Genomic DNA, 144,179 nt, shown 5'->3' on the forward strand with positions numbered 1-144,179 from the left:
TTATAATTTTGGCCTATTTTAAGTTATTTGAAAAGTGTCATCAGCGCTAGAAATTATATTATATGCTATCAACTATTTATCTTCAGACAAGACAAGTGGCGTTCCATGTCCTCTTTTTGTACTAGCGCTTTTCAATGAATTCACTTCTCCATGCGATGTGAGATCACTTGAGTCAGTGAATTGACTTACAAAACATGAAAAGTATCAATCAAAAGATCTTAGAAACGGACAACTACCGATAGATATCACAGTGCGCAACATACAAAATTCGGGTTTCGCAAGGCAAAAAGTTTAAACGTAACCATAGTGGTCACATGACTTTCTAAAGATGGCCGCGCCCTGTAACCGAGGGGTGTGACATAATTTTAGTTGTACAACATTCTGGATGATAGTTAAGAAGCAGGCAGCATTGTGCCACTGACATTTAGGACACGTAAACATAATTTCTACACTTTCTCAACCATTGTATCATCTGTCCCATCATGGAAAATGACGATCTAATACTGTACGTATATTCTGTATACCTAGCTACTCTAAAGCAAGCAATCGTTAGCCGACTAGCTTACCATTTAGCTTGTATAGAATAATATACATTTTATTGGAAGCGTTACAAAACACAGAACCATTAGCTATCTATCTATTACGTCGACATTCAAGTGCATGCAGTGTTGTTTGTGTTCTTCTCATGCTTGATTGTAGCTAGATAGTTCTTTTTTTAATTGTGTGCTAAGAAGCTAGCTAGTTAGCTACCCACCATTAACAGCTAACTGATCCAGGCAACTTTGCCTCAGTCACTAAAGGAACACGATGAAGACTTGCAGCATGTCACATTGAAGTATTGTTAGGCTTGGTACGTAAAGCATTTGTGACAGTGTCACTATGAAGTTGCATGAGAAAGAGAGAACCTGCATAATTTCATTCAACCGTTTCACAATGTGCAGCTGATAACAGAGAGGGGGGACTTATCTTTTTAGATCACATGCTCCTACAGCACTCTATAGTGGGTGGCCAACACGATAGCTAGGATAAGGGGAGGAGTAGGCCTTGCCTCTGATAAGAATATGACCTCATTGTTAAAGTGGTGAAGAATATTACTAACTAAATGTGTCTGTACCTACCTATCTACCTGTTTGAGTGAATGGGTGGGTTGGGAGGGGAAAAACGTCATGTTCTGCTTACATTGCTTTGACAATGTCTCATTCCATCTTTGACATTATATTTTGTTTTTTAGCCCCAAAGACTTCCCTAAGTTGAAGAATGATACATTCCTCCGTGCATGCCATGGCCAGGAGACCAATCATGTGCCTGTGTGGTGTATGAGACAGGCTGGACGCTACCTGCCAGGTGGGCCTCACGACACCCTCATATTCACTTCACTGACATAAGAGACTAACATTAACAAGCACTAGGCTAAATCAAATATGAGTAGGTTGTTATTGTTTGAGTGGACCCATCCATCCTTTAATGGGTTGCTGGTATTGACATGTCTGTTTGTAGAGTTCCGTGAGTTCAGAGCTGGGAAGGACTTCTTTGAAACTTGTCGGTCACCTGCAGCCTGCTGCGAACTCACTCTCCAGGTAGCTATGCAGTACAGGTATATAACGATCTACAAAACATCTTAGCCTTGATTGATAACGTTCACCTATTATTTTTGGGGGTCTTCTCACAGCCATTGAGACGTTTCCCATTTGATGCTGCCATCATCTTCTCAGATATCCTGGTTATCCCACAGGTAAGAGTAGTCCTTGTCTGACAAAGATTTTTATTTGCCATTACTTTACTCACTTCAATTACAAGTGTTCTTCCTCCTTTTCCTCCTCAGTAAGAAGGTCATCTCTTTGTGTAGTATGTGGAGAGGAGGAAACACATAACTCAGATACAGTATGATGAATGGGAACTGCCCAATGAATGTCTGGGTGTATGTGTGTTCCTGCTACCAGGCCATGGGTATGGATGTCCAGATGGTGGCAGGAAAGGGCCCTACGTTCCCAGAGCCCCTAAATGAGCCAGAGGACCTGCTGCTCCTGCAGCCCAAGGTGGACGTCAACAAGGAGCTGGGCTATGTCTTCAAGGCCATCACATTGACACGCCACAAACTGGATGGCAAGGTCCCTCTGATTGGCTTCACTGGTGCCCCGGTGAGATCGCACACACACACAGACAGAGAGAACACTTTTGAATAAATAATCTATTGGTTGATTCAATTGTCAGAAGAAAAAAATGTGTTGTATTTTGGTGTTCTTAGACTAGTGGCTTCGGTAAAGTGGCCCATATCATCATCTGTTTTCCCTTATAGTGGACCCTAATGGCCTATATGATTGAGGGGGGAGGTTCAACAACCCACTCCAAGGCTAAGCGCTGGCTGTACCGCCACCCTGAGGCCAGCCACAAGCTGCTAAAGATGCTGACAGATGTCATCGTAGAGTACCTGCTGGGACAAGTGGCTGCTGGGGCACAGGTAAGCTAGGCATCATGGGAGATTGAGTTCCAGCTGTATCTTACTACAGTTTATCCTCGGGTGCACTGCTAGCTCAGAGTTCTTGCAGATGGGAAAATTATGAGGTGAATAGAGGGTAGATCATTTTATTTACAGCACTTAATTGGACAAGGAGAAGATGTTACACTTGCCAGATGACCATTAATTATTTGATAGCTCAATATCTAGGAACTGATAGAATGTTGATTTTATTCATGCCTTATAGGGCCCCTGGCATAGGCACATTATACAAAAGACATACACTGAGTGTACCAAACATTATGAACACCTTCCTATTGCGTTGAGCCCCCCAGCCTCAGTTCGTTAGGGCATAGACTGTACAAGGTGTTGAAAGCGTTCCACAGGGATGCTGGCCCATGTTGACTCCAATGCTTCCAACAGTTGTGTCAAGTTGGCTGGATGTCCTTTGGGTGGTGGACCAGGAAGCTGTTGATTGTGAAAAACCCAGCAGCGTGGCACTTTTTAACACACTCAAACCGGTGCGCCTGGCACCTACTACCATACCCCGTTCAAAGGCCCCGACTACCATACCCCGTTCAAAGGCCCCTACTACCATACCCCGTTCAAAGGCCCCTACTACCATACCCCGTTCAAAGGCCCCTACTACCATACCCCGTTCAAAGGCCCCTACTACCATACCCCTACCATACCCTTCAAAGGCCCCTACTACCATACCCCGTTCAAAGGCCCCTACTACCATACCCCGTTCAAAGGCCCCTACTACCATACCCCGTTCAAAGGCCCCTACTACCATACCCCGTTCAAAGGCCCCTACTACCATACCCCGTTCAAAGGCCCCTACTACCATACCCCGTTCAAAGGCCCCTACTACCATACCCCGTTCAAAGGCCCCTACTACCATACCCCGTTCAAAGGCCCCTACTACCATACCCCGTTCAAAGGCCCCTACTACCATACCCCGTTCAAAGGCCCCTACTACCATACCCCGTTCAAAGGCCCCTACTACCATACCCCCGTTCAAAGGCCCCTACTACCATACCCCGTTCAAAGGCCCCTACTACCATACCCCGTTCAAAGGCCCCTACTACCATACCCCGTTCAAAGGCCCCTACTACCATACCCCGTTCAAAGGCCCCTACTACCATACCCCGTTCAAAGGCCCCTACTACCATACCCCGTTCAAAGGCCCCTACTACCATACCCCGTTCAAAGGCCCCTACTACCATACCCATACCCCGTTCAAAGGCCCCTACTACCATACCCCGTTCAAAGGCCCCTACTACCATACCCCGTTCAAAGGCCCCTACTACCATACCCCGTTCAAAGGCCCCTACTACCATACCCCGTTCAAAGGCCCCTACTACCATACCCCGTTCAAAGGCCCCTACTACCATACCCCGTTCAAAGGCCCCTACTACCATACCCCGTTCAAAGGCCCCTACTACCATACCCCGTTCAAAGGCCCCTACTACCATACCCCGTTCAAAGGCCCCTACTACCATACCCCGTTCAAAGGCCCCTACTACCATACCCCGTTCAAAGGCCCCTACTACCATACCCCGTTCAAAGGCAGTCACATATTTTGTCTTGGCCTTTCACCTTCGGAATGGCACACAATCCATGTCTGTCGTCTCAAGGCTTAAAAATCCTTCTTCTTCTTTTCTCCTCCTCTTCATCTACACTGATTGATGTGGATATAACAAGTGACATCAAAAAGAGATCATAGCTTTCACCTGGATTCACCTGGTCAGTCTGTCATGGAAAGAGCAGATGTTCCTAATGTTTTGTACACTCAGTGTAGATACATCCCCCCCCCATCCCTGTGTTTCCCCAGGCCTTGCAGGTGTTTGAGTCCCATGCTGGTTGTCTGGGCCCAGTGGAGTTCCAGGAGTTCTCCCAGCCCTACCTCCGAGACATCGCCCGTAAGGTCAAGGACCAGCTGAAGGAGTCAGGCCAGGATGTCCCCATGGTGAGCCCACAAAGACTGTCATTCACACATCAACACAGACCTCCATTTTGTGGATTTTATGTCACTAGATTTTCAAGACAATCTTTTGTTTATCATCTCCTACGTTATAAAAGGCTTGCCGTTATTGCAGTGAGATATGTTGGCCAGTGTGATGTGATATTTCACCAGTAGATGGCACTATATGGTCAGATTTGTCTCTACAGGCGGCATCTTAAATAGTCAGAAATACATTAGAGTTTTTTTTTTATGCCTTGAATCATTATATAGCATGTTGTAGGTCTCAGAATCAGCAGTGTAGTGGCGGGTAAATGCAAGTTAACACAGTTAACCCACTTTTTTGCCGAAAAACGCAATGAAACAGTTACTTTTCTTTTCACGCCGACCTGAAGTCTTTTTTTTTAACCTGTACAACACTGCTCATAATTAAATATTTCACAATTGTTTTGTAATTTTAGTTTTTCACGGGTGTGTCTTTAAAGTTCCCTGGACCATTCTGTAACCCCCCCCCACCGTGTCCTGTATGTTCTATTCCAGATTGTGTTTGCCAAGGACGGCCACTATGGTCTGGAGGACCTCTCTCAGTCCCACTATGAGGTTGTTGGTTTGGATTGGACCATTGATCCACGCTCAGCACGGTAATGGACATGAACCCTTTTCACAGAAAGCAATTGATGATTATGAATCATTCCCAGAGAGTTAGCTTCCTAGACAGTCAATGGCCGAGCCAACGTTTGCAAAATACATTTTGTGTCATATGTTTAAATTGTATTGGATTCACAAGTTTATCCTGTCAACGGGGATGCCTGGCTTTGTCCACTGAACAGCTTGTAAACGAACTCTTCCTAACGAGCCTATTCTATTGTCTCTGTGATTTCAGAGAGAGGACGGGAGGAAAGGTTAGTCTCCAGGGAAACATGGACCCCTGTGCACTCTATGCCCCCAAGGTAAGCACTGGGTTTTTTCTGGATCAAAATGGGGCTTAGGTGGTGGGCGTGGCCAATGGTGCAGTCTCCAACTGAACATTTAAGGGCCCTCCTCTTTGCCGCAGACAAACTTTTTGCTTTTTTAAAGCTAATTTCCTGCAATTTGACACTTTTTGCCATGGGGCGAAGAGAACATTTGACAGTTTTAAAGCAATATGAGTGACTCAAAATCAATGGGGGCCCCATGACAAAAAATACTCCTGAATGCATCATTTATTTGAATGCTTGATTCTCCCTGACTGTCTAGTTTTTTGTTTTGGAGATGGTTAGTTCTCAAAGATTATCTTATTTAAAAATATACAAGTCCATTATCCTTTCTACATACTTCATATCTGGTTTTAGTCGTTTTAAGTTTACACTGAAAACGTTTGACCATTCCGAAAATGATTTTATTATATTATTTAAAAAATACATCTTGAATATTGACAATAGAAAACACATGATACAGAGAGATGTTTGAGTACAAAGGTACTGTACAGTACAAGCACATGACCCAGCAACCATTGTGTTCTTGAGCCAGGCACTTGCTAACCCCGCTGCTCTTACTTATACGGCACACTTTCAAAAGCGATGCTCATTTGTCTATGTTTCTACAGGAGCGTATATCAGAGATAGTGAAGAAGATGCTGGAAGGCTTTGGGACCAGAGGGTACATAGCCAACCTGGGCCACGGGCTGTACCCTGACATGGACCCAGAGAATGTGGGTGCCTTTGTAGAAGCTGTCCACACTCACTCTCGTCACCTCAATCTCAAGTAACACCCCCGTCACCAGGCAACATTGACCACAGTCATCATACTAGCAGAGAACAGCGCCCAAAGAACTAAGCAACATTGCATTGGTTTATAGAGACAATGTATCATGTATTCACAGAAATCCAATCTACCAACAGGTCTTATCAAGTATGTTATCCCAGGACAAATCCAGACTTACGCTATTCCACAAACAATCGGCCGTTTCCAGCTACAATAGTCATTTACAACATTAACAATGTCTACACTGTATTTCTGATCAATTTGCTGTTATTTTAATGGACAAAAAATGTGCTTTTCTTTCAAAAACGAGGACATTTAAGTGACCCCAAACTTCTAGAACGGTAGTGTGTGATTTTTCTTTTATAAATAATATTTTGGTTATATTCTATAGATAATCCTTGGACAAAAGAAAAACATTAAAGTAGTGCACGACCTTGTAATATTTCCTATGTGTACCTCTGCTCCGTTTTTTTCATCAGGTAGTTCATCGTACAACAACATGAAGGGTTTAATGTGATTATCTTGAAAGGTTGTGTGTTGGTCTCATGGCCAACACTGTTGTTTGACTGTGACAAATGTACTAAAGCATAAGCACTAGTGTTTATTTCGCTCTTTGTTTTTATTCAGTCAAAAGCCTTCATCCAGGACTGTTGGTTCAGCTTGTTGTGCTCCATAGATTTGGACCACTGCAGTTCACCAAAGCTCTCAAGGGAAGCTCCCAATTTGAGATGAATTTCCAATCCTATGTCCACACATCTACCACTATACCACTGGTGCTTGAGATTATCAGGGGAAACTCTTAAATGACGAATGAGATGTACAGTCGTGGCCAAAAGTTTTGAGAATGACACAAATATACATTTTCAGTCTGCTGCCTCAGTTTGTATGATGGCAATTTGCATATACTCCTGAATGTTATGAAGAATGATCAGATGAATTGCAAGTCCCTCTTTGCCATGCAAATGAACTGAATCCTCAAAAAAACATTTCCACTGCATTTCAGCCCTGCCACAAAAATACCAGCTGACATCATGTCAGTGATTTTCTTGTTAACACAGGTGTGAGTGTTGATGAGGACAAGGCTGGAGATCACTCTGTCATGCTGATTGAGTTCGAATAACAGACTGGAAGCTTCAAAAGGAGGGTGGTGCTTGGAATCATTGTTCTTCCTCTGTCAACCATGGTTACCTGCAAGGAAACATGTGCCGTCATCATTGCTTTGCACAAAAAGGGCTTCACAGGCAAGGATATTGCTGACAGTAAGTTTACACCTAAATCAACCATTTATCGGATCATCAAGAACCTCAAGGAGAGCGGTTCAATTGTTGTGAAGAAGGCTTCAGGGCACCCAAGAAAGTCCCGCAAGCGCCAGGACCGCCTCCTAAAATTGATTCAGCTGCGGGATCGGAGCACCACCAGTACAGAACTTGCTCAGGAATGGCAGCAGGCAGGTGTGAGGGCATCTGCATGCACAGTGAGGCGAAGACTTTTGGAGGATGGCGGGTGGACAAACAAAAACCCACAAATCCTGACAAACTCCAAGCATTGATTATGCAAGAATGGACTGCCATTAGTCAGGATGTGGCCCAGAAGTTAATTGACAGCATGCCAGGGCAGATTGCAGAGGTCTTGAAAAAGTAGGGTCAACACTGCAAATATTGACTCTTTGCATTAACTTCATGTAATTGTCCAAATCTTTTGACACTTGTGAAATGCTTGTAATTATACTTAGTAGTGTAGTGAGGGGCTGGGAGTCGGGGATGTAGTGAGGGGCTGGGAGTCGGGGCTGTAGTGAGGGAGTCGGGGATGTAGTGAGGGACTGGGAGTCGGGGATGGGTATGGTTGGCACACTGTACATGATTTTGTTTCACCATTTCCCGAACAAATCTATCCAGACTTAATTTGTTTCCATTTTGAACAGGCATATAAAAAATGGCTTAATTGTATTACTTATTTTGGTTTAAAAGGAAATGATTATCATTACAGACTGATATTTACACGAGGAATAAAGACAGTTAATCCCAATGGGTGTTTTTCTCTGAAAGGAAGCTAAAGCACTAGAGATAAGTAGAGTGGTACAAATCCAGTTGTTTTTGTTGTTGGAATTGTGGGCATAGGATTCCACAAAACTGCATCACGTTTTGGTTAGTTGTCCTTCACGGATGCTCCTTGATTTACTGTGTGAAACATTGATAGAGGAAGTAGCTCTGCCTAGGAGTCTCCTGATTGGCTTGATGTCTGACCCTCAAGCCGCGGCGGTGGCACACTCCTTTTCAGCTGGACCCAAACAGCAAAATAAAAAAACAATTCATTTGCTGATCAGTGCTATCATTTTACACTTCGCTGTTTAAGGACCAAGTAGAGCAAGGCTATGTTTTCTTGTTTCTCCCCATGTGCATGCTTTACGTCATGGGCTTTTCAGGCATTTTTTAAATGAAACAATGAATCTGGTGCTTAAAAAAAAAACCTCAAGGCCTCCTTACAAAGAGGACCAAGGGGATGGATTGTGGGGGTCTCAGGCACAATCTCTCAGCAAATCAGCAGGCCTGAAAATCCAATCTGCTCCTGGAGACAGCAGGCTGTACATCATTTGTCAGGGACTGGCACCATCAGTGCTTTATCGTATGTGCTGCCGTAGACTGTGATTGATTTGAAATATTAACATAGGCCAATGGAGAAGCCCACATCAGACTTCTCAGTGAGGAGTCGCTGGCTGGCTCCAATGTTTCATACTGTAGCCGCTATGGAAAAAGTGAAGACAATATTTTGTGGGAATGTGATATTGGCACTGTCAGTACGCAGCCTTCGTGTGGATTCCATCTTGTGACCTGCGCTTTAGAAAGCCACTGACATGTCATTGTGTTAAGGTCACTGTCCCTTGTAAACCTTAATCTTTGTAATATATTCACACTGTATGAGTTGTGCCATTACACAAAGTGGGCGTTGAAAGAAATATGCTTGTCAGTCCAACTTGGTCAGAGAGTAATGTGCTGTTTGTTCCTGTCACCTTATCACTAGTTAACATGGAGCCAAATGATGGTGGAGCTGGATGACACAGATACTATCAGAGGGAGCCTAACTCCCTGTGGTCCAGCCTTGACTCATCCATCACCATCATCTCTATTGTTCCACAGCTAAGACCAGTCATTCATCTCCCCAGTCCCCACACCCAAGCATTTCTCAATAAAGGATTTAATCCAATCCAAAATGATCCAAAGAAAGAATCATTTGGAATGGATAGAATCATAAGGCCACTGCAGTTACTCCTTTTCATTAGCTCTCCCCCAAGCGCCTTCCTCCCTGATCCCTCCTTCACCCCACCCAGCCTCTCACACACCCCAATTACTGAGGGATGTTAGAAAGCCAGAGCGGCAGGACAAAGCTCTCCAAATCAGCTCCCTGAAGAACAAGATGTTTGTTAATGCTGACAGCACAACCTACCATCCAAGAGAGAGAGAGAGAACTTAAGACTCACCTGCCAAACAGTTCATAGACAGACACAGTCAGAGTGCTCTCGAGCATGAGTTTGTGCCAATTTGGAGGTGGACTTGGCCACCGGAGGAATTTCCTCCACCTGTTGGTCCTTGCTGGGGTTCGACTGACCAATTGTTTACTAATAAACATACAGCGCAACCCTAGTGTTCGAACGAAGCACCTGCCTTCAGGACCACAAGCAATCTGGTGCATCCCAGCATTCGTCTCACATCGATGCCTGTTCTCTCCACTCTTTCCCCCAGCTGACAGCCTCAGCAGCCGACACAGGAACCACACAGCAAGGTGGGGGAGCCAATTACTCGTCTGTCTCTTCCCTACATGTCACTTCAGCTAAATCACCCCCCTCTACAGGAGCACAAACACTCCCCAGTGGAGCAGGGGGGCCCAGCCGCCATCCATATTTCAGCAGGCAAACTCTGTGCTCCCTGTCCAAAACACAATGACAGAGCCCATCTGTGAAGCACTCCCCCATGGATAGGCCAGGGGAGAAGCCGTGTAGTTTGTACAAGCAGGTCCGAAGAGTATTGGGCTTGTTGACAGCATCACCACCCAGCGTACCAATCACTCTGACATTTGGTTTTCATGGTGTTTACAGTTGTAACAGATTGGCTCGTACAGCAGCAGCAAAAAAAACCCACCCCTACCTTTAACCCAGGATAAAATTAGAGCTAAACCAACCTGTCAGTCAACAAGCACATGCAGCACATTCAATATCAGCCAACATATATTCCGGTTTTTGGTCACCACTGAATCCCAAAACCGATTCATAGAATTCACTGTCAGTCCAATCCCATGTGTAGGAGGTAACAGAACAAATTGAGGTGGTGTTATATTAAGAACAGAATGGGAATCGGACAGTTGTGAGCTGTCTGCTGCGATAATTAATAAGCTCATTTAGAGAGGCAATCAATCTGGGCTGGAGACGTGCTGCCTGCCTCTCACACACACTTAGGATTCTTTATGACCTGATTCACAGGTTTGGCTCCCTGAATGCCCTAATGAATGAGAATTGCAATGAGATAGATGGGATAGAGAGTCTTATTAGAGGAGAAATCACAACTACACCGACAGGAATAGAGTGGCACCTAAAGTGAGAGAAGACCGTTTTTAGAAAGTAGCAGGAGTCAATATACGTGTTTCACACTTTATTCATAGAAAAGCACTGAGATTCCAACACAAATGATATAAAATGGTAGTAGCGTTACATAAATAGTAATAAATTGTTTTATAGACATTAGCTCAAGAGGTTGCACAAACAAACTGTTGATAAACTATACTTCTGTGGCAACAAATACTGGATACCTTTTTTTATAATTTTTTTATAAATCAGTAGCACAAAGAGGCAACAAACACTTTCCCTTAAATAAAAATAAAAGAATCAAACCGTAGATTAACTAGTGAACAATCTACCAGTGATGATTACTTCCTTGTAAATTCTAGTGCCAGGTCAAAACACTGGTACAGTTAACACAGAGTATGGGAGAGAGAAATTAAAAGCCAGAGGATGTCCCCCATTTTTTTTGCAATGCCGTAGAACCAACTACTTCAGCGACAGAAAATGCTTGTTGTTTGACGTGTGTGTATATATATAACAGGCAGGTTTACATTAAACTGCAATCTTGTTTTGTCCACTCGTTGTAACTCACAAATCTCAGATTCAAGTAGTGGTTCATATTTGTGGCAGCTAAGTGAATGACAAAAACAGAGGAGGCTGGTTTGGAAAGCAGGTGTTATGTCGTGGTGCATATGGCACTGGTACAGGCAGCGCTGCAGTCTTACTGTATCCTGTGACTAACGTTTGGGAGGAAGTTAACATCTTTTTAAAAGAGAAGGAATAAAGACCAGCGATGGAAGGAAGGAAGGAGCAGAATAACTCAACAGCTCTGTAGGGGTTGTAGGTTAAGAGCCATGGTCGTTCAGGTGAAGTGAACAGAATAGGCTTAAAAGCATGACGAAATACACGGGAGGACGATAGAGGTTGTTAAAACAGACTCCCCCCACTCATATTCTCTGCTAGTTCCTTATTTTGCGTGGGGCATGCAGGGTTTTTATTTTCATTTGTTTTGGACCATTGTTTTCCTTAAACTCTCGTTACCATGTCAGGCGCTGACACGGGTTCTTTGAGAAGACACTAAAGGCGTAAGTCCAAAGAGAGAAATTGTACATTAAATTGGTCAAAGGCAACGTCCGTCCCAATTTGCAGCATGTGCAGGCTACTTACGAATACAAACATGCCGTGTCTTGCCTCGTCTGTTCTCTTTAGGATAGTGGCGAGCCCCCTCTCAGACATTCGTCTGGGTGACTCCAGAGAAGGGGACCAAACCACCAAGTGTTTTCTGCATAGTCGGGTTGCTTTCTGTTCATAATGGTATGCCTGCTTTTCTAATTTCGAAAATAACATGCTTCCTCTTAGAAAACACTGCAAAAACTAAACAAAACATACAAATAAAATAAAAAAAACGACTCAAAATTCAGAGAAATGTACACAGGAGCACCTGAGAAATGCATTTTCATCTAACTGCCCTCACATTCCCAGCCCACAACACATTCAAGTATCCCACAAAAACAAAAAACACACAGTTATCATAAATAATTATAACTTTACAATTTTCTTAATGGACACTTTCATATTTACAATATCTTAAATGCTTTATGCTACTACTTTTTGTGGTTGTTTTTGTTTCTTTAAGTGATTCCCTGAGAACTGAGTTGAGCATCTCTTTTCTCTTTTCTGTCGTCGTTTCTTTACTGCACTACTACGCCAGACAGACGGTGGACTTCTGTGGCCCTAGGTCACCTGGAATGTGGAAGCTGACACAGAACGCTTTTCATAGCCTCAACATTTATCCTCAAATGTCTGTGTCTAATATTCCTATTTTTGCATGTTAAATATAGTTATGCTGTTTGTATTCCTAGTATTCATTCACACACAGATGGTTCTAATGATTGATAAATAATTGCTCAAGCAGACAGAATGGTGTCGAGAGTACATGACATTTATGAAGTGCTTGTATAACAATAATACTATGGCTAATATAAAACTTTCCCCACAGGGTCTGAGAGGTTGATAGTTAGTTATATTTAGGCTTGTATGTGGAATACTAACCCCAAACGGCTACACCAAGGCATGTTGTCAAAAAGTACACGTTCATACACGTTTTGCTTTAAAAGATACAAGATGTTTTTCAGCAATGGTATTTCCACATGTTATAAACCCAAACTCTAACACAAGCCACTCCTCACAGACCCAAACCCACAGTGGCAGTATCACTCTCAGGCTAGTCAATCCATCTTTCCGTGACCGAATCCAAATACCAATCTGCCGCAACCTCTCTCTCTCTCTCTGTACATCGGTCTCTTTTTGAAAGGTACCTTTTCACTAGAAATAGGAGATACCAGACAAATGGATCAGGCTACACTCAGGAAAGGCGGTAGAGAATATGTGAGAGATATGTGAGGAGGACTCTGTATGTACCTGATGAGTCTGGCATATTTAGGCTTGGCTCCTGGACCTGACAGATCCAAGTTCAGCATTCCACCTCCTCCACACATAATGCCTTGAAACGAGGCCTTTTAACAGGGAAAGTTTCAAGCTGACCCTTGGAATACGATCGAGGTATAACAGTAAGTCAACACTATGTGAGTCAGTGTTTTTGGAATGACAGGTTTTCTTTCCTTCAAAAACCACTCGTATCTCACCACAGCAGACATCATTCCCTGGCTCAAAATACCCTATACATCATTTGGTTTTTCATCATTTGCCACCTCAATGTTTTTTCATCATTATCATAATCTTTTTCAAACGTTTTTGTATTCAGACCCCCCTCTGCAGTCTTTACCTAGCAGAGTAACATTGCGAACAAACATTGGTTGTCGCTCACAAGAAGAAGACAGAACTGACAACCCCCCAGACAAATATAGTATTTGACACGGAAATGACAAAAGAAATGGAAATGAAAACTTAAATAAATGATTAAATGGAAATAAAAGGAGCTCCCCATATTGCCTGTCCTGTTGGGGGAACCCCAGGGGTCAGCCGAAGCGTTCCCGTACCAACATCATGAGTTTCTTCTTGCCCTTGTAGATCTGTTTGAGGTTGTCTATAAACTGGGCAAACTGGATGTGTCCGTCCTGGGCCAGTAGGAAGGTCTCTCTGGCCTTACTGAGGAACTCTATGAACTCTCCGTAGTGTCTGGGGCTGATGTGAGTGAGCCGGGAGTGGGTTGTGTTGATGTAGGCGCTGATAGTGGCGTCCAGCAGCTGCCGGAGCGGAGCCTTGTCCGTGGACATGAGCTTCCCAGAGTTCCGTCGCCCGGGGATACCGGCCAGGCCCGGGGCCGTCATGGTGCAGCGACGCAGGATGTCCGAGAGCACGGTGGCGCAGTGCACGCTCTTCACCACCAGGGGGATGATGGCGGCCAGCTCGTTCTTGCCCAGCGAGTGGGACAGGGCGCAGGCCCAGAGCACGTCGTTGATGGCTGGGTGGGTGTCCTGGTTGTAGGCCAGGTTGAGGTGGGTCATGGCCAGCGAGGCCAGCTTGAAGGCTCGAAGCGGGTAGCCGCGGTGCTCCATGTAGCGGGCGATGGTGAACAGCTGAGAGTACGTCATGCCTGTTGATGCTGCGTCGATGACGATCTGGTAGGCCGTCTCGAAGGCGATGTGGTCCTTCTCGCAGAGCGTGAGGGCCGAGAGGGCGCAGTTCTGGGGGTCCTTCATGGCACACTGCAGGGCCAGCGTCCGGGCGCAGCTAGCCAACTCCTCTCTCTGGGGGTAGTCCAGGCTGAGGCGCAGGATGGTGTTGTGGGACATGACGGTGGCTGCGACGATGCTGGTGGCCTCAGTGGGGGTGAACAGGGTGTACCAGCTCTGGAGGATGCTCACCAGCGCACGCAGACCCACCTCTGTGGCACAGGTGACCAGCCAGCGCACCATCTCCCTGCGTCTCCAGTTCAGAGTAGACAGAGTCATCCTCATTACCTGCAGAGAGAGAGACATGTTGAAACCCGTCAGACAAGGCAGGATGCACAGTATTTCAACACCCACCAGCACATTTTTTCAATGTCACACACTGCTTACTATCCATCTAGCCATCAGTACCTGCAGGCCCAGCTCCAGAGCTACATTGAGCAGGGTGATGTCTGGGGGGTTGTCAGCCGGAGTGGCGATCTTGAAAGCATCCTGGGCCAGTTTGAAGATGAGGGAGGAGGAGTGGATGTTCTTCTGGATGGCCTCCAGCACCGTCCGCAATCTCAACATATCTCCTGGAGGTACAAACAACAGAGTATTAGATTGAAAAACAACATTTGTCATCCAACAGTTTGTATGTGTACTGTGGTGTTCTGTAGTGGTGGACAAGTCCTTGGGAGTGTTTATCTGGTAGTGGCGTGGTTAAATGTTTTGGGTGTGTGTGCGCATTGTTGTAACTAGAGCTGAGCTGACCTTTGGCTGCGGTGAGCATGGTGGAGGCCAGCTCACACTGCTGAGACTCCAGGTGTCCCAGGGTGAACCAGCGCGGGTAGCGGCTGGGCACCATGCTGATGCCATGGTGGGGGTGACCCAAGTCTCCCGAGGGACCAGTCGACTCTAACACAGGGAGCCTAGAGGACACACACAGAGAGACAGAGAGTGATGAGATGAGTTATTATGATAAAGAAAAAGTTTCCTATTCAATATTGAACTGTAAAAAAGGTTTCCAAGCCTACAGCATTATTACACTGCCTCGTCCCATCTCAAGTCTGTATAGCTGCATTAGAGGTCTCTGAAACACACACCAGTCTGTATAGCTGCATTAGAGGTCTCTGAAACACACACCAGTCTGTATAGCTGCATTAGAGGTCTCTGAAACACACACCAGTCTGTATAGCTGCATTAGAGGTCTCTGAAACACACACCAGTCTGTATAGCTGCATTAGAGGTCCCCCCGTCTACATATGCACGAATGTGTGTACATCCGAGCTTGCACGTGTGTGCTTGTGTGCAGCCCTAAGCCCCGTTATGGATTGTGTATTAGCCAGGACCCTGAGGAATCTCAGCAGGATAATCATACCGCAGTACAGATGGGGATTATTCAGTCATAGGGATTCATCATCCAGCCTCTCAATATATAGATACAAGTAGAGGGAGGGAGCCCCCAGTGTCCGGTCTGGTGTGTGAAGTCATGAGCTCGGCTGGTCGGCTAATGCATAGCAACCTAGCAGTGCCAAAAGCCCTGGACTGCCATAAAAAGCCTATATAAATGATGATCGCCAGAACGGCCCAAATAAAATCATTTTGACAGCAGTTTTGGGCTCTAAAATATATTATTAAGTTTGATGCCCACGGTGAAGTTGCTTCAAATGGAGATATTTCATTAAATAGTCATCCTCTCTGACTACTCAATTTTCATCACACAGGACCGCGTGCTGTGACACAGACCAATCACGGGCCAGGCAGGCTACGAAGAGGCTCCCGGTCGACTCCGGCAGGATTCAAACGACCACGTCGACAATGACTCTTTGCTAGTTACGGTCAAATTAAAATCCTTCCGACTTCAGGCGCCCTCGGGAGTTTTCCTCAGGAGTTCATGTGGATGACGTCAGCGCTATCATTTATCTACTGGTTTGAATGTCTAGGACTCTGACACTGTGACGCAGCCAGATAGACGCATCACATGATGTTGACAATAAAACATGATACGTTTCTAAGTGTTAATAGTCAAATGGTGTGTTCTTTTTGTAATAGCTAAATGGTTTTGAATGCCAGAGACACATACAGGTGTTTGAAACAGAGCAATGAGCCTGAATAGGGTTGGATATGAATGTAGGTTGGGGGATCTTACCTCATGGCCCGCAGTGCTAGTTTGTAGGCCAGGTCTGTGTCGTGGGGAAGCAGGGCTGAGAACAGGTACTTGGCAAAGGTGTGCATGGGAACGCTTTCCCTGTGGATGACTTCACCCAGGCCACTGAACGGACCCCCTGAACACACAGACGGAGAGTTGTCACAAAGTACATGTCACCGTCATTCATATCTTGGAGTCCAGCCACACACACTTATGATTTGGCTCAGTTTTTTTATTAATATTCAAAGTATACCAGTATAAACAGCTAATGGCTCAAAGTAGAGCAGTGAATAAAAGCAATATTAGGTTATACCTCTCCCAACCTGATGGGGGCGACAGAGCAGACAGCAAACCATACACTCACTGCCTATTGGGTATTAACCAAATCTCTCCTCCCTAGCAGCGACAGATGTCTGCTCTAGGATTACACCGCAAACATTTCCCTAAAGCCCCAGATGGGGGAGGGCTATAGCATAGCTAGCATGGGGAAGCAGGAGAAAGGGGGTTAGACCGTGTTAAAAGGCCAGGGTTGAGATCCATTTTCAGCTGGGTGTTGCGAGGCAGGACCAGTGGAGGGGAGCCAGGTGGGAGAGAGGGATGGGACAGCTAAAGAGAAAGGGTGACATGAGATAGAGGCAGGGAGGGAGGGGAGGCGCTAAAGAGGGTGAGGAGATAGAGGCAGGGAGGGAGAGAGGGATGGGAGAAAGAGAAAGGGTGACATGAATAGAATGGGACAGAGGGATGCTAGGATGACAGTGAGACCAGGGGAGAGGACAAGAGAAAGGGTGAGAGATAGAGCCAGGTGGGAGGAGGGATGGGACAGCTAAAGAGAAAGGGTGAGAGATAGAGGCAGGGAGGGAGAGAGGGATGGGACAGCTAAAGTGAGAGATAGAGCCAGGTGGGAGAGAGGGATGGGACAGCTAGTGAGACCATGAGATAGAGCCAGGGGGAGAGAGGGATGGACAGCTAAAGTGAGACCGAGGCAGGGAGGGAGGAGGGATGGGACAGCTGAGACATGAGATAGAGGCAGGGAGGGAGAGAGAGGACAAAAGAGAAAGGGTGAGACCGGTGGGAGAGGGGATGGGACAAGTGAGAGATAGAGCCAGGTGGGAGAGGGGATGGGACAGTGAGACCATGAGATAGAGGCAGGGAGAGGACAAAAGTGAGACCGCGGGAGAGGACAAGTGAGACCAGGGGGAGGGATGGGACAAAAGAGAAAGGGTGACATGAGACCAGGTGGGAGAGAGGGATGACAGCTAAAGAGAAAGGGTGAGATAGAGGCAGGGGGTGAGGACAAGTGAGACCGCGAGGAGAGAGGACAAGTGAGACCGCGGGAGAGGACAAGTGAGACCGCGGGAGAGGACAAGTGAGACCGCGGGAGAGGACAAGTGAGACCGCGGGAGAGGACAAGTGAGACCGCGGGAGAGGACAAGTGAGACCGCGGGAGAGGACAAGTGAGACCGCGGGAGAGGACAAGTGAGACCGCGGGAGAGGACAAGTGAGACCGCGGGAGAGGACAAGTGAGACCGCGGGAGAGGACAAGTGAGTGAGGGAGATTGAAGGCAACAGAGAAGATAGACAATGAAATGAGACAAGTGGAGGACAATAATATAATACAAATAGCCTTCATACCTTCCAGTAGGAGGATAGCCTGTTTCCTCAGCGTCTGGACCAGCAGATCATCCAACTCCATCTCCTGCAGCTTGGCCACGATCTGCTCCTCGTTCCGACACACCTTGTCCTGGGCATAGAGACCTTCAGGCATCACACGCTGCTGCCCCATGCCCATCAGCGCCACCTCCAGGGCCAGTGCCAGGTAGGACTCCCCGCCATCCGGGCAACCCCACACGGGCACATGATGGTACACAGGCGGCTTGGGCTCTCCAGAGTCTGAAGAGACAAAAGAGAGGTTTTTAGTTTACACGGATGGTCATGGAAGTGAGACTTCACTCTACTAAACCTTTGTTCAAAAGTTTCGGTCAATTAGAACCAATTGTCAATTGCAACAATGATCTAGCAGGGTTATGAGACATTGCTAGAAGCTAACACTAATCCAAAACGGCTGTCTGTTTTTTTTTTTGCCTGTAAGGTGCTGGGTGTGGAAAGCAGCTGCCACAGACAGGAACCTCTCTCTAGCTCCACATCTACAGGAACCTCTCTCTAGCTCCACATCTACAGGAACCTCTCTCTAGCTCCACATCTACAGGAACCTCTCTCTAGCTCCACATCTACAGGAACCTCTCTCTAGCTCCACATCTACAGGAACCTCTCTCTAGCTCCACATCTACAGGAACCTCTATGCCCAGGACAAGGTGAGTCGCAACGAGGAGCAGTTCGTGGCCACATCTACAGGAACCTCTCCCTAGCTCCACTTCTCCTCCCCAGGCAGCTGTGGATGCCAGGCAGCACCAGAGGTGTCCCTGAGGTCCCAGAAAAACACTAACATCTGCTGACAGGAACTAAGATCCAACCCACGGCCGGCTTACGCTTAAATCCCCCTGGCAAATTATCCCTCCCCCCTATGACAATCCTGTTTATTACAGGGGGAGGGGAGAGGATATCAGTGTTTTTCCCTTCATGCCTCTGGATCAAAACAACCTCTAGTCACCAATGGAGCGTCCAGGAGCTTTTCAATAACACGCCGCTTTGTTGTCATGCCTCTGGAAATATTTGATCTCTCATATTACATGTAGGTCTGACCCATTTACGCTGTATATGTACTGTACCCCTCTATGTACTGTACCCCTCTATGTACTGTACCCCTCTATGTACTGTACCCCTCTATGTACTGTACCCCTCTACGTACTGTACCCATCTACGTACTGTACCCATCTACGTACTGTACCCATCTACTTCAAAAAATATACAAACACGTTTTAGGCAACACTGGATAGATGCTATAGAACTTCTTTGTCCATAGGAGTTGCTAACTCGATGCGAAGGAGGTTTGATATGAGTGGACGTAAGCCTTGGGCTTCTAGGTTTTTTGGCATGTGTTGTGTGAGGTCAGTGCCAAGGTGGATTTAACCATGTGGAATCCCGGGCGACCTGAGTTTGTTCTCATACGGCAACCACAGTAGTTTCCCTCCATGTTTCTCTCCCTCCAATGTTATGGCTCAGGCTCTGCTGATGTGTAAAGACTGTGGACAGCTGCTCCCTGATTGGTCAGAATTCAAGTTAAGTCCGGCCTCCATACCAGATGTTTCCAGCTACTCACCAGAACCAAACAAAGGACTGTGATGATGACGGCCCTATAAGCCATAAGCCACACACTTCCTCGCTCCCTCTCTTGGTCTCTCTAACACACACACTCTCTCTCTCTCTCTCTCTCTCACACACACACACTCTCTCTCTCTCTCTCTCTCTCTAACACACACACACTCACACTCTCTCTCTCTCTCTCTCTCTCTCTCTCTCTCTAACACACACACACACTCTCTCACTCTCTCTCTCTCTCTAACACTCTCACTCTCTCTCTCTAACACTCTCACTCTCTCTCTCTAACACTCTCACTCTCTCTCTCTAACACTCTCCTCCGACACACACACTCTCTCTCCGACACACACACTCTCTCTCCGACACACACACTCTCTCTCCGACACACACACTCTCCCGACACACACACTCTCCCGACACACACACACTCTCTCCGACACACACACACTCTCTCCGACACACACACACACTCTCCCGACACACACACACTCTCTCCGACACACACACACTCTCCGACACACACACTCTCTCCCGACACACACACTCTCTCCGACACACACACTCACACACTCTCTCCGACACACACACACACACTCTCTCCGACACACACACTCCCCCACACACACACACTCTCCGACACACACACACACACTCTCCGACACACACACACTCTCTCCGACACACACACACTCTCTCCGACACACACACACTCTCTCCCGACACACACACACTCTCTCCCACACACACACTCTCTCCGACACACACACACTCTCTCCGACACACACACACTCTCTCCGACACACACACACTCTCTCCGACACACACACACTCTCTCCGACACACACACACTCTCTCCGACACACACACACTCTCTCCGACACACACACTCTCTCTAACACACTCTCTCTAACACACTCTCTCTAACACACTCTCTCTAACACACTCTCTCTAACACACTCTCTCTCTAACACACTCTCTCTAACACACTCTCTCTAACACACTCTCTCTAACACACTCTCTCTAACACACTCTCTCTAACACACTCTCTCTCTAACACACTCTCTCTCTAACACACTCTCTCTCTAACACACTCTCTCTCTAACACACTCTCTCTCTAACACACTCTCTCTCTAACACACTCTCTCTCTAACACACTCTCTCTCTAACACACTCTCTCTCTAACACACTCTCTCTCTAACACACTCTCTCTCTAACACACTCTGCCCACCCAAAACACCATACCACTCGCCAGGATTGTTCCGGCACACAATGCCTCCCTGTAGGTTTGTCACAATAGGCCGTATCAAATCCCTGCTCTCTGTTTGGCTGGGCTAAAGAATGTATGGAATGCACATGTTGTTGGACTTGATCCATTTTCCAGCACTGTGTAGGCTGGATGACCTTTCTGCAGCACAGCCATTCATCTCAGGGCTGCTTACAAGAGGACCATGAGGAGGGTGACAGACCAGGACTGGACTGAATGGGTGACTTTGCAATCGATTCGTTTTGGGACAAAATAAAACATTTTGACCAGTTTGGTTTAAGTTGAGTGAAATGGTTGCTGGTTGCCTTGGCCAAATTGTATGGGACTGTACTGTATGGGTGATCAGTTGTGGTTGCTGGACTGACACCATGTTAACCAGTTCGATTGAAGTGAAATGTAAACGTTGCCTGGGTAGGCCCGGGCCTGGCCAGATGCGTACCTCCAGTGTCCATTGCGTTGTCGTCCTCTACCCGGCAGGTCTCAGTGAGGGTGGTGAACAGACAGCCGATGGGATCCAGGGGGTGTCCCACCCAGCCCTCCAGGTTAGTAGTGCTGGTCATCCCCTTCTGGAGCAGCTCTGACACACACAGGCACAAGATCAGACCGCATCATACTATACATCTTATCACGTGGACAAAAGTAGAACAGTATTCAGATTATGTAGGGCTAGGATATTTTCCTAACCATATAAAAATGCAGGGCCCCAATAGGCTACACAACAAGATGACACCAACATACTGCACATTGTATTCTAAAATGCCATGATTCTGTTACGTATGGCCCAGAGGCTCACCTAATGAGAACAGTGAACTGTCTCCAGGCAGACAGGGGGCGCTACCTTTCTTTTGGTGCTTGTAGATGTCCAGCTGGCGGTGCTGCTGCAGCCGGAGGGTGTTGATGATGGCCACGCCCAACCGCAGTGCCTCGCGGGGGTAACCATGGGAACGCAGGGCATCGACCCGCGCGCATGCCGTGGGGACGTGATCTAGGGCACAAATCACATGACACGGGCTGAGCACAACACAATGTCCCGGCAGGCTGACAGGCAGGATGCAGCCTCAGCAGAAAGAAACCCACGACTCTGATACCCAGGCTTACGTTGCATAATGAGGACAAATCTTCCCCCAGAACATGCTTACTCCAGCTACAGGATTCAGTGGAAGTGGATTTACAGGAGGCTTAGACCACTAAACAGTGGTGGTGTTCAGAGACTAACATTTGAGCCCCAAACCCAAGATCTGGCACTGAACAAACGGATCCCTATCATGGCACAGAGCTTAAACTGCCAGGAGCTGGGCCAGTTTGTGTGCGAGATTGTATGTGCGTGTGTCTGTGTATATGGTTTAAAAACATATACTGAGAGGGCCTTCCAATAGCATCTGGGATTGATATAACATCTAGTTGCTAAGACTTTGTACTGTGCAGACCAGATTGAATCTGGTTGTGTAGTTCTCACCTAGCCATAGAGGCAGGCCCTGGGGGTTGAAGAGCAGACTCTCTCCCTCTCTCTGGTAGGCTGGGGACATGTAGTAGTCACAGCTGATGATCCTCTGCAGGTGGCTGTCCTGCCAGTGGAGATCACAGGCCTCCATGGCCCGCGTGAACACGGTCCGTCTGGGCCGGGCCAGGGAGTCTGGAGGGGGACACACAGGGAGGGGGACAGAGCACAGTGCAAAAAAAAATACCTTCTATTAGTGATATTTTGAGTTGAACTACTTTTACTAGAGACAACCAAATCTGAAGACAACAAAAACAGTGCATCAGAACCATGGTTTGGGACAGCGAAGGGGTGTAGCTGTAACTCAAGTGGAAGTGTACAGGCCCAGTGTGAGTACTCTATGTGTAGGTATACCCGTGTGTGTCACTGCTCCAGACTGCGACTGACCCTGGGCGAGGTTGCTCTGTGGCAGAGCGTTGGTAATGTTGGGCAACTCACTGCCGTAGTTGCCGTCCTCCAGGGGACAGATGTCCATGTCGCCCCACTTCTTCAGCTGCTTCAGCCAGCCGCTCTTCTCCTCGCTCTTACAGTGCGGGTTCAGCACGATGCACACCCACAGGGCACCTGGGAAAGGACACAAGTTGGGGGGCAAAGGTCACCGGGCGGAATAACCATTGTTTGACCACTTGGGTCTGGAGAAGGAGCCATAACAGCAGTTAATTATCCTATGTTAATGTATATTTGGGTATGGAGGAGGGAGGAGTCGAGGAACTATACAATACAGAAAGCATGTTTAATCCAGCACAGTCCTCCTGGGTTACAAAAGGCCCAGGGTATATTTGGACATGTGACAGGTATTTAGTATAGCCTCAGGAAGGTGAGGGGTAAACTAGTTCAGTTCCTTTCACTACCCCCATCACCGGGTAATACATGACCAGAACTTACCCCCTTCTGTTTGCTTCCTTTTAAACCCTGGTTTCAGAGCACTTTGTAAGGGTTCTCAGTCCTGATCACACTGACAGCCATTAGTGCAGCACGGTCGCTTTAAACCCTCCAACACCACCACCTTTGATTGGGCACTTTGGTGATCATGCTGACAGCCTGTGGCAGCCCTAGCCAATCAGAGAGCCCTGTCCTGCCGCTCCCCGGTAACTAAACATAACCCCTGAGCCGGGGCTTATCATGCGGAGGGGCACAGCAAACCTCTCTCTGCTCTACTGTTGCTCTCCAATGAACTTCCTCAGGATGTGTAGTTTGCAGTCATCGACCCCTTTAAAATGCCCCGATCAATACCAGGGAGGCTGAAAACCCCATTGATCCCAGCCCTTTTTCATGCAATCCCAATCGAGGGGAGTGCTTGGCCATGATGTATGCACTGCTGCACAGCCACCGACTCACCCACGGACATGGCCACACGCTTGGGGATTTAACGGGCAGGTCGCAGTGCACACACACACACGAGAAAGATACCTCACATCACATGTACCATGGTGGCTTTACAGTTAGGCACACAGTGCTTTGAACAAGGTTTTCCAGCTGTGTTTCAGGACCTGCCAGTACCCACAGTGCTTTGGACAAGGTTTTCCAGCTGTGTTTCAGGACCTGCCAGTACCCACAGTGCTTTGGACAAGGTTTTCCAGCTGTGTTTCAGGACCTGCCAGTACCCACAGTGCTTTGGACAAGGTTTTCCAGCTGTGTTTCAGGACCTGCCAGTACCCACAGTGCTTTGGACAAGGTTTTCCAGCTGTGTTTCAGGACCTGCCAGTACCCACAGTGCTTTGGACAAGGTTTTCCAGCTGTGTTTCAGGACCTGCCAGTACCCACAGTGCTTTGGACAAGGTTTTCCAGCTGTGTTTCAGGACCTGCCAGTACCCACAATGCTTTGGACAAGGTTTTCTAGCTGTGTTTCAGGACCTGCCAGTACCCACAGTGCATTGGACAAGGTTTTCCAGCTGTGTTTCAGGACCTGCCTGTACCCACAGTGCTTTGGACAAGGTTTTCCAGCTGTGTTTCAGGACCTGCCAGTACCCACAGTGCTTTGGACAAGGTTTTCCAGCTGTGTTTCAGGACCTGCCAGTACCCACAGTGCTTTGGACAAGGTTTTAAAACGGAAGCAAATCAATAATATCCAAGCAGCAATAAGACAGTTGGTCAGTTACCATTTCTATGAATACCCTCTTCATAATGCATTATAATGCAGAACATAGGGGCTAATAGCCACTCATAATCATCTAGAACTGTGTTCTGTGTCAATTGGACCTCTACACTGTACATTTAAGAAAGTGAGAGGGACTTACCCAATTCGTCCCATAGCTGCCGGCACTTGTCCGTCATGCCTGTCCCCTGCTGCCGCCACAGAGCGAGGCGAGGGTCGGCCATGAACTGTTCAGTGATTAGGGTCAACATCCTGGCACCGTTAGAGTCACGCATCCGCAGCATCTCCCGCACCTACAGAAAACATCCATTGACAGTAATATACAGTGATATGTTTGTTTCTTTTACCCCTTCTTCTTCCCAATTTCGTGGTATCCAATTGGTAGTTAGAGTCTTGTCTCATCGCTGCAACTCCCGTACGGAGGCAAAGGTCGAGAGCCGTGCGGGCCTCTGAAACACAACCCAGCCAAGTCACATTGCTTCTTGACTCAATGCCCGCTTAACCCGGAAGCCAGTAGCACCAATGTGTCGGAGGAAACGTAGTATATCTGGCAACCGTGTCAGCGTGCACTGCGCCTGGCCCACCACAGGAGTCACTAGTGCGCGATGGGACAAGGACATCCCTGCCGGCGAAACCCTCCCCTAACCCGGACGATGCTGGGCCAAATGTGCGCCGCCCCATGGTTCTCCTAGTCGCGGCCGGCTGCGACAGAGCCTGGACTCATACCCAGAATCTCTAGTGGCACAGCCAGCACTGCGATGCAGTGCCTCAGACCACATCGGGAGGCCCCATCCGGGATTGATTTTGATACTGAATGTTCAGACAGAGACAGACAGACAGACGTACCTTGGCGAACATGGAGTTGAGCTGCTTCCCAGAGCCGTAGTACCCTCCCTGGGACAGGAACAGTTTGACCTGCTCCCTGACCTGCTCCTCGTCCAGGTGCCAGCAGTTGTCGTCATCGATGCTGGCCCCTGCCGTGGGGTCCGGGGCCCCTGGGAAGACACACAGAAAGGCAATGTCAGACCAAAGACTAATTAAACACACAACCAGAAGCTAGGCTCCAAAAACATGCCTTATATCAATCCCGCCTCAAAACGAACCTCATAAGACATCAAACCAGGATTTTGTTAAACATTTTTCTAATTAAGCAAACACCTAAAGAACAGGAACAGAGGGTGAACCCTCGGTGTGTTGGCGTCATATAGGCAACCCCAACACTCATTTGATCTGCCTAGAACTACCAACTGAAGTCCTGCCAAGGCACTGTTGCATCCAAACGTTCACATTCCACAATCAAAGGCCCAACTCATAGCACGGACTCCCCACAGCAAACAACCTGGAAACTGGGAGATGGACTTCTTTGTTAAGAGGCTGGGGTGGGTAAATATTTAGAAAGTGATGTGGAGAGATGGCAGACTGCTGAGGTCCTCTGTTTTCCAGACTAGAAGGTCTGGAAAAAAGGGGGGATGGTCATGCCAGGCTAAAGTAGTTCGCAACGTTAGAACGTTGGCTCGGGGTCTGACTGACTTTCTTCATTTTACTATTTTTCAGACTTTCAGAAATGCAAAGCACCAGCAGGCTGGGAGACTCAGACATCATACAGGCTGTTTGAAGCCTCCGAGTCCTCGCTGCTGCTTTTGGTAGACTGGGCCGACCTTGCTGTTCAAGCCCACCAGAGGATGATTGAAGTAGAAACTAAGGAGTGTAAGGGATTGTCAGAGGCTCTGTGTGAAGCACAATATGTGGCCATCTTGTGACTTGTAGGTCCTAACGGCTCTGAGACCCTGGCGTTCTAGATCTACACACCGGTGCTAAATGTGAACAAACTCGTCACCAAAACGTGAACAGAGGGACCTTCTGTTATGTCCAACAACGTGTCTTTCTTACCGTGGACCTGGTTGATCTCAGAGTTGGATGAGAGGATCTCGTCGGCCAGTTTCTGGGCTGTGGGCAGCACCTCTGTGTGGTGGGCTGTGATGAGGTACTGGACCAGCTTCTGCAGCTGGTCTCTGTTCATCTGGAACAGGGTCTCTGAGATGGGCAGCCGCAGCTTGACCTGCTCCGGCTTCCTGATGCGGTACAGGGACAGTGCCACCACGTGGGCGCAGTAGAAGATATCGCGGTTGCCGCAGCCGCAGGTGACCGAGGTGATCTTGCAGCGGTCGAAGCTGATGGCCACCTTGTGGGTGACCTCAGGCTCCGACTGGGAGGCGGGCTCCATGACCGTGCCACTGAGGTGGAAACCTGGAGAGACAGAGAGAGAAGACTGGTGTCAGCAGACTTGATCAACATTTAAATGACACCTTCCCCTTTAGTTCAGATGAAGGACAGTTGTGACTCAGCACCATAAAAATAAAAAAAAGTCACATGAGCAATGAAGGGGTGAACTAACCTTTCTGGCAACGTACCCACAAACCCATAGAAAGCATCCTGCGTAGCACTATGTGAGAGTTTTCTTTTCATTGGTGCTCTCTTTGTAAAGGATAACTATCTACCCCAAAGCACTCTGGGATTGCACAATCAGTTCACGGGACGGCAGAAGTTCAAGCCACGTAACACAATGGTCTTAGAATAATACAAACAGAGAGGGCAGAGTATAGTTCATAAAGGGACTGGGGGAAAAAATGGATTATCTTATCAGTTCACTACAAAAAGGGAGTAGATAAGATAGTGAAGTAGAAAGCTGATACTAGTTAAATACGTCTGGACCACATGAAACAGCTTTTCAAAAGGAAATGCTCCTGCCTGCTAGCTGGTGACATATTTGTGGCTTGAAGTCAGTCATTCGGTCTGTGAGGGCCAAAGGGAGGGGAGAAGGGGAGCGCATGCAGCAGGGGAAGGGAAAGGGAAGTGTGTGTCTGATAGAAAGTCTGGCAGCTCACTTTGACTGGTAAATTATTAATGATGGAGGGAGGCCCAGAGAGGGGACTGGGAGAACAGAGATGGATTACTATATCACAGTACCACACTAAACCATAGCAACCAGGCCTGCTACAGTCACACACACACGTCGGGGGTATGTTCTGACCTTAAACACACTCTACTCATTTCATTTCTATGCTATGGTAACATACATGACTACCCATAGTACACACAGGACAGAGGGTACACTACACACACCATTGAGGATTTGATATATATATAAATAACTTAGTGAGCTCAGCAAGTCGAGGCTAAGCTAATTAACGCCAAATGGGTTCCTGTCTGTCTGGCTTCAGAAGATCACTGCTATCATAGCGAGTGAACTGTAACAGACCTGGAATGTCTAACACACACACACACACACACACACAATTCATGCTAGGGTTAGAGTAGTGAGACAGGGGTGCCTCATAAGCATGAGTAAAGCCTGCCGTTCCCTTGCCAAGTCCCACAAAAGGCTTTTCCAGACGAGTTCTTCTGAGAAACTAGCCCCCCTCTTACCCAGTTCTTTTTTTCTTCTCCGGGGAAAGAAATCCAACGTCCAATTTACTGCCAAGCCCTTTCAGGCAGAGCCAAAACCACAGGCCCATCTGATTAAGGGGAGTTTATGGTGATGTCTGTTTTCATTTTGATAAAAGAAAAGGAAAGCAAAGGGGCTACCCCTATGTGTCGCAAATTACTCGCAGCACAATGCAAAGTTCAAAGTGAATTTGGTGAAAGACAACGATGCATTGAAACCTCACGGCGGAGAAAATGGCGGCCTTGTGTTTACCGCGTACATTTTTCTTCGAGGCATCGGCAATCAAATCGTGTACTGTACAAGTGTGCTCTTGTCCATTTCCAAGGCAGTCTTGTAGAACTGGTGCCGTATATCAGTGTGACAGAAACAAGGGAACAAAGTAGTGAACGAGTAAAGATGTGGGACACTATTCTTTCTGATTATCTGCGTTTTTCAGCAGATGAATAGACTCAACTGGAGAATGATGGTTCTCATGTTGGATTTGAGTTATTTCACAGCAGACCTACAACACTTATGTCATCTCCTTAACCTACCTAATAATATTATACATCTATGCTGAAGCATTCCAACAATCCTAATGAACCCAGCAGAGACTAAGGGGGGAAATTTTGTCATCTCCATTACTAACAGGACTTTGCTCTCCTCATGTCAGCTCTGTTACAGCTCATCACCATGCTCCTCATGTCAGCTCTGTTACAGCTCATCACCATGCTCCTCTATGGCAGCTCTGTTACAGCTCATCACCATGCTCCTCATGTCAGCTCTGTTACAGCTCATCACCATGCTCCTCATGTCAGCTCTGTTACAGCTCATCACCATGCTCCTCTATGGCAGCTCTGTTACAGCTCATCACCATGCTCCTCTATGGCAGCTCTGTTACTGCTCATCACCATGCTCCTCATGTCAGCTCTGTTACAGCTCATCACCATGCTCCTCATGTCAGCTCTGTTACAGCTCATCACCATGCTCCTCATGTCAGCTCTGTTACAGCTCATCACCATGCTCCTCTATGGCAGCTCTGTTACTGCTCATCACCATGCTCCTCATGTCAGCTCTGTTACAGCTCATCACCATGCTCCTCATGTCAGCTCTGTTTCTGCTCATCATGTCAGCTCTGTTACAGCTCATCACCATGCTCCTCATGTCAGCTCTGTTACAGCTCATCACCATGCTCCTCATGTCAGCTCTGTTACAGCTCATCACCATGCTCCTCATGTCAGCTCTGTTACAGCTCATCACCATGCTCCTCATGTCAGCTCTGTTACAGCTCATCACCATGCTCCTCATGTCAGCTCTGTTACAGCTCATCACCATGCTCCTCTATGGCAGCTCTGTTACAGCTCATCACCATGCTCCTCTATGGCAGCTCTGTTACAGCTCATCACCATGCTCCTCATGTCAGCTCTGTTACAGCTCATCACCATGCTCCTCGATGTCAGCTCTGTTACAGCTCATCACCATGCTCCTCTATGTCAGCTCTGTTACAGCTCATCACCATGCTCCTCATGTCAGCTCTGTTACAGCTCATCACCATGCTCCTCTATGGCAGCTCTGTTTGATGTAACGGTGAGCAATCGAAGTGGACAACATCAGAGTGGACAACATCAGAGTGGACAACATCAGAGTGGACAACATCAGAGTGGACAACACAGAGAAGCGAGAGGAGGTGACTAATGTGTTTTAATTCTCTGTCTCACAGCTCTGAAGAGATGGGATCGAGCCCCCAGAGAGCTGATGAGAGGAAAGAACTGCTGCACTGAAAGGTTTTGTTTACAGAACAAACGTGATCTTATGAACTGAAACACGTACATGGAATACTGCTGACGGCATCACTGTCTTTGGCAGTTGCACAAGAAGAGACGTGTGTGGGGTTTAGAATCATATCAAGAGGTCTCTTTAACTAGAAAAAAACACAAGGCCTGACAACAGTAAGTAGAGTACCGCTACAATATTCCACCTATGCAGGTCTTCCACAGAGTCATTAGTTCGACCCAGAGGCCTCTCTCACCTCTGTGGTCAGTCAGTGTATGCAGAGTGGGTGCAGACTGCAGTAAGGGGCCCGTGCTGGGGGTGATGACTATAGGAGGCCCCCATCTCTGTTCTGCAGTGTGTCTGAATCTGACAGTTGCTGCAGTGCCACAGCCTGCTGCTGGGGTTATGAGGGGCAGGTAGGGTGGCTCCTCATCTCCCTTCAGTAGAGAACCAGGCATCTGCCGCTGATGGATGTGAAGGGTCCTCCTCGCCTTTCAGCCAGGGGCTCCCGTTTCAACCCAGCCACCCCAACCCCCGCCCCCTCGGCTTGTCTTTTGTTGGCCGGCCACGATGCTGAATGTGATCCTGTCGTCCCTTTCCGCTGCTCTTTTCTTTATGGTCCGTCTCTAGAAGCTCAGAGAAATGGAATCTCCCTCTTCTTTCAATCCTCCTTCCTTCTGCACTGTGTGTATGTGTCCTGCCTGTACCTGGCCCAGACCCTGTAAACACGGATGCTCTTCTAGATGAGGTGTGTGTGTGTGTGTGTGTGTGTGTGTTGAGGAGGGTCGTCAGCAAAAGGAGTGTAGGTGACAGTACAGTCACAAGGCAAGACACTGCTGCATCGGTCGGTCGGTCAGTAGTAATCAACACACTGCCACTGCTAATATGGGTCAGACTGTCACTCCGCAGCAACTATCAATTGGCTCCTTGAAGAGTCCCAGCAGGATGCCATGGCCAACCAGGCATAGAAGAGGACAGCTGATTTGAGGTTGGGGAGGGAGGGCGAGGAGCAGGAAGGGGTGAGGGGGAGGAGGGACCATGTGGCATAATGTGGAACATATACAAGCTTGTGCGGGTCGGAACAAAACAGCACGGAGAGAGAAGTGGCTACAGAAAAACAGGTGAGGCCTGCGTCAGAGACCGGGCCAGGGGTAGCAGAGTGCAGATGAATTAGCGTGGCACCCGCCCTAGTCACTGCAGCACTAACTACAGTAAGAGGCTCTTGACACTGCAGTGTAAATCACCAGCTCCCTGAACCTCCCTTTTCTCTTTGCCAGAACACTACTGGGGCTGTGATATCACACGATAGACGTCCCTACCCTTCTCACCACACTGGCTTTGTTCATTATGACAGCGATATGCAAAACCATCACAGCAACACAGTTAGATATAGCATTTCTTATCTTTGGTTATTCGGTTCTGTTGTAATCGAGGGGCCGGGTGGGTAAAGCCCCTAAACAGATAAATGAATGTATGGTTCTGGGAGCGCTGCCAGCCCCACAAAGCTGATTTGATCCTGATCAGAAGCACATGGCTGTCTGCCCCTGGGGAAGAGCTGTGAGGTGGGGGAGGAGCTTGAAGGATGCAGCCTGCATATGGATGCTCCATGAACAATATGACTGAGCCAGGGGAGGGAGGGGGTTCCTTTCATTAATCTTACTCTACACTTTATACTATCCATCCATCCATCTCAAGCGACTTGGTTTAAGCCTCTATAGGTAAAACGAGTCGTGATATGTCTGAGTAGGACGAGGCGGAGTTAGGCAGTAAGACATTGAGACGGCGGAGATCAGCTCATTGATCCGTACGCTGCAGTGTCTAATAGTCATAATTCATCTGAGGGGGATGCTGCTAATGTAGCTCCCTCAGCCTGGGCTTTTAGACTCCTCCACCAACCATCTGTCTGCTCGCTGGATGCAGTGGTGAGGTTATACACGGAGGCCTTCCATAGCAGGTGAGCGAGAAAGGGAACGAAAGCGATGAGGGAGAGAGAGAACCCCCTCATTTGTATTTATTAAGGATCCTCATCAGCTGCTGCCAAGTCAACTCTTCCTGGGGCCCAAACTAATTAAGGCAAAAACAATAAAACAGTGGATATTATTAGATACATTATTACACCACTATCTAACATACAACATTAGTAATACCACCATTCATATATATATATATATATATGTGCTCCCTTCCTCCCCGCTCCACTCACTGGGTCTGCACCATCTGCCACTCCGCCGACCCTCCCACGCGGGACCCGCCAACCAATCAGAGGGCAGTCCCTCCCCACTCTTAAACCATTAACCTCTAATCAGCCGTGGAGGCTGAGCTGGAGATCTGTATGGCAAGCAGGCAGGCAGACAGGGAGCTGGGGCAGAGCCAACACAGCACACACAGTACAGCCTAGGACCCCCCTCTCTCTACCCAGCCTACCCCAGCCCCAGCCCAGCCTACCCCAGCCTCAGCCCAGCTTACCCCAGCCCACCCTCCATCTGTTCCAGCAGCAAGGAGGTTAACACAGCCACCCCTGCCCCCCACCAGTCCATCTCCACACAACACGCATGTATATGTACATTCAGCATCCCTCAAGGCCCCAGCTCCGCTGATCAGATAAAGGCCTGATTGATTCATTTGCGGTTTCCCAACAGCACCATTATGGCCCCAGCACTGGGAGCCATGTGGGGAATGCTCTACTGGAAGTGAAGATGGTGTGTGTGTGTGTGTGTGTTTTATGATCGTGTTTTGTAATTGAAGTATTTTGTGTTGATGTGTGTGTTTGTATTGTGCAGGGCTCATTGAAAAAAAAGAGAGAGAGAGAGAGACTGTCTCAATGGCACCCTGTTCAAATAAAAGGTTAATATTAACATTTTATCATGATCACATTCAATTTATTTCTGATTCGCTGCAATTATATGGCATGGAACAGAGGGAATTTTTTCAATCAACTCCCTTTCACTGGGCGTCCCTTAAAACACAGGCACTGACGTCTATGGAAATCTAAGATAAGATGTCTCAGCCAATTACCAATTACCTTGTGATGTGTATTAAGCTTGTCGGCTAGTCCTTGGGTTGGTAGCATTAGCATTAGCATTAGCATTAGCTAGCAACGCAGCACAGGGGAAGATCAGAACAGTCGTTCAGCACCTGATGCAAACCAGACCTGGCTGAAGTCTATTCTACTGCTGATCATTCATAGATGCAGGTGGGAGAGAAGTCTTAGAGGAAGAGAGAAATATGAGAGCTAGAGGGAGGCAGGGTAGCCTAGTGGTTAGAACATTGGACTTGTAAACGAAAGGTTGCAAGATCGAATCCCTCAGCTGACAAGGTAAAACATCTGTCATTCTGCCCCTGAACAAGGCAGTTAACCCGCTGTTCCTAGACCTGTTAACCCACTTTTCCTAGGCCACCATTGAAAATAAGAATTTGTTCTTAACTGACTTGCCTAGTTAAACAAAAGCTAATTTTACAAAATACAGAGTTGAGAAAGCATATATTCAATCCCCTTTCCCCAACTAAGTTAAGACATTGTAGTGGGGCAACAACAGTGAAGGTTCCTTGTGTGTTGGAGGTAAATTGAATTCCCCTTGAATGGCGCTGTGCAATCAGAGAGCAAATGGGGGAAAACATTTCAGTTATCCAATGTTCCTCGGAAACAAACACCCGGGTTATTCCAATCAATGCACAGTACAGCACTTACAGGGCCTTGGTGGTATGTACAGAAAGCTGGCCAGCCTTCTCCTCCTCCTGTGTGTGTGTGTGTGTGTGTGTGTGTGTGTGTGTGTGTGTGTGTGTGTGTGTGTGTGTGTGTGTGTGTGTGTGTGTGTGTGTGTGTGTGTGCAAACATCTTACCCAAGGCCAAAAAAAAAAGAACAATAAAAAAAGATGGAGATCTGGTGTTTTGCAGCCTTTGTTTGCGTACTTTCGCATTGTGCCTTGGCCTTGTGTGTGGAGGGACGGAGCCGCGGTTAGCTGAGGGGCAGCTAGGGTGCAGAAGAGAAGCTGACAGCTCCCAAAAGGTCACAAAGCCGCATTTATCCCCCAATTACTGATAGATCAGGCCAGCCCAGACCAGCCCCGCAACACTACCCTGCCACGATGCTCATGTCAACCGCCTCTAGTCTCTCCAGTCTCTACAGAATGGCCCCTAAAGCACCCATCCAACACTGGATCGTTCATCTTTTAAGGCATGTTGGCCTTCTGTCATGCATGCCCTTAAAAATGTAAGGATTCCTGTTTACTATGCAAGCACGCACGAAACCATCTGCCGCCATCTTGTTGTGATTGACAAGGAGCAGTCAAAGCGGCACAATGCCTCTTTTGAGGCGTGTTTGTTCTTGAAGCACGGTCTGCAGAACTTGATAATGCTCAGTTAAGAGGCTTATATTTCATAAAACTCCCAAAAGCAAAACATTGCCATCAACGATGTGAAAATGTGCAAAGAATGGCAAGTGACTAAAGACAAACAGGCACTGAAGTTAACATGTGTTCTGTTGACAAAGCAAAACATTTGTTGTGCAAATACACAGAGCAAAAACCCATCATGAACACCTTCCTAACATTGAGTTGCGCAATGAGGCCCATCCCCCCTCAACTTTTCGGATATGGACTCTAGAAGGTGTCGAAAGCCTTCGACAGGGATGCTGGCCCATGTTGACTCCAATGCTTCCCACAGTTGTGTCAAGTTGGCGAAATGTGCATTGGGGGGGTGGACCATTCTTGAAAAACCCAGCAGCGTTGCAGTTCTTGACACACTCAAACCGGTGCGCCTGGCACCTACTACCATACCCCATTCAAAGGCACTTGAGTATTTTGTCTTGCCTATTCACCCTCTGAGTGGCACACATACACAATCCATGTCTCAATTGTCTCATGACTTAGAAATCTTTATTTAACCTCCTCTCCTCTACACTGATTGAAGTGGATTTAACATCAATAAGGGATGATAGTTTTCACCTGGTCAGTGTATGTCAAGGAAAGAACTGGTGTTTCTAATGTTTTATACACTCAGTTTTATCATCTCCATTTCTAACAAAAGTGAGTTACCTTGAGTTGTAAACCAGTCTCAGATGGAAACAAACAGAAGTAAACTTCAAGGAAGGACAAGAACCTTATAAGAAGCTTAGAAAGTCTAAATATACCGGGAGATTGCCGAGACTCCAACCTCATCCTCACCCCACCTCGCACGCCAAACCATTTATCTCGCACAACAACGGCCATAATGACACAGCAGTTAAGATGTACGACTGAGGTGAGATGACATCTCCATTGGTCCAATAACAAGCTAGCAGTCTGCGATCCGCAATTGGGCTTCTGGTCGACGTCATAAAAAGCTCATCAAGCAAAGCATAGCATATGGACAATGACAAAACCAGAGGGCCTGAAAGCAAAGGATGGAGCTTGATGTGAAGCTTTGTCTTGCATGCATTATGATGCTGCCTGGGACCTTGAAGGTGAGTTGTGTTCTGTAAAGACAGGCTTCAGATCAGCAGAAGCGAGGCAATGTAATGGCGGCATCTCTAATTACCCCTCCTCCCCTTATTCCCCCTCCATTGTCTGCCCCCTTCTCTAGGCAGTCTTCTTTCACCCCTCCCTCCCTCCCTTCCTTTCTTTCAGGGGACTGCCTTGCCTTGTGAGCTGGCACGCACCCTGAAAAAAAGCCCAAAGATGCGCTCGCTCCCCTCCACATGCACACAGTGCAGTCTTAATCTTACTGTGACCTGCTTTATTCCCCCTGCACCGGCTGCCCACTGGGCCCCAGGATTCACAGGGACCCTTTGTTCTCGCCGGGTCTGTCTAGGCCTCAGGCAGAGGCCTGGCCTGCCATTGTTGCCCACAAAGCCTAAACAGCGGTTAGCAGGCGTCAGCTTGGAAGCAGGGCCTTGGAAACCACTGCTGCTGCCACTGAGATGCTGCATGGCAAAGAAAGAGAAGGAGAAGGAGGAGGAAGAGGAAGAACAGAACAGAAATAAGATATGCGGTGCCAAAGGATATTGATGGCGCTCGGAACACAATCCCCCACGGTTACCTAGAACTGCGGTGAAACACTCCAACAGTAATTCCGCAGTCACTTAACCGACCTTACATCTCGTTGATACGACGCCAGTTTCAGTAAGTGAAATATCAGTCTCACTTCGGGCAGAAAACACAGAGTCCACAATGTAAAAATGAGAACAGCGAGCCCAACAAAACAAGTCAGCTCAATAACCTGGGGGACACCAGCTCATTCAGGCACCAAATAATGTCAAGCGTTCACACATGTGCATGCAGCAGAAGAAAAGGCTCAGTAAACAATACCACAATGCAGTTTGGCTCTGCTATGTTTACAAAGAAAAGGCCCTATCCCTAGACAGCCATGACTCATTCACATGGCCCTGACACTCTGAAAAGAGCAGCTCACCAGTGACGGCCCCTCTAAGGCTAGCGCTGAGAGACACATAAAGCCAGCCCACTCAATGGACCCACATTCTAAAGTACCAAATTCCACCCAGACAGAGGGACGGTCATTAGTAGAAACTAGCCTGCATGGAGACAGAATTCGCTGTCTACCTTTGTGTCCATCTACAAAGTCCTGTGGAATCGGTCCATCGATTTCCCCATTTTCATACTGACCCAACATTCAGAAAACATTGTGAACAAAAGTCCATGAGACATGGACAAGGAGCCTCACGACACCCACGGAGCTCGTGAGCCTGAGCCATGATACGAGTGTTGGGTGGTATGTTGTCTAGGTTCTTACTCTTTCGTTCTCTGTCCTCCTTTCCACAGAGGGCGCCTCTGCTTTGTAGGCGGTCTATGGGTAAATAGAGCCTTTCCATGGCACTCCATTCACGGCAGACAGGGGCCATGTCATCAGGGGTGGCAGATCGAGAGTCAGGGGGTGGTATGCATTCAGTGCCCATTAAGCTGCGATGCCTGTATTGATAGGCACACCCCAAAAAACAATAGGCCAGTGGAGAAAGACAACTTCAGACTAAACCAACAATAATGCTTTACAATTCTGGATGTATAGACAATGGGTGCCAGTAAAAACAAGCATGGCCAGTGTTGAAATCCAAGAGCTGAGCAGTGTGTATCATGCTGCAGGGAGGCAGGGGAGGGGAGGGGAGGCAGGGGAGGGGAGGGAGGCAGGGAGGCGAAGGAGGGAGTCATTCAAATATGCACTGCACTATACACATCCAGCACCTAACATTCTCCATTCTCTCCACCCATACTCCAATGTACACAAAAGTATGTGGACACCCCTTTCAAATGAGTGGATTTGGCTATTATTTCAGTCACACCCATTGCTGACAGAGGTATAAAATTAGACACACATTGGCAGTAGAATAGTCTGTACTGAAGAGCTCAGTGAGTGTCAAAGTGGTACAGTCATAGAATGTCACCTTTCCAACAAGTCAGTTCGGCAACTTTCTGCCCTGCTAGAGCTGCTCCGGTCAACTGGAAGTACTGTTATTGTGAAGTGGAAACGTCTAGGAGCAACAGCGGCTCAGCCGTGAAGTTATAGGCCACACAAACTCACAGAACAGGGCCGCCGAGGGCTGAAGTGCTTAGCACATAAAAATCATCTGTTCTCCATTGCAACACTCACTACCGAGTTCCAAACTGCCTCTGGAAGCAACGTCAGCACAATAACTGTTTGTCGGGAGCTTTGTGAAATGGGTTTCCATGGCCGAGCAGCTGCATGCAAGCCTACGATCACCATGTGCAATAACAAGCGTCGGCTGGAGTGGTGTAAAGCTGGACTCTGGAGCAATGGAAACACGTTCTCTGGAGTGATAAATCGCACGTCACCATTTGGCAGTCCAACGGACAAATCTGGGTTTTCGGGGATGCCAGGAGAACGCTACCTGTCCCAATGCATAGTGCCAACTGATGGTTGGTGGAGGAGGAATAATGGTCTGGGGCTGTTTGTTAAGGTTTAGGCTAGGCGAATCTGTTCTTCCAACTTTGTGGTAAAAGTTTGGGGAAGGCCCTTTCCTGTTTCAGCATGACAATGCCTCCATGTACAAAGCGAGGTACATACAGAAATGGTTTGTCAAGATCAATGTGGAAGAACTTGACTGGCCTGCACAGAACCCTGACCTCAATCCCATCCAACACCTTTGAGATGAATTGGAACGCCGACTGCAAGCCAGGCCTAATCACCCAACATCAGTGAAGTGGTGGAGAAAGTACCCAATTGTCATACTTGAGTAAAAGTAAAGATACCGTCATAGAAAATGACTCAAGTTAAAGTCACCAAGAAAAACACTGCCCGAGTAAAAAAAAAAGGACTGAAAGTATTTGGTTTTAAATATACTTAAGTATTAAAAGTCAAAAATAATTTCAAATAGCTTATAATAAGAAGAGCAGACAGCACAATGTTTTTTGTTTTTTTTACAGATAGCCAAATTAAGTATTTTGTGTTTAGAGAGTCCTCCAGATCAGAGGCAGTAGGGTGACCAGGGATGTTCTCTGTTTAGAGAGTCAGATCAGAGGCAGTAGGATGACCAGGGATGTTCTCTGTTTAGAGAGTCAGATCAGAGGCAGTAGGGTGACCAGGGATGTTCTCTGTTTAGAGAGTCAGATCAGAGGCCATAGGGTGACCAGGGATATTCTCTGTTTAGAGAGTCAGATCAGAGGCAGTAGGATGACCAGGGATATTCTCTGTTTAGAGAGTCAGATCAGAGGCAGTAGGATGACCAGGGATGTTCTCTGTTTAGAGAGTCAGATCAGAGGCAGTAGGATGACCAGGGATGTTCTCTGTTTAGAGAGTCAGATCAGAGGCAGTAGGGTGACATGGGATGTTCTCTGTTTAGAGAGTCAGATCAGAGGCAGTAGGGTGACATGGGATGTTCTCTGTTTAGAGAGTCAGATCAGAGGCAGTAGGATGACCAGGGATGTTCTCTGTTTAGAGAGTCAGATCAGAGGCAGTAGGATGACCAGGGATGTTCTCTGTTTAGAGAGTCCTCCAGATCAGAGGCAGTAGGATGACCAGGGATGTTCTCTGTTTAGAGAGTCAGATCAGAGGCAGTAGGATGACCAGGGATGTTCTCTGTTTAGAGAGTCAGATCAGAGGCAGTAGGATGACCAGGGATGTTCTCTGTTTAGAGAGTCAGATCAGAGGCAGTAGGATGACCAGGGATGTTCTCTGTTTAGAGAGTCAGATCAGAGGCAGTAGGATGACCAGGGATGTTCTCTGTTTAGAGAGTCCTCCAGATCAGAGGCAGTAGGATGACCAGGGATGTTCTCTGTTTAGAGAGTCAGATCAGAGGCAGTAGGGGTGACCAGGGATGTTCTCTTTCCTGTCCTGCTAAGCATTGAAAATGGAACAAGTGCTTTTGGGTTTCAGGGAAAAATGCATGGAGTAAAAAGTACATCATTCTGTTTAGAAATGTAGTGAAGTAAAAGCCAAAAATATAAATAGTAAGGATACCTAAGTATTTTTACACCACAGCATCAGTGCCCGACCTCACTATTGCTCTTGTGGCTGAATGGAAGCAGGTCCCCGCAGCAATGTTCCAACATCTAGTGGAAAGCCTTCCCAGAAGAGTAGAGGCTGTTATAGCAGCAATGTTCCAACATCTAGTGGAAAGCCTTCCCAGAAGAGTGAAGGCTGTTATAGCAGCAATGTTCCAACATCTAGTGGAAAGCCTTCCCAGAAGAGTGGAGGCTGTTATAGCAGCAATGTTCCAACATCTAGTGGAAAACCTTCCCAGAAGAGTGAAGGCTGTTATAGCAGCAATGTTCCAACATCTAGTGGAAAGCCTTCCCAGAAGAGTGGAGGCTGTTATAGCAGCAATGTTCCAACATCTAGTGGAAAACCTTCCCAGAAGAGTGAAGGCTGTTATAGCAGCAATGTTCCAACATCTAGTGGAAAGCCTTCCCAGAAGAGTGAAGGCTGTAATAGCAGCAATGTTCCAACATCTAGTGGAAAGCCTTCCCGGAAGAGTGAAGGCTGTTATAGCAGCAATGTTCCAACATCTAGTGGAAAGCCTTCCCAGAAGAGTGGAGGCTGTTATAGCAGCAATGTTCCAACATCTAGTGGAAAACCTTCCCAGAAGAGTGAAGGCTGTTATAGCAGCAATGTTCCAACATCTAGTGGAAAGCCTTCCCAGAAGAGTGGAGGCTGTTATAGCAGCAATGTTCCAACATCTAGTGGAAAACCTTCCCAGAAGAGTGAAGGCTGTTATAGCAGCAATGTTCCAACATCTAGTGGAAAGCCTTCCCAGAAGAGTGAAGGCTGTAATAGCAGCAATGTTCCAACATCTAGTGGAAAGCCTTCCCGGAAGAGTGAAGGCTGTTATAGCAGCAATGTTCCAACATCTAGTGGAAAACCTTCCCAGAAGAGTGAAGGCTGTTATAGCAGCAATGTTCCAACATCTAGTGGAAAGCCTTCCCAGAAGAGTGAAGGCTGTTATAGCAGCAATGTTCCAACATCTAGTGGAAAGCCTTCCCAGAAGAGTGAAGGCTGTTATAGCAGCAATGTTCCAACATCTAGTGGAAAACCTTCCCAGAAGAGTGAAGGCTGTTATAGCAGCAATGTTCCAACATCTAGTGGAAAGCCTTCCCGGAAGAGTGAAGGCTGTTATAGCAGCAATGTTCCAACATCTAGTGGAAAACCTTCCCAGAAGAGTGAAGGCTGTTATAGCAGCAATGTTCCAACATCTAGTGGAAAGCCTTCCCAGAAGAGTGAAGGCTGTTATAGCAGCAATGTTCCAACATCTAGTGGAAAACCTTCCCAGAAGAGTGAAGGCTGTTATAGCAGCAAAGGGGGAGTGTATCTCATTTAAACTGTACGTGAAGAGAATGGACATTGATACAAGTGCTTTAAAAATGGCCTTTGGCTTGATCCAGCGGGAGCGTTTGAGTAGCTTTTGGACCAGCCTCAGACTTCTCTCACAAAGAGAGCTTGATTAATAAGCATGGCTCCTGTTCCGGAGAGCAACAGAAAGGAAAACGCCGTCTGAAAGGCACTTAAAGACAAATTATGTAGATTTAAAACAGTGCCTTGGTCACCAGGGATGCTGGGGTGAATATTCATAAAGTAGCACTCCAGACTGGTTAAAGAGCCTCGCCTACCAGAGGACACCGCACAGAGAGACGGCCAACCAAACAACTCCTCCGAGTTGGCTTGAACCCGCCTCCTCTCCACTGAATAATTAAATAGACAGAATGGCAGGAGAAAAGTGTATCTTTAGCATGTAATAACCTTCCGTGCTTAAAGACCCATAGCAATCACACTGTGGTGGATGGAGATGTTTTCCAGCCAGTGTCAGACAGACATAAGCCCCGCCCCAAAGGAAGTGGCATCAGACAGGCTGAGGACTTTCATGTTATTGAAAGGTTAGGTTATTACTAGTCGTCATCCTCTTGTTCAAATACTTCAGCTGTCTGAGGACTTTCATGTTATTGAAAGGTTAGGCTATTACTAGTCGTCATCCTCTTTTTCAAATACTTAAGCTGTCTGAGGACTAGTAGCTAGTAATAACCCTCACTAGCTTCAGGCAGGAGCAATGTGGTTTCCTTCCGGTGCCTTAAACCACAGTGGCTCATCTCATCAACATGGCTTAGTTAGAATACAGGCTGTTCGGTTCACCTCCTCCCAGTCCCTCCTTCCCTCCTCGCATCAAGGTCGTTGCCATCACAAAAAGACAGTGAACGCTAACAACAATGTTTGCCGTGGACTGAATACTGAGGCATGGTAAAACAAAAGCATGGGCAAGTGCCAGCTGGACCCGCCTGACTTGGCACACGTCACCGTCCGTCCTTGATTGAGTTAGCTGGGCAATAAAGCCACAACTCTCCAGGTACATAAATGCCCTGCTTTTCAAAAGGGTCCTCGCTAAAATAAACCTTTTTTTATTTTCCTTCCTTGTGAGAAGTGAGGATGTTTTTCAATTATACATTTTTTTTCTTTACCCAAGTGAATGAATAAGAGGAAGTCAAAACAAAGGCTTTCGTTTGGGCTCTGGGCTGACTAGCTGCCCCTTTGTTAAAAAAATGTATGTTTTTAAACCTCAGACTAGGACCTGGCCGGCAGTTAGACAAACACTGGCCACTCCAGTAAACACAACAGAACACAGCTAATAGTACTACACACTACTACCAGCACCAGGCAATTAAACGCACCACACACACAGTAGAGGACTATGCTCACGAATGTGGTTGTGAATGTAGATTATGAAACAACTCCATGCTGCGGGGTAACGAATGCCAGGAAGCTCCACCTTGAACAGATTTTCTGTCTGTTCAGACATATCGCCTGGAGAGGAGAGCCAGGGTAGGGTTACTATGTGAAATGAGGGAGAAAAGGTTGATCCCACAACTAGATTAAACATCTGCTATTTCGAAGAAAAAAAAAGATATTGTGGGTAGGAAAGAAAAAATGGAATTTGTTTAAGGGGGAGATATAGACAGTCTGAACTACCGCACCACATGGGGTATGGAGGAGTGTGGTAATGAAAAGTGATTGTTTCATCTTTCTCCTGCCCCCCCCCCCACAGCCCTCCAGAATAGAACATGTTGGGCATGGTTGTAGCAGCAACAGTAGCTGCCTATCTATTTAGCCTGACTACAGACAGAGAACAAAAGAGATGCCCCGTTCTTTACTCAGCAGGAGCTGTCTGCCAGGGACCAGTGGAGTCAGGCAGGGGGTAGAGGGGATGCAGGGTGGTGGGACACCCCCCTACCCAGGGCCACGTGCCAAACACAATGACCTACAGAGCTGCCAGGGCACTGGTTGGGTGGGTGGTGGGTGGATGTCTCCTGGGCGTGTGTGTGTGTGTGTGTGTGTAGGAATGTGCATGCTTGCATTCCAAAGTGGTATGCTGCCTCCCTCGCCACAGCAACAGCAAGAGGAGAGTTTGGTCTTTGCTGAAACAGAGGGAGCAAACAGAGCAGAGTAGGGAGGGAGAAAGAGACATCAATGGATGAAACTGGGCACTGAGCCAAGATCCGGCATTACAAAACAAAGAAGAAGAAAAATGTAGAGAGGGAGAGAAAGGGGCAAGAAGCAGTGTTCTAGTCTGTTGTGTATCAGGGGGTTAGGGCAATTCAATCATCACTAGTCGGAGGTTAAGAGTTGCTCTCTGCTGGGCTATAGGGGACGGCTGGCAACACAGCCCCTCTACAGAGAGAACCAATAAGGCCATGACACTGACAGGCCACGACTGGAATAGGAACAAACTGAAAGAGGAAATACAATAGAATAACAACGTACAGTGCAGAGTACACCGTTCTAAAACTACCTTGCAGCACAACCCAATGTTTTCAGTATTTCGACCCAAACTCCTTTGTGAAAACGCAGTAAAGATCATCTCAGCCAATCTCTCCACCAGGCACCATGGCAGACAGTCAGTTAGCCTCCTCCAGTAACACGTTGTTGCAGTAGCTATTAATTGGCTACTCTTTCCCCCCCGTGCCAGGCATTGGAGGCATTGGGAGGCAGGGAGCAGGCAGCGGTAAGCACTCGTCGAACTGGGTTTCATTAGCCTCTGCAGTATCTGACACTTCAGATGTGCTGACATCAAAACCACACAAGGGCTAGGCTACAGCTGCCTGCCAGACCTGGCCAGCAGCACACAGAGCTAGATTAGAGGCATGTGGGATAGTAGACTACAGAGCGGCTCTATCGGCTGCAATCAGGTCAACCCTGGCTCTCACACTTAAGACACAGACCTACACACTCTTATTCTAGGGAGAAAAAATGAAATCACGCCACAGGCCCAACCAGTTTAGATGTGCTACACACCTTATCCTCTCTCCCCCTCTGAACAGACACAGACAGACAGATGGTGAGTAATGGTCAGACCACTAGACTGACAAGTATTGACATATAGCTTTGGAGGAGGATTATCCTACCTACTGCTGAGCTCTTCTGCACCTCAGTCCATAGACTGAGAATCTAAGTAGGCCTTCTTAGAACGGGCCAATGTCTAAGAATAAGCTTTAGTCCTAGAAGTGCAAATCACCCTCCAAAAATAGGGGACATTACATGTCTATTTGGGTTGCATAGCGTTAATTACATTATCAGTCCCCTGCATGTCTAACCAGCCACAAGCAGAGAGTGACGTACTTCATCCCAAATGTATGCGTTGGAGCTGGCGAGCCCCGAAAGCTAGTATCCAAGCCATGCAAGAATGATTGGACTTGGCCCAAAGAGTAAGCTCGTCTCCTCCCACACCCGTGAAGAAAGACGAGTTTATATCGTGGTTGGCAGCGCAGGTCCCATCTGGCCTGCACATATACACAGGAGATCCCTCCTTATCTCCTAGCACTGGGACTGTGTTCCTGGCCTCATTTAGCAGCTACACACATACGCACGCAAACCCAATGTCTCAACCATTGTCTGCGGGAGGGAGCTTCACTGTTACAGTAGGAGGAGGGGAGCGCCTCTCTTTACACTGGCTCCCAAATACAAAGACGACTAATCCTGTTATACACATCCAAATAAGAAATGAATGAAAAGCCAGCTTCATCACAAAAGGGGAGGAGGCAGCAGTGGTGCTGGGCTAAGTGGGCCCGGGGGTTTGGGTGTCACAGACTCAAAAGTCATGGGCGTCTAGGCTAGTCAGCAACCCAGTGTGCTTTAGGTTTAAGTCTAATTTGTGCAGGAGTTGTTCCTTTAAAGTGGCCCCGGGGCCTTTGGGAAGGTTCTAATCAGTGTGTGAAGGCAGATCCATCAGATATGCTAATGAGAGATCTTACCTGATCAAATATCCTCAAGAGCAGTTTCATCCATTTTAATTGGTAGAGGGCTCGTTAATAATGCAGGCTAGGCAGGGAGGGGAGCTCTGCAGATATTAATAGAGGGATACTGCCAGTGTGGTTTTGTTTCTAAAATCCACAATATTCATATCGAGAAACCACAGTAGCCTAACATGCTGACCGCAAAAAGTATTCAGAAAGTATTCACACCCCTAGACTTTTCCACATTTTGTTGTGTTACAGCCTGAATTTAAAATTGATTGAATTGAGATGTTGTTTTACTGGACTACACACAATGCCAAAGTGGAATTATGTTTATTAGAAATGCTAACAAATTAATACAAAATGAAAAGCTAAAATGTCGAGTTACTAAGTATTCAACCACTTTCTTATGGCAAGCCTAATTACGTTTTAAAACGGGGCTCCCGAGTGGCACAGAGGTCTAAGTTATTGCATCTCAATGCTAGAGACGTCACTACAGACCCTGGTTCGATTACAGGCTGTATCACAACCGGCCGTGATTGGGAGTCCCATAGGGCGGCACACAATTGGCCCAGCGTCGTCCGGGTTAGGGTTTGGCAGTCATTCTAAATACGAATTTGTTCATAACTAACTTGCCTAGTTAAATAAAGGTTAAATAAAATTAAATGAAAAGTTCAGGAGTAAAAATGTGCTTAACAAGTCACATAATATGTTGCATGGACTCTGTGTGCAATAAGTGTTTAACATGATTTTTTAATAAATACCTCATCTCTGTAACCCACACAGAATTATCTGTAAGGTCACCAGTTGAGCAGTGAATTTCAAACCAGACTCAATCACAGGGAGGTTTTCCAATGCCTCGCAAAGAAAGCCACCTATTGGTAGATGGATTAAAAAAAATATTTAAAAAGAAGCAGAAATTGAATACCCGTTGAGTATAGTGAAGTTATTAATTACACATGGGATGGTGTATCAATACACCCAGTCACTACAAAGACTACAGGCGTCCTTCCTAACTCAGTTGCCGTAGAGGATTTCACCACAAGGCCAATGGTGACTTTAAAACAGTCGAGTTAAATGAAAGCTGAAGATGGATCGAAAACATTGTAGTTACTCAATAATACTAACCTAATTGACAGAGTGAAAAGGACGCCTGTTCTGAATAAAAAAATATTCCAAACATGCATCCTGGGCCTCCCGGGTGGCGCAGTGGTTAAGGGCGCTGTACTGCAGCGCCAGCTGTGCCACCAGAGACTCTGGGTTCGCGCCCAGGCTCTGTCGTAACCGGCCGCGACCGGGAGGTCCGTGGGGCGACGCACAATTGGCCTAGCATCGTCCGGGTTAGGGAGGATTTGGCCGGTAGGAATATCCTTGTCTAATCGCGCACCAGCGACTCCTGTGGCGGGCCGGGCGCAGTGCATGCTGACCAGGTCACCAGGTGCACAGTGTTTCCTCCGACACATTGGATGCGCGTTGTGTTAAGAAGCAGTGTGGCCGTTGGTTGGCCCAGTGTGGTTGGGTTGTGGACTATTGACTTTCAACCTTCCTCTCTCCCGAGCCCGTACGGGAGTTGTAGTGATGAGACAAGATAGTAGCTACTAACAATTGGATACCACGAAATTGGGGAGGAAAAGGGGTAAATTAAAAAATGTAAAATTTTAATAAAAACATCCAACAACATGCATCCTGTTTGCAACAACTAATGTAATACTGGAAAAAAATGTGGCAAAGCAATTCCCATTTTGTCCTGAATAAAAAGTAAAACGTTTTATGTTTGGGGCAAATTCAATACAACTCATTACTGAGTACCACTCTCCATATTTTCAAGCATAGTGGTGGCTGCATCATGTTATGGGTATGCTTGTAAATCTTAAGGACTGGGGAGGTTTTCAGGATACAAAATAAAAACGCAATGGAGCTAAAAATCCTACAGGAAAACATGGTTCAGTCGGCTTTCCACCAGACACTAGGAGATTAATTCACCTTTCACGAGGACAATAAAACTAAAAACACGAGGCTAAATCTACACTGGAGTTACAGTGAATGTTCCTGAGTGGCTGTGATACAGTTGACTTAAAATGTATATTGAACAAAAATGCAATATGCAACAATTTCAAAGATTTTACTGAGTTACAGTTTATAAGGGGGAAAAAAAAGTCAATTGAAATACCTTCATTAAGCCCTAATCTATGGATTTCACATGACTGGGAATACAGATCTGCATCTGTTGGTCCTTTATTTAAAGGTGGGGGTGTGGATCAGAAAACCAATCAGTATCTGGTGTGACCACCATTTGCCTCATGCAGCAAGACATCTCCTTCGCACAGAGTTGATCAGGCTGTTGATTGTGGCCTGTGGAATGTTGTCCCACTCCTCTTCAATGGCTGTGCGAAGTTGCTGGACATTGGAGGGAACTGGAACACGCTGTAGTACACATCGATCCAGAGCATCCCAAAAAGGCTCAAGGGGTGAGATGTCTGGTGAGTATGCAGGCCGTGGACGTACGCTGCGGTTGTGAGACCTGTGTAATGATCCTGCTGTTTAATGACCTTCTTGATATGCCACACCTGTCAGGTGGATGGATTATCTTGGAAAATGAGAAATGCTCACTAACAGGGATGTAAAGAAATTTGTGCAAACAAAAAAGCTTTTGTGAGTATGGAACATTTCTGGGATCTTTCATTTCAGTTCATGAAACAATGGGACCAGCACTTTGCATGTTGCGTTTATATTTGTGTTCAGTATACTTGAAAGTCTATGATAAGATCTGAAAATGGTTGTCTAACAATGATCAACAACTAAATTTGACAGCTTGAAGAATTTAGAAAATAATAAAAAAAAGTGGGCAAATGTTGCACAATCCAGGTGTGGAAAGCTCTTGGTGACTTACCCGGAAACACTCACCGCTGTAATCACTACCAAAGGTGTTTCTACAAAGTATTAACTCAGGGGTGTGAACATTTACGTAAAGGAGATATTTCATTTTTCAATACATTTGCAAAACCATGTTTTGACTTTGTCATTATGGGGTAGTGCGTGTAGATGGGTGAGAAACAAAGCTATTTCATTTAGGCTGTAACAACAAAATGTGAAATAAGTCCAGGGGAATGAATCCTTTCTGAAGGAACTGTATGATGTAAACCATAGACATTACTATAATAGGAATCTGGTGTTCCATAACTGGAGTGAAACTACATACTTTGAACTAGGGGCTGGCACAAAGGCTGCCTGGTGTACAAAAGAGGTTTCTCGGTTTTCAAACTGGGGGAATTTGAGAAGCAGGCGGCCATTGTCGGAGCTCAATTGACTTCAAAGCTCGGAGAGTGTTTATCACACATGTGCACCATTTGAGGCGGCTTTAACCTCTATTGGAAGTGAGGACCCGAGGGAGAGCAGGGAGACAGGCAGGGAAAACCCATTTTCCCTAGACAGACATGACCAGGAAGACTACTAGGAATAAAAGAGGTTGAGAGATTTACTCACACATTAGCTTTGTCTTACTTCAAGCTCAGATGTCGCCTCCTGGACGAGTGTCCACGGTCAGACAGTGGTACTGAATGGAGATACAGTTGAAGTCAGAAGTTTACATACACTTAGGTTGGAGTCATTCAATCTTGTTTTTCAACCACTCCACAAATGTCATGTTAACAAACTATAGTTTTGGCAAGTCGGTTAGGACATCTACTTTGTGCATGACACAAGTAATTTTTCCAGCAATTGTTTACAGACAGATTATTTCACTATATCACAATTACAGTGGGTCAGAAGTTTACATACACTAAGTTGACTGTGCCTTTAACCCGCTTGGAAAATTCAAGAAAATTGGGTCATGGCTTTAGAAGCTTCTGATAGGCTCATTGACATCATTTGAGTCAATTGGAGGTGTACCTGTGGATGTATTTCAAGGCCTACCTTCAAACTCAGTGCCTCTTTGCTTGACATCATGGGAAAATCAAAAGAAATCAGCCAAGACCTCAGAAAGAAATTGTGGACCTCCACAAGTCTGGTTCATCCTTGGGAGTAATTTCCAAATGCCTGAAGGTACCACCTTCATCTGTACAAACAATAGTACGCAAGTATAGACAGCGTGGGACCACGCAGCCGTCATACCACTCAGGAAGGAGACACGTTCTGTCTCATAGAGATTAACATAATTTGGTACGAAAAGTGCAAATCAATCCCAGAACAACAGCAAAGGACCTTGTGAAGATTCTGGAGGAAACAGGTACAAAAGTATCTATATCCACAGTAAAACGAGTCCTATATCGACATAACCTGAAAGGATGCTCAGCAAGGAAGAAGCCACTGCTCCAAAACCGCCATAAAAAAGCCAGACTACGGTTTGCAACTGCACATGGGGACAAAGATCGTAACTTTTTTGGAGAAATGTCCTCTGGTATGATCAAACAAAAATATAACTATTTGGCCATAATGACCATCATTATGTTTGGAGGAAAAAGGGGAAGGCTCGCAAGCCGAAGATCACCATCCCAGCGTGAACACGGGGGTGGCAGCATCATGTTGTGGGGGTGCTTTGCTGCAGGAGGGACTGGTTCACTTCACAAAATAAATGGCATCATGATGGAGGAAAATTATGTAGATATATTGAAGCAACATCTCAAGACATCAGTCAGGAAGTAAAGCTTGGTCGCAAATGGGTCTTCTAAATGGACAATGATCCCAAGCATACTTCCAAGATTGTGGCAAAACAGCTTTAGGACAACAATCTCAAGGTAATGGAGTGGCCATCACAAAGCCTTGACCTCAATCCTGTAGAAAATTTGTGGGCAGAACTGATAAGTATGTGTGAGCAAGGAGGCCTACAAACCTGATTCAGTTACACCAGCTCTGTGAGGAGGAATGGGCCACAATTCACCCAACTTATCGTGGGAAGCTTGTGGAAGACAAGCCAAAATGTTTGACCCAAGTTAAACAATTTAAAGGCAATGCTACCAAATACTGACTGAGTGTATGGAAACTTTTGAACCACTAGGAATGTGATGAAAGAAATCAAAAGCTGAAATAAATCACTCTACTATTATTTTGACATTTCACATTCTTAAAATAAAAGTGGTGATCCTAACTGACCTAAGACAGAGAATTTTTACGAGGATAAAATGTCAGGAACTATGAAAAACTAAGTTTAAATGTTTTTGGCTAAGGCGTATGCAAACTTCCAACTTCAACTGTATGAGCTGGTTGTAGTCTATGTCAAATGCATTCTTTAAGCCTTGAATCACATAGCCAAGGCTAGCAGTAGCAGGACAGGCTTCTTTTCACTAATAGTGGCCTAGCAAAAGCACCTAGCAACAGACAAACGCTCTTCTATTTCACTAGGCTGTTTCCAGTAGCAATAACTACATTTGTTGCAAAGAAAAGGCCAGGTTAGTACCGCAGTTAGCTAGGTGTTTGGCTGGCTGGCCCAAATATGTTGGCCTTGACAGAAACCCAGGGAGGAAGGAAGGGGCGGGACTTGACAATTGAGAAGGTCTGATGATAGTTCAAGGTTTCCCACAAAGCTCCACTATTGACCCCAGACTGCAGACTGAGTTCCCTGGGGGAGTTCCCAGCATGACTGCTTTTGTTCCAGGAGTGGATAGCACGGCACAACTTAACTTTCAAAGCCTCAGTCATCGCAGCTATTTCAGCTGCAATACTGGACCAGCCTAGAGGCAGCAGTTGCCATTGGAGGATGACTGTTCTGATACACAAAAGGACACCCCACAAAATGAAGACTGGATTAGCCATAATTGGATTTGCAGGAGTGCTGTTGTTTTGTTTGTTGTTGAGCATGTTAATGCAAGTTGAATGTGATGAAGAGACAATCTACTCAAAATGGAGCATAATAGCCTGTTTCCTCAAGTGTATGGGTTTGTGTGACAAAAGTAGATGGAGAAACAGATTAAGTAAGCACCAGGTGAGACGAAAATCACCAGACAACCCACAGAGAAAGTCACACTTCAAAATGCATGGCTTCCGTTAAGATGGTCAAAATGCTGTTCACCGAACAAAATACGGAAACATTTAATTCTGAAAGCAGGAAAGAACTGAAAACAAACCCTTAAAAATCAACTCTAACTGCAACTATTGTGCCCGCGGTGAGCTCTTACCATCAGGACACATCCGGAAGTGTATTCCTGCTAACTCTAATGTCAGAGCCCAGTCGTGATGGACAGAATACAGTGGTGATGAGGGGAAGAAGCCAAGGAGAGGACAAAGGGGCCAGGGTGAGGGCAGCCAGGTATAGCAGAGCGAGAGAGAAAAGCGGTCTGCCGGGCATTTAGGCATGGGCCTTCCTTCTCCTCTCCCTGTTTAACTGGGCTTGTAATGAGAGCCTGAGTCTCCAATCAAACGGAATTATCCAGGAAAGGCCTCTTCAATCACCCACTGATTTACTTGCTGAGGTTTCTTCTCCCCCCTCTTTTTCCTCCTTTCTTTTCACAGCCCCCGGAATCAAGAGATGAAAAACGATGAAAGGTAGCGGTCATGAATATTAGCTAAAATTGTTTTTTTCCCCCTCCTTCAGTGTGAAAACTCTTCTCCTCAGCCCAATGCAGCCACGATCGGTCATGGAGGAACACCTGTTTTCAGCCAGGTTTAGTTGTGTGTGTGTGTGTGTGTGTGTGTGTGTGTGTGTGTGTGTGTGTGTGTGTGTGTGTGTGTGTGTGTGTGTGTGTGTGTGTGTGTGTGTGTGTGTGTGTGTTGATGAGCAAGGCCACAGCCTTTCATTAGCCAGCCATTGTGTGGCTCTAGGGTAATCCACCATTTACTGTTGATGAAAACAAAAATGTGTACGGCCATAGAAAAGTATCATTCTGAAATGTTCTCTGTATAGGTTTCCATGAGGACTAATATCACATTTAAGTCAAAATAATGTTTTTTCACCTGGACATAAAGGTAAGGGATTGCAGAACAATTCTAAAACCAACGCAAACAGTGGCACACACACACTAGCATTGAAGGTTCTGATCTGGCCTCCAACAGCATCAGAGGAACTCAGAGAAAGGTTAAATGACTGGTGTGTGAATTTACATTCATCTAATTCTCTTGATCACTGCATTACTATTGTATTAAGTATGTTCCAGAGCTCACAGCCTGGTCCTTTCATCAAGACATTCGTCTTACCTGTCAGAAACTCTGCCCACTACCACTATGGCTCAAGAGGATGTGGATTATAAGAAGAGGTGGAACTTCAGAAATAAATGCCTTTCTGGGGTAATCGTATCAGATAATGTTTAATTGCTTCTTTCATCCGTTGTGCTTTAATCCTATTGTTGCAGCAGGCAGTTTCATCCCCAAGATAACGCACAACACTTTCAACACTGATTTACATTTTCCAGACGCACACTGGCGGCTTCTTTCTGCTGCCGCAGCACAAAAAGTGCTTAGCGCGCGCCCCTCTCCCTCTTGAGGCAAAATTAAACTAAGTAAAAATGTGAATTTAAAATCAAAAGTGGTGGTGGAGGAATAGAGTTTGGGACTGCATGGGGATGAAACGAGATGGGGAAGGGGGGAGTCAGATAAGAAGATATCGCTTCTCTTCTACCCTCAAACCCACCACAGCAACAGTGTCAACGGAACAAATTGGACCACTATATTTCGCTAGCTACTTACACGCCCCGAAACACAAACAGGACGCTCAGCGCTCACATGGCACCATTGATTAAAATGGCTGCGTGGCCTCATTGTTGAAATGTTTCTACAGCTGTGAGTAACTACTAATTGTAGTTATTATCCACGAAAATCCATATTTCTAATTTAAATAAGCGCCTGTGGAGTGTAGCTGATGAATGATTGGCTAGTCTGTCGTTGTGGCCGGGCTTGTTCAGCACTTCTGACATCATGAGACCAGAGACGGTCAGTATTGTATACAACAGGCTTAGCACATTTCTACTAGGCCTAAACCTTACCAGTCAACTAACAACTAGGGTCCGAGGTGTATTAAGTATAATGTTTTTACAACCATGCTTATAAAAACACCAGTATCATCTCCACTGCTAGTGCTTTTCATAATACCACTATGCTAAGAAAAAGGGGCTTAGGGAGTGAGGTGGTGGTAGTGTGTGTGTGTGGGGGGGGGGGCAGCCTGATCATGTTAGACCATGACATCTACCAGAATCTCTCCATGCAAACATACACTCACCCGGGTGGGTAGCCTCCCCTTCACCTCTGGCCATCAGCAGCGCTTGGCAGGCAGACCAGAGCTTTCCATGGTTGTCTATCCCCTTACACATATATGACCTCTGTACAGTGCAGACACTGGAAATGCAGTGTAGAGTGAAGGACAGGAAACTAGATACACATTGGGAGCAGGGGGGGAATGTTCTCAAGTACCAGTTCGGTATAATGACAGGGGAACACCAGTACCATTTATAAATGTCCAGAGGAGTCACTATACTTCCTGAGCTCAATTTAAACAGCCAACCTTGTGGTTTGGTTTCACGGTATTTGTGGGGGGAACAAGAGGTGAAAAGAGCCAAGCAAATGGCTGTTTCTGAAATTGCACCTTATTCCCTATTAAAGTGCACTACTTTTGACCAGAACCATATATGTGCACTGTGTAGGGGATAGGGTGCCATTCAGACACAACCAGTGAGTTCCACCTCCGTCTCCTTTCAATGCAGGGCAGCTAGGCTGCAGTCAGAGGCCATATTGGATTACAATTCCATACTGCGTCTTCAGTGGCACCACCTTTGTTAGTCAGCCGAGCGACCGGGGAAAGCTGGGGCGTTGGAGGGGAGGAGGAGGTGCAGCTTGAGGTTAGGGGGCTGTGAAAGAGAGCGCGGGGGCGAGGGGTTCAGACACAGCCCACAGCCTCGCGGCTGTTGCCCACATTAATCATGTTGCAGGGTAGGGCAAGAGGCGTACTGGCTGTTCTGTCTGTGTCCCCTCTCGCTCTCTCTCTCTGTGCATGTTTGCGTGTCCCATCTCCCTCTCTCTCTCTGTGCATGTTTGCATGTCCCATCTCCCTCTCTCCGTGGCATGCAGTGTGTCAGTCAGGGTTGTGGGAGACTAATGAGGTGTCCCTCTGACGCCAGCATCCTTCGCCGTAGCTTTTTTTTGTCACCACTGGTGGGGGAGGTGACAGGTTGCTTATTTACTCTGCCTTTCATATTTGCCTTTCAGTTCTTTTTCCCCTTCACCCCTCCTCCTCTACCCTCCACCCCTTTTTCCCCCTTACCCCTCCTCCTCTACCCTCCACCCCTTTTTTCCCCTTTACCCCTCCTCCTCTACCCTCCACCCCTTTTTCCCCCTTACCCTCCACCCCTTTTTCCCCCTCCCCTCCTCCTCTACCCTCCACCCCTTTTTCCCCCTTACCCCTCCTCCTCTACCCTCCACCCCTTTTTCCCCCTTACCCCTCCTCCTCTACCCTCCACCCCTTTTCCCCCTTACCCCTCCTCCTCCCCCTTTTCCCCCTTACCCCTCCTTTTTCCCCTTACCCCTCCTCCACCCTCCACCCCTTTTCCCCTTACCCCTCCTCCTCTACCCTCCACCCCTTTTCCCCCTTACCCCTCCTCCTCTACCCTCCCCCTTACCCCTCCTCCTCTACCCCTTTTTCCCCCTTACCCTCCTCCTCCCCCTTTACCCTCCTCCCCTTTTTTCCCCCTACCCTCCACCCCCACCCCTTTTTCCCCCTTACCCCTCCTCCTCTACCCTCCACCCCTTTTTCCCCTTACCCCTCCTCCTCTACCCTCCACCCCTTTTTCCCCCTTACCCCTCCTCCTCTACCCTCCACCCCTTTTTCCCCCTTACCCCTCCTCCTCTACCCTCCACCCCTTTTTCCCCCTTACCCCTCTCCTCTACCCTCCACCCCTTTTTTACCCCTTTACCCCTCCCCTCCCCTCTACCCTCCACCCCTTTTTCCCCCTTACCCCTCCTCCTCTACCCTCCACCCCTTTTTCCCCCTTACCCCTCCTCCTCTACCCTCCACCCCTTTTTCCCCCTTACCCCTTCCTCTACCCTCCACCCCTCCTCCTCTACCCTCCCCTCCTCCTCTACCCCCACCCCTTTTCCCCCTTACCCCTCCTCCTCTACCCTCCACCCCTTTTTCCCCCTTACCCCTCCTCCTCTACCCTCCACCCCTTTTTCCCCCTTACCCCTCCTCCTCTACCCTCCACCCCTTTTTCCCCCTTACCCTCCACCCTCCACCCTACCCTCCACCCCTTTTCCCCCTTACCCCTCCTCCTCTACCCTCCACCCCTTTTCCCCCTCCCCTCCTCCTACCCTCCCTCCCCCTCCCCTACCCTCCACCCCTTTTTCCCCTTACCCCTCCTCCTCTACCCTCCACCCCTTTTTCCCCCTTACCCCTCCTCCCTCTACCCTCCACCCCTTTTCCCCCCTCCTCTACCCTCCACCCCTTTTTCCCCCTCCCCTCTACCCTCCACCCCTTTTCCCCCTTACCCCTCCTACCCCCACCCCTCCTCCCCTCTACCCTCCACCCCTTTTCCCCCTTACCCCTCCTCCTCTACCCTCCACTCCTTTTCCCCCTTACCCCTCCTCCTCTACCCTCCACCCCCTTTTCCCCCTTACCCCTCCTCCTCTACCCTCCACCCCTTTTTCCCCCTTACCCCTCCCCTCCTCTCTACCCTCCACCCCTTTTCCCCCTTACCCATCCTCCCCTCCTACCCTCCACCCCTTTTCCCCCTTACCCCTCCTCCTCTACCCTCCACCCCTTTTTCCCCCTTACCCCTCCTCCTCTACCCTCCACCCCTTTTCCCCCTTACCCCTCCTCCTCTACCCTCCACCCCTTTTTCCCCCTTACCCCTCCTCCTCTACCCTCCACCCCTTTTTCCTGCAGTCATCTGTTCATTCAGCTGCCTGGCTGTGAGAACCAAGTGCCTAATGGGCCGTATCAGCAGAACCACTGCAGGGAAACGCAGCCCTGTCATTAGCCCATATTGAAAAAGAGAGCCGGTAGGCAGAAGGAGAGAGAGAGGAGAGAAGAGAGACCAGAGCAATTGGTATTTATATTGTGTTCATTTAATAGACAAGCCTGAGTAATGAGTAGCAGCCCCACAATACAATTATGCACCATTTCTACATAGCCAGGCTTTAGCTTGAGGAGGCTATCAATATTTAACAGGGAGTACAATTTTTCAATGCAAAAACAGGGACTGGTTTTAACTGCTTTGAATAACTTCGAGCTAGATATTCACTCCCCCGTCTCTGGTGTAGGCCTAATAACTGACTATTGAGCGATGCTGGCGTAAGGTTACTGCGTATTTGTTCATGGACAGGTGTGGGCATGTATCGGCTGTGGCGTTTCTGCTTCTTTGTGTTTAGAAATAGAGTTGCTAGCAGACCCTAATGCTCTATGACAATAATAAGACCTCACTCACACGAACACCTATGAACTCAGAGGACACAGTCGGCTTGGACAAATTACCATTAAAACACAAGAAAACAGAGGTGGAATCCAGTCTTCTTTATTTCCTCTCGCTTAACTATCGGCAATTGTAACGCTGAAGAAGCTAATAGACATTTTCCATGACAACTGGAAATGGCTTAACAGAACGTCATGCTAATGTGCTCCACAATAAGGAGCTATATGGGCTGCAGTTACTGTCTTGCTTATAGTAACAGCACCCCATTGGCAAGGCCTCCTGTGCAACACGTGACCATTGCAATAGTAACTGCCGGTGTTTGATAAGTGAAGTGTTCAAATGACTACAAATAGCATTACCCATTGCCTTTCAGGTCTGGGGGGAGATGGTTTCATTTCTATGGAAAGGTTGAAGAGTTACCACTGTAATGGCCCTAGGTCTGTGACATTGACATTTGCTGTTCGACACAGAACAAACAATGGTGACCAAACACAGCTATAATGGACAGGGTTAAAAGGCCAAATCTAATTGGCTTAGAAAATCCTCGATGCTCAATTTGCAATCTCTACCTCATCCCAGGCTGCACCCCAAATGGCACACTACTCACTACATAGTGCACTATGGTACAAAGTAGTGCACTATAGAGTATAGGGTTCCTTTAAACAGGTCAACATTCAAGGCCGCAGGGCCAGACGGATTACCAGGACGTGTACAGAGCACAGACTGACCAACTGTATCTTCACTGATATTTTCAACCTCTCCCTGATTGAGTCTGTAATACCAACATGTTTCTAGCAGACCACCATAGTCCCTGTGCCCACGAACACAAAGGTAACCTTTGGGCTTGCTCCTACCGATCTCTCTGATTTGGTCCTGCCATACATACCTACACGTACGCTACGGTCACAAGACGCAGGCCTCCTAATTGTCCCTAGAATTTCTAAGAAAACAGCTGGAGGCAGGGCTTTCTCCTTTAGAGCTCCCATTTTTATGGAACGGTCTGCCTACCCATGTCAGAGACGCAAACACAAAAAGTCTTTACTGAAGACTCATCTCTTCAGTGGGTCAATAAAAGTGTAGTCTGGCCCAGGAAAGGTGATCGGAAAGGCTCTGGAGCAAAACCGCCTTTGCTGTCTCTGCCTGGCCGGTTCCCCTCTTTCCACTGGGATTCTCTGCCTCTAACCCTATTAAACAGCAGGGGCTGAGTCACTCACTGGCTTACTGGTGCTCTTTCATGCCGTCCCTATGAGGGGTGTGTAACTTGAGTGGGTTGAGTCACTGATGTGATCTTCCTGTCTTTTGGCGCCCTTTGGGTTGTGCCGTGAGATCTTTGTGGGCTGTAATACCTTGTCTCAGGATGGTAAGTTGGTGGTTGAAGATATCCCTCTCATGGTGTGGGGGCTGTGCTTTGGCAAAGTGGGTGGAGTTATATCCTTCCTGTTTGGCCCTGTCCGGGGGTGTCATCGGATGGGGCCACAGTGTCTCCTGACCCCTCCTGTCTCAGCCTCCAGTATTTATGCTGCAGTAGTTTATCTGTTGGGGGGGCTAGTGTCAGTTTGTTATATCTGGAGTACTTCTCCTGTCCTATCCGGTGTCCTGTGTGAATTTAAGTGTATATATTCTCTCTCTCTCTCGACACCTCTCTTTTATAGACACCTCTCTCTCTCTCTAGACACCTCTCTCTCTCTAGACACCTCTCTCTCTAGACACCTCTCTCTCTCTCTAGACACCTCTTTACTGAAGACACTCATCTCTTCAGACACCTCTCTCATAGACACTGAGTGTCTCTCTGGACACCAGGAGTGGGACACCTCTCTCTCTCTCTAGACACCTCTCTGGAGACACCGCCTTTGCTGTCTCTGACACCTGGCTCTAGACACCTCTTTCCACTGGACACCTTCTCTGCTCTCTAGACACCTATTACAGGGGCTGACACACTGGACACTGGTGCTCTTTCAGACACCTCTCCCTATGACACCTGTGTCACTCTGAGACACCTTGAGTCACTCTGTGACACTTCCTGTCTGGGTTGACACCCCTCTCTCTAGACACCTTGTGCCGTCGGACACCTTTGTGGGCTAGACACCTCTCTCTCTCTCTAGGATGGTAAGTCTCTGGTTGACACCTCTCTCTCTCTGAAGTTGGTGGTTGATATCTAGACACCTGTCTGTCTCTCTAGACCTCTCTCTCTGGACCTATATCCTTCCTGTTTGGACCTGTCTCTAGACCTCTGTCTCTAGACCTCTCTCTCTAGACCTGTCTCCTGACCCTCTCCTGTCTCTAGACCTCCAGACCTATTTAGACTGCAGACCTCTCTCTCTAGACCTTTATCTGTTCTCGACCTAGTGTCAGTTTGTTATATCTGGACCTACTTCTCTGTCCTATCCGGTGTCCTGTGTGAATTTAAGTGTATATATTCTCTCTCTAGACCTCTCTCTCTAGACCTCTCTCTCTAGACCTCTCTCTCTAGACCTCTCTCTCTAGACCTCTCTCTCTAGACCTCTCTCTCTCGACCTGAGCCCTAGGACCATGCCTCAGGACTACCTGACATGATGACTCCTTACTGTCCCCAGTCCACCTGGCCGTGCTGCTGCTCCAGTTTCAACTGTTCTGCCTGTGATTATTATTATTTGACCATGCTGGTCATTTATGAACATTTGAACATCTTGAGCATGTTCTGTTATAATCTCCACCCGGCACAGCCAGAAGAGGACTGGCACCCCACATAGCCTGGTTCCTCTCTAGGTTTCTTCCTAGGTTTTGGCCTTTCTGCAGAGTTTTTCCTAGCCACCGTGCTTCTACACCTGCATTGCTTGCAGTTTGGGGTTTTAGGCTGGGTTTCTGTACAGCATTTTGAGATATCAGCTGATGTACGAAGGGCTATATATATACACATTTGATTTAACCTGTCTAAATGACTACTGACCCGTAGCACTCACGTCTGTAGCCACGTCTGTAGCCATAAAGTGCTTTGAAAGGCTGTCATGGCTCACATCGACACCATATCTCAGAAACCCTAGAGACAGATCCACAGATGATGCAATGTCTATTGCACTCCACACTGCCCTTTCCCACCTGGACAAATGGAACACCTACGTGAGAATGCTATTCAATGACTACAGCTAAGCTTTCAACACCATAGTGCCCTCAAAGCTCAGGACCCTGGGACTAAACACCTCCCTCTGCAACTGGATCCTGGACTTCCTGACGGGCCACCCCCGGGTGGTAAGGGTAGGTAACAACACATCTGCCACGCTGATCCTCAACACGAGGAATCAGGGATGTGTGCGCTCAGTCCCCTCCTGTACTCCCTGTTCACCCATAACTGCATGGCCAGGCATGACTCCAACACCCTCATTAAGTTTGCCGACGACACAGTGGTAGGCCTGATCACGGACAATGATGATACAGCATATAGGGAGGAGGTCAGAGACCTAGCAGTGTGGTGCCAGGACAACAACCTCTCCTCAATGTGAGCAAGACAAGAGGAGCTCACCGTGAACTACAGGAAGACCAAGCATGCCCCCATTCTCATCGACAGGGCTGTAGTGGAGCAGGTTGAGAGTTGGTGTCCACATTACCAACAAACTATCATGGTCCAAACACACCAAGACAGCCATGAAGATGGTACGACAAAGCCTATTCCCCCTTCAGGTAACTAAAAAAGATTTGGCATGGGTCCTCAGATCCTCAAAACGTTCAACAGCTGCACCATCGAGAGCTGGTTGCGTCACTGCCTGGTATGTCAACTGCCTGGTATGTCAACTGCCTGGTATGTCAACTGCCTGGTATGTCAACTGCCTGGTATGTCAACTGCTTGGCCTCCGACTGCAAGGCACTACAGAGGGTAGTGCTTACAGCCCAGTATATCACTGGGGCCAAGCTTCCTGCCATCCAGGACCTCTATACCAGGCAGTCAGAGGAAGGCCCTAAAAATTATGAAAGACTCCAGCCACCATAATCATAGACTGTTCTCTGCTACCACACTACAAGCAGTACTGGAGCACCAAGTCTAGGTCCAAAATGCTTCTTAACAGCTTCTACCCCCAAGCCATAAGACTCCTGAACAGCTAATCAAAGGGCTACCCAGACCCCTCTTTTACACTGCTGCTACTCTGTTTATTATCTATTCATAGTCACTTTAACTCAACCTACATGTACAGTTGAAGTCGGAAGTTTACATACAAGTAGGTTGGAGTCATTAAAAAACGTTTTTCAACCACTCCACAAATTTCTTCTTAACAAACTACAGGTATTGGCAAGTTGGTTTGGACATCTACTTTGTGCATGACAAGTAATTTTTCCAATAATTGTTTACAGCTTAGAAAATACAAGAAAATTAGGTCATGGCTTTAGAAGCTTCTGATAGGCTAATTGACATCATTTGAGTCAATTGGAGGTGTACCTGTGGATGTATTTTAAGGCCTACCTTCAAACTCAGTGCCTCTTTGCTTGACATCATGGGAAAATCAAAATAAATCAGCCAAGTACTCTGAAAAAGAATTGTAGACTTCCACGAGTCTGGTTCATCCTTGGGAGCAATTTCCAAACGCCTGAAGGTACCACCTTCACCTGTACAAACAATAGTACGCAAGTATAAACAGCGTGGGACCACACAGCCATCATACCGCTCAGGAAGGAGAGCATTCTGTCTCCTAGAGATGAACGTACTTTGGTACGAAAAGTGCAAATCCATCCCAGAACAAGAGCTAAGGACCGTGTGAAGATTCTGGAGTAAACAGGTACAGAAGTATCTATATCCACAGTAAAAAGAGTCCTATATCGACATAACCTGAAAGGCCGCTCAGCCATAAAAAAAGACAGATTACGGTTTGCACCTGCACATGGGGACAAAAACCGTACTTTTTTCAGAAATTTCCTCTGGTCTGATGAAACAAAAATGGAACAGTATGGTCATAATGACCATCGTTGTGTTTGGAGCGAAAAGGGGGAGGCTTGCAAGCCGAAGAACACCATCCCAACAGTAAAGCACGAGGGTGGCAGCATGTTGTGGATGTGCCTTGCTGCAGGAGGGACTGGTGCACTTCACAAAATAAATGGAATCATGGAGGCAAATTGTGTGGATATATTGAAGCAACGTCTCAAGACATCAGTCAGGAAGTTAAAGCTTGGTCGCAAAGGGGTCTTCTAAATGGACAATGTTCACAAGCATACTTCCAAAGTTGTGGCAAAATGGCTTTAGGACAACAAAGTCGAGGTGTTGGAGTGCCCATCACAACACCCTGACCTCAATCCCATAGAAAATTTGCGGGCAGAACTGAAAAATGTGTGCGCGAGCAAGGAGGCCTACAAACCTGACTCAGTTACACCATCTCTGTCAGGGGGAATGGCCCAAAATTTACCCAACTTATTATGGAAAGCTTGTGGAAGACTATCCAAAACATTTGACCCAAGTTAAAAAATTTAAAGGCAATGCTACCAAATACTAATTGAGTGTATGTAAACTTCAGACCCACTGGGAATGTGATGAAAGAAATAAAAGCTGAAATAAATCTCTGCTACTATTCTGACATTTCACATTCTTAAAATAAAGTGGTGATCCTAACTGACCTAAAAACAGGGAATTTGTACCAGGATTAAATGTCAGCAACTATGAAAAAGTGAGTTGAAATGTATTTGGCTAAGGTGTATGTACATTTCCGACTTCAACTGTACATATTACCTCAATTAACCTGTGCCCCTGCACATTGACCCTGTATATAGCCACACTACTGTTATTTTACTGCTGCTCTTTAATTTGTTATTTTTATTTCTTACTTCCTCCAGCTTTATTTTTACTGAACACTTATTTTTCTTTAAACTGCATTGTTGGTTAAGGGCTTGTAAGTAAGCGGTTCACTGTAAGGTCGACCTACATCTGTTGTATTTGGCACGTGTGACAAATACAATTGTATTTGATCAATTCCAGACTGGTCACTTGACCAGCAAGTAAAAAGAAGATCATCTACTGTATAAAAGAGGATGTATACATAGCCAAAACATCTGAACAACAATCTGAGTCTCCCCATTAGAAATGTGCATAATGTTTCACACATAACTGACTGCCACAGAGGCCTCGCTCTCATTCTTTCTTTGTTTCTCCCTTTCTCCTGTTTCTACCCTCTGGCAGGATATTTGACCCCTTTTTCAACACATTAGCCTTCCCTGCAGTCCAGATGGAGAAAATTAAGTTTCCATGTGAACTGGCCACAACTCCCAGCACACAGAAACTCAGCTGGATAAAAGGCTTGTATGGGAGAGGCTGGTTGCTCTGTGGCTGCATTTCCTCCTCTCCAAGTTTTATGTTACATGGCCAGTGACGATGCCACTCTCTAAATTTGAAGATTTTGACAGAAGGGAAGTCGGAGGAGTTTTTGCTTGGCTTCACACAATCCTTTAGTAGCCCAGGATATGGGTTGATTGATGATCTCTCCCTACTCTCAATCACTTATTCCATTCCTTGGGCTGATTTGCCTGCTCTTTCCATGGCCTTTTCATTACCCCTGGTGATATTTTTGCATTTCAAATCAAATGACATCTTATTTGTCACATGCTTGGTAAACAGCAGGTGTAGACTAACAGTGAAATGCTTACGGAAACTTCCCAACGTTGCAAAGAGAAAGAAGATAGCAAAACAATAGAAAAGTAACGATAACATGGCTATATACAAGGGGTACCGGTACCGTGTTAATGTGCGGAGGTATGAGATCATTGTGGTAGATGTGTACATATAGCTAGGACCGATTGTAAACAGTAGCAGCAGCATGACGAGTCAAAAAAAGGTTGTACAAAAAGGGGTCAATGCAGATCGTTAACAAAATAGATAGACGTAACTATTTAGCGGTCTTATGGCGTCGGGATAAAAGCTGTTCAGGGTCCTGTTGGTTCCAGACTTGGTACCTCGGTACTGATTGACATGCAGTAGCAGAGATAACAGTTTACGACTTGGGTGGCTGGAGTCTTTGACCATTTTTAGGGCTTTCCTCTGGAGCTTGGCCCCAGCGATGTTCCCGATCGTCCACATTACCTTCTGTAGCACCTTGCGGTTGGATGCCAAGCAGTTGCCATACCAACCTGTGATGCATGCTCTCAATGGTGCAGCTGTAGACATTTTTGCAGGATCCGAGGACCCATGACAAATCTTTTTAGAGTCGTTCCACCTCTAAAAGCACAAGAAAGAGGATTTCGACCCACACCATCCCAGATTGTTCTGAAAATGTTTCTGTGGTTAGGAACAGATAAGATTAGCATTCCGGCAATATATTATTTTTGTTGAAATATACATTTGATCTCTTAGAAATTAAGTTAAAAGTATTGCACCCAAATCGATCATTTTACATTTATAGGATTCCTATAAATATAGTACCTAACATCCGATTTCATCCAAACCTTTTTTGAAACAATGAGTAAGACATGTGGAATCCAAAGAAATGGTGAAAGGCCACCCACAGACGTCAATCCCACTCCAACAACCAGTATTAGCTCTGTAATAATCATCTCCAAGCTGGCCACAATAAGTCACATTGCAGCAGCAGCAGCTTGTGATAACAACTGTATAATATATACCTGCTGGAATGAGGACTAACAGGATAACTCACCACTGACGCATGATGGCTTCAATAGGAACTAACTTTTGCAGTCATTCTCCTTGACCCTGTGTTGTTGGTTTGAGCAGGGAACAGTGTATGTGTGTGGAAAGCTATTAGCTCCAATAAAACACGGATAAAAGGCGGAATGGTTAGTGACTGACGCACATGACACACCAGCGGGTATGAGCATGGGGCCCTCGGCGCCAGCCAGGGAATGGAGAGGAGGAGGAACCTAATCATTACCACTGGGCCCAACCTATCAATATGGTGGAAGCTAGAGATCAGTGATAGATCAGTGGAATGAATAAACCCATTATCTCCCTGTAGAACAAGCAGCATATTCTTCCACAAGTCAGGTCTGTGAAAGTGTGGGATCTGGGCTGATCAGTGTGTATTACTGATAAAGTCAAGCAATCAGAGGGTATTGCAGGGCAGGAGGCGGGCAACAAATGCAAAGGGGGCAAAGTCACATTGATTTTCAACATTTGAGAATGCACCGAACCAAAGGTAAATCATTGTTATGAAACCCCTACAGACAACACATGTTATATGAGAGGGGTGGAATGTGAATGGTGCTGTAGCTGGTTATCATCTGGTTCCAGTGTAAACATGAGAACAAGCAGCAGTAACTGGGGACTCGATCTGAATACATGTGGCACGAGAGGAAGAAGCATGGCTATACAGTCAGTCAGTCAGTCAGCATGGCTCTTCTTTACATGGTCTGTCCTCGGGGTCAGTCACTAAAGCTTATATAACACATTCCCACAACTTCACAGCAACATTGTGTTGGCCTAGCAACTATAGAGCCTGTGTATGTGTGCGTGTGTGCGTGTGCGTGTGTTCACCTTGCTTTATCAGAAGGAGCATTTTGTACTCTCCCCTGATTAATCCTTTTGCATACTTAAGCCCCCCCCCCCCCCTCCCCACCTCTCCCTTCCCCTGACCAAATTAATTTCTCTCCTTTGATAGAGACAGAAAGGGATTTTAATGGCTGTGCCCTTCAAACCTGAGAGTTCTAATAAGTGTGAAGAGAAGATCTGTTTGACTGATTTTCTTTAAGGCTTGCAGGCATGGAATTAATTGTCTTGATTAAATATTGTCTGTCTGAGCGATGAGAGACGGAGCAGAATTAGTGGTCCCTTTTTAAAAACTTGTATAGGTTCTGAGTAATATTTGACCTAGAATACAAAGACCACAATGAGAGTAACCACTCTTAAGACAAAGACCTTCAGAAATATCCACCTCATTCTCGAACGCTTTTATAACATGGAAACTATGCAACAACTTCCTCTGCACGCTCACATTGTCATAATTCATATGTGTGCCACTAGAAATCCCTGCATTTAGCATGTTTCTGTTATCTGATAGACCCTGAAAAAATAAACCATATTACTGGCCTGCTAAAGTGCCTGGACCTTGAAGGCTAAATTGACTATAAAAATAACCATAACTGATCCAAATGACTCCCCAATTAGGCAGGCTAGATGCAGTTATTTCTTTTTTTTATACTTTGTTTTTATTGTAGGAACACAAAGAAAGCACAAATAAAAGAACAAAAAAAGATGGCAGTTACAGTGCACTTCATACCTTCATCATCATATTAGTTACATTGACATCTTTGAATTAGACCTTTTCCAAGTACGAAACCCATTTTTCCCAGTATTCTTGACCTCTCTCCTGTTGAGTTCTTAAAGCAAAGGTCATACGCTCCATGTGGTGTATTTCTTCTACAATGTCGATCCATTGTGTCACTCTGGGAGGGTCTTTTTGAAGACATTTCCTAGTTATAAACTTTTTACTGGCTGCCAGTAGGACATTCAAGAGGTACTTTTCTCTATTGTGTAAGTTATCAGGTATTTCCATGTACAAAGAAATGAATGTTTGTTCTATGTCAAATCCCATTATTTTTTCCAATGTTAGATCTTATTTCTTCCCAGTAAGTTACGATTGCGGGGCAAGTGCAAAAGATATGAGAGTGGTCGCCCCTCAATAGACCGCATTCTCTCTAACAAGGGTGTAGTGAGCCAGTCTGTTTTGATTTCAGTTTAGGTGTTATGAAGAAACGTATAACATTCTTCCAACAGAATTCTCTCCATGACCTTGAGTTGGTGGAGCTTTGTTGAGTCTCTAATATGTTCAACCATGTTTCATCAGTTATTTCAATGTTAAAACCTCTTGGAACTTACCCATCCCGGATCCGGGAGAATTGTCATCAACTACACTAATTAGCATAGCACAACGGTCAAAAAAATATTACTAGAAAATATTCTTATTCATGAAATCACAAGTGAAATATAGTGAAACACAGCTTAGCCTTTTGTTAATCACCCTGTCATCTCAGATTTTGAAATGATGCTTTACAGCGAAAGCAAGACAAGCATTTGTGTAAGTTTATCGATAGCCTAGCTAGCAGCAGGAAGCTTGGTCACGAAAATCAGAAAAGCAATCAAATTAACCGTTTACCTTTGATGATCTTCGGATGTTTTCACTGACGAGACTCCCAGTTAGACAGCAAATGTTCCCTTTGTTCCAAAAATATGATTTTTATACCCAAAATACCTCTGGTTTGTTGGTCACGTTATGTTGAGAAATTCACCGGAAATAGTGGTCATGACAACGCCAAAAAACATTCCAAATTATATCCATAATATCGACAGAAACATGGCCAACGTTTTTTATAATCAATCCTCAAGGTGTTTTTCAATTATTTATTCAATAATATATCAACCAGGACAATTAGCTTTCCAGTAGGAGCGAGAGGAAAAATTACGACCTCTGTCTTTTACGCAGGAATCACGCTGAGAGCCCTCAGCTGGCCACTTACGCAATGTAGTAGTTTACGTATGTAGACACCTTAGGGAATACGTAGAAAAAGGAATCTGGTTGATATCCCTTCTAATGGCCAATAGGGGTGCATAGGAACACAACGGTTTCAAAATAAGAGGCACTACCTGATTGGATTTTCCTCAGGGTTTCGCCTGCAATATCAGTTCTGTTGTACTCACAGACAATATTTAGACAGTTTTGGAAACAGAGTGTTTTCTATCCTAAGCTGTCAATTATATGCATAATCTAGCATCTGGTCCTGAGAAATAGGCGGTTTACTTTGGGAACGTTATTTTTCCAAAATTAAAAATAGTGCCCCCTAGTTTCAAGAGGTTATTAAGTTCCTCCTCCCATTTCTTTTTTTGAATACCCAAGTAGAGATTTGAAATAGTTTTTTTTGTTACTCCAAGTTGTATGCGTTAGTGAATACTTGGATTAATTTGAGAGGTGCTCGAGGGTCAGTCACTTTTATCTCACTTAAGAAATAGTGTCGAACTTGTAGAGATCTGTAAAAATGTTGTTTATCCAAGCCATGTTTTTTTACTTAGGTCCTGGAAGTTATCTAGGTTCCCATTCCTTATAATTGTACCGAATGATGTGATGCCTTTCTGCGTCCATTGTTTAAACCTGCTGTCCTGAGTTGCAGGGATGAAGCTGGGGTCGTATGCGGGCCAACTCAGCAGTTTGAGCTCTCTGTCTAAATTATTTTGTTTATCTACCCTAAACCAGGTCTTCTGAGAGAAATTAATCCACTGATTTTGTCTATTGTATATTTAGTTTACCACACCCTCATTTCCCAAAACTGACTGTATGGGTATCTCTGTCAAAGTAGTCTTCCATTTGGATTCGTATTCTGAATTGCACCAACACACCAGAGGTCTCATTTGGGCTGACACATAATAATCTTTTACGTTTGGTAAGGCCATACCCCCACAGTTTATTGGTAACTGCAATGTTGTATATCTAGTTGTTGGTCTTTTACTGTTCCGGATAAACCTTGATATCCGTTTATCCCATTCCCTAAACTGTTTAGGTGGGATTTCTATGGGCAGTGATTGGAACAAATAAAGTAACCTTGGCAGGATGTTCATTTTGATGGTTTCAATTCTACTACTAAGATCTAAGGGAAGTGAATTCCACCTGTCTAGGTCATCATATATTTTCTTGTTAATGTGATCGTAATTCATGCAATAAAGTTTGGGTGTATCTTTTTGGATAAAAGCGTGTATCTTTTTGGATAAAAGTGTCTGCTAAATGCCATATATATATATATCTTTTGGTAGATATACTCCAAGATATATAATGGATGAAGAGGTCCAGGTGAAGTTATACCTACTCTTCAACTCTTCCTGCGGGGTATAATGATATACTAGGGCTTGGTTCTTGTGTACGTTAAGCACATACCCTGAATATGTTCCAAAAGGAATGCATCAATCTAGGTACACTTGAGCCTGGGTCTTTAAGGAATAACAGAACGTCATCAGCATACATGCATATCTTATGTTCACTGCCTCTTATTGTTATTCCCTCTAAGGTTGGGTCCTGTCTTATTGCCTGTGCTAATGGTTCGAGGTACAAGGAGAAGAGCGTGGGTGATTGCCTTGTCTTGCCCCTCGCTCTAATTTTATCGTTCGTGTCAAATGTCCATTCATCTTTATTCTAGCGGTCGGACATGAATACAGTGTTTTGATGCACTGTATCACTTCTTTGTTGAAACCAAATCTTTCCATAACTTGGAATAGGTAATCCCATCCCACTGAAACAAATTATTTTTCTGCGTCTAGGCTGATTAATGTTGCACTTGTCTTATTCTGAGTAATGTGGTCCATGACATGTAGTGTTCTCCTTATATTGTCCTGTGTCTGCCTATTTTGTATGTTCTCCATTCTTTTGGCTATTATTGATGCATATAGTTTATAATCGGTGTTAAGAATTGCGATAGGTCTATATGAACTGCATTCTTTCTTATCTTTACCCTCTTTTGGGATTACTGATATGATGGCCTCTCTCCATGACGGTGGGAGACCCCCCTCCCTCGGGGTCCAGTTAAAACAGGCCTTAAGTAGAGGTGCTAATTGTTCTCTGAAGGTCCTGAACCATTCTGAAGGGAAGCCATCAGTGCCTGGAGACTTGTTGACTTTTTGTTGAGATATTGCTTCATTAATTTCTTCTGTGGATATTTCTAAAGTTAGTCTATCATTTTGCTCTGTCCCAATTGACGGGAGATCAAGTGAGTTCAAAAAGTGCTCTATTGTCTGTGCATCTGCCTTCTCTGGTTGCTTGTACAGATTTGTGTAATATGATTCAAATGCATTCTGTATTTCAACTAATTTGCATGTGATCTTTTTTGTTTTGGGGTCTTTTATTTTGAAAATGGTATTCTGTGCTTGTTGTTTCATGAGTCTCCATGCTAGTAATTTGGTTTCCTTTAAGCCTGCTTCATAATATCATTGTTTCAGGAACCTAAGCTTTTTCTCTACTTCTTCTCTATAAATCTGGGTAATGTCCTGTTTTACCTTTTGAATCTCTCGTAATATAAGAGGGTCTTTGTATTGACTATGAGATCGCTCTAAGTTCCTTAGGGTTTCCTGTAATTTCAGCAGTTTCTGTGCTTTAATCTTTTTCTTGAGAGATGATGTGGCTATGATCTTCCCTCTAATAACCACCTTAGCTGCATCCCACAATATAGCAGGAGATACTTCCCCATTATCGTTATTCTCCATATAGATTCTGTCTTTAAATCAAATCAAATTTGATTTGTCACATACACATGGTTAGCAGATGTTAATGCGTGTGTAGCGAAATGCTTGTGCTTCTAGTCCCGACAATGCAGTAATAACCAACAAGTAATCTAGCTAACAATTCCAAAACTACTACCTTATAGACACAAGTGTAAGGGGATAAAGAATATGTACATAAAGATATGAATGAGTGATGGTACAAAGCGGCATAGGCAAGATACAGTAGATGGTATCGAGTACAGTATATACATATGAGATGAGTATGTAAACAAAGTGGCATAGTCAAAGTGGCTAGTGATACATGTATTACATAAAGATGCAGTAGATGATAGAGTACAGTATATACGCATACATATGAGATTAATAATGTAGGGTATGTAAACATTATATTAGGTAGCATTGTTTAAAGTGGCTAGTGATATATTTTACATCATTTCCCAACAATTCCCATTATTAAAGTGGCTGGAGTTGAGTCAGTGTGTTGGCGGCAGCCACTCAATGTTAGTGGTGGCTGTTTAACAGTCTGATGACCTTGAGATAGAAGCTGTTTTCAATCTCTCGGTCCCAGCTTTGATGCACCTGTACTGACCTCGCCTTATTGATTCCTTGAATGCTAGATCATTCAGCATGCTTGTATTAAGTCTCCATATAGTATTTCTTGGTTTGCTATCAAGGTGAAAAGTTAAGTAAACTCCATTATGATCTGATAAGTCGCTCTGCCTGATCCTACAATCCTTAAGCCTGTGTCTATCTGCACTGTACATAACAAAGTAGTCTAACCTGGAGTTTTCAGTGTGGCGGGCTGAGTAAAAAGTATATTCCTTATCGGTCTTGTGGGTGTCACGCCATACATCGAGCAGTCCTAGATCCTGCAGTATCCTATTGATCTTTTTGGCAACTAGGCTCATTTTCCTATTTTGGTTTGTGCTGTCCAATTTTGAGTTTAGAATTGTGTTAAAGTCCCCTCCACAGATAAGAGTGCCAGAGGTTTCTGTGGCAATTAAATCAAACACCTTCCTGTAGAATACCATTTCACTCCCTGGGGGTGCGTATACATTAAATAATGTAACTTCCTGTAGAAGACCATGTCACTCCCTGGGGGTGCGTATACATTAAATAATGTAACTTCCTGTAGAAGACCATGTCACTCCCTGGGGGTGCGTATACATTAAATAATGTAACTTCCTGTAGAAGACCATGTCACTCCCTGGGGGTGCGTATACATTAAATAATGTAACTTCCTGTAGAAGACCATGTCACTCCCTGGGGGTGCGTATACATTAAATAATGTAACTTCCTGTAGAAGACCATGTCACTCCCTGGGGGTGCGTATACATTAAATAATGTAACTTCCTGTAGAAGACCATGTCACTCCCTGGGGGTGCGTATACATTAAATAATGTAACTTCCTGTAGAAGACCATGTCACTCCCTGGGGGTGCGTATACATTAAATAATGTAACTTCCTTGTTATCCAGTTTACATTTAACAAGTATAAATCTACCCTAGTATTTTATTTCTGACATAAACTCTAAATTAACTGAATTTGGGATCAAGATTGCAACTCCCCTTCTACCCATTTTGTAAGAAAAAAAAAAGTGTTCCTATATCCCATTTTCTTGAGTTCCTCATGTTCAGGTGTGGATAAGTGAGTTTCCTGCCAGAATAGTATGTTACCTCTCTCCCGTTTCATCTTTGCTATGACCTTACTTCTCTTGATGTCACTCCCCAGTCCGTTTACATTGAGACTTATTACCTTACTTCTCGATGTCATGTCACATTGAGACTGATGACCCATGTCCGTTTACATTGACACTGATGACCTGAGACTGATGACCTTACTTCTCTTGATGTCACTCCCCAGTCCGTTTACATTGAGACGTATTACCTTAAATTCCCCATGATGCATCGATATAAATACATTTTAAAAAAACTGTGCACCATATCTGCCTGCTTTTCATGAGCCTAAAAATGAACGACAAATCAAGAACGATAATAAAGTAAACCAAAGTGGGAAAATACTTTGGTATTTGGACTCCCATGTCAGAGGACTGTCTCTTGCCTCTGGGGTTTGAGGAGATGAGCCAGTCCGCAGGACGGGCCCCTCGCTCAGATATGAAAATGTGTGACGTAGTCACAAACAAGACCTGGTGGAACTGAAAATAATAAGGGCGCCTACTTTGTCGCTTATACACATCGGTTAATTACAAGTGAAACTATATTGGTCATGGTTGCATATCTTGAATCCTCCCCTTGATATGCCCTTCTGTCGCCCCGTTGTCAATGTGTCATTAATCCTTAGCTAATATACAGTGGTGCAAAAAAGTATTTCACGCCGTGGGGTCAAAATGATCACAAGAACGGTGAGCAAAAATCCCAGAACCACACGGGGGGACCTAGTGAATGACCTGCAGAGAGCTGGGACCAAAGTAACAAAGCCTACCATCAGTAACACACTAAGCCGCTAGGGACTCAAATCCTGCAGTGCCAGACGTGTCCCCCTGCTTAAGCCAGTACATGTCCAGGCCCATCTGAAGTTTGCTAGAGAGCATTTAGATGATCCAAAAGAAGATTGGGAGAATGTCACATAGTCAGTTGAAACCAAAATATAACTTTTTGGTAAAAACTAAACTCGTCGTGTTTGGAGGACAACGAATGCTGAGTTATCTCCAAAGAACATCATACCTACTGTGAAGCATGCGGGTGGAAACATCATGCTTTGGGGCTGTTTTTCTGCAAAGGGACCAGGACGACTGATCCGTGTAAAGGAAAGAATGAATGGGGCCATGTATCGTGAGATTTTAAGTGAAAACCTCCTTCCATCAGCAAGGGCATTGAAGATGAAACGTGGCTGGGTCTTTCAGCATGACAATGATCCAAAGTACACCGCCCGGGCAACGAAGGAGTGGCTTCGTAAGAAGCATTTCAAAGTCCTGGAGTGGCCTAGCTAGTCTCCAGATCTCGACCCCATAGAAAATCTTTGGAGGGAGTTGAAAGTCCGTGTTGCCCAGCATCAGCCCCAAAACATCACTGCTCTAGAGGAGATCTGCATGGAGGAATGGGCCAAAATACCAGCAACAGTGTGTGAAAACCCTGTGAAGACTTTTTACCTCTGTCGTTGCAAACATAGGGTATATAACAAGGTATTGAGATAAACTTTTGTTATTGACCAAATACTAAATTACAGGCCTCTAATCTTTTTAAGTGGGTGAACTTGCACAATTGGTGGCTGACTAAATACGTTTTTGCCCCACTGTATATGTTATTAACGTGACACTACTTAGTGTGTTCGTAAAGAACACATGCTTTTGGCTACTCACCCTTGTTCAGCATTAATAGAGGAAAATAGGGGATATATTTTACCTATTGTAATGTCAACCATAACAACCCAAAGTCTTAACAGCTCGCGGTAACTATTCATTCTGTTAAATCCGATTCAGTGTCTCTCTCGGATGTGAACGTCCTCTCGCCGAGATGGTTTCCCTCTTCCTCCACGACCCTGCTTGTCAACAACGATCCATGGGAGAGCTTGCTCGAGTCTTTTACCGCTGGTGATGTCGCCCTTCTCCTGGCGGTATACTCCACTGGGAAGCCCCTTGACTTCAGGTCCTCAGCTGCCTCGTCTGCATGCTCGTATGTAACCGGGCCATTTTCCAGAAATACCCGCCTTTTTGCCGGGTATGGTGTTTGGAAGCGAATACCCTTCTCTTTAAGTGCTTTCTTAATGGGGCTGTATTCTTTCCTTCTTTTCAGTATCTCTCCCACGTAGTCATGATCAAAGAACACTCGTTGGCCTTGGAAGTTAACAGGCTTTTTCCAGGTTGCATGTAAGACTTTCACTTTAACTGAGACTTTTAGGAACCGTACTGGAGTCCGGGGACTGGAGCTGACATAACGAAATCACAGGTAGCCTATCTGATCATTTTTTCCCCCCACCTTGTAAATTAACACAATATATTCTCTTTATAAATGGATGGGTTAATGGGCATATGCTTCTAACTTACATGGAACCCAAACCGGCTGTGCGCGTGCACCATCGGGCATAAATATATTTTGTCCCCCCACACCAAACGTGATCACAACACGCAGGTTAAAATATCAAATCAAACTCTGAACCACTTATATTAATTTGGGGACAGGTCAAAATACATTAAAAATGTATGGCAATTTAGCTAGTTAGCTTGCACTTGCTAGCTAATTTGTCCTATTTAGCTAGCTTGCTGATGCTAGCTAATTTGTCCTGGGATATAAACATTGAGTTGTTATTTTACCTGAAATGCACAAGGTCCTCTACTCCGCCAATTAATCCACACATAAAACGGTCAACTGAATCGTTTCTAGTCATCTCTCTTCCTTCCAAGCTTTTTCTTCTCCTGACTTTATATTGCAATTGGCAACTTTCATAAATTAGGTGCTATGTAGTTATTTCGGCATGAAACAAAACAGGATGTTTGAGCGGTTATTCAAATTAGCCTAGATCACTGCAGTTTACTAGTCTTGCTAACAACCGCCTCGCTGTGTGGTCACGTGGGTTGCGAGTCAGCCAGGCTAGCAGGTTACAGCCTATAGACAATACTCACTTGTTAACAATAACACATTTCTCATTGCAGTGTGTTTTTGTAGCCCAGGTAGAAATAATAATTTGCTCATCTAAAAATGTAGGCCTAGGGCTAATCAATAGTGGACAGAGCCAGAACTAAATGAGTTGGGAGAGTTGATTTCTATAAGCAGGTCCGTTTTTTCCCCACAGGACCACGCATGCGCGTGCATGAATTTAACATTTTAAATTATACTCCACATACATTATCTTCACATATTTCAGATGCTTTTTCCTGACAGATGCAACTCAGTAATCAACTAGGCCTATTACCACGTGCGTTGCCCATAAAGCTGGCTTGACAAATAGGCATATTCAGTTGTGATTTGAAACAATCCACAGCTAGTTTTTTTTACATTTTTTAAATACGCTAAATGGTGCTCTGTGGCCAAGTCAAACTCTCTGGTAAAGTATTTTGAAGGATTTTAGTAAGTAATTATTATATACATTTTGGCAAAACATCAATACACTATAGGGGAAGCCAGCATCCGAACAGTGCATTGTTCACCCGCCAACTTTCCTTTTTAATTTGCAAGTGTCTGAAACCAGAGATCTGTATATAATGATAAGGTGATCATGTCTCCTCCCTAACAACGTGAGTCGTTGGTCCAAAGTCGAGAATGCAGGCGACAAGGTTAGGTCTGCATATTAGAAACGCATTGTGCTTATTCAGAGCAGATTTTGGCAAAAGTGGGTTCTCTCACTTCGTTTCTTCCTCTCTGCTGAAACTGGAGGGCAAAACAGCACCCCTTTGTCTTACTATAAGTGGCCCATGTATCTGATGCTGTCTGGTCAGAAAAGGTATGACATGACATACTCTTTTTGCCCAGACAGCATCAGATACAATACATGGTCTACACCAGTGGAGGCTGAGAAAGGGAGCACAGCTCATAATGGTTGGAGCAGAGGGAATGGAATGGCATCAAACATATGGAAACCATGTTTATTGTGTTTGATACCATTCCACTTATACCAATCCAGCCATTACCACAACCCTGTCCTCCCCAATTCAGGTGCCACCAACCTCCTGTGGTCTACACATACTGAGACAGAGGGGCACTGTTTCGCTCACTTGGATGCTTAAATCTGAGATTGATTAATCTTTGTCGGCATGCGTCTCGGTCAAATAAATAAATATTTCTATATTTATTTGGACGGGCAAGGGGTTCCGGTAGGGCGGGCCAGGCCCCCTGGGGCCCGCCCATAATGCCGGCCCTGATAGTGGAGCAGACTTGCTCTTGCCGATTGCTGAATGTAAAACAGGCCTACAGAAAATGAACTGTCATGGAAAGTTTAGGAGAGAAAGTGCATTGATTGGTGTGATCACTTTTGGCCAGTTATGATAACATTGTTTTACTGATGCATTGCCATTTGCAAACAGTTGAACAGGACAGACAGAGAGATGAGCACAGTAAAACAAGACCCAAAGGACTTGACAACCATTAGAAAAATGGAAATCACTTGCAAACCATTTGAGCAACGAGGCAATATTGACATGCTGTAAAATATGTGCAGGTGAAACGGCGTCATCTAAATACAAGTTACTATATTATTTTTCATTTGGCCTACACATGTACATTGAAGTAGCCTATTATTATCAGTTGTCAATATGACAAAAAAACACACTGAATGGACTTGTTACCACTTTATTAATAGGCAGCATGCAGTAGGATATGTTGATCAGATGATTGCAATAGTGGAAAAAGTATACTTGAGTAAAAGTAAAGATACCATGATAGAAAATGACTCAAGTAAAAGTGAGTCACCCAGTAAAATACTACTTGAGTACAAATCTAAAAGTATTTTGTTTTAAATATACTTAAGTATCAGAAGTAAGTGTAAATCATTTCAAATTCCTTATATAAAGCAAACCAGAGGGCATAATTATAATTATTATTTTTACGAATAGCAGGGGCACGCTCCAACAGTCAGACATAATTTACAAAGCATGTGTTAAGTGAGTCCGCCAGATCAGAGGCAGTAGGGATGACTTGGGATGTTATCACGATAAGTGTGTAAATTAGACAATTTTCCTGTCCTGCTAAGCATCCAAAATGTAACGAGTACTTTTGGGTGTCAGGGAAAAGGTATGGAGTAAAGTACATCATTTTTTTAGGGATGTGGTGAAGTAACAGTAAACGTTATCAAAAATGCAATTAGTAAAGTACAGATACGCCCCCAAAAACGACTTAAATCAAATCAAATTTTATTTGTCACATGCGCTGAATACATTGGATGGCCTATATAAGTAGTACTTTCAAGTATTTTTTACTTAAGTACTATGCTCTATAAATTGACTCCTAATAATTTACTCCAGCATCTTGAGGCAAGTTTGCCACCGGCGGGCTGCAGTAGGGAAGTAAAAGTGGAAGTCGAATCCATCACTTCTATTGTTTGGCTGTCCCATAGCAACATTTGAAAATGAGGTGGATAAGGCTAACTATGAGTAGTGACATGAGGAGCAACAAATTAATATCTGCCTCAAATCGAGCCAAGAAAATCAAGCCAAGAAACAACCTCCAAACTCACTTGAGTTTGGGAAAACATACAGTAAGGGTACAAAAATAAAAAGATGGGGTCTGCATCAAAAACAAATAGCCTAAGTAAAGTCCATTAGCAGATGCACAGATTTACTAACGATACATATCCATTTTATAATGTAGACTAGACACTATGGGTTAGTCATTAGTGAATGGGTAGTTTTCATTTTGTAGTAGGGAAGTAGAAGAGCCCAAATGTAACAGAATGAGAGGAGAGAGACAGACAGTTAAACAGCCGTCTACCCACAGCATTAACATGGCATCATCTAGTATAAACAACTTATTTTACCATGTGTCATTTCTAACGAAACCCCCAAAACACACAAAAATGCCTTCCACAATACAGGTGTTACAAATGAGATGCCAAGATGGAAAAACAAAAAGACATGATCGTACTCGGCCCGCACCCTGCCACACAAAAATCCAAGAGGTGGGTGACTCCTGTTTGAGTCATGGCTGAGGTACATCATCGATGACTAGGAATGGACCTGGCTGAGCTCAATCACTTCCTTTTACTTACACTTTAGTCATCTAGCAGAAACTCTTATCCAGAGCGATTTACAGGAGCAGTTAGGATTAAGCGCCTTGCTCAAGGGCACATACAGATTCAAACCCAACAGGCCCAACAGTCTTAACCGCTAGGCTTTCTGTCACCCTTAAACCCTCTCTTCATAGCAGAAGCCCCACATGACTTGAACCCCCCCAAACATTGTCACAGGAATCTCAAGAGCTAAATTGCATAATCCAGCATAAGCATGGCTTCGTCTCTAGTGGAAGTCGGTGAAGCTTCAAAGAGGGGGACCTATTACGGCTTTATGAAACAACGTGGTGAGGTAGAGAGAGGACCATGTTTATAACAATCCCCCCCACCACACACACAGACCCTCCTCCTCCCCATTCTGTGAACAAGGGCTTTTTCTACAGCTGGGTAACAAAGCATGACCCAATAATCCTGAAGCCTGACTCAAAGCTGGAACCTCCTCTCTGAGGACTTTATAGGATTCTGCCTGGTGATGAGGAGACTGCTAGGCATGTGTGGGGGATTATACACAAACACACAACCAGCTTTGATTATTCTAATTATGACTAAAGCCCTGAGTAGATTATGAGCACAGGCTAATATGTGCAATGTGATGAGTTCACATGCAATACGGGACTTTAGAGTTAAGCACACCAGACAAAGTCATATATCTGGGCCAAACTGGTATTCTTGTCTTTCAACTGATTACACAGTTATACTAATTAATTTCAAAAATCCAAACACTGAATTTATTTATGAGCCACTGCACTGTCCTGACTGCAGATGAGTTTGCCCCCATCGACACAAAAAGCGCTGACTAAGGACTTTTGGGCTTACTGTTGCGGCATGTGAATTACAATTCTGGTGAAAAGAAGTGGTGGGCCCATCCAGACATGAGGCAATGGAGAGAGAGAGAGAGAGAGAGAGAGAGAGAGAGAGAGCTAGCAACAGGCCTGCTCCTGTCCTGTTCTGACAGTTGGCTAAATGTCTCAAGGCAGGTAACAAGGTTTTGGATGACTAGGAGTGGAATGTTCTGTCTGAACTATCAAACAAGCAAGGAAGACATGCCAGTCGTTGAATCTAGACTCATTGAGTATACCAAAAGGTAGAACATAAACGGGCTGCATTCCCAAAGATGACATGTTCCTGGGTTTCTCCAACGCTTCATATAAGCTGTTCGTTTGTAAACATCCCATCTGCTTTGCAGGCCTGGAGCACCAGGCAGAACCCTCTAAATTAAAAATCACGTGCCAGGAGACCCACAGCATGGTTAAGATACAGGGAGCTGGTTAGTTCTGGCAGTCACAGAGAGCAAGTGGAAAACTATCCTAAATATTTTGAAGGCACAAGCAACCCTCATCTGTAGCTGGTTTTATACCATAGGAATGTATGCACTTTGTAGAAAGGCTTGGTGGTGTAAACAAAGTTAATGTACCATAGTCTTTTTTAGACAAATATAAGAATGTAGAGACAAGATGCACAAAACAAATGGCAGAAAAATATTTCATTTCTACTTTATATAAATCTCAGGGACCCATATGTGAACATTTACCCGCTTTCCATTTTGCTCATAAAAAGGTAAACACGGCCTGTATTGACCCGGAAGGAAAATACATTATTTACGGCTAACTCTGGTAAGTGTCTCTTTTGAGGCACATTATAGCCTATATTTCAAGGGACAACTCAGACTCCACTGTGCTGAGGTTGGTTGTTTTTTCCATACTCAGCCACACATTGCCATAGCGAAATCACTTGAGTTCACAAATTGACTGTCTCTCGTCGGACACATATCTGCATAATTCATGTGGATTTTATATTTCTACATGCTATCATATTTCCTTATGCCTTACTGAACTTTGGGATTTATCATCATGTTTTTAGAATATAATATGGTGTGCGTTTATTATTTTCAAGTAATATTGTACAGAAACAATATGAAATCAAAACATTTCCACATAGGCCAATAGCCCAGTCTTTGCTGTAACCTATAACAACGTGTTCTAGGCCTATTCCGTTGCCAGTTGTCGGGATGTGTAAACCCATATGTTTATCTGTCTCTTCGCCCTAAACAAAAGTTAATCAAACCCTCCATTGGTTTAGATAATGAGGATTTCATAAGTCTAACATTTTATGGAGGCAGACGCATGAATAAAACAATATTTCGTTGGAGAGAGGAGCCGCTGAGTTGTCCCTTGGTCGAAAATAACCCTCGGTGGTGGCTATTTTGCAGTGATCGCATTGGAAATGCGAGACGGATATTGATAATCTCAACTGGAAAGCTATTGTGTAGCAGAGGAGCTACCCCGAGACACATTTTCCCAGCACTAATATGATTTGGTACAATTTAAGGCATCCGGATCTATTTTAATACTTCTATACTTGCGTTCGATGCTTGGTTAACATTGCAAAAAAAATGTCCATACTAGATTGGATACGAGTCCTTTGTCTTGTCCAACTAGCAAATAAACAAAAGATATAGGATTTGGATCAAAGCGGCTTATGTTGGTTTAATTATAATAAGATAACCAATAACCGCCTTTGTCTAACACAAACTACCCTTTATCTATCAAAAAGACAATCGAGTTGTAAAATAATAAAAATTTAAAACTGACTAATGGAGATCCATTTTATTCGCGTGTGTGTAGATCCCCTCAGCGGCCAGTCCGGCGCACGGAAAGCGAAGCCTTCGATACTGTAGCCCCAGACGACGGAAAAAAAGTGCTAAATGTTGCCAACACATAGCTGGGTCGGATCAATCGACTCAACGTAATGTGAAGCGAGTCAGTGCTATATTGAGGCTATGGAAATTATACTTTTCTCAGTTCGTGTGGTTAAAACCAGTCACATTTTAACAAACGGCTACAATAAAGGCTCCTCAACTGACAGCCCTTTAATTTATTAACAGCTAAACTGATACAGACCAACGTATCCTGCTTTCTACTGAAACAGAGTAGCCTAGCCAGACATCTGAATTTGCAAATCGAATGTAGATCATTCTGTTCACTTAATTTGAACCGGACCAAATTAATATTGGCGTATGCTAAAATTGCATCAACATAGACCAGGTTTTCAATACTTTTGTTTGTATGGAAAAACTTATAATTCCTAGAAGCCATCCGACCCTTCCTTGACCGAGTTAGCGGGTACAGATTAATGTGAAAAGCTTTAAGAGGAGGGACAAGGGCAAAGTGCTGCTTTTGTTCCACTTACCGACTTGTAAGACATTTTCCACACAACCAGTCTCCAAAAGCCGTATGCCTCGGCGGAAAGGCAGTCCATCTCCGGTGCCCGCTGCCCCAGCGGCAGCCGTCGTATTGGTAACCCCTCCAGGGACAGACCCGGATCCAGCGGGAGCTACTGTGCCCACCGCCGGACCCTCTTCGCCTGCGACGCGGCACTGAAACGACGAATACATACATATTTCCCTTTCGTTTCTCGGAAAGGACCAGTAGACTATACGGCGCTGTACGGGTTCTGGGATCCGCTCGAAGCGCTCCTCCACCCTCTCAAAGGCCCATTTCTCCGCTACAGCCTTCGCGGCACAGTCCAACAGAGATTCCGGGCAGCGAAACCGAGAGTTCGGAAAACCCGGACCAGGCCCCGGACCAGGCCCTCGGGGAGCCGGGCGCAAGCACGGTCGCTTGCTGGGCGGGGGTAAAGATAGATGAAGTGGCGGCTGAGGCGGTAGCTCTCCACGTCCCTCCGCCATGACGTCCAGATAAACACTGAGAACAGACGACCAGCTTCAGAATTGCACAAATGAGACACTGCACAACCAGGGAGGAGGGAGTGGGGTTGAGGGGGTGTATACGTCACCACCAATAACAAACACTCCCCAATCGCGTTACTGCACTGACAACGCGCCACCGCTACTGGCCTCTTGGCGTGTGTGTGTGTGTGTGTGTGTGTGTGTGTGTGTGTGTGTGTGTGTGTGTGTGTGCGTGCGTGCGTGCGTGCGTGCGTGTGTGCAGTGCCGCCTCTAGCCTTCTGGGGGCCCTAGGCGAGATTCTATAATTTATTCCATGGTGAGAAAGTTTTAAAGCTAATTTCCTGCAATTCTACACATTTTGCCATGATTTATGCCATGTTCATATGATATCTGTTTGAGAGTGACTACAAAAGCAATGGGGGCCCCCTGGAGGTTTAGGGCCCCTGAGCACATGCGGTTGGTAATTTGGTAATGAATAGGCCTACTACAAGATTTAGATAGCTGGCTAGACTACCTAACCTAGCAATTTAAAATAATTAGCTGACATTTGCTAATTGGGTGACTAGCATAACAACTGGACAACTGCTGATGCACTAGCAAATTCCGAACTTGCACCCTGTGTATTTATACTTTTCTAACTCTCATCAGTAAACTGACACTCTGACTGAGTTCATAAACCGGACGCAGCGCGTAGTCTGCCTGTTGGTTTGGTTGGTGTATAGGAAGAGGCGGCTCTGTGTGTGTAGTCTGCAACAAGACAGACACATCATGCTCACCTCAACTTCAACCGTAGCCTATACATTCAAATTATGAATGACAACCAAAATAACCACATTAGTGTCCAATAAATCCTAAAGAATGTTTTGAAATAAACATGACATTATGGCAATAAAATGAACACATCCAAGTAGTGAAAACTTCCCTCCAGTAAATCCCTGCCTCTGCTGTATAGACCTATTTTACTAATACGGATCTTTCTTTTAGATGTATTACAAGCACTGACTTGCAAATCAAATTTACACAATTTACTTGTAGAATAAATGTCAATGTTTCCAATGCAGCAAATACATATCCTCAGAGTACTCACTGGGTGTCAGATCTGGTGAATTGACAGGTGAATTGACAGGCCATATGCCAGGACTGAGAAGAGGACATATATTCAAACATTTAAATTCATTAAATAATATCAATAATAATATTCACCAAGATACAGTGCATTTGAAAAGTGTTCAGACCCCTTCACTGTTTCCACATTTAGTTACTTTACAGCTTTATTCTAAAATTGATTCAATCGTTTTTTTCCCCCTTCATCAATCTACACACAATACCCCATAATGACAAAGCAAAAACAGAATATAACAACAACAAAAAATGAAATATAACATTTACATTAAGTATTCACAGACCCTTTACTCAGTACTTTGTTGAAGCACCTTTGGCAATGATTACAGCCTCAAGTCTTCTTGGGTATGACTCTACAAGCTTGGCACAAATGTATTTGGGGAGTTTCTCCCATTTTTCTCTGCAGGTTGGATGGGGAGCATCGCTGCACAGCTATTTTTACGTCTCTCCAGAGATGTTTGATCGGGTTCAAGTCCGAGCTCTGGCTGGAGGGCTGGAGCTCTGGCTGGACCACTCAAGGACAATCAGAGACTTGTCCTAAAGCCACTCCTGTATTGTCTTGGCTGTGTATTTAGGGTCGTTGTCCTGTTGGAAGATGAACCTTCGCCCTTGTCTGAAGTCCTGAGTGCTTTGGAGCAGGTTGTCATCAAGGATCTCTCTGTACTTTGCTCCGTTCATCTTTCCCTTGACACCTGACTAGTCTCCCAGTCCCTGCCACTGAAAAACATCCCCACAGCATGATGCTACCACCACCATGCATCACTGTAGGGATGGTGCCAGGTTTCCTCCAGACGTGACGCTTGGCATTCAGGCCAAAGAGTTCAATCTTGGTTTCATCATACCAGAGAGTCCTTTAGGTGCCTTCTGGCAAACTCCCAAGGGGGCTATCATGTGTCTTTTACTGAGGAGTGGCTTCCGTAGGGCCACTCTACCATAAAGGCCTGATTGATGGAGTGCTGCAGAGATGGTTGTCCTTCTGGAAGGTTCCCCCTTTATCTCCACAGAGGAACTCTGGAGCTCTGTCAGAGTGACCATCAGGTTGTTGGTCACATCTCTGACCAATGCCCGATTGCTCAGTTTGGCCAGGCAGCCAGCTCTAGGAAGAGTCTTGGTGGTTCCAAACCTTTTCCATTTAAGAATGACAGATGCCACTGTGTTCTTGGGGACCTTCAATGCTACATAATTCTTTTGGTACACTTCCCCAGATCTGTGCCTCAACACAATCCTGTGTCGGCGGTCTACAAACAATTCCTTCGACCTTATGGCTGGGTTTTTGCTCTGACCTGCACTGTCAACTCTGGGGCCTTATATAGAATTTGTGGAGTGGTTGAAAAACGAGTTTTAATGACTCCAACCTAAGTGTACATAAACTTCCGACTTCAACTGTAGACAGGTGTGTGCCTTTCCAAATCATGTCCAATCAATTGAATTTACCACGGGTGGACTCAAATCAAGTTGTAGAAACATCACAAGGATGATCAATGGAAACAGAATGCACTTGAGCTCAATTTAGAGTCTCATATCAAAGGGTCTGAATACTTATGGAAATAAGATAAACATTTCTAAAACCCTGTTTTCGCTTTGTCATTATGGGGTATTGTGTCTAGATTGATTAGTGAAAACAAATATTGAATACACGTTACAGCCTTTAGAATAAGGGGAAAAAGTGAAGGGGTCTGAATACCTTCTGAATGCACCGTATGTAAAATATTCATATTGTATATACAACTGGCACATTATAGTCAATACCGTATGTGGCGTGAGTAACTGCCAATGTAAAAAATAACCTACAGTATGTAGTCTAAAACCTCTTTAGCAGACTAATACACGGATCATTTAGGACGACCTCTTGTGCACTCTTTTCTTCGAAAATGTAATGGGTGGGTGTTGGTGGCAGGGAAGTCAGGCGCAGGAGAATCGAACTTGGTATAAACGGAGCAGTTTAATCAGTGCTTCACAAAACTCCAAAAGAAAAATGACAAAATAATAAAAAGTGGGTACAAAACCTGTCGCACATAAACATACAATCAAACAATCTCCGACCAGAACATGGGGGGGAAACAGAGGGTTAAATACACAACATGTCATTGATGGGATTGGGACCCAGGTGTGAAGGAAGACAAGACAAAAAGAAAATGGAAAATGAAAAATGGATCAGTGATGGCTAGAAGGTCGGTGACGTCGACCGCCGAACACCGCCCGAACTAGGAGAGGGACCGACTTTGGCGGAAGTCGTGACAGAAAACTGAAAACACTGGTAAAAATAAGCATGGTACATAATCAGAAAGCCCTGAATAAGTATACATATTATCTCCAATAATGAAGTTTAAATCAGCAAGTGTCTCTGATCAATCATGCAGTCCTCATTTAGAGACAGTGACAAACATTATCAATGCTCGATTAAACCCAGACTGAGTGACTGAGTGGTATTTGCTCCAATTAACATTGTTATGAATAATTCATACAATGGGAATTCACAAACTGTACACACAAAATGAGGCTGTGTGTGTTTGGGAGATTCATAACATTGCCTTGGCTTGTCACAATGATATACTTTTTTAAAACCTTTTTAAAGTCGTCATTTTAGTCACCCAGGACTAACTAGGTGAATAGGGAATAGGGAATCATGAATTTACAGTTGTTTTACTTTTAATCAAACACCTTTTTAGTCAGTCTGTGTACATGAAAAATAACTATTTTCATATATATTTGAAGTCACTCTAATACTATTCTGGATTTTCACCCATTGAATTTTTCAGCCAGCCTTTTCCATAAATATTTTACATGAAAGGTATTATTCTTCATCAGTGATGAAGAGCATAGATGTCATTGGGATCCTTTCCAGACCTTAAACATATATAAATGCATCTCAAGGGTGAGAGGGATCAGAATCAGACAGCCCTCTTCGTGAAGAGAGAGGTACGACTTTGACAAAAAAATTTAAATAAAAGGAGATTGGCATGAGGATGATTAGCAACTCAATGTCTGTGGTCAGGCGATAACAGCTCCTCTCCTCCCTACATGCCACCCCATGACTATTTGTGATGAAATATAATAAAGTTTCTGAAAGTTTTTCACTAGCTGACAATGTCTCACACACACACACAAAAGGCAGAATATGCAATTGTGTGTGTGTGTGTTTTGAGGCCCTGGCCCCTCACCTTCTTCCCCAACAGGGACAGGGACACTTCTGGAGGCTGCTGTTGTCCCTTCTCTCTCTTTTCTCTCTCTTCTCTTTTCTTTGAGGAGGTCGTGTCTCTTTGAGGCTCCCAGCCAAGGAGCTGTTTTGTCAGTCAGTGGAGATGAGATTGCCTGGCCTCATTGTGCTTCGAAGCTCACAGGGATCTATAAAGCCTCTTTCTATCTTAAAGACGGACAGTTCTGGAGTCCAGCTGAGAGCTGTGTGAAGGGTGTGAAAAGGGAATCCGAAAGGTTCTTCCATCATGGGTGGCCCCCAGCAGTCCGTCCATGCTCCTTGTGGGCAAACACCCACAGATACTATGTATGAGCCATCCTTGTATAAGGAAGATAATGTTTTAGCACAGGCTTACCTGACTGGACGGTGATAGTTAATGAGTGAGATCAGACATTTTGTGGCGTTTGAACGGGGAAAACGATGACAGCTCTTTCCACGGCAATGATAAGAGATGACAGTGATACAGGAGGAGGTTTCGGGTAAACACAGTGTATGTTTGTTGGTGTGTTCTTAGACAGAGCAAACAGCAGGTATGAGAGTAAGTAATGACAGGACTCCCAGCATGCCTGCTACGGTCCAGTCGAGTGCATAGAGGGAAAGATAACAGGATGACAGCCCACCACAGAGACACGACACCATCTAATGCTCTGCTTGTGTTTGTGTGTGTGTGTGCCCGCTTGCACAGCTCTTCCATAATCCTCCCTTCATATTTGTTCTGTCAGGACACTATTCCTTGCAGTGTTCGATTGTGATATTGATACAATTGAATGACCAAAAAAATAATATTTTTTGTCCATGTATTCCATTTCTACCTAAAAATTGTTAGCTAATACTTGGAACCACCTCAGCCTCCACCACATCCCTGCTCTCTTTGTATACGTCTGTGTCCCCTGTCTCAAAGAATCCCCTTTTGGCGCATAATTACATCGAACAATGGCCCAAACCCAATGGTGGATGCAACCAGTTACCAAGGCAACGATTATGATAAATTAAGGGGAGACAAGACAGGTAATTGGAAAAAGATTTATAGGGGACAAGGGAGTGGAAAAAGCCTATCAAAGGATATCTCAGAGGGAATTACAATTGCATAATGACAAGGCTTCTCTTCTTCCAAGCTGATAGGCCCTCGTTCGTCTGCCACAAGATAAAGGCCAGAACTGATCTCTTTGTCATTCTCCTGCTATATTGACATCCACAAATATAGGCTTAGTGTTGTTTGATGACTTAATGGCAAACAAGGAATATTCAAATCAGGGTTTGAGGTATAAGTGATCTCTCAGGCAGGTGAATGTGCTATTATGGTGTGGTTAGTGTGTAATGCACTAACCAAAGCATTGTGTTGCATTCTACAGACGTATCTACAATACATGACATCTGTAATGATGTATAGTCTTATTCAATCCCCTTTTTTCTAATTCCATTCTTTTTTTCTGACCACCATTTTCTCTTCTCGCAAGAGAGAGAGAGAGAGAGAGAGAGAGAGAGAGAGAGAGAAAATGCAGATATAGTTTCCTCCCCCTCTGCAGGTTTGGTTTAGACTTGGCCTGTACACAACAGACTGGGGTGTTGTGCACTCTCTTCTCTCTGACTCTCACCCTAAGAATGCACTTTATGTGGCTTGGGAGGTGTCAGCGGAAGTCCCTATCAATTTACCTGTCTCTCTGTGTATATAGCTGCATGTGCGTAGCTCGGATATAGACTTGGAGAGAGATATGGAAAGACACATCAGAGAATTCCCCTGGGACGTTGGGGTGGAGGACGGTGGTGAAAGCCCTTCGTCTTCTGCTCGGTGACATCAGCAGTTTGTGGGCAGGTTGGGGCTTTGCACAGCGGTGGTTGGCGTACAGCAAACAATGGCTGTGTTGATAGAGGACCCAACACTACCTGTAGGGCCTAATTTCTATCACAAAGGCAGCAGAGAGAGGCCCTCCTCAACCCCATCCTCGGGGCCAGAGCTGTCAGCAACCTATCAGGAAGGCCCAGACAGCCATCAATACGACCATGTGAGTCAGAGTGGACACCGAGGAGCACAACACTACTCACCCGGTGTGAATAGGGAATTACCCACACAACCTTTTGTTTCACAATGACTCGACTGGAAGGGAACGTACGTAGCTGTGGAATGGGCTAGTGTTGCCATAAAATACTTTTGTCTCTAGGAAGGAACATCTTTTTTTGCCCTCTACTTAGGTGTTTGCGTATTGGCATGACACAGTTCCATAAAAGGCACAAGAGATGGAGGTGATTTTTACAACAGATAGCTCTTCTCAAGTGTGCCTCGCTCACCTTGGAGGACTTCCTCCCTTTGCCGCCTGATCCCCCAAGCCCCCCCCAACTAGCCACACTTCCCCAGTCCTGGTTGGGTGATGAGAAGTTAATTAGTGGAAGTAGAAAATAGGCTACCCCCTCCTCCATGGCAGTGTGCCCATCATGTCCTCCCTAACACCAAAGGTGGTAGAAGCGCTTAGCAGCCCTTCAAGTCTCTGTCCGCCTGTTCTGCACCCGTACTACTGAAAACAGTGGCTCTGACCACTTCACTGCAGTGGCTCTGTCCTCTGTCCTCTGTCCACTTTTTACTCTGTATTGTACTCCTCCTCTCTCCTAATCCCCACCCCTCAGTCTCTTATCTTCCTCTCTTTTCTTTCTCCTCTTTTCTTGAGGCCCTTCTCTATTGTTGTGGCCCAGAGGATATTTCCAGCAGGAGGAGGAGAATGGATGTTGGTCTCTGGAGAGGCCTAAACACAAACACAGGGAGTGACCGGCCACTGATCTGGCTTGAGTGATGGGTGTTATCTAAAGGACACTGGCTTTTATTTTGGGATTCCAGTCAGATGACCGAGTGGCTCTATGGTTACGGTCGCAGAATGCTCAGCAGCAATTTAAGTAAAAGGGGGAAATGTGTCCAAATTGAGGCCATTTACTTGAATTCTTTCTCCAGTAATATCTTTCCCTGCAATCCATCTGTTATGAGATGCTCTCAATGTGTCTCTCTGTTCTCTCTCCCTCTGCTATGAACTGAAGAAGCAGGAAATGACCAGTCCCTCCTCTGTTCTTGTCTAAAATGCAGCATTCCACCTCGCCTCAGCTTAATTCGATGAAAATGGCATGTGTTGAAATGGCTGTTGCCTGTCTAAGGCCTATGGTGTCTGATTGGTGGGATATCTCTAATGGTGTTAGGCGGTGATTTCATACCCAGCAGGTCTCCGGACTCCATCAGCTTCCATGCTGGCAAAGTGGCCTATGTGAATAGTGCGGTTGTGGGGAGGGGGGAAACCCCCTTTATGGTGATAGGCAAGATGGGTGTATTTGATCAAGGCTGATGCCCAGGTCCTCATTTGCATGTCCAAACAAGATTAAATATATTGAAATCAACTGAAATGAATACCATCCTTTAAAGTAGACAAATAGAAGAGATTAGCAATGTAGATAAGGCATCATCTTGGAGAACACTGCAATTTAGACTTGTTTTCCCCCCCATATTTGGCAGTGCAATGATATAGGAATAATGTAATGTGTGGCATTTCTGTTTGAAAAGGTCTATTTTACCCTTCCACCCTCCCATAGCTACTGTGTACGGACATTTCCTCACAATTTGACATGATTGCAACCAGCTTGATTTTATTGCACATTTTAGTATAATGGTCAGTGTTGCTTCAGTGGAACAAATTGTGTGGAAATTTGAGTTCTGAAATGATCCTGATGTACTTGCTCCAGTGTTTGTCCCTCAGTAATAGTCATTGATATGTGTAGACATTACACAAGCAGACTACAGCTGACCAAGGCCCTGCCTACTGTTACCATGTGATTACTAATACACAGGGCATGTTCCATGCCGACTACATTCCAGACGTGGCAGGCATCTGCAACGTACTCAGTCTGGAACATGGCCACAAGCAACGAGTGGGGCCTTGCCATTTCTTTAGTTAGCTTTCTGAGGCCCTTGGTTAATTCTGATGTTGGTGAAGATATGGGTGGCGTGACTGGTATGAGTCCACGCACTGGTTAGGGATAGGAAGGACAAGGAGGGTTGGGTTTAAGAGCGCCCCCAAGAGGAGAATGTTTGCTGCTGGGAGATGATTCCCGAAATATGCCTGTTTGACTTGTTCCCATCCATAGCATGACACATCTGGTATAGGCTATGCTTTCTATTGTGTTCTATTCTGAAGCTCTCTTTTTATTGTATTTTATTTTTTACAGCATCTGAAAGCAAAAGGCTATTCTTTATCAGATGATTTGGCAACATTTTAAATGTGTGCCATAAATAGGCCAACAGGATTCTGTGTCCTTTTGCTTTTGAAGTTAATAGCCCTGTTTAAGCTCCAGAGTCATTAACATTGAACATTAACAGACATTTATGTTGGTACGAAGTCTCAAAAACTGTTTCGAAGGTACACATTTCATGATCTAGTCGTTTTTTTTTTGCTCTGTGTAATTGAAGACAATAAAATTAGAAAATAACTTGCATAGAAATCCGGTAGTGGCAAAGTTCTGTTGGGCAAAAGAATTTGGTTTTTGTTACCATCCTGATGCGGCATTGAAGGTAACCCTCAGTTAACTGTCAAAAGGGTCCCAGAGATAATGGGAAAGAAATTGTTAAGTGAAAAATATACTGTACAGGCCTATGATGCAAACACTACTTGAAATGATCCATTTGCTCAGAAAGTTATTATACTGTTGATTTTCATTTCCCTTTTTCATGTATTTCAGTTGATCAACAAAAAAAAACTTTACTTCAGAGTCTGTTTGTGACAGTCTATTCAAACTGTTGTTGACAAGCCTTATATTTACACATAACTTTATTTTTTATGTTCTTGTCATACGGAAACAAAAATAGTTATTCACATAGTTGCCCTTTACGTGGTCCTTCACATGTGAGAAGCAGTGTATTCAGAACCCTTGACTGTTTCTACATTTAGTTGTCTTACAGCCTGACCTACAGACAATAACCCATAATGTCAAAGTGGAATTGTGTTTTTTCGAAATGTAAACAAATAATATAATAATAATATAAACAAATGACCCCACACACGAGTTTACTCATCCAGAGCTAAGCTTTAGAAACGTTGCTAGTTATCCATAGGATATAGTGTATTTTTTTTCATTTTAGGGAACTATCGCTTTAGCAAATGTATGATGAACATCAATTAATATACAGTACCACTCAAAAGTTTGGACACACCTACTCATTCCAGGGTTTGTCTTAATTTTTATTATTTTCTACATTGTAGAATAATAGTAAAGAAGTCACAATTTAAGAGAATGAACGAGATGTATACAAAGATACATTAAAAAAACACCTTATTTACATAAGTATTCAGACCCTTTGCTATTAGACTCGGAATTGAGCTCAGGTCCATCCGGTTTCTATTGATCATCCTTGAGATGTTTCTACAACTTGATTGGAGTCCACCTGTGGTAAATTCAATTGATTGGACATGGTTTGGAAAGGCACACACCTGTCTATATAAGTTCCCACAGTTGACAATGCAAAATCCAAGCCATGAGGTTGAAGGAATTGTACGTAGAGCTCTGAGACAGGATTGTGTCGAGGCACAGATCATATTTTTGCAGCATTGAAGGTGTCCAAGAACACAGTGGCCTCCATCATTCTTAAATGGAAGAGGTTTGGAACCACCAAACTGAGCAATTGGGGGAGAAGGGCCTTAGTCAGCGAGGTGATCAGGAACCCGATGGTCACTCTGACAGAACTCCAGAGTTCCTCTGTGGAGATGGGAGAACCTTCCAGAAGGACAACCAACTCTGCAGCACTCCATCAATCAGGCCTTTATGGTAGAGTGGCTGGACAGACGGAAGCCCCTCCTCAGTAAAAGGCACATGACAGCCCACTTGGAGTTTGCCAAAAGACACCCAAAGGACTCTCAGACCATGAGAAACAAGATTCTCTGGTCTGACGAAAATAAGATTGAACTCTTTGGCCTGAATGCCAAGCGTCACCTCTGGAGGAAACCTGACACCATCAATATGGTGAAGCATGGTGTTGGCAGCATCATGTTGTGGGGAGGTTTTTCAGCGGCAGGGACTGGGAGACTAGTCAGGATCGAGGAAAAGATGAACGGAGCAAAGTACAGCGAGATCCTTGATGAAAACCTGCTCCAAAGCACTCAGGACCTGACTGGGGCAAAGGTTCACCTTCCAACAGGACGACGACCCTAAATACACAGCCAAGACAACACAGGAGTGGCTTTGGGACACGTCTCTGAATGTCCTTGAGTGGTCCAGCCAGAGCTCGGACTTGAACCCGATCGAACATCTCTCAAGAGACCTGACAGAGCTTGAGATCTGCAGAGAAGAATGGGAGAAACTCCCCAAATACAGGTGTGCCACTGTTGTATCATCTTACCCAAGAAGACTTGAGGCTGGAATCGCTGAAAATGTGCTTCAACAAAGTACTGAGTAAAAGGTCTGAATACTTATGCAAATGAGATATCATTTTAAAAATCTTTAATAAATTAGCGAAAAATTCCAAACACCTGTTTTTGCTTTGTCATTATGGGGTATTGTGTATAGATTGATGAGAAAAACAACAACATTTTAATCCATTTTAGGAAAAGGCTGTAAAAATGTAACAAAATGTAGAAAAAGTCAAGGGGTATGAATACTTTCCGAATGAACTATAGTATCTCGAAATTTAGAATTTTGAGATTAGAAGTCTGAAACTTGGGTAGGACCGATATTTGGTGAGGTGTATGCTGTCTGACAAAAATCACTATTTGAGTAGTTCTTCAAAATAAATAAAGCATACTTTCATGACTGCTAAATACCAACTATCAATCACGTAGATCATGTATTTTCAGGATGAGATACCTCGCGAAGCAACTGCTCCATCCCTCTTGATCGCACATTCTTCTCTCTTCTCTGTCTCCAGACAAGCACGCACAATGGATTATGGTCATTGTAGTTATTGTAGTTATTAATTACCTCTTTTTATGTGCTAATTTGTAGAATATTGGCCTGTTGGACTCCCCACCACATCGTACAGTTCGGGTTTGATCTGATTTATCTACTGAGCTATAATAGAGTAACACAGTGGAGGTGTCATAATACCCATAAAACCTAGCGGTCAAACAGGAAATCCACCATTCACATTTCCCATAAGCTATTTTAGAAACACTTAAAATAAGGGCTGTGTTTCATGTAGGCTTACCCTGGCGTGACATTTTGATAACCATGTAAATCTCGGCTCTATTTATTCTCAGTTTCTAAAATGCTAATTAGCATGAAAGTAGACATCATGCAAAACTACAAATCCCTGCGATCTTGCACAAGACAGAATTGTACATTAAAATAAATGTAGCCCGTTTGTTCATTACTACATTTAGCAAACATTTAGCAGACATTAGATAGTTAATCTGGAGATTCTTACCTTTGCCTCGATTCAGCAGTCTCGTCCAGATCATCACGGTATTGTAGTTCTTTATGATAGCCACATTAGCATCTAATTAGCATTTCATTTTTGGTGGGTACATATAGGCAAATATGTTGATAAAAGTCACCTTGTCCTAGAGATATTTGCCTGCACGAAACGCAGTGTTCCGAAAAATCCCTTATGGGAAGAATTAATGTGGTGGAAAAACTATTGGAACCATTTCCCTGTTTGACCGTTAGGTTTTATGGGTATTATGACTCATACTGTGGTACTATATAGAACTAAAGACAGCCTCCAAGATGGCCAACCATTGTTTTCAACATAATGTACTCACAGTTGCATACACTGCCGATTCGTGGGGGCTAATATTATGCTAGTTCCGGTTTCAGGAGCCCATTTAGTAGGCTACATTGGGATATTTCTATAGATAAGTGTGCCAAAGTGTGACATTGGAATCAACATTTCGAAATGATTTGAAACAAAATTAAATGGATTTTCATGCAGTTCCACATGTGTACTTAGAAGAATAAAAGTGAATATATGCAAATTGGCCCATAACACTTATACAACATAACCCTAGGACTATACATCATCAAATCAAATGTATTTATATAGCCCTTCGTACATCAGCTGATATCTCAAAGTGCTGTACAGAAACCCAGCCTAAAACCCCAAACAGCAAGCAATGCATCATTCAAGCAGGGCTCATCCAGATATTGGCAAATCAAATTCAAGGTATTTTCTGGCACTTAATTGTAATTTCCAAGGACCTCAAAGTTATACAATTGTATAATTTATATAATTGTACATAGAGGGCCCCAAAAAAAACATGCAGAAATTGTAGGCCATTACCACTTTAAGAATTAGGTTGTTCTTTTTCGGCCTTGGCAATGCATGATATTCAAATTATTATTACATTCTAAAATAATGTGGACATTGCCTGACTAAATGGATTGGATGCATGCATGCCGATTTGTCTTTAGCCTATGTGGCCGACACAGGCACACATTAAATCCATGAATAAGTTTAAGTTTATCACAAATTGAAGTATGGGGCGTTTCAGGCCACGAAGTGAACATAATTGTACACTCGCAAATTAGGGCCAATGGGCTTACTTTGCGAAGTTCCCTTGTTTGGCTAATCGTTTGGACCGATGGCCAAGATGGTGATGGGGATTCCCCCAAGGGCATAAGGCGAGGGTAAGTGGGGGAGGGTATGTCTTTTATGAGTTTGAAACGCAGCCTATGACACCAGCACACTGTGTGGTCTTAAACTTACTTTTCCCCCATCCTGATGAGAACTTCTACAGTTTACCCTCCTGCTCAACTTTTCCTCCTGTGGACTGAATCCCTGTATGTCTGATGTTTAATTGTGCGGGCATCTAAACGTAAGTGCCTTGAGATCTGTGTCATTATGTGGAGCTACGTTTTGTGGTCTATTGTGTATAATTACTGTGTGTTGGGCTTGTTAGCTAACTCACGCTCCCGCTAACACTACTGTCAGCATTATTGCATTAGAATGCATGAGAATTTGAAAAAAAATGTTTTGCATGAAAAAGATTATTGTACACAGAGAGATGTGGAGTGCAGAACCTGGGTAGTGCAGATGAGTGGCAGGAAAAACAGAAGTGTAGAGTGAGGTTGGAGTTGACTGAGTTGAACAGGGTAAACAGGTCCTGAGGGGAATCCAAGGCAATGGTGGTGAGTGAAGTCCAGAGCAAGGTGGTTGGGTGGTGAGATGTGGTACAGGAGACAGGAGCCAGAGACAGAGCGGGAACTGCAACGAGAGGACAAAATGGTGTGAGGCAGGGAAACAAGCACAGCAGAGCAATAGGATCTTGAGAACAAACAAAAGGCTAGGATAACAGCAGAGATTACAATCTGGCAGAGTGTAGGTGGCAGTAATGAGTATATGTAGGGGTCTTGATTTATGGGACGATTTGCAGCTGGTATGGATCTTCTTTGACTCCAGCACATCTGTCTCCAACCACAGAGAGAGAGAGAGAGAGAGAGAGAGAGAGAGAGAGAGAGAGAGAGAGAGAGAGAGAGAGAGAGAGAGAGAGAGAGAGAGAGAGAGAGAGAGAGAGAGAGAGAGAATACAAGGGGAGAACTGCAGGTTAGCAACGACCTGTGGAATAGTTACAGGGGGAGAGCAGGGGGATGACTGAGCCAATTGTAAGCTGGGGATGATTAGGTGACCGTGATGGTATGAGGGACAGCTTGGGAATTTAGCCAGGACACCAGGGTTAACATGCCTACTCTTACAATAAGTGCCATGGGATCTTTAATGACCTCAGAGAGTCAGGACACCCGTTTAAGGTCCCATCCGAAAGACAGCACTCTACAGAGGGCAGTGTCCCCTGCCCTGGGGCATTGGGATAAAAATAAAATGTAGACCAGAGGAAAAAGTGCCTCCTACTGGCCCTCCAACACCACTTCCAGCAGCATCTGGCCTCCCATCCAGGTACTGACCAGAACCAACCCTGCTTAGCTTCAGAAGCAAGCCAGCAGTGGGATACAGGGTGGTATCATAGCGTGAAGAAGCCAGTAGGCTGCAGTATCTCATTTGTTGTCATTGTATCCAGAATAATTCATAGGAATAGCATTGGGTGTTGCGCAATACACTTAGAAAAATGGGTTCTTCGGCTGTCCCAATAGAAGGATCAACCAATCAAATTTATTTATAAAGCTCTTCTTACATCAGCTGATGTCACAAAGTGCTGTACAGAAACCCAGCCTAAAACCCCAAACAGCAAGCAATGCAGGTGTAGAAGCACGGTGGCTAGAATAAACTCCCTAGAAAGGCCAGAACCGAGGAAGAAACATTGAGAGGAACCAGGCTATGAGGGGTGGCGAGTCCTCTTCTGGCTGTCCCGGGTGGAGATTATAACAGAACATGGCCAAGATGTTCCAAAGTTCATAGATGACCAGCATGGTAAAATAATAATCACAGTAGTTGTAGAGGGTGCAACAGGTCAGTACCTCAGAAGTGTCAGTTGGCTTTTCATAACCGATCATTCAGAGTATCTCTACCGCTCTTGCTGTCTCTAGAGAGTTGAAAACAGCAGGTCTGGGACAGGTAGCACGTCTGGTGAATAGGTCAGGGTTCCATTGCCGCAGGCAGAACAGTTGAAACTGGAGCAGCAGCACGACCAGGTGGACTGGGGACAGCAAGGAGTCATCAGGCCAGGTAGTCCTGAGGCATGGTCCTAGGGCTCAGGTCCTTCAAAAGAAAGAAAGAAAGAAAGAAAGAAAGAAAGAAAGAAAGAAAGAAAGAAACAAACAAACAAACAAACAAACAAACAAACAAACAAACAAACAAAAGAAAGAAAAAGAGAGAAAAAGAGAGAGAATTAGAGAGAGCATACTTAAATTCACACAGGACACCGGATAGATAGGATAAATAATCCAGATATAACAGACTGACCCTAGCCCCCCGACGCATAAACTACTGCAGCATAAATACTGGAGGCTGAGACAGGAGGGGTCGGAAGACACTGTGGCCCCGACCAATGATACCCCCGGACAGGGCCAAACAGGCAGGGTATAACCCCAACCACTTTGCCAAAGCACAGCCACTACACCACTAGAGGGATATCTTCAACCACCAACTTACCATCCTGAGACCATCCGAAGACAAGGCCGAGTATAGCCCACGAAGATCTCCCCCACTGCACAACGCAAGGGGGGGTGCCAACCTGGACAGGAAGACCATGTATTGTGACCGTAGCGTACGTGTAGGTATGTACGGCAGGACCAAATCGGAAAGATAGGTAGGAGCAAGCACATATAATGCTTTGTAGGTTAGCAGTAAAATCTTGAAATCAGTCCTTGTCTTAACAGGAAGCCAGTGTAGAGAGGCTAGCACTGGAGTAATATGATAAAAGTTTTTGGTTCTCGTCAAGATTCTAGCAGCCGTGTTCAGGGATACATGGCTAGGGAAACATGGCTTGGGAAACATGGCTAGGGAAACCCTTCATCACCCAGTAACTCTCCCTATGACCATATTATCCTCCTTCCTCTATGCCCCCAGGCACAAAGAAGAGGGATCACCAGCTCAGCTCATCAAACGGTTCAATCTCTGGAGGGGTCAACAAACATTGCTCAATCTGTGCAATGTTCGGCCCATGTGCCACTCAGCCAAACGGACTAATGTTTTAATGCATAAAGCCTTTAGCTATTGTATTTTAACATTTTGTATGTATTTCATACAAGCTTGCAGGTTGTGATATTATTGCTTTGTAACTCTCAAACTAATCTGTAAATATACCCTTTAATCGTGTCCCTCAGGGCAACAATGTTAAATGTCAAACGGATGGACAGTGGACCAGCAGCAGTCAGTATGTAACCTGACACCACTGGAGGTCTTCATTGTATTTGTGTAGAAGAAGAAAAAAACAAGTAGGAGGCCAGTACAAGCAGACAACTTTAGAGAACTATTTACAAATGCCATATGTAAAAGAATACACATAAGTTGGAGCAGATCAGCCTATAGTTTACAGTAAAATGAACGTAACTATATATCTGGCCAACGCCAGTAGCTCAGACAGTTCCATCCCAACGCTGATGTCCACTTACCCCCGGAGCTCTCTGATCCACATACCACTTCTTCTCCTTTATGCCCTTATGAGGGCCCTGTGAAACTCCCTTGTCTTCTCCTGCATCACCCAGGGTGCCGGTGGAGGGCTGGCGGGCCATGCAAAATAGACAAAGTAATGACATTTGTAAACAATGTGCTATTCACATTTGTTCAGGGTTTGGAAGGGCACTGGGTATGCCATCTTCACGTAAAACATAATAGCCCTGGCCCATTTCTGCGTGACAGAGTTCATTTCACCCTTTACAATGATATGCAGCGGCAAGAAAAAGTATGTGAACCCTTTGGAATTACCTGGATTTCTGACTAAATTGGTCATACAATTTGATCTGTTCTTCATCTAAGTCACAACAATAGACAAACATAGTGTGCTTAAACTAATAACACTCAAATTATTTCATTTATATTTGACTATATTGAATACATAATTTAAACATTCAAGGAGTAGGTTTAAAATATGTGTATGTGAACCCCTAGGCTAATGACTTCTCCAAAAGCTAATTGGAGTCAGGAGTCAGCTAACCTGGAGCCCAATCAATGAGACGAGATTGGAGATGTTGGTTAGAGCTGCCTTGCCTTTAAAAAACATGCTTCACCACAGCCCCGTCGATGAGAATGGGGGCGTGCTCGGTCCTCCTTTTCCTGTAGTCCACAATCATCTCCTTTGTCTTGATCACATTGAGGGAAAGGTTATTGTCCTTAGACCACACGTCAGGTCTCTGACCTCCTCCCTATATCATCATTGTCGGTGATCTGGCCTACCACTGTGTCATCAGCAAATTTAATGATGGTGTTGGAGTCATGCCTGGCCGTGTAGTCATGTGTGAACAGGGAGTACAGAAGGGGACTGAGCACACACCCCTGAGGGGCCCCTGTGTTGAGGATCAGCGTGGCGGATGTGTTGTTACCTACCCTTACCACCTTGGCACGGCCCATCAGGAAGTCCAGGATCCAGTTGCAGAGGGAGGTGTTTAGTCCCAGGGTCCTTGGCTTTGAGGGCACTATGGTTTTGAACGCTGAACTGTAGTCAATGAATATCATTCTCACATAGGTGTTCCTTTTGTTCAGGTGGGAAAGGGCAGTGTGGAGTGTAATAGAGATTGCATCATCTGTGGATCTGTTGGTGCAGTATGCAAATTTGAGTAGGTCTAAGGTTTCTGGGATAATGATGTTGATGTGAGCCATGATCAGCCTTTCAAAGCATTTCATGGCTACAGACGTGAGTGCTACGGGTTGGTAATCATTTAGGCAGGTTACCTTGGTGTTCTTGGGCACAAGGACTATGGTGGTCTGCTTGAAACATGTTGGTATTACAGACTCTGACACGGAGAGGTTGAACATGTCAGTGAAGAGACTTGACAGTTGGTTAGCGCATGCTCGGAGTAGACGTCTTGGTAATTCGTCTGGCCCTGCAGCCTTGTGAAAGTTGACCTGTTTAAAGGTCTTACTCACGTCGACTGCGGAGAGCGTGATCACACAGTCATCTGGTGAAGCTGATGCTCTCCTGCATGTTTCAGTGTTACTTGCCTCGAAGCAAGCGTAGAAGTTATTTAGCTCGTCTGGCAGGCTATGGTCACATGGCAGCTCTCGGCTTTGCTTCCCTTTGTAGTCTGTAAAAGTTTGCAAGCCCTGCCACATCCGACGAATGTGTAGTACGATTCGATCTTAGTCCTGTGTTGACGCTTCGCCTGTTTGATGGTTCTTCGGGATTTCTTACAAGCTTCCGAGTACCGCTCCTTGAAAGCGGCAGCTCTACCTTTTAGTTCAGTATGAATGGTGCCTGTAATCCAAGGCTTCTGTTTGGAGTATGTACATACAGTCACGTTGGGGATGACACCCTTGATGCACTTATTGATAAAGCCAGTGCCTGATGTGGTGTACTCCTCAATGCCATCGGAAGAATCCCGAAACATATTCCAGTCTGTGCCTGCAAAACAGTCCTGTATTTTAGCATCTGTTTCATCTGACCACTTTTTTATAGACCGAGTCACTGGTGCTTCCTGCTTTAATTTTAGCATGTAAGCAGGAATCAGGAGGATAGAGTTATGGTCAGATTTGCCAAATGGAGGGAGAGGGAAAGCTTTGTACGCGTCTCTACGTGTGGAGTAAAGGTGGTCTAGAATGATTTTTCCTCTGGTTGCACATTTAACATGCTGATAGAAATGAGGTAAAACTGATTTAAGTTCCCCTGCATTAATGTCCTCGGTCACTAGGAGCGCCGCCTCTGTTTGGTTATGGTGGAATACAGCTCATTGAGTGTGGTTTTAGTGCCAGCCTCAGTCTGTGGTGTTGTGTAGACAGCTATGAAAATACAGATGAAAACTCTCTAGGTAGATAGTGTAGTCTACAGCTTATCTGAGGTAGAGTTAGAGCTTATCACTCTACCTCAGGCGAGCAAAACCTTGAGACTAACTTAGATATCGTGCAATATATCTAGCTATTGTTTACAAATGTGCATAGGTCCCCACCCCGTGTCTTACCAGAGGCTGCTGTTCTGTCCTGCCGATAGTGTGTATAACCCGTCAGGTGTATGTTCTTAATGTTGTCGTTCAGCCACAACGGTGAAACATAACATATTACCGTTTTTAATGTCCTGTTGGTAGGATATAGGTGTTTTCAGTTTGGCCCATTTATTTTCCAGGCAGATTAGCCACTCGTCTTCTGATCCTCACAAGGCACCCTGATCTCTTTCCGCGAAACCTCAGTTTCCTTTTCCAGCGAATAACGGGGAGCTGGGACTGATCGGGTGTCTGTAGTAGTATATCCCCACAGCATTTCCCATGATGTCAAGCAAAGAGGCACTAAGTTTGAAGGTAGGCCTTGAAATACATCCACAGGTACACCTCCAATTGACTCAAATTATGTAAATTAGCCTATCAGAAGCTTCTAAAGCCATGACATAATTTTCTTGAATTTTCCAAGTTGTTTAATAAAGGCACAGTCAACTTAGTGTATGTAAACTTCTAACCCACTGGAATTGTGATACAGTGAATTATAAGTGAAATAATCTATCTGTAAACAATTGTTGAAAACATTACTTGTGTCATGCATAAAGTAGATGTCCTAACCGACTTGCCAAAACTATAGTTTGTTAAAACCTCTTGAGTGTAGGGGGCAGTATTTTGATGTTTGGATGAAAAACGTACCCAAATGAAACTGCCTATTTCTCAGGTCCAGAATCTAGAACATGCATATAATTGTCAGATTAAGATAGAAAACACTCTAAAGTTTCCAAAACGGTCAAAATATTGTCTGTGAGTATAACAGAACTGAGGAAAATCCAACCAGGAAGTGCTGTTTTTCCTGAAACCTCTCTGTTCCATTGCATGCCTTCCTCCATTTAAAGGGATATCAACCAGATTCCTTTTCCTATGGCTTCCACGTGGTGTGAACAGTCTTTAGACATAGTTTCAGGCTTTTATTCTGAAAAATGAGTGAGAAAGATCACATTGCGTCAGTGGATGGCTGGGTGCCAGGAGAGTTTTGCATGTGCAAGAAGCTTGGAGCAGACATTTTCTCTCTCACTCCTATTGAAAAAGCTACGGTCCGGTTGAAATATTATCGATTATTTATTGTAAAAACAACCTGAGGATTGATTATAAAAAACATTTGACATGTTTCTACGAACTTTACGGATACTATTTGGAATTTTCGTCTGCCCCGTCGTGACCGCTCGAGCCTGTGGATTTCTGAGCATAACGCGCCAATCAAATGGAGGTTTTTGGATTTAAACAGAATTTTTATGGAACAAAAGGAACATTTATTGTGTAACTGGGAGTCTCGTGAGTGCAAACATCCGAAGATCATCAAAGGTAAGAGATTCATTTTATTGCTTTTCTGACTTTCGTGACCAATCTACTTTGCTGCTAGCTGTTTGTAATGTTTTGTCTACTGAGAGAGATATCCTAACATAAACGCTTGGATAGTTTTCGCCGAAAATCTTTTTTGAAATCTGACACACCAGGTGGATTAACAACAAGCTAAGCTGTGTTTTGCTATATTGCACTTGTGATTTCATGAAAATTAAATATTTTTTGTAATTTAATTTGAATTTGGCGCTCTGCAATCCAGCGGATGTTGCCGAAAATGATCCCGCTAACTGGATGGGTGCGCCAAGAAGTTTTAACAGGACATTTTAGGAGTGGTTGAAAAACAAGTTTAATGACTCCATCCTAAGTGTATGTAAACTTTCGACTTCAACTGTACATCTGTGTGTTTGGTTTAGTCACGTTTTACTTACTTACCTACTAAGTTGTGTCATAGGATAGATATTGTTATGGACTCATCTGTCAAAATTAACATCATAAAACAAATCTTGATTTTTGTTGTAGTGGTCCCACCCAGAGACTTAAAGATATATAATTTGGAAAATACTTCCTTCAATCTCAGTTGGTCCAAGGTTCAATGAATGGAGACATTCCCACAGTGCTTCCTAATTTCCTGCTCTAGCCCTAGAACATATCTCTGTTCAGACACTACTGAGGTCTGCCACAAAAAAAATAACTGGCTTGAAACCTGGTACTGAGAACACTGTCAGTGTCTCAACTTAGCTGAACAATGGGAAACAGAGTAAACCTGTCTCTAAAATCATCGTTACAGGTAAGAGATCTCCCTCACCTTATGGCAACACATCATCTCTTTACCGGTGCGACATCTGTCCTGTTTTAGCTTATTTCTTCCTATACCAAAAGCAATTGGAAATACATGTTAAGCCATGGCTTTATTATACCTTTCCTCTTATAATAGAGTTACTGTAGCACTGACAATAATGTATTTTCCCTTAGTAATCCCTGCACCAGATAAGCTAAATGTTGACTCGGTGGACACCACATCAGCTACTGTGAGCTGGAGCCAGTCAGCTGGAATCAAAGAAACTAAAAACCATTACCAGATCTCCTACCCCTGTCCAGGGACCGAACCACTGGACAACATCACTACCACATTCTCAACTAGTATCACTCTTTCAGATCTAGAGCCTGCCTCGGAGTACTGTATGACTGTCTGGACTGTGCTGGAAAATGGGGAGAGACGTCAACCTCTGTCAACAACCTTCAGCACAAGTAAGGAAGAACAGTAACTACGACTAGTGTCAACTATTGATCAAAAGTGTAGGTCTCCTTGTTTCTTAAATAATTACATTGATTCATAAAGGCATTGTTAGTTTTCTCAAAGTTTATATTCTGCAGACCATAAATGTTATATCATTGCTGTCAAGACGCAGTGTGAAACTGAAAATGCAGCTTAGTGTATTGCTACGTATGCTGGCACAAGCAAGGGAACCTCTGCAAAAATTGGGGTGATGTTTCAGTTTAATAGTCTTCACTCGACAAATGGAAGAAAGAATGGGACACCTCCACTAGCATCAACCACAATAGAACTCTTAGGACTGTGAAAGGTGTAGTGGATGGGTCTTTGTTGTTTACAGTCCAGGTGTGTTTGACACCAAGCATATCAAAGAGGTACTGGCAGAGCTTCTCCTTCTCTACTCCTGGCCCACATGTGTTCCTGATTGTCATTCCGTTGGGTAGAAGCACACAGGAGAAGGAAACAGTGAAGATCCTTAACACAATTTTAAGTGAACAGGCAGAAAAGTGTGCAATGGTGCTATTTACATATGGACATCTACTGGGGGAGAAATCAATTGAAGACTATGTGAAAGGGGACTTATATCTTCAGAAAATCGTGGGATATCATGTCTTCAACAACGAGAATCACTCCCAGGTCATTGAGCTACTTAGGAAGATAGCAAGATGACCATGAAGCATGTAGGAAGCGAGGCTGAGAGAGAAAAAAGGGTTGCTGTATACAATGAATATTACTCTACTGCCATCCATCAATGTCGATGTGCCATGTCCGCGTGGAAATATGTGATTTAATCAGCGTGTTATTGATTCAATTCCATGTATGATGACGGCCATTAGCCTTTGTGGTGGATGGGGGCTGAGGAAGGGCGGTATTTCTGAGGATCCCGAAAATGGTTCTTGAAAAATATAAAAAGCTGAGACTCAAGAATGTGCATGTTCTTTTTGCCGTGTGTGTGTGTTATTCAATGAGTTTCTATGGGAAAATAGCAGTTTTTGTACCTACAGGGGTCCTAAAATACTAAATTAAATAGCTAGATGGTACATTTTATTACTATCTTACATTTTTTTTCCATATGTTAGGTTAGTAGAGATCATAAAACATAGCTTAGATCTTGAATATTCAGGGCCTTGAAAAAAATGAATATCTCAATGAGACTCACCTAAATAGATTCAAATAAATGTAATAAATGAATGAATTATAAACAGAGTCTACAAATCAATAGGAACACCTGCTATTTCCATGAAAGACTGACCAGGTGAAAGCTATGATCCCTTATTGATGTCACCTGTTAAATCCACCAATCAATGTAGATAAAGGGAAGGAGACAGGTTAAAGAAGGATTTTCAAACCGAGAGACATTTGAGCCATGGATTGTGTATGTGTGCCACTCAGAGGGTGAATGGGAAAGGAAATATATTGATGTGCCTTTGAATGGGGTATGGTAGTAGGTGCCAGGCGCACCAGTTTGAGTGTGTCAAGAACTGCAACACTGAATGGTTCACCACCCAAAGGATATCCAGCCAACTTGACGCAACAGTGGGAAACAGTGGGAAGCATTGGAGTCAACATGGTGGAACGCTTTCGACACCTTGTAGAGTCCATGCCCCAACGAATTGAGGCTGTTCTGAGGGCAAAAAGGGGATCAACTCAATAATAGGAAGGTGTTCCTAATGTTTTGTACACTCAGTGTCCCAGATTCCAATCAGATTATTTTGAACAATACTTATTTTTTTCTCTTTATTTACTTTTTGTCTACTGAGGTGGAACTACTTTATGGGGAGGTAGTGCTTGGGCTGCATTTACAATAGACAACTGTTAAATATACAATTAATTCATTTTTTAAAAGTATTCTATTGCGCTATTCTATCAACATTATTGTTTATCATGTATTATCTTTTCATTGATGTGAATTAGCATTTATGTTCATTTTTTTCTCATGCTTGTTCATTATCTTCCAGACTTTTTTTCTGTTACAACCAATTGATATGTTGATGATGGATTTGTGTGTAATGTTTGAATAGTGATATAAATCCCCATATATTGAGCATATTGTTTCCTTGTTATTGAAAAGTCAATAGCCTCCATACTCTTTTATCCATAATACTGTGTGTGTGCAGTAATAGTGGAATGATAGTGTTTCACAGTATTGTGATTGCCTATTGATTTCTCTAGCTTGAGAGGCATCTGGCCAATGTAGAAATCGTCATTTCCTGGTTGCTACAATTCTCCACTTTTCACTTAATTTCAGTTTGTGAGAAAACAAGCACTGAATAGTTTCGTGAATCACTGTGCCATCTAAATCACTGTGAAATATATTATCAATAACAAAAATATAGTTTTTACAGCTTTTTAAGCTGGTGGACCAAAACGGAAAGTAAAAGGCTCAAACACCCAATGTCTGCGATGTTATGGGGAAATGTAATGCGGGGTAGGGGGTAGATTTGTTTTGATTGCAGCCTAGTCCTGTTGCAATTCACCTAACTTTCACATACTGGAGAAATTAAAACATTTGTTTTACAAAACATCATGCTTATTTTAATATATTTTGATTTTATATGTAATTTTGAAATTCACAAGCACTGGAATACGTATATTTATAAAAACCTATATTTTTACCAGTTGTTAATCTACTCATTAACCCTGACCCTAACAAACATTGCATGGATTTTTCTAAATCTGTGATACATATAAGGGATAGTTAAGTGATTTTATGTCCTTAGATTGAACATTGTGCAAACTATTAGCAATATTAGCACTTTGGGATAATTTAGATTGCGTCATCTGTGGATCTGTTGGGGCGGTATGCGCATTGGAGCAGGTCTATGGTTTCCAGTATGATGGTGTTGATGTGAGCTGTGACCAGCCTTTCAAAGCACTTCATGGCTACCGATGTGAGTGGTACGAGGCGGTAATCATTTAGGCAGGTTACTATTCGCTTTCTTGGACACAGGGACTATGGTGGTCTGCTTGAAACATGTAGGTATTACAGACTCGGTCAGGGAGAGGTTGAAAATGTCAGTGAAGACACTTTTCAGTTGGTCCATGCATGCTTTGATTACACGTCATTGTAATCAGCCTGGCCCTGAGGCTCTATGACCTGTTTAAAGGTCTTGCTCACATTGGCTATGGAGAGTGTGATCACACAGTCATCCAGAACATGACGTGTGCCTCTCATGCATTCTTCAGTGTTGCTTGCCTCGAAGCGAGCATAAAAGGCATTTAGCTCATCTGGTTCGCTCACTTCACTGGGCAGCTCGCGGCTGGGTTTCCCTTTGTGGTCTGTAATAGTTTTCAAGCCTGCCACATCTGACGAGCATCAGAGATGGTGTAGATTCAATCTTGGATTCAATCTTAGTCCTGTATTGACACTTTGCTTGTTTGATGGTTCATCTAAGTGCGTAGCAGGATTTCTTCTAAGCGTCCAGATTAGTGTTCTGCTCTTTGAAAGCGGCAGCTCTAGCCTTTTGCTCGATGCGGATGTTGCCTGTAATCCATGGCTTCTGGTTGGGATATGTACTGTATGTAAGGTCACTGTGGGGACGATGTCGTCGATGCACTTTTTGTCGAAGCCGGTGACTGAGGTGGTATACTCCTCATTGGATGAATCACTGAACATATTCTAGTCTGTGCTAGAAAAACAGTCCGGTAGAGTAGCGTCCGCATCATTTGACCACTTCCGTATTGAGAGAGTCACTGGTACTTCCTACTTTAGTTTTTGCTTGTAAGCAGAAATCAGGAGAATATAATTATGGTCAGATTTACCAAATGGAGGGTGAGGGAGAGCTTTGAATGCGTCTGTCATGTTCGTTATAAGAATCGGACCAAGTCGCAGCGTTGTATGCGTACATTCTTATTTATTTAAAGAATGAACACTGAACAAACTAACAAAATAACAAAACGAAATGTGCCGCTATAAAAACCGAGTGCTGACAGGCAACTACACATAGACAAGATCCCACAAACACCAAAGGGAAAGGGCTACCTAAATATAATCCCCAATCAGAGACAAAGATAAACAGCTGCCTCTGATTGGGAACCATATCAGGTCACCATAGACATACAAATCACCTACAAAAACCCTACACATACAAAAAACCCTAGACAATACAAAAACTAGCGTACCCACCCTAGTCACACCCTGACCTAACCAAAATATAAAGAAAACAGAGATATCTCAGGTCAGGGCGTGACAGCGTCTCTGTGTGTGGAGTAAAGCTGTTTTTTCCTTTGGTTGCACATGTTACATGCTGGTAGAAATGAGGTAAAACAGATTTAAGTTTGCCTGTATTAAAGTCCCCGGCCACTAGGAGAACCGCTTTCTGGATGAGCATTTTCTTGTTTGCTTATGGCCTTATACAGCTGGTTGAGTGTGGTCTTAGTGCCACCATCGGTTTGTGGTGGTAAATAGATGGCTACGAACAATATAGATGAGAACTGTCTTGGTAAATAGTGTGGTCTACAGTTCATCATGAGGTAATCTACCTCAGGCAAGCAATACCTCGAGACTTCTTTAATGTTAAACATCTCGCACCAGCTGTTATTGACAAATAGACACACACCCCCGCCCCTTGTTTTACCAGATGTAGCTGCTCTGTCCTGCCGATGCATGGAAAGCCCAGCCAGCTCTATATTATCCTCGTCGTCGTTCAGCCACGACTCTGTGAAACATAAGATATGTGACCCGATTCAGGAAACTAGGCGTATGTTGCAAGTCACGACTTCACAGGAGAGTCGTTTGAACGTAATGGCTTTTTAAAAATCAAAATGCCTTATTAATAACATGTGCCTCATTAACAAACGTGTATGTCATCTGTAAATACGAATACAATTGTTAAATTCCGAGCCTTGTTGGATAAGCCACAGAAAAAGGGAGCAACCTTTCCACTAGCCATGATTGGCTAATGAGTGGGCTGGACATGTAGAGAGAGGACTTTTGATTGGTCTGCCATATTAAAGGCTTCTGTCTATTTGAGCTCATCAGTCTGTGTTGGTAATCTTGTCGAACACGGCTTTAAAAAATATATTGTGTAGTTGAGCTGCATACGTGTTGCTCTCCACTTTCTGGAGGATCAAGTTTTGAAATCAGTGGAATTAGAGTATGCTAGCTAAAGAGATGGAGAAAACACCTGTCTCCAGATTACATCTTCAAACTAAGGGCAACCGTGGTATGGCATTCCTGAGAGGGAGATGCGTCCATCATGCATGATGATGTATACAGGTAAGATAGTCTAGTGTTAGCTAGCAACATTTTCAGATATTACACATTTCTAATTTTGACAGAAAGTGGTTTCATTTCAAGTTAAAGTGTACTGTTAGCTGGCTGGCTCCCTATGTGACGTTGTTATTCGTTTCCCAGAGCCGTTACTTTTCTAGTTAGAGCCTAATGTTAGCTAGTTAACATTGCACCTGGTTTGTTAGCTCCCAGCACTGTGGCATTGTTGGCACTTTGTTCATTGTTGTTTAACTAGCTAACGTTAGCTGGCTGGTTGTTCGCTTACGTTACATGACGTGTGTGATCTTAAACGTTGTTTACCTAGCGAGGTTCATTGTTTCCCTAGCTAATTAGCTATATGTCTTAAGCTAAAGTGTACTGTTAGCTACCTAGCTAACGTTAGCTGGCTGGCTCCCTGGCGGACGTTATTATTAAAGCATAATGAAATTGTTGCCAACAGAGTTGTTTTGAACGAGGCTGTTTTCATGTTATTCAGAGGTAAGTGTGCATCAAGTGTGCGCTCCAAGATGCGAAACGAGACGGGTGGGGCTAAAGCTTAAGAGGGTGTGAACGATGCTGAATGGGTGTAGACAAAGAAGAGCTCTTCACCAGATACCAAAACATTCAAAGGCGATTTTCTCAAAAGGGAGTTTACAAGTTGATCAACTTACAAAGCAGAATTACTTTCCCATTGTTCCTCAAATGCAGCGTATGATATACTTTTTCGTATCTCTGTGTCTCTACATTTATCCAATGTAAGAAACACCATTTCACATTTTGGTACATAAGAGGGAATCCAGGTGGTGAGCCACATATTACAGTTTTGAATGTCCCACTGGTAGGATAGTCTTAATCATAGATCATCCAGGTCATTTCCCAATGATTGAATGTTGGCCAATAGTACGGATGGTAGTGGAGGTTTACTTACTCGCCTCCAATTTCTCACAAGGCACCCCTACCTCTGCCCCCTTTTCTTCCATCTTTTCTTCACGCTAATGATGGGGATTGGGCCTGATCTCGAGAAAGCAGATATATCCTTCGCGTCGGACTCGTTAAAGAAAATATCTATGTCCAGTTCGAGGTGAGTAATCGCTGTTCTGATGTTCTGAAGCAACCACAACTTACTTTTGCAGACCATGAGAGCGACAAGACAGATAAATAACAGCGCACATAGCTTCTGATGTGATCAAGCAAAAATGGCCTGCCTATATGAAAGCAAATGTGATCAAATGCATGGTTGTTTCTAATTGAGGTAAACTACAATTGAAGTGTCCTGGCTGCATATCAGTTCAAAAAAGAGACTAGTGACCTCCTGGGACTGTGTGTGTTTGCCTGCCAGCTTTGCTTAAGCAGCAGACGTAACTGAAAGACGTTATAGACCAATGAGAGGATTGCATGAAACAATATGCTAAACCATGCATGCTTATGATTGGACAAAACAGATGAAAAGGAGATTTCATGTCAAGTTCAATGTCCATTAGTCTCACATGGAATTCTCATCTCGTTACACTTGTCAACTAAAATGAAAAGTAATTTGTAATAGTAATCGTTTTTTCCGGGGCATCTCATCTTGTTATTGTCATTATTTTTCGTCAGGAAAAACAAGTGTGATGCCGCCAGGTGATGTCGTCAGTGTCTCCGGATGATGTCATCGGAAACAGTTCTCTCTGATACAGAGGGGTTGGGTTAAATGCGGAAGACACATTTCAGTTTAAGACATTCAGTTGTACAACTGACTAGGCATCCCCCTTCCCCCTTCCTTTCTTTTATCTTTTTGACTACAAAACATATAAACCAACCATTTTCACATATGTTGATCTTGGCACGTTGCTGAAGATGATACATTTGATGGGGGCGGCAGATGGCCTAGTGGTTAGAGCATTGGACTAGCAAACAAAAGTTTGCGAGATCAAATCCCTGAGCTGACAAGGTACAAATCTGATGTTCTGCCCCTGAACAAGGCAGTTAACCCACTGTTCCTAGGCTGTCATTGAAAATAAGTATTTGTTCTTAACTGACTTGCCTAGTTAAATGAAAAAGGGCAATGTGCACCTTTTAATAATAGTTTTCCAATATAAGTTCTGCATAAACATTCAGAACGTTCACATATTTAGTGCAGGCAAGACTTTCCTCACATTCTGTTGGCCACATCTCAATTGTAGCCTAGGAATCCAAAGGGTATCTATGCCTGAAACACAAGGTTAGGGTCAGACCTGAATCAAAAAAAACATGTCGTTCTAGTGAAACATTATATTTTCAGTAGACTAGTTTTATATCATTTTTGCATTTTCTACGCACATACTCCTTTTCTACGCACATACTCACTAAGCACATACTCACTAAATTCTGCCAACTGGTATCTGCATGCTGTCCTCACCCATCTTTATGTCCACAGAACTGCAAGTGACCTTTGACAAATTCTACCTCTGTGTTGATATTGACATTGTCCAACCCTGTTATTTGTCAAAAAAGGATATAGACATTCCTCTTTTGAAGGGATCCTCCATGTTTGCCACATACTGTAAGTAATAAAATCACCTTCTACAATGGATTAGATTTTTACCTTGGAGGCTGAGAGAAAAGACAAACAATAGCCTGAAATGGATCTTCCTGAGTTAGGGCTCTATTCAGTCTGTATCGCTGAAGCATTACAGATTGCGTGATAGAAATGTGAAGGTCCTTTCCAGTTGAGCCGACATATTCAGCATGTACCGTGAATGCAGTCTCTGCTAGCACAGGAACATTGCGTTTAAATTTAAATCACGTTGTAACACTGAATTTCCGCATTATGGATTGAATAAAGCCCTTAGACTCTTTCAAGCCCCTCGACTACAGAGGTTTGAATTGTTTAAATTTTCATGTAATTGACACAGTCTACTGCCCAAAATACACTGGACAAAAATATAAAATGGAACAATTTAAAAGATTTTACTGAGTAACAGTTCAATTGAAATACATTCATTAGGCCCTAATCTATGGATGTCACATAACTGGGAATACAGATATGCATCTGTTGATTACAGATACTTTCAAAAAAGTAGGGCCGTCAATAAGAAAACCAGTCAGTATCTGGTGTGACCACCATTTGCCTCATGCAGTAGGACACATCTCTTTCACATAGAGTGGATCAGGCTGTTAATTGTGGAATGTGGAATGTTGTCCCAGTCCTCTTCAATGGCTGTGCAAAGTTGCTGGATATTGGCGGGAAACTGGAACGCTCTATCTTACACGTCGATCCAGAGCATCCCTAACATGCTCAATGGGTGATATGTCTGCTGAGTATGTAGGACTTGGAAGAACTGGGACATTTTAAGCATTATCATGCTGAAACATGAGGTGATGGCGGCTTATGAATTGCACGACAGTAGACCTCAGCATCTCATCATGGTATCTAGGTGCTTTCAAATTGCCATTGATAAAATTTAATTGTTTCGTTGTCAGTAGCTTATGCCTGGCCATACCATAACCCCGCCGCCACCATGGGTCACTCTGTTCACAACGTTGACGTCAGCAAACCGCTCGCCCACACGACGCCATACATGCTGTCTATAATCTGCCCAGTACAGTTGAAACCGGGATTCATCCATGATAAGCACACTTCTCCAGCGTGCCAGTGGCTATTGTAAGTGAGCATTTTCCCACTGAAGTTGGTTACGATGCCGAACTGCAGTCAGGTCAAGACCCTGGTGAGGACGACGAGCACCCAGATGAGCTTCCCTGAGACAGTTTCTGACAGTTTGTGCAAACTCACAGTTTCATCAGCTGTCCAGGTGGCCGGTCTCACATCATCCCACTGGTTAAGAACCCGGATGTAAAGGTCCTGGGCTGGCGTGGTTACACATGGTCTGCGGTTGTGAGGCTGGTTGGACATAACAAATTCTCTAGAATGAGAAATTAACATGAAATTCTCAGGCAACAGCTCTAGTGGACATTCCTGCAGTCAGCATGCCAATTGCATGCTCCCTCAAACCTTTAAACATCTGTGGCATTGTGTCGTGTGACTGCACATTTTAGAGTAGCCTTTTATTGTTTTCCAGCACAAGGTCCACCTGTGTAATGATCATGCTGTTTAACCCTTGTGTGGGGTTCATGTTTTTGTTATTCACCCAATGATTGCGGGTCTGATGGACCCACAACAGTATTGGGTTTTTAAAACATTACAGCCATAACAATTTACGTAAAAATACAAGCATACTTGGACAGGATACTTGGTTAATATTTACCATTTACCTCTGCTAGATCACATTTATCAATACAAGTTTTTTTTTATAATTCTTTTTTTTTGATAATGTGATTTTTGTAAACAAAAATCAAATTATAATCAAGACATGGGTGAAATAAATCATGTTTATCTTGAATAAATTATAAATGAAACAAGGTTTTTATTGCTATTGATGTTTATTGCTTTGAACTGAACAAATTGGAAGGACAAATACAGTACAGTTTATGGAAATGATAAATGAGCCCCATTGAACACAAATTAAGGCCGGTCTACACACAACATGAGGGACAGATTTTGACTGTGTGTGTGTTGCAAATGTATTGTATTTATTGCACTTTATGCATGTGTTGTCACGTTCTGACCTTTATTTCCTTTGTTTTGTCATTATTTAGTATGGTCAGAGCGTGAGTTGGGGTGGGCAGTCTGTTTGTTTTTCTATGATATGGGTATTTCTATGTTTCGGCCTAGTATGGTTCTCAATCAGAGGCAGGTGTCATTAGTTGTCTCTGATTGAGAATCATACTTAGGTAGCCTGGGTTTCACTGTGTGTTTGTGGGTGATTGTTCCTGTCTCTGTGTTTGCCCCAGATAGGACTGTTTTGGGTTTTCACATTTCTTGTTTTTGTTAGTTTGTTCATGTGAAGTGCTTTGTTAAACATGAATCAAAATAACCACGCTGCGCTTTGGTCCGCCTCTCCTTCAAGTCAAGAAAACCGTTACATGTGTACTGTGTCTTCCTGTCCTTCTTGGATCCACACACATCGTAGCGCTTATTTTTGTTGCTACCGGCTGCAATCTAGAATGATGAAAAAACATACTAAATCTCACTCACTCACTCACTCACTCACTCACTCACTCACTCACGTATATACTGTAGCTACAGCAGGCCAATGCAGGCTAGTCAGACACGCACACATGCAACATCATCACTCACACTTACTTCCGTTATTGGAGTTGTTGGTTCTGTGGGTCGGGCGGATGGGGCACCAGCATCCTCCTCCTGAATCCTCCTCACGATGGCTACAGAAGCTGGTGTCCTTCTCTGGAGTTGAGGTCTTACCAATGCCTTACCCAGCTCCTCAAGAAAGAGCCGTCTCCTCTGGAGCTTCGCTCTGTTCCAATCTGGGTTCAACCCCAACCAAATGACAAACGCGTTATATGCCGAGATGTCCAAGATGTTGAAAAACATCACAAGTGGCCAGTGTGGTTTTTTCCCTCGCAGCTCTAGTCAGACACCAGCTTCTCTAAATGATCCACCCCTCCTTTTGTGGAACTGTAATCCATTATAATTGTTGTTTTTTGATGTTCCTGGCCACAGATTCTACCATCCCTATGCAGCATACCACGTTTGCCTTTCTTTGGCATGTAGGATACTATGGACGTGTCGGCCGTGAACACAAACTTAGAGGAATTTTCGTACTGTTCCTACCATCGTCAGCTTCTTCTTCGGGAGATCATGTCCCAGCTTGTGTGAAGTAAAATGTGATGTCGTGGCCAGGACAACCTGCATCCCTTGGTTCTTCTCAGGGGCTCCTCCATCTGGCTTCCCCGTATACACTTACAAGTTCCACCCATATGATGAAGTAGCATCACATGCAGCCCAGATCTTAATTCCATATTTTGCGGGTTTAGATGGTATGTACTGCCTGAAGCGGCCCCTAAATGGCATAAGCTGCTCATCAACAGTAACGTTTGGCCCAGGGTTGTAGAACAGGGGAAGGCGGTCCACCCTCTTGTACCACACTGACCTGATTGCAGCTAGCTTGTCTCTCAGCTGCCGAGATGGTCTGGTGTCTCGGTTATCGAAGTGAATAATACTGGAAATAATGTGGAAAAGTTATCTGCCAGTTTCTGCATCCCACAGGGGTTCTGTGGATTCCCCATTGGATCTGAAAAAAACAGCAAGGATAAGAACCCCAAAGTATGCATGTAAATGAGTTTGATCCATCTCCTTCCATCTCTCTCCAAAAACACGCCTTCTCTCCAAATTAGTGCAGTCCAGAATGATTTCCTGGATGGTGTCTGGGTTGAACCGTTCAAAAGAAGACTTTATGTCCTGTCCATGAGTAACCACCATCCACGTCGGCCCTAGTTGCATCCTTATCCCATTGGCAGCCATGCAGGATGGCTCATTCCTTGGGCAAGATCACCATTTAATTTCACAATTTTTTTACATCCATATTTCTCCTCCTGCAGGCTGCTGATGAGCTGGTTGCTGACGGGCTGGTCCTGGGGCTGGCTGCTGACGGGCTGGTCCTGGGGCTGACTGCTGACGGGCTGGTCCTGGGGCTGACTGAGGGTCAATCTCAGCCTCTTCTTCCAACTCACTGTCAGACTCCAGATTGACAGAGACATGATCCTCATTTTTGTAAAATTCTTCATCTTCCATAGTGGAAGACGCTCCTTCCACACTACTGTAGCTTGTCTCTCTGCAAAAATGATTTCTAAGGCCCTCTGGGCAGAGATTTATTTTGCCATACTGATTGATTGTGGTAAGGAGCCACACATGCAAAGCTATTTATTTGATGTGTCCCTCTCCCAATTTGCACCTGGCTAGGGTAGAGTGTGGGAAAATACAGCACTTTTTACAGTGTATTGAAATAATATATTGTAATAACATTGTGAAGGTTCCCGCAATACATTGTTTAGTTTCACACACTACAAAGGGTAAATATAGAGTGCAAGAAAGACAGGAGACAGGCAGACAGGCAGGGAGGCAGACAGGTTCTTGGTGCTATGTTGAAACAGCAGGCCCAGGGAGGAGGAAGACAGAGTGAAGGCACACAGCAAACCTTTTTGATAAATTTGTACTTGTTTTCACCTACACACACACTTTTCCACACTTTTAATACCCTTGGGTCCAGTGGACCCGAACACTACATATGCAATATAAATGTGTAGGGGGATGCACAGTGTACAATCAATGAAAAGGTGTTATTTTACATGTTCTTCACAGAAAATGAGCCAAGGCCAATGAGTCTCAGGTTGAAAAAATTATTCATTTTTATTTGAGTAAACATTGAAAATGAGGCCTCTGTCAACAAAAGCACAACAAACAAGAAACACTTAGTCAGCACTGTGAAATTGCATTTACAAGCAAATACACGCTGACAGTTAGGGAAGGTTATTCCAGAGATCTGGGGTAACTGCCACAACCAGACAGGGCATTAGCGGTGAGGGGTGACACACGGCACGCTGGCAGCGTCCCTCCTGCTCCCTCCTACCGCCTACCGCCACTGCCTTTATCCTGGAGGAGGAGGCTAGGGTCTGGAGGCCTGGGCCCAGATTTACAAAACGTTTTAAATAATATTTTTCTTCTTAACTGACATTTTTTCCTTAACTATAGACTTATGAAGAAAGTTAAGCAAAGTTGCTATTGCTCAAAAAGGTTCTTGGAAATGTTACTGTGCTATTTCTTATGTTTCTCCTTAAGCAAAAAGATAAGAAGAAATTTGATTCTTGAATATAAAGTTCTTAATTCCAAGATAGCTAAACCCTTGTCTTAAACTCTGGGCAGTGCGAGAACAAGCTCATGAAAGCAATTGAACATGTAATTCACTTACAAACTTCATCTGAAAGTTTCAGTATTGATTACTTTAAACCCAAGAACATGTTTTCAAACAGTAATCTCAGCATAAAATATGCTAACATGATTGCCATTGGTAGCTAGATAACTAGCTAAATTGGTTGCTTGGCAACAACAATCTTCAGAAGATTCATAAGAAGATATTTGAGTTCATAAGAAAATCATTAAATCGTAAGATATTGTTGAGGAATTACGAACTATCTAATAAACTTGTTTTTTTTTCTTAAGAAACTTCTTAAGTTTTTGCATAAGAAGTGTTTTGTGAATCTGGGCCCTGGAGGCTGGGCTTGAGAGGTGGCGATAGCTAAAGGGAGGAGCTGAGCTGAGCTACACCTGAGCTACACCAGGGACACTTAACATAATGCACTTAGAAGTGCAGTACATGAATTATCCTAAATCATACACAATTCACGAGAATTCACGACCTCTCCCCCTCCCCTGTTAATGGAGAGTAACAGTAGCATGGTTCTGGAGGGGGCTGGAGGGGCTAGAATTGCCTGGTCCTGTCAATGACCAGTGGTGGGGGGTTACTGATTGAACACAGTGTTCTGGACCACTGCACCCAATGAAGGTACTCCCCCCCAGCCCCCCTCAGCCATTTCATATGAGACCTTTGTTTGTTGAATATACCACCAGATGGTTTGCACCAGATTGGTGGAGGTATCAATTTGACAAGGCAACCTATGTGGGAGGTAGCGTAGGCCCAGCTAGAATGCAGAATGCAACTGGAGAGTAGTAACACATCCAGAAAAACAGGATAGTAGAGCTGTGTTTTCCTTCCTGGAATTCTATCATTGTTGATTTCAGTATTGGGGATTATTCTCTCAGCTCCCTTATTCAGCTGTGCAACCATCCCAGGTATGGGGTGTAATATTAGAGGGCGAGAAGGAGAAAAGGAGATGTGTATAGGGAGAGAGGCAATCCACTGTAGCACAGGGTCACGGCCTCTCATAATCTGCTGCACTCTCACTAATGACTGATAACACGAGTCGACCAAGGTGTGTCAGCCTTCATCGCTCTTTTTAATTAGAGATTGCGTACACTCATTCTGTTTCCCTTGAGCCTGCCTTCTTTTTTCTCCACTCTGCTACACACACCTCGAGTCAGCCAATCACTCAGCAGCATCACTCAGCCTGCTATTCAGCTGAATGAGGACCCTCCCCCCTCTCCTCTCATATGGCATGGAGACCACGCGAGCTATTAGATCTGTGTTCTCAGTCCCACCACGCAGCATCAGGGCTTCTGTCTGGCTCATCCATAGCCCAGGTTGGAACATATGGGATATGCTATATGAAAGCTTTAGCTGGTAGATAAAAACATACACATTAAGGTAGTGGTCTCAGCTATTACTCTTTTCTTCCACAGTTCCACCAGTTCCTGAATTCTATGACCTCTGATCTAAAAACCAGATGACCTGTCACTGTGTATCCAAATCACTGATTAGGCCTACATTGCATGTGTGTCGGCTATAGCAACACATCCAAGCCCTCACAACTGTTTACATTCACTGACACACACCCCACTTAATGAAGGGAGCAGAGGAGAGTGAGCAGAGCAGTGGGGGTATGGATCATTTTATTTTATATAACCTTTATTTAACTAGGTAAGTTAGTTAAGAACAAATTCTTATTTACAATGACAGCCTACCGAGGAACAGTAGGTTATCTGCCTTGTTCAGGGGCAGAATAACAGATTTTTACCTTGTTAGCTCAGGGATTCAATCCAGCAACCTTTTGGTTACTGGCACAATGCTCTAACCACTTGGCTACCTGCCACCATCATTCATGACTGATATGGAGTGTTTCTTTTAAGCTAGTCCCCAGTGGGCCGCCCCCAGGTGGTGAGGGTAGGTAACAACATCTCCACCCCGCTGATCCTCAACACTGGGGCCCCACAGGGGTGCGTTCTGAGCCCTCTCCTGTACTCCCTGTTCATCCACGACTGCGTGGCCACGCACGCCTCCAACTCAATCATCAAGTTTGCGGACGACACAACAGTGGTAGGCTTGATTACCAACAACGACGAGACGGCCTACAGGGAGGAGGTGAGGGCCCTCGGGGTGTGGTGTCAGGAAAATAACCTCACACTCAACATCAACAAAACTAAGGAGATGATTGTGGACTTCAGGAAATAGTAGAGGGAACACCCCCCTATCCACATCAATGGGACAGTAGTGGAGAGTGTAGTAAGTTTTAAGTTCCTCGGCGTACACATCACAGACAAACTGAATTGATCCACCCACACAGACAACATCGTGAAGAAGGCGCAGCAGGAGGCTCAGGAGGCTGAAGAAATTCGGCTTGTCACCAAAAGCACTCACAAACTTCTACAGATGCACAATCGAGAGCATCCTGTCGGGCTGTATCATCGCCTGGTACGGCAACTGCTACGCCCACAACCATAAGGCTCGATACCATCTACTGCATCTTGCCTATGCCGCTCTGTACCATCACTCATTCATATATCTGTATGTACATATTCTTTATCCCTTTACACTTGTGTGTATAAGGTAGTAGTTTTGGAATTGTTAGTTAGATTACTCGTTGGTTATTACTGCATTGTCGGAACTAGAAGCACAAGCATTTCGCTACACTCGCATTAACATCTGCTAACCATGTGTATGTGACAAATACATTTGATTTGATTTGATTTTGTTGGCTAAACATAGGGAATCAGAATATAGGGAGGGGGTAGTGCATCATAGGGTCAAAATATAGGGAGGAGGTAGTGCATCATAGGGTCAAAATATAGGGAGGGGGTAGTGCATCATAGGGTCAAAATATAGGGAGGGGGCAGTGCATCATAGGGTCAAAATATAGGGAGGGGGTAGTGCATCATAGGGTCAAAATATAGGGAGGGGGTAGTGCATCATAGGGTCAAAACCCAAGTCAACCAGTGGCAGGGGTAGTGCCAGGTCTTCAAGTGAGCCTGTATAATGTAGTGTTTCCAGTGGTGTGTAATCATTGTCATAAACAAAACCAGATAGCCTGACATTGAAACCTGGCATCCTTTTCTGTGGGTAGTATCTTTAAAAAACATAATTGATTGAGACAGAGAGAGAGAGAGGCCAGGAGGGCACAGTCATGCAGTTCTGTGGGTAGATAATATTGATACAAACCACAATCCCACCACCATGACTGTCTGAGCTAGACAGAGAGACAGAGATCAGAGAGACAGAGGCCTGGCTTTGGCCCAGCTGTTTCATGGCACCATCTTCACGACCTGCTCTCTGTTGAGACTCCTCTGGTAACAAACATAAACCAAGTGCCTGGCTGAAAAATGGAGCTGGGCTTTAACAATAAACAGCCACCTCGGCTGAGAGAGAGGGAGAGAGGTCCACATCCATCAGCTGTGATGAAACAAAGTATTCGGGCACGCCTGAGTCAGAGGACTGTGAATAGGTCCGTAGTAATGAACATGATCACCTCTGACCTAATGAAATGACAACGTTACTGAGACATTTGGCATTTGTCTGGAGAGGGGAGAGACTAGTGATAGTTTTGTCTATGAAGTAATGTAGTTTTGACATTATTTGTGCAAGGCCTTTAGTTAGCTGTTGGGGGTGGAAGAGTTGGAAAGTTCAAATTAGTTGGAATTTGAACTTAGTAGCAATCAGCACTCCTCGAGCCTCTGCACTTCTCCTGTGCATCATGTGAAACTCACTTTAGAATTATTTAATTAAGTATAACCCATTGCTGTGTAAATAGACTCGATCCATTTTGGGAAGATACGACCAACGGTTTGCTGAAAATCACAGGCCTGCTACCTGGAATGAGAGCTGACATTGTCCAAATACCTCATCACATTGTGTTGTGCAGACGGTGGGTAATTTCATGGTACTCAAGATATTAAAGTCAAAATTGTTTTGTTTACAAAACAGAGGATGAAAATGATCATGGCCGCAGTGACCAATCATAGATAATTATGAAAGCTTTTGCTCTTCCATAGTCCATATTAAAACAAGTGGGGAGCCTTTTTTTCCACAGAGATTCAGAAGAGGGCTTTTTTTAGCGAGGCAAATTTGGATTTCTCCCCTTAATGTCTTTCACAGTTTGTTTGTTAGTTGGCCAGCCATGCGGAATGCTCAGTAATGACACCACTGTGAGTGGAGACTGCAGGGATGATTAGCTAACTGGAGCACCAGCGACACCACACTCTGCGTGGACAGCTGTGGCATATACAACACACAGAAAGACACACAAAGTCTCGCACTCGCAGACATGCATGCACGTAGAACACCCATGTAACCCTTTACAAAGAAGGTCCCCTGAAGTCACAGGCACTGCTTCCTCTCTATCTTTCTACACAACTTCCCAAAAGCCAACATCTCACCATCCTTTTCCTCTCCCCCCATTGAGATCTGCCATGGGGGAAGTGCTTGTCTACATAGAGAGGGTAATCGAGCAAATTATTCAGGCACATTTGCAAGGGAGTAATTATTTCTGTGCTTGTCAATGGACAGAGAAATATTTGCACACAAAGTGGCCTCTCTCTCTCTCTCTCTCTCTCTCTGACAGCACTGATACACACACTGCACTCCCTGCACTCAATGCCATCTCTACTACCTACACTGTACCCTCTAGACTAGTGACATTCAAACTTTTTCAGCAGGGACCCAATTCTTTTGGCAGAATTTCCGGGGAACACATTTTTTTTTCCGCCTTAAAATTAGTACATCAACAAATACATTTCCTCTCTTATCAAAATGAAAAGAAACCAATGAATACATTTACTCAATAAAATACAATTTTTTTATTACCTTTCTCAAAAACTTTTGTATATTGTCTCATACAATAATCTGTAGTCTTAATTTTTGGACTCCACTGCAGTTCTCCCACGACCCCACTCGGAGTTGTGACCCCTACCTTGAATACCACTGCTCTAGACCATAACCGCCACACACATGGCAGTGAACTCCCTGCACTGCCTCCCATCTCCGATGAAGATGAGGGGGAGGTTGTTTGCCCTTCAATTTGGGGTAGGAAGAGAGAGCCTTCTTTGCTGTGGTGGGTGACACGTTACTTTGTCTCTACGACAGCGCGTGACACAATGATGTCACCTACCAGATGTACAATAAATTGGCAGGAGGCCATAGCAGGTGCCATTGGGAGCAGCTGTCACTGTAGAGGACACAGGACAAGAAAAATTGGATGCTGTTTGCCAAATAAGGCGACATCAATTCATAGGCTGCTAGCCCAATAGCAACGACAACGGTTTGTGACAGAGGCGCTGTATTATGTCAAAGTATTCTTTGTATTTGGAGTATTATTCACGGACCCCTCTCTCGCACAAGCCCACTGCTATGGCTTTCATCAACAGCCATGCATAAAAGAGGATAGGTGCTTACAGTCTAAAATGGCTTTCGACAGGCCCACTTGCAATGGGAGACAAAGTAGACGGTAGATGGGGAGGACATTTCAGTGGGTTCCTCCAAACAATGCTCCAACAGAGTGAGTGCTCTTGGGGCAGAGAGCTATTTGAAAGGATTCTGCGTGTAAATCTGGCAATCAAAGGATGATTCAAACTACAACAGGAGCACTACAAGTACTGAGACATTCACCGCTCGATGGGCAGAATAATTGCGTTTCCTTTCCAAATAAGAGTTGTATCTACACATGTACCTCGTGAGTTTGATGGTAGTTTATCAGCTGCTCCCAATTCTCTTTGTATCCGTTGACATTTTTTTTGCAATTTAGCAGACACTCTTATCCAAAGCAACACAGTAGTGAGTGCATCATTTTTTAACTTCTTCATACTGGTCCACAGTGGGAATTGAACCCACAACCCTGGCGGTTGCAAGCGCCATTCTTTACCAACTGAGCATCACGGGACCCCAAATTGATCCACCGCGGCATTACTTATACCTATCCAGAATCTTCAGATCTGCAAACATCGAAGGGTTAGGGCCAAGACAGAGGCGTACAGAGCGAATTGGAACCAACTCTATCGGCCTGTGCAGAGGTTGTCAGGGTTGTCAGGAGCTGCCAGGTTGTGATCTATGAGGCTGTGTTGCGTTCAGATTGTAGTGATGTTAGCGAGGAGCTGCGACATTGTGATCGTATAGGGCTGTATTTAGACTGTAGCGTTAACTAGAAGCTGCCAGGTTGTGATCCATGGTATTGTCAGCAGGGAAGCTGCATCCTGCTGACAGATGTTACCCATGGATCACAGACCTGTTAGCCTGGCTCTGGGCTCGTCCCTCCGTACTGGGCTTGGCTAAGCAGGACTGCTAATATTCCATTCCTCTCCTCTTCACTTTGATTCTCAGAAGCAGCAATCAGCTCCTATCAATGTCCATGCTCATTCTTAGGCAAACCACAATTACTTTCCTGCTGATTTCATTTCTCATAACTCTTTCTTTTAACTCAAGATGATATTTTGGTTTATATTACTGCATAGATGTATTTTAGATGTTGTGCCAGCAACATGCTAATGGGATGTTGTTGGTGAGGCAGGTAATATGCAAAAACTGCGTGATCTCTCCTAGTCATCCTCTATCAGGGTAGAGCGCTCTCTCGCTCTACTATTTCTCTCTCTCTCTCTCTCTCTCTCTCTCTCTCTCTCTCTCGCTCTCTCTCTCTCTCTCGCTCGCTCTCTCTCTCTCTTTTAGCTCTGGGGCCTTTCATGTGCTCTTCACCTTTCTGCTCTTCACCTCTGATCGCATCAAAGGGCTACTCTCCTCTGATTCTCTCTGAGCCTGACTATCACCTGACATCACCTCGTTCAGCCCTTAGAACACAGCTCCCCATACCTCATAGCCTCTACCCTACACCTCATAGCCTCTACCTCCCCCCCCCACTTGTTCTCCTGTTCTCATCCTTTCATTCATTCTCAGTCCATCTGATCTCTCTTTTCTGTTCTCTTCCAGAGAACAACATCCCTCTCTTATTCTCTTTCTCTATCTCTCTCTCTAGCCTCTCACCTTCTATAGCCATGATCCCTTCTATAGCCATGATCACCTGCCTCCTTTCATGTTCCCTTCTCTTAAGTTACCTGTTATATAAAACCTCAAACTTGTTCTTCTTCTTCTTCTTCTTCTTCTTCTTCTCCAACAATCTACCTTGTCCCTCCCTCCCTCCCACCACATCTCCAATCCCCTCTCTCTCTCCCAGTGCCTGGCTTCGATACCCGTCTCCGTAGCCCTCTACCCCACATTCCCTCCTGCTGTTGCTCCAGATATTAAAACAAATCAGCCGTGAAATAAGCTCCTTCCTCCATCCTTAGTCTAGCTGTCGGAACTCATTCCTGTCCACATCAGAAACATTTACCCACCCACCTCTCTGGATCACCCTCGTCCCATCTCCTCCTCCCTCCCTGGGCTAACTTCCCTAACAGTCCATCCTCCAACAGAGCCCAGTATTTGTGTGCAATACAGTGCCTTGTCAAAGCCTCGCCTTTTTCATTATCTGGAATAATCACTGACCGTCAGGTACTGTATGTTATTTGTATAGCTTTGTATTTGTATAGCTTTGTATTTGTATAGCTAGACGTTCACTTCACAATCACACAGCTATGAACTAAACATATTTGAACAGAACATCTTGTCTCACCTGGCCTTAAATCCCTAAGAACACGTCAATAATTCTAATTAAGAACCTGTCCATCATCAGACTTGGTATTTAGTAGAAACGAGAGGTGCAGAAATAAATCCTGTGTGTTGTGGGCTAGTGTGGAGGGGAAAAGAGGGAGAAAGGAGAGCGTGGTCCTGGAGGGGGATGTATTTTCCGGTGCCGGTTGGTTGGATCTGTGTGCACTGGTTAGTACATCCTGGTGTGAATGATTTGTGATGCCAGCAGCGGGTAAATGTCATATTTTGGAGCACGTCCTTGAGATTTGTTACAGCTCAGTGTCCCTCGGGGGATGTACTCCTACACCAAATTTCCATTAAACAAATCCTTTGCGGGGACATCATGGCCTAGCCTGAAGTGTCCGCTCCAATTCTTTTGGATGGGGGAACAACAGCGGCCAGGGGGCTCTGTCTCAGATTGTCCTTTTCCTCTCAGGGAACGGAAAAACACATTGTGTACTATCAGGTTTTATGTACCTTACTATCAGATGTTATCTTTTTTTTTACTGTGGATTTAATGTGGACAGTCAAATGTTACACTCTATGATAATATTAGTATGTTTTTTTCCTCTTTTTTTTTACAGCTTTAAGCTAAATTCACAATTTTACGTAAAACATCAACTGTTGTGTCTTCAAATAGCAACAATATAATTTCCCTCCTACCATTGACCTTTCTTTCTGTCTTTTAAACACCCTTCACTGTCCCCACCTCACTCCAATCCAGATGCATTGACCCTTTATGGAGTCGTCTGATCCTGGATACCAAACGTCATGTCTTTCAATCGAATCCTTAGGGGTGTAACAACCACCTTCAAGCACCTCTGTCAAAAGCCATTGTCTGAAACTGCCATATTTAATGAGGGCTTGAGCCATATCACTGCTCTACTCTCAATGAGTATGCCTGGGGGCGGGATTTGGAAACCATGGTGTAGAAGAATGGGTCTGTTAAGCCTCGCGAGCTGCCTGATCTCGCGAGTTTACGTGAATGTTCGCTACCATGGAATCAGTCTGGTAATTATGGGGCTATGGCACTGTGTCCCTCCCCATGAACTCTGCCTTCCAGGGGACCCATGGCTGCTCTGGGAATGTGAGGCATGACAGGGGAACAAAGACCTCCACTGTCCCCCAGGAGGAGGCTGGCCACTGGGCTAGAGTTACCAGTCAGCCCCTGGCCCTGGTCAACAGTCCCACTGGACAAATTTATGAGAGTGGATTACAACAAGAGAGCTAAGTGGGGAGCTATGATGGAGTGAGCGGGTGGCCCATGGCCCTGGATGCGAGACGCCCGGCTGCTCAGAGGAGGAGGGGTCAAAGGACTCCAGGCAAGCATGGTAATAATAGAGAAAGCCTGGGTCTTACTGAGAAAGCATGGCCAGCTGTGGTGGGGTGGCGGGTGGGAGGGGGTCAAACGATGAAAAATTGGCAAATGGGAGTACAAACATGTAAGAGAAAATGCAACAAGATTTGTCTCTCGTCTTTTCTAAATGTGCTTGTAGTGTCCAGCCAGGAACGAATGGCACCTCCAGTCCAGCCTTGAAGAAACAGAGATCACAGATGGAATGAGACCAATGTGCGCAGCAGTACGGGCAAGAAGCAAGAGTGGTGGTTATTGTTGAAAAGAGTAGAGTATAGTATAGTATGAAAGAGATGGAAGAGATTATTATTTATTATATTAACATTCCTACAGCAGCCTGTGGCCAATACCTGAAATACAGTCCTTTCGGGAAAGTATTCAGACCACATGATTTTTCCACATTTTGTTACGTTACAGCCTTTTTCTAAAATGGATTAAATAAAACTATCTCAGCAATTTTACACACAATAGCCCATAATGATTAGGCAAAAACTGTATTTGTAATTTTTTTTGCAAATGGATTAAATATTTTAAAAACCAGAAATAACTTATTTATGTAAGTATTCAGACCCTTTGCTGTGAGACTTGAAATTGAGCTCAGGTACATCATGTTTCCATGGATCATCCTTGAGATGTTTCTACAACTTGATTTGAGTTCACATGTGGTAAATTCAATTGATTGGATATGATTTGGTAAAGCACACATCTGTCTACAGTTGAAGTCGGAAGTTTACGTACACTTAGGTTGGAGTCATTAAAACTTGTTTTTAAACCACAAATGTCTTGTTAACAAACTAGTTTTGGCAAGTCGGTTAGGACATCTACTTTGTGCACGACACATGTCATCTTTCCAATAATTGTTTACAGACAGATTATTTCACTTATAATTCACTGTTCCAGTGGGTCAGAAGTTTACATACACTAAGTTGACTGTGCCTTTAAACAGCTTGGAAAATTCAGGAAAATTAGGTCATGGCTTTAGAAGTTTCTGATAGGCTAATTTACATCATCTGAGTCAATTGGAGGTGTACCTGTGGATGTATTTCAAGGCCTACCTTCAAACTCAGTGCCTCTTTGCTTGACATCATGGGAAAAAAATAAAAAATCAGCCAAGATTTCAGAAAAAAAATTGTAGACCTCCACAAGTCTGATTCATCCTTGGGAGAAATTTCCAAATGCCTGAAGGTACCACGTTCATCTGTACAAGCAATAGCACCCAACTATAAACACCATGGGACCACGCAGCCGTCATACTGCTCAGGAAGGAGACACATTCTGTCTCATAGAGATGAACATACTTTGGTGCAAAAAGTGCATATCAATCCCAGAACAACAGCAAAGGACATTGTGAAGATGCTGGAGGAAAGGTCCTCTGGTCTGATGAAACAAAAATATAACTGTTTGGCCATAATGACCATATTATGTTTGGAGGAAAAAGGGGGAGGCTTGCAAGTCGAAGAACACCATACCAACCACGGGGGTGGAGCATCATGTTGTGGGGGTGCTTTGCTGCAGGAGGGACTGGTGCCCTTCACAAAATAGATGGCATCATGAAGGAGGAAAATTATGTGGATATATTGAAGCAACATCTCAAGAAATCAGTCAGGAAGTTAAAGCTTGGTCGCAAATTGGTCTTCCAAATGGAAAATTACCCCAAGCATACGTCCAAAGTTGTGGGAAAATGGCTTAAGGACAACAAAGTCAAGGTATTGGAGTGGCCATCACAAGCCCTGACCTCAATCCTATAAAATATTTGTGTGCAGGACTGAAAAAGCGTGTGCGAGAAAGGAGGCCTACCAACCTGACTCAGTTACATCAGCTCTGTCAGGAGGAATGGGCCAAAATTCAGCCAACTTATTGTGGAAAGCTTGTGGAAGGCTACCCGTAATGTTCGACCCAAGTTGAATTATTTAAAGGCAATGCTACCAAATACTAATTGAGTGTATGTAAACTTCTGACCCATTGGGAATGTAATGAAATTAATGAAAGCTGAAATAAATCATTCTCTCTACTATTATTCCGACAATTCACATTCTTAAAATAAAGTGGTGATCCAAACTGACCTAAAACAGGGAATTTTTACTGGGATTGGGAAAAACTGAGTTGAAATGTACTTGGCTAAGGTGTATGTAAACTTCCGACTTCAACTGTATATAAGGTCCCACAGTTGACAGTGCACGTCAGAGCAAAAACCAAGCCATGAGGTCAAAGGACTTGTCCGTAGAGCTCAGAGACAGGATTTTGTTGAGGCACAGATCTGCGAAAGAGTACCAAAACATTTCTGCAGCATTGAAGGTCCCCAAGAACATACTGGTCTCCATCATTCTTAAATGGAACAAGTTTTGAACCACCAAGACTCTTCCAAGATTTGACCGCCTGTTAAGGGAGAAGGGCCTTGGTCAGGGAGGTGATCAAGAACTCAATGGTCACACTGACAGAGCTCTAGAGTTCCTCTGTGGAGATGGGAGAACCTTCCAGAAGGACAACCATCTCTGCAGCACTCTACCAATCAGGCCTTTATGGTAGAGTGGAAAGACGGAAGCCACTCCTCAGGAAAAGGCACATGACAGCCCGGTTGGAGTTTGCCAAAAGCCACCTAAAGACTCTCAGACCATGATAAACAAGATTCTCTGGTGTGATGAAACCAAGATTGAACTCTTTGACCTGAATGGAGGAAACCTGGCACCATCCCTCAGGTTAAGCATCATGCTGTGAGGGTGTTTTCACTGGCAGGGACTGGGAGACTAGTCAGGATTGAGGCCAAGATGAAAGGAGAAAGTACAGAGAGATTCTTGATGAAAACCTGCTCCAGAGAATTCAGGACCTCAGACTTGGGCGAAGGTTCACCTTCCAACACGACAACGACCTTAAGCACACAGCCAAGACAATACAGGATTAGCTTCGGGACAGGTATCTGATTGTCCTTGAGTGGCCCAGCCAGAGCCCAGACTTCAAAACCAAATCTAACATCTCTGGAGAGACCTGAAAATAGCTGTGCAACAACGCTCCCCATCCAACCTGACAGAACTTGAGTGGATCTGCAGAGAAGGGAGAAACTCCCCAAATAGAGGTGTGCCAAGCTTGTAGCGTCAATCCCAAGAAGACTTGAGTCTGTAATCACTGTCAAAGGTGCTTCAACAAAGTTCTGAGTAAAGGGTCTGAATGCTAATGTTAAATGTGATATTTCAGTTTTATATCTTTAATAAATAACAAACATTTCTAAAAACCTGCTTTTGCTTTGTAAGTATGGCGTATTGTGTGTAGATTGATGAGGGGTGAAATGGTTTAGTCAATTTTAAAATAACGTAACAAAATGTGGAAAAAGTCAAGGTGTCTGAATCCTTCCCGAAAGCACTGTAGTTTGGTTCCAAGAAAAACATTCTAACATATATGGCACCTTGCTTACTCGTCATTTCACCATCTACCTCCAACTACTGTCATTCCTTTGGCGCACATTATGAACAACATGCCTTGCGATCCCCCGCACCTCAGGGCTGCAAGGCAGGCAGGGAATGTACATTTGCATAATATCTTTATTAATCAGAAAATTCCTCCTGCCTCCCCGCATTAAATGTCCTGGCATTGAGACAGAGCAGGGGGAGGCAACCTGCCTGGGAAATGAGCGCTCAGACCCGATCGATATGACATCTCATGGCACAACTGTGTCACTCAACCTGCCAACGGCATGAGGCAGAGGAAACTGGTGTTGCTGGTAGTTTTAAACAAAGAACCGCTATAATACCTCTGGATAAAGAATAGTACTTAAAGGTCAATTCTTTTCCACTTTTCAACCTCATATTCAACGTCTCTAGGACCATACCAGTGTCTACATATGTGAAAATCGCATGTTTCTATGATCTGTGGATAAAGAGATAAGAAGAAAGATCCTAAAAAATGGTCTCCGTGATATCACAGGGTATGATTAAAAGTAAGAAAAACAGTGGTTTTCAAACCTGCAACAAGTTTTTAGCCAGAGGGAGGTTATTTTCTTGCTCCCCACATCCCTGTGAATCTCATAGTGTTTGAAAATCACTGTTTTTAAAGTGTTTTAACTTTTGATGGTCATCCAGTAGAACTATTTAACTTTATATTTTTTTCTACAAAACATAGAAATGTGTGGTTTTCACTTACGTAGACGCTGGTATTGTGCTGGAGACAATGAAAATGAGTTTGAAAAGTGATGGAATTGCCCTTTAAATTGAAATGTCTCATAATACTTACAACTGCCATACCAAAGGTTCCAGAGGATGGAAGCATGCTTTGGACTGCACCTACAGTGTTGCTTATGTACTGCAGTTTAACTGAATCACGGCAGAGAAAGACAATTCCCATTGACGGACCCACAGAGAAGTCCATTTGAGAACAAAACATCCATTCAATTATTCAAATTATAGTTGCCGAGGCCCAACATTTTTTTCATCATTACTTACAGCCAAAGATGTTAACATTTTATATTCATGCTCTGAGGTCATGACGCCAGCTAGCCAGGGAAGTGCTGGTTGGCTTGTTCTGCTGTCCGCATGTTCTCACAATACTGCTGTCTGTCCAGTGCGCACAGAGTGCTAGTGCGCAGGTGGAGTAATCACAATAAGAAAAATGGCAGCAGCCACCAAACGGCGTATGCGGACGTGTCTAGATTACGTTGAAAACAAAAGTTGATCATGTTGGATGCAGTCTAGTTCTTATTATACCTCAGTGGCCACACCAGTCAAATACACAGATAGCTAGGTTGTAAGAATACCCTTTTCTAGGCCTACTACTACTACTACTACTACTACTACTACAACTACTACTACCACCAACAACACCACTACTAGGACTACTAGTAGTAGTAGCACTACCACCTCTGTTACCTCTCCTTGAAATGTGGAGAGAAAAAAAATATCCCAAAGGAAATTAAGAGACAAAAAACACTCCCGGCATTGCATATATTTTTTATTTTAAGAGAAGCCATTTTGGAAAATAAGGACACCTTTCATGTAGGCAGATTGAATGCTGTGCCAGTACAATACATTATTTCCATAGCCTAGACAAGTCTTATCTGTGGATTAAGTTGGGATTTGATTCCTTTTCAAAAGAAAAGCATTTCATAATCATAACCCTCGATATAAAAGTCCTTCTTTAATGCCAGGAGAAAGGATCATGTAGAGAGCGCGCCACTGCAGTCCTTTGTGACACAAATAAATGGCCACAATGCATACAATGATATATAAGTTGAACTGAGCAAGGACTAATTTCTGACTCCCTTTTTCCCCCAAACCGCTATTTCTGAGACAAGAGAACTTTATGGCAATTACTCGGTTACCATGGTTATTTATGCTCAAAGTGCCAATCACGTCGAAGCTTCATCTGTTCATTATCTAAGCCAGGTTATTTCCTCCAACAGCAGAATGATTTAGCCTTGCACGATTGTAATCACAATTTGGAGCCTGTAGTTCATGGTAATTTGGAACTGTCTCTTTTGGGAGTGTAGATAGACACACTTGCTCATCAGAGAGACTGGGGCACAACAGCCTCTGTCTGACATTGTCATCATGGACGCCTATTGCTATCATGGTCACCTACGGTAGCCTTGTGTGATACTATAAAATGATCTGTCTGTCTGTCATCATTGGTGGATCTATAGTAGCTGAGGCAGATGATACAGGGCTGCTGGAAAATGGAACCATTTTGGACAGACAAACACAGAGTGGGTGTATTTGGATGTCACTCTTCCTCTACTGATGTCAAGCTGCCAAGATGGAGGAGCAGAGAACCAATCACGACAGCAGAATAATACAGTCAATTGGGTTCGCTTGTCTGCAAAGACAATTGGAGATTGCAGGCATATTGCAGCACTCACTGTACACTACAGTCTGCCTTCCCAAATGGGAATTCTGCTTGCTATTTGACAACCTAATTTCCCAAGCATACAATGATTTAATTGTGTTGATGTGGCTATTGGGAAGTGAACCTTCCCATTAAACTTCAAAACAATATCCACCTTGGAGAGGGCTGCAGTCAGAGCAAATGTGTCCATGTTTAGTCTCCGGGATCATCTTAATCAGTCGGAAGAGCTTTTTCCCAAGGCCTCCCCCAATACAGCTTTAGTCTGGCAAATAGATTCTTATGATGTTTACCTTTCCCCATCTTATTAATTAACCCATAAATGAGGGATTGCTTGCTTTAAAGTTCCTTTGAGGTGCTGATGGAATGAGCTGGTTAATGAACTTATTGTGCCTTTGGCTGGAAGCGATGGATTAGGGAGATATTGCTGCAGAGGCTGAAAGAAGACAAACGGCTGGTTTGTCTGGCTTGTGGGGAGCCCCTGGTGACATCCCCAGTGATCTCACACGTATTTATTTTAGCAGCGGCGAAAGGGATTGATTTCTGATCACCCAGGCTATTGGCGAGCCAGGGATTCACAGAGATGCATTGACGGTTTAGGCGCAGTGGGATGGACAGACATAAACGTGAAGGAAAGGAAGACAAAGAGAGAGTGGCAAGGCAGGGAAAGTGAGAGTGAACTCTAGATTATACACTTTTAAAAACATTCTCTAGCTCTGTATCTCTCTCTATGTCTCTTTGTTGCCCAACAGCAAAACTCATTCAAAAGGTTTTGATGGAGTGTTCCTCAAGGGGTGGGTGGCTGAGAGAATGACCATGATTGATTGAGCAGAGCTACAGAGTATGATGATAATTACAGGCTCAACAGAGAGAGAGAGAGAGAGAGAGAGAGCGAGAGAGAAAGAGAGAGAGAGAGAGAGAGAGAGAGAGAGAGAGGGCTGGTATTGTCACACTGACTAGCTTCTGTGTTTATTCGCCTTTCTTCCCAGTTCAGCTCACCCTGAGGGGGAACCAGCTCCCCCGCCCTACCCCCTTTCTGCATGCTTAGAAATCTCTGAAATTCTTGAGTCTCCCTGTCTCCCTCTCGGTCTAAGGCTACATCCGCCATTGCTCCCAGCCTTGCTGTTGTTGCACAATGTAGAATTTGTGACACTGTAGCAATGTGCTAATACCAGTGGTGGCTCGCCCATTAGGGCGTTAGGGGCGGCGCCCCACTTGTGATTGGTCCTTTTAAAAAATATATATTTTCTACATTGTAGAATAATGGTGAAGACATCAAAACTATGAAATAACACATATGCAATCATGTAGTAACCAAAAAAGTGTGAAACAAATCAAAATATATGTTATATTTGAGGATCTTCAAAGTAGCCACCCTTTGCCTTGATGGCAGCTTTGCACACCCTTTGCATTCTCTCAACCAGTTTCATGAGGTAGTCACTTGGAATGCTTTATCAACAGTAAAATACAAAATACATATATATGTATATATATATACAGTGCCTTTTGGAAAATATCCAGACCACTTCACTTTATCCACATTTTGTTACATTACAGCCTTATTCTACAATGGATTAAATAAATACATGAAAAAGTGAAAACATGTTTTTAGAATGTTTTGCCCCACAAAAATTCAGACCCTATGAGACTCGAAATTCAGTTCAGGTGCATCCTGTTTCCATTGATCATCCTTGAGATTATTCTACACCTTTATTGGAGACCACCTGTGGTAAGTTCAATTGATTTGGAAAGGCACACACCTTTCTATATAAGGTCCCACAGTTGACAGTGCATGTCAGAGCAAAAATCAATCTGTAAGGTCAAAGGAATTGTCCGTTGAGCTCCAAGGCAGGATTGTGACGAGGCACAGATCTGGGGAAGGATACCAAAACATTTCTGCAGCATTGAAGGTCCCCAAGAACATAGTGGCCTCCAATATTTGAAAATGGAAGAAGTTTGGAACCACCAAGACTCTTCCTAGAGCTGGCTGCCAAGCCAAACTGAGCAATCGTGGGGGAAGGGCCTTGGTCAAGGAGGTGACCAAGAACCCAATGGTCACACTGACAGAGCTCTAGAGTTCCTCTGTGGAAATGGGAGAACCTTCCAGAAGGAAAACCATCTCTGCAGCACTCCACCAATCAGGCCTTTATGGTAGAGTGGCCAGACAGAAGCCACTCCTCAGGAAAAGGCACATGACAGCCCGCTTGGGAGTTTGCCAAAAGTCACCTAAAGACTCTTAGACCATGAGAAACAAGATTCTCTGGTCTGATGAAACCAAGATTGAACTCTTTTGCCTAAATGCCAAGCATCACGTTTGGAAGACACCTGGCACCATCCTTACGGTGAAGCATGGTAGTGGCAGCCTCATGCTGTGGGGATGTTTATCGGCGTCAGGGACTGGGGGACTAGACAGGATCGAGGCAAAGATGAACGGAGCAAAGTACTGCTTCAGAGTGCTCAGGACCTCAGACTTGGGCGAAGGTTCACCTTCCAAAAGGACAGCAACCTTAAGCACACAGCCAAGACAATTCAGGAGTTGCATCAGGACAAGTCTCTGAATGTCCTTGAGTGGCCCAGCCAGAGCCCAATCGAACATCTCTAGAGAGACCTGAAAATAGCTGTGCAGCAATGCTCCCATTCCAACATGACAGAACTGGAGAGGATCTGCAGAGAAGAATGGGAGAAACTCCCTAAATACAGGTGTATTAATAACACGTCCTGGCCATAGAGAGGCTTTTATTCTCTATTTTGGTTAGGCCAGGGTGTGACTTGGGTGGGCATTCAATGTTCATTTTCTATGTTTTGTATTACTTTGTTGTTTGGCCGAGTGTGGTTCTCAATCAGAGGCAGCTGTCTATCGTTGTCTCTGATTGAGAACCATACTTTGGTAGCTTTTTCCCATACTTTGGTAGCTTTTTCCCATACTTTGGTAGTTTTTTTGTGTGTTGTTATTTTCTGTTTAGTGTTTTCTGCACCTTACAGGACTGTTTCGGTTTCGTTTATTCACGTTGTTGTTTTGTCTTTTAGTGTTCAGTCAAATAAAAATCATGAACACGTACCACGCTGCACTTTGGTCCACACCTTCTTCATGCAACAATGACCGTTACAGCTAAGCTTGTAACGTCATACTCAAGAAGACTCTAGGCTGTAATCGGTGCCAAAGGTGCTTCAACAAAGTACTGAGTAAAGGGTCTAAATACTTATGTGCAGTTGAAGTCGGAAGTTTACATACACCTTAGCCAAATACATTTCAACTCAGTTTTTCACAATTCCTGACATTTAATCCTAGTTGAAATCCCCTGTCTTAGGTCAGTTTGGATCACCACTTTATTTTAAGAATGTGAAATGTCAGAATAATAGCTGAGAGAATTATTTCTTTCAACTTTTATTTCTTTCATCACATTCCCAGTGGGTCAGAAGTTTACATACACTCAATTAGTATTTGGTAGCATTGCCTTTAAATTGTTTAATTTGGGTCAAACGTTTCGGATAGCCTTCCACAAGCTTGCCACAATAAGTTGGCTGAATTTTGGCCCATTCCTTCTGACAGAGCTAGTGTAACTGAGTCAGAACGCTTTTTCAGTTCTGTCAACAAATGTTCTATAGGATTGAGGTCAGGGCTTGTGATGGCCACTCCAATACCTTGTATTTGTTGTCCTTAAGCTATTTTGCCACAACTTTGGAAATATGCTTGGGGTCATTTTCCATTTGGAAGACCAATTTGCGACCAAGCTTTAACTTCCTGACTGATGTCTTGAGATGTTGCTTCAATATATCCACATAATTTTCCTCCTTCATGATGCCATCTATTTTGTGAAGTGCACCAGTCCCTCCTGCAGCAAAGCACCCCCACAACATGATGCTGCCACCCCCATGCTTCATGGTTGGGATGGTGTTCTTTGGCTTTCCTCCAAACATAACGATGGTCATTATGGCCAAACAGTTCTATTTTTGTTTCATCAGACCAGAGGACATTTCTCCAAAAAGTACGATCTTTGTCCCCATGTGCAGTTGCAAACCATAGTCTGGCTTTTTTATGGTCATTTTGGAGTAGTGGCTTCTTCCTTGCTGAGTGGACTTTCAGGTTTTGTCGATATAGGACTCGTTTTACTGTGGATATAGATACTTTTGTACCTGTTTCCTCCTGCATCTTCACAAGGTCCTTTGCTGTTGTTCTGGGATTGATTTGCACTTTTCACACTGAAGTACGTTCATCTCTAGGAGGCAGAACGTGTCTCCTTCCTGAGCGATATGATGGCTGCGTTGTCCCATGGTGTTTATACTTGCGTACTATTGTTTGTACAGATCAATGTGGTACCTTCAGGTGTTTGGAAATTGCTCCCAAGAATGAACCAGACTTGTGGAGGTCTACAGTTTTTTTTCTGAGGTCTTGGCTGATTTATTTAGATTTTCCCAAAATGTCAAGCAAAGAGGCACTGAGTTTGAAGGTAGGCCTTGAAATACATCCACAGGTACACCTCCAATTGACTCAAATTATGTCAATTAGCCTATCAGAAGCTTCTAAAGCCATGATATCATTTTCTGGTATTTTCCAAGCTGTTTAAAGGCACAGTCAACTTAGTGTATGTAAACTTCTGACCCACTGGAATTGTGATACAGTGAATCATTAATCAACAAGTTTTAATGTCTCCATCCTTAGTTTATGTAAACTTCCAACTTCAACTGTAAATGTGATATTTCAGTTTTTTTTAAATACATTTGCTAAAAGAAAAAAATACAACGTTTTTGTCAGTATGGGGTACCTAGATTGATGAGGAAAAAAACAATGGAATACATTTTAGAATAAGACTGTAAAGTGACAGCGCCTCCCGAGTGATGCTGTGCCACAAGAGATCCTGTTTCGAGTCCAGGCTCTGTCGCAGCAGGCCGCGACTGGGAGAACCATGGGGCGGCACACAATTGGCCCAGGGTTGTCCGAGGTAGGGGACAGTTTGGCCGGCAGGAATGTTCTTGTCCCATCGCGCACTAGCGACTCCTGTGGCGGGCCGGGCACAGTGCATGCTGAAACAGTCGCCAGATGTACGCTGTTTCCTCCGACACATTGGTGCGGCTGGCTTCTGGGTTAAGCGGGGTTGTGTTTCGGAGGACGGACGGCTCCAGAGTCCGTATGGGAGTTGCAGCGATGAGATAGGACTGTAACTACCAATTGGATACCATGAAATTGGGGAGAAAAAGGGGTATAAAAAAACGTTTTAAAAAAAGACTGTAACGTGACAAAATCCTTTCCAAATGCACTGTATATACTGCATAATTCATGGCTTTTTATGCTTTAAATGTTAATGTTAATCAAAGTGTGGTAAAGGTGTACATGTTTCTGTTTCAAAACAAGCTGTTCAGTTACTTACTACTCTGCTCCTTAGTGACTGCCAGCTACCGCAGCGCCGCCTCTGTGGGTGCATACGCCGTGTGAACATTGCTTGGATAGTTTTTGGGGGGAACTGCACCAATAACGGGGGGAACAGCCCCAATAAAATTGCAGGATTTCATATCATTAATTATAACAGCACAAAGTTTGAACTTCTGTGTGCTCTAGTCTCCTTTTTTATTTTCAACTGACCTGAGCCCTAGGACCGTGCCCCAGGACTACCTGACATGAAGGCTCCTTGCTGTCCCCAGTCCACCTGACTGTGCTGCTGCTCCAGTTTCAACTGTTCTGCCTTATTATTATTCGACCATGCTGGTCATTTATGAACATTTGAACATCTTGGTCATGTTCTGTTATAATCTCTACCCGGCACAGCCAGAAGAGGACTGGCCACCCCACATAGCCCGGTTCCTCTCTAGGTTTCTTCCTAGGTTTTGGCCTTTCTAGGGAGTTTTTCCTAGCCACCGTGCTTTTACACCTGCATTGTTTGCTGTTTGGGGTTTTAGGCTGGGTTTCTGTACAGCACTTTGAGATATCAGCTGATGTACGAAGGGCTATATAAATAAATTTGATTTGATTTGATTTGATTTATATTTAGAGAGTTTATTGTCACGTGTACAGGGTTGCAGATGTGATTACAAAGTACAGTGAAATTATTGCGCTATGAGCTCCAACAGTGCATGACAAAGTCAAATAAAAGAATATAAATATAATAAAAATAGTTTATAATAATACTGTATATAATGTTGTGTCTTTACTATGGATTAAGTGATATATGACATGCTATTTTATCAAATAAAGTCTCTGTAATTTATATTACCTGATTAAACTAATGATGTAAATGTAATTAACTAGGAAGTCGGGGCACCACGGAAGAATGTTTATAGAGCTGTTGTCTTCTGAATAAACTCACAAGCCTACTAAACGAGCAAAATCACTTCTATGCTCGCTTTGAGGCAAGCAACACTGAGACATGCATGAGAGCATCAGCTGTTCCGGACGACTGTGTGACCACAATCTTCGTAGCTGACGTGAGTAGGACAGGTCAACATACACAAGGGTGCGGGGCCAGACGGATTACCAGGACGTTTGCTGACCAACTGGTAGGTGTCTTCACTGACATTTTCAATATGTCCCTGATTGAGTCTGTAATACCAAGATGTTTCAAGCAGACCACCATAGTCCCTGTACCCAAGAACACAAAGGCAACCTACCTAAATAGCACTCACGTCCGAAGCCATGAAGTGCTTTGAAAGGTTTGTAATGGCTCATATCAACACCATTATCCCAGAAACCCTAGACCCACTCCAATTTGCATTCCGCTCAAACAGATCCACAGTTGATGCAATCTCTATTGCACGCCACACTGCCATTTCCCACCTGGACAAAGGAACACTTATGTGAGAATGCTATTCATTGACTACAGCTCAGCGTTCAACATCATAGTACCCTCAAAGCTCATCACTAAGCTAAGGATCCTGGGACTAAACACCTCCCTCTGCAACTGGATCCTGGACTTCCTGAGGGGCCGCCCCCAGGTGGTGAGGGTAGGTAGCAACACATCTGCCACACTGATCCTCAACACTGGAGCTCTCCAGGGGTGCGTGCTCAGTCCCCTCCTGTACTCCCTGTTCACCCACGACTGCATGTATCACTTCTTTCGTGAATAATAGTTCAAAGTTCATACAAAGTTGCCATACTATAAGCTCATGCTATATTCTGGCTGGTATAGTCGAAATTCATCCTTCCAGCGTGGCGATCGTCACCTCCATGTTGAAATTCGTCCTTTTAAACGTATGGACATCAGTCCTAAACGTCATCGGGAACACAATGTTAATTTCGTTAGGTTGTCGTTCAACCATTCGCAACCAGAGCTCATGCTAAGGTTGGCTTAGTTTACCGTGAATTGGGTCATGGGGGCTCTTATAGAAATGTAGAAAAGGGGTTGGTTCATCATTTCCAACCAATGCCTATTCACGTGGGTGTAACCACTGATTGAGCATATTTTACTAATGAAAACAATTCTCTCATTTTAAAAACTAAAATTACATTTAATCTTTCACAAATAGTTTCATATTTAAACATTTAAATTGCACAACAATTCCACGTGAATCTGATAACTAGAATGTGTAGACTTTCCAAGATACAGTTTATGTCATCCTATCATCAGTAATAATGTCTCAGACGACATCTGATCTGACATCATATTCTTTAAGTACCACGGACACTTTCAACTGGTTGGATTACATAAAGATAGTTATTTTCCCCAACCTGTTGATGTTACAATACTCTCTCTATGTTAACGAAGGGCTTTCCAACAGTCCATTCTGTAGAGTGGAGAGAAAAAGGGGGAAAGGTATTTATGGGGGGTCACAAACCTCCCCAACAGGGCAACGTCATGACAATAATAATGCTGTATATACATATTAACAACTGTGCACAAAGATACATGTCCAATGGGGTGGGGTCAGGGTAAACGTCCATTGAGGGGGGTGGGAAATGTCCATAGGGGGAGCAGCAGGGGGGTGAAGACTGGTAGGAAGTGCGGGGGAGTGGGAGGGATGGGGGACGGTGGGAGCAGTAACTGGCTAGTGGTGGCTATTCAACATGATAATATTCAGCAGCCAGATGTTCTGGGGGTAGAAGCTATTGGCCAGTCCTAAAGTTTTTGCCATGATACTCCTATACTGCCCGCTTCTGGGTGATGGAACGGGGAGAACAGACCATGGCTCGGGTGACTGGGGTCCCTGAACATCTTCTTGGCTTTCCTGCGAAATCTGGTGTTCTAGGTGTTCTGGGGGGCAGGCAGTGTGCAACCAATGGTGTGATTGTCTGAGCGTACCACCCTCTGTAGTACCTTGCAGTCCGCCGTGGTTTCCATACCAGGTTGTGATACAACCTAACAGTATTCTCTCGATGGTGCTACTGTGGGCCCTTGGGGAAACTACACATTTCTTCAGCATCCTGAGGTTGAAGAGTCGCTGTTGTGCTTTCTTCACCACAGTGTCCTTGTGGTTTGACCATTTCAGCTCCTCCGAGATGTGTACGCTGAGGAACTTGAAGTTTTTGTCCATCTCCACGATGGCCCCTTTGATGAGTGTGGGGGCGTGTCCAGCCTGGTTCCTCCTGAAGTCCACAATCAGCTCTTTTGTTTTTCTGACGTTGATTGAGAGGTTGTTTACCTGGCACCACACAGTTAAAGTGCCTACCCCGTCCCTGTAGGCCGCCTCGTCGTTGTTGGTAATCAGGCCTACTACTGTCGTGTCATCAGCGAACTTGATGATGGAGTTGGATATGTGTGAGCCCATGCAGTCGTGGGTATACAGGGAGTACCAGAGGGGTCTGAGGACACACCCTTGTGGGGCCCCCGTGTTGAGGATCAGTGTGGAGGAGGTAATGTTGCCTACCTTCACCACCGAGGGGCGGCCCGTCAGGAAGTCCAGGACCCAGTTGCATGGGGAGGAGTTCAGTCCCAGGGCTGTGAGCTTTGTGGTGAGCTTAGAGGGCACTATGATATTGAAAGCCAAGCTGTAGTCAATGAACAGCATCCTCACATATGCATTATTGTTGTCCAGGTGGGTGAGGGCAGTGTGCAGTGCAATGGCGACTGTGTCATCCGTGGATCTGTCGGTGTCGGGGAGGGAGGAGGTGATGTGGTCTTTGACTAGCCTCTCGAAGGAACTTCATGACGACGGAAGTAAATGCTACGGGTTGGTAATCATTCAGTTACTTTCCCTTTCTTGGGCATGGGGATGATAGTGGACATCTTGAGGCAGGTGGGGATAGCGACCTGGGCAAGAGAAAGATTGATCTCTACATGATCTGATGGCATGGCTAGGGAGGGTTAATAGGTTTGAATGACTAACACACATCCTCCGTGGGGTCTGTTAATATGTTGACCTCAGATGCTCTCCTCGGTCGCTCAGTAGTGTGAGAAAAAGATGTTTAGCTCATCCAGAAGGGCGGTGTTGGTGGATGGCTTTCTTTTTGTAATCCATAATCGTTAGGAGCCCCTGCCACATACGCCTTGTATCCGACCCGCTGAATTGCTCTTCCACCTGGTCCCTATACTTGTGTTTCACCATCTTGATCTATCTGCGTAGGTTGTATTTGTATTGTTTAACACCCATCCCTGGTCACCTCACCGTGTTTGTAAGCCGCATCTCTCTCCTTCAGTTTCTTTACAAGTCTGCCAACAATCCACAGTTTTTGATTCGGTTATGTTTTGAAAGACATTATAGGTATCACATCATCTATGCATTTCTTTATGAATCAGCGTATCCATTGATGTTACTCCCAGGGGTGACCCAAAACAGTCCACGTGATAAAAAGAGTCTTGGAGCATGAATTCTGATTGGTCGGACCAGCATTGTACAGACCTGACCACCGGAACTTCCCTCTTGAGTCTTTGTTTCTAAGTGGGGAGAAGCAAAATGGAGTGGTAGTCAGATATGCTGAAAGTAGTCTCTTACGCCAGACAGCTTACTTCAATCTAGCACGTGAGACTAGACCTGCTCTATCAGGCACCGATGGCCTAAAGTAAAAAGCAAATTGTAATTAACTTGTAAATAAATAATCATAGCAATCATGGGAGCCTTGGAGCCGATAAACTGGACAACTACATCCATAAACGGGACAACTACATCCAATAAGTGTCACGATCGTCGTAAGAACATTCGGAGCAAAGTGCAGCGTGAAATCGGTTCAACATTTTTATTATAAGTGAACCGCACAAAAAACAATAAAGAATAAACGATACGGGAAGCTATGGAGTGCTCACAGGCAACTACACATAAACAAGATCCCACAAAACACACTGGGGAAATGGCTGCCTAAATATGATCCCCAATCAGAGACAACGCTAAACAGCTGCCTCTGATTGGGAACCATACCAGGCCAACATAGAAATAAAAACCTAGATTACCCACCCTAGTCACACCCCGACCTAACCAGAATAGAGAATAAAAAGGCTCTCTATGGTCAGGGCGTGACAATAAGAGTTGAATGACAGAGGGATACACTAGCTAGAACCTTCTAATCTCCTATCTGATAGGACAACAAAGCATGGCCAATTTTATTGTTTCCCCCGGGTTCACAATGTTCTACTGTAGGTGACCGGGCAACATGTTGTGTGGACTAAAACAGCATAAAACCAGGTGTATCACAAAGCATTATCACATTAACCAGTTATCTACCTTTGATAAGCAGCTTGCTAGCCATAGCTAGCTGGTAGCTTGCAAGCTAGTTAGCTCCCATGCCAATTTCAAGTAGTTCTAAAATAATATCTGACTAAGTTATGTCAGAATGAAAGTTAACTGGCTAGCGCATCATGCTTTCTGACATTATGTTAGCTAGCTATCCCTAGTTAGATAATGTGTTTTCACTTCATGCATCTGCATGCTTGTTGCGTTCACCCTGGTGCCCCTTTGTTCATCTGTTCAAATTAGTGGCAGGATGTGCAGTAGTGGTCCTTCTTTTTGACATGCAAAAGTGAAATAGGTGTATTCATGCTGTTTTTCAAATGCACAGATCACATTATATATCTTCTCAAAGAAACTACCGGTAGTTTGAAAACTTAGCATCATATCATAACTCCAACCACCTCACGTCTTCAACCAATTAGCTGCTGCCACTGGCTAATACCACCGTGCAATTCCGAAACCCTTCCTGACATTTCTTCTAAGCCCACAGTAATGCATGATGCAGAGGTAGACATGTACTGTGTAGGTGGCTTTAAGAAAAACAACCATTTGAGAAGCACTCTAGTTGCAGTTGCGAAAGTTGAGAAACATGATGGGTTGAGTCCCATATGGTCCTCTATTCACTATGGGGGGAATTCCAACCCGAGCTAAGCATGTGTAAATTGGACATAATTCCCTTTTATTGCTATGCGTATTCTGACCTTGAACTTAATTCGGCTATTTGTTTGGGGTAGAGATCCAATGAATTGAAGAAGGAGGTGTGTCTACAGATACGTCGTATTCTGACCTTGGTTTGATTCCCTCATAATTACACCAGCTTTACGCACAATGAAATTATATATTTTTTCCTATAGAAATAACACCATTCTCCATGTACTGTAATTTACAAATTGATAAGAGCTATTGATAAGAGCTAGGTAAATGAGTAACCCATTTAGATAAGGGGATTATAAATATAAATGACAATTGTTTTAAATCGCTAGATCGCTAGAGACAAATGTCAAACCAGTCATATGGCAGAAAACTGAAGGATTATCAACCTTTTCCACAAGTTTATGAAATGCTGGCCTTATAACTTGCAGGGATGGCATTTGGAGACCCAAGCTATAGGCTTCTGTAGCCATACGCAAATGACAGTATAGTGCCAAACCTACCGAGTTGATTTAGGATTTATAGAAGATATTAATTTTATACCCAGACTTTTCACTGTATTTTTAGCAGATTTGTGCCATGTTAAATATTAGCCACTATCAGTAGCCACCATCAGTTATACCCACAGACATTTAGAACTTGTCAGTTTAGTACTAGTTTCCATACATCTTGGATCATTCCATTCCATTGTTAGTTTACCATTCTTTCCTCTGCGTTCGTGTGGTTGTTGCTGAGGATCGCTAGTGACAGTGGATCATATTAGGCTAACTGATCTCTCTTTTGATGAACATATCAAGATTGTTTCAAGGACAGCTTTTTTCCATCTGCGTAACATTGCAAAGATCAGAATCTTTCTGTCCAAAATTGATGCAGAAAAATGTATCCATGCTTTTTTTTAAACTTCTAGGTTAGACTACTGCAATGCTCTACTTTCCGGCTACCTGGATAAAGCACTAAATAAACTTCAGTTAGTGATACGGCTGCTAGAACCCAGACTAGAACCTCAAAATGTGATTATATTACTCCAGTGCTAGCCTCCCTACACTGGCTTCCTGTTAAGTCAAGGGCTGATTTCAAGGTTTTACTGATAACCTACAAAAATTTACATGGGCTTGCTTGCTCCTACCTATCTTTCCGATTTGGTCCTGCCGTACATACCTACACATACGCTATGGTTTTGGGGGTGACTAGAGAGATCTACCTGCTGGAGCGTGTGGGAGATGGGAGATGCTATGGTGACCAGCGAGCTGAGATAAGGGGGGACTTTACCTAGCAGGGACTTGTAGATGACATGGAGCCAGTGGGTTTGGCCACGAGTATGAAGCGAGGGCCAGCCAACGAGAGCGTACAGGTCGCAATGATGGGTAGTATATGGGTCTTTGGTGACAAAACGGATTGTACTGTAATAGACTGCATCCAATTTGTTGAGTAGGGTATTGGAAGCTATTTTGTAAATGACATCGCCGAAGTCGAGGATTGGTAGGATGGTCAGTTTTACAAGGGTGTGTTTGGCAGCACGAGTGAAGGATGCTTTGTTGCGAAATAGGAAGCCAATTCTAGATTTAACTTTGGATTGGAGATGTTTAATGTGGGTCTGGAAGGAGAGTTTACAGTCTGTCCAGAGTAGTGATGTTGGACAGGCGGGCAGGTGCAGGCAGCGATTGGTTGAAGAGCATGCATTTAGTTTTACTTGTATTTAAGAGCAATTGGAGGCCACGGAAGGAGAGTTGTATGGCATTGAAGCTTGCCTGGAGGTTAGTTAAAACACAGTGTCCAAAGAGGGGCCAGAAGTATACAGAATGGTGTCGTCTGCGTAGAGGTGGATCAGAGACTCACCAGCAGCAAGAGCGACCTCATTGATGTATACAGAGAAGAGAGTCGGTCCAAGAATTGAACCCTGGGGTGTTAAGCATGTTCCAGTTTAGGTCGCCTAGCAGCACGAGCTCTGAAGATAGATGGGGAGCAATCAGTTCACATATGGTGTCCAGAGCACAGCTGGGGGCAGAGGGTGGTCTATAGCAGGCGGCAACGGTGAGAGACTTGATTTTAGAGAGGTGGATTTTTAAAAGTAGTTCAAATTGTTTGGATACAGACCTGGACATTAGGACAGAACTCTGCAGGCTATCTTTGCAGTAGATTGCAACACCACCCCCTTTGGCAGTTCTATCTTGTCTGAAAATGTTGTAGTTTGGGATGAAAATTTCAGAATTTTTGGTGGTCTTCCTAAGCCAGGATTCAGACATAGCTAGAACATCCGGGTTGGCAGAGTGTGCTAAAGCAGTGAATAAAACAAACTTAGGGAGGAGGCTTCTAATGTTAACATGCATGAAACCAAGGCTATTACGGTTACAGAAGTCATCAAAAGAGAGCGCCTGGGGAATAGGAGTGGAGCTAGGCACTGCAGGGCCTGGATTCACCTCTACATTGCCAGAGGAACAGAGGAGGAGTAGGATAAGTGTCATGCATAGGTGTAATAGGTGGCAGGGAAGTCAGGCGCAGGAGAGTCAAATGGAGTGTAAATATGGAGTCTTTTAATAAAGTTCCACAAGTATGCTCCATAACAATAAATGAACAAACAAACAAAACATGGGTACGAAGACCCGACGCGCACCTATACAAACAATAACACTACACTGACAACAAATCAATCTCTGACAAAGACATGAGGGAAACAGAGGGTTAAATACACAACAGGTAATGAATGGGATTGAAAACAGGTGTGTGGGAAGACAAGACAAAACCAATGGAAAATGAAAAAAGGATCAATGATGGCTAGAAGACCGGTGACGTCGAACGCCGAGCACCGCCCGAACAAGGAGAGGCAACGACTTCGGCAGAAGTCGTGACAGTACCCCCCCCCTGACGCGCGGCTCCAGCTGCGCGTCGACACCGGCCTCGGGGACGACCCGGAGGGCGAGGTGCAGGGCGATCCGGTTGGAGACGGTGGAATTAATATATATAATAATAATATATGCCATTTAGCAGACGCTTTTATCCAAAGCGACTTACAGTCATGTGTGCATACATTCTACGTATGGGTGGTCCCGGGAATTGAACCCACTACCCTGGCGTTACAAGCGCCATGCTCTACCAACTGAGCTACAGAAGGACCACAATTCTGATAACATGGAAGGATCTAACACATGGAAGGATCTAACACGTCCTCCACCAGAACCCAGCATCTCTCCTCCGGCCCGTACCCCTCTCAGTCCACGAGGTACTGAAGGCCCCTCGCCCGACGTCTCGAATCCAAAATGGATCGAACAGTGTACGCCGGAACCCCCTTGATGTCTAGAGGAGGCGGAGGAACATCACGCACTTCAGCCTCCTGGAGCGGGCCAGCCACCATCGGCCTGAGGAGAGACACATGGAACGAGGGATTAATACGGTAATGAGTGGGTAGATGTAACCTATAACATACCTCGTTCACTCTCCTCAGGACATTAAACGGCCCCACAAACCGCGGACCCAGCTTCCGGCAGAGCAGGCGAAGGGGCAGGTTTCGGGTCGAGAGCCAGACCCTGTCCCCTGGTGCGA

The 144,179-nt window shown here is 44.5% G+C and overlaps 2 protein-coding genes across 6 annotated transcripts; one reads left to right on the forward strand and one right to left on the reverse strand.

The window, feature by feature from the left end:
- Window positions 1–314: 314 nt before the first annotated feature.
- On the forward strand, window positions 315–6,768 carry LOC118402096 (uroporphyrinogen decarboxylase-like). The gene is made up of 10 exons (XM_035799998.2): window positions 315–505; window positions 1,232–1,344; window positions 1,498–1,577; window positions 1,670–1,732; window positions 1,941–2,138; window positions 2,297–2,458; window positions 4,293–4,427; window positions 4,962–5,062; window positions 5,305–5,371; window positions 6,007–6,768. The coding sequence occupies exons 1-10, from the start codon at window positions 483–485 to the stop codon at window positions 6,166–6,168; spliced, it is 1,104 nt and encodes a 367-aa protein (XP_035655891.1). The 5' UTR covers window positions 315–482; the 3' UTR covers window positions 6,169–6,768.
- Window positions 6,769–10,789: 4,021 nt separating this feature from the next.
- Window positions 10,790–80,342, reverse strand: LOC118402534 (zinc finger SWIM domain-containing protein 5-like). 5 transcript variants are annotated; one of them, XM_052476954.1, is made up of 13 exons: window positions 79,754–80,342; window positions 26,440–26,796; window positions 25,396–25,544; window positions 24,692–24,842; window positions 22,893–23,018; window positions 22,413–22,589; window positions 21,750–21,941; window positions 21,396–21,533; window positions 18,109–18,366; window positions 16,477–16,612; window positions 15,099–15,256; window positions 14,757–14,920; window positions 10,790–14,636 (listed from the first exon to the last, which is right to left on the reverse strand). In XM_052476954.1, exons 1-13 carry the CDS (start codon window positions 80,250–80,252, stop codon window positions 13,692–13,694), a joined length of 3,450 nt encoding a protein of 1,149 aa, XP_052332914.1. In that variant the 5' UTR covers window positions 80,253–80,342; the 3' UTR covers window positions 10,790–13,691. The 5 variants fall into 5 exon arrangements, with proteins under 5 accessions (XP_052332914.1, XP_052332910.1, XP_052332913.1 ...); XM_052476950.1 differs by having other exon boundaries at window positions 22,809–23,018; XM_052476953.1 differs by having other exon boundaries at window positions 21,795–21,941; window positions 22,842–23,018; window positions 79,754–80,341.
- Window positions 80,343–144,179: the final 63,837 nt, after the last annotated feature.

Source organism: Oncorhynchus keta, chromosome 23, assembly GCF_023373465.1.
Source record: "Oncorhynchus keta strain PuntledgeMale-10-30-2019 chromosome 23, Oket_V2, whole genome shotgun sequence".
Taxonomy (NCBI): domain Eukaryota; kingdom Metazoa; phylum Chordata; class Actinopteri; order Salmoniformes; family Salmonidae; genus Oncorhynchus; species Oncorhynchus keta.

What these genes read in the sequence shown, in the direction of transcription:
- LOC118402096 (XM_035799998.2), top strand. Translation starts at nt 483, where the DNA reads ATGGAAAATGACGATCTAATACT. An exon ending in GGCTGGACGCTACCTGCCAG is followed by an intron (nt 1,345 to 1,497) that starts GTGGGCCTCACG and finishes GTCTGTTTGTAG; the next exon opens with AGTTCCGTGAGTTCAGAGCT. An exon ending in AAGTGGCTGCTGGGGCACAG is followed by an intron (nt 2,459 to 4,292) that starts GTAAGCTAGGCA and finishes GTGTTTCCCCAG; the next exon opens with GCCTTGCAGGTGTTTGAGTC.
- LOC118402534 (XM_052476950.1), bottom strand. Translation starts at nt 80,252, where the DNA reads ATGGCGGAGGGACGTGGAGAGCTACCGCCTCAGCCGCCACTTCATCTA. An exon ending in CATGCTCACCGCAGCCAAAG is followed by an intron (nt 14,921 to 15,098) that starts GTCAGCTCAGCT and finishes TTGTACCTCCAG; the next exon opens with GAGATATGTTGAGATTGCGG. An exon ending in CTCTGGAGCTGGGCCTGCAG is followed by an intron (nt 14,637 to 14,756) that starts GTACTGATGGCT and finishes CTCTCTCTGCAG; the next exon opens with GTAATGAGGATGACTCTGTC.